At 40.3% G+C, this 144,179-nt stretch overlaps 1 long non-coding RNA gene and 10 gene segments (V, D, J or C); 1 reads left to right on the top strand and 10 right to left on the bottom strand.

Annotated features, from left to right (window-relative positions):
• Positions 1-27: 27 nt before the first annotated feature.
• On the bottom strand, positions 28-724 carry LOC131518223 (T cell receptor alpha variable 9-2-like). The segment is given in 2 exon segments: positions 28-377; positions 501-724. Coding segments are annotated over 2 exon segments (381 nt in total).
• Positions 725-16,593: 15,869 nt separating this feature from the next.
• LOC131518222 (T cell receptor alpha variable 9-2-like) lies at positions 16,594-17,179 on the bottom strand. The segment is given in 2 exon segments: positions 16,594-16,935; positions 17,059-17,179. Coding segments are annotated over 2 exon segments (381 nt in total).
• Positions 17,180-41,896: 24,717 nt separating this feature from the next.
• Positions 41,897-43,831, bottom strand: LOC131516897 (T cell receptor alpha variable 13-1-like). The segment is given in 2 exon segments: positions 41,897-43,279; positions 43,442-43,831. Coding segments are annotated over 2 exon segments (387 nt in total).
• Positions 43,832-49,339: 5,508 nt separating this feature from the next.
• On the bottom strand, positions 49,340-100,829 carry LOC131516894 (T cell receptor alpha variable 4-like). The segment is given in 4 exon segments: positions 49,340-49,473; positions 98,557-98,851; positions 99,807-100,098; positions 100,553-100,829. Coding segments are annotated over 3 exon segments (435 nt in total).
• Positions 59,737-60,667, bottom strand: LOC131516896 (T cell receptor alpha variable 8-3-like). The segment is given in 2 exon segments: positions 59,737-60,294; positions 60,403-60,667. Coding segments are annotated over 2 exon segments (387 nt in total).
• Positions 71,344-72,234, bottom strand: LOC131516895 (T cell receptor alpha variable 8-3-like). The segment is given in 2 exon segments: positions 71,344-71,833; positions 71,958-72,234. Coding segments are annotated over 2 exon segments (441 nt in total).
• LOC131515846 (T cell receptor alpha variable 6-like) lies at positions 85,846-86,534 on the bottom strand. The segment is given in 2 exon segments: positions 85,846-86,216; positions 86,408-86,534. Coding segments are annotated over 2 exon segments (423 nt in total).
• A 1,255-nt stretch (positions 100,830-102,084) lies between the features above and the next one.
• Positions 102,085-105,816, bottom strand: LOC131516893 (T cell receptor alpha variable 8-3-like). The segment is given in 2 exon segments: positions 102,085-105,322; positions 105,454-105,816. Coding segments are annotated over 2 exon segments (657 nt in total).
• Positions 105,817-107,628: 1,812 nt separating this feature from the next.
• LOC131516890 (T cell receptor alpha variable 3-like) lies at positions 107,629-108,259 on the bottom strand. The segment is given in 2 exon segments: positions 107,629-108,074; positions 108,166-108,259. Coding segments are annotated over 2 exon segments (426 nt in total).
• LOC131516892 (uncharacterized) lies at positions 107,918-116,173 on the top strand. Its single transcript, XR_009264288.1, has 4 exons — positions 107,918-108,119; positions 110,102-110,435; positions 112,554-112,741; positions 116,070-116,173. It is a non-coding gene; the product is annotated as an uncharacterized LOC131516892 (long non-coding RNA).
• LOC131516891 (T cell receptor alpha variable 2-like) lies at positions 115,588-116,766 on the bottom strand. The segment is given in 2 exon segments: positions 115,588-116,250; positions 116,653-116,766. Coding segments are annotated over 2 exon segments (360 nt in total).
• Positions 116,767-144,179: the final 27,413 nt, after the last annotated feature.

The raw sequence follows: 144,179 nt of genomic DNA, 5'->3' as shown, positions 1-144,179 counted from the left end.
AGGATCAGTCAGAGACGCTCAGCATCCCAGGCCCTGTTCTGCTCAGAGTTTGCGCTCAGCTCCCCCTGCAGTCCCTGTCACTGTGTCCCTCACAGCACAGTAGTACACAGCCGAATCTGACACTTGCACTGAGGATTTCTCCAAGTGGAAGGTTTTGGATTTGCTTTGTAGGGTGGCTTCAAAACCTTTGTGACTTCCCTTCTCCTTGTCCCTCAAGGCTTTCAGGAGGAGCTGTGGACCTTCTCCAGGATACTGGACATACCAGAAAAGAGTGGGGGACACTGCTGTTGAATAAGTACAGTTTATAGTCAGGGCCTCCCCTTCAGAGAGGGTCACTGGGCCTTCCATCTGGGTCACTGAGTCTCCATGGGTTCGTCCTGGGGAAAAAGAAAAGAGACCTGTGTTACCTTGGGCATAAATCTCCTGGATAAATTTATACTTACATGTTTTGCTGACAGAACAGAAGAAAGAATCCAAATTTTAAGAGGCATTTTACTTACCGAGCATCAAGAGTACCACAGTCACGAAGCCTGGAGAAGAGTTCATCTCTAGAGTGTCACCTAGCTAATGTGTTTCATTCTTAGCAGGAAGAAGCATTGGAGAGACAGAGCAATGATCAGTGGAAACCCACATTTCTCAGGAAAGGTGTTTGTGTTAGGAAGCTGCACCCCCTGCTGGACAGGGACTGAAAAAGAGTGCATGGTGGCCAGAGTCCTCCCAGAGTCAGCAAGATGTCTTTGTCCCTGACTTTATGAGGCGCATGTCAGTCTTCAGGTGGCACTTGGAAATCTGAACAGCAGCAATCCTGACCTCTCAGGTCTACTTTCTTCTTAGGACACTACCTGATGTGGAAGTTCTTTAACAGAACATCCCAGCGTGTTTCTGTAGCTGAGAGGGTAACAGTCTCTAAAGCATTAAATACAGTACTTTATGTTTTCACGTATCCACTGTGGGCCAGCCTATAATCCACTGACTGCCAGAAAACAGTTGGGTTTGAATACAGAGAAAGTAATAAGAAGTCAAGTCATTACTGAGTGATTCTGTGTTTTTCGGCACTGTACCCCAATATTTAGAACACTTACTGTCCTTTTCTAAGCACTCACTAAGTATTTCTTAAACAGAAATAATGAACAAATGGCCTTTAATTGAAATACAGTGTTTCTTGGTCCTAAAATAATACCAGTTGTAAGGAATACTGTCTTCTTAATAAAAGTTTTTCAGAAGAAAAGTCACACTATTTTATAGTCAAATATTTTAGTCAAGTATTCTTCATTTTCAAAAACATTAAAAAGTTAAAAAGTGTGAATTCTAGACAGAAGAAACGTCATAAATGAAGTTGTCGAATTCCTATTAAATGATCTGAGATTCTTATCTCATTCTCTCACTGCTTTGTTGAGTCTTATACGTATAAGGTAACTATTATGTGAATTTGGCAACAATTACTAATCCTATACTATTAACAAGTTTTAGCCTCAAAGATGCTATACATTAGCATTTATCACATTTTCTTGATAACCATTAGTCAACTATTTTTCTCCCAAAGGTAAGGAATGAGGATTATCAGGATAAAGTTCTAGAGAGGGACACATCTTCTCTAAAGCCCTGGAAACATTTATCTCTAGACACATAGATGGAAGCTTAGCTCAGGCTGTTCCCTGGAGGCCACTCTCCACGGATTCACATCAAGGAGCTTCATGAGTCCAGAGACAACATGGTACTGGTTTCCCAGATGCAGAGGGAAGTAAGAAATTCGGTCCTGGATACTTTTTGTGTTCACACGTCCTTTTGCTTGTCCTCCACCTTCCGAATCACACTGTCCGAACCTGCCTCAAAACTCTGCTAGAAGGAATTTGGGACAAACAGCATTAAACCTCTATTCAGATACACAGGGAGATTGCTAGATAGGTTGGGATGATGCTGGCTTCAAAATAAGCGTATACCACATGGATTCAGCAAGTCATCATCCATAAGTTTTTACAAAGCATAATTTTAGGCCAGTGAAAACCTACAGGGGAAATATTTTGCATCTGGGGTCACACAAGAAGACTTGCACAACATGGAGGGAAGATACATAGTAAATTTGCATCTTTATGGCTTTATTAATGTATAATTTTCATAAAAATAAACTGTACAAATTTAAAGAAAACAATTCTATAGGATTTGACATACGTGTGTATTTGTGAAGCCATGACCACAATGGAGGTAATGAACATATGCATCACCTCAAAATTTGCCTCATGTCTCTGTAATCCTTTCAATCCTCTCCCTCCTGCATTCCAGGCAACACTTCTGTCATGAATCAGTTGGCATATTTCATAATACTGTATGAGTGGAATCACATGTACTCCTTTGTCTGGCTTCTTCTCAGCACAATTATTTTAATATTCTTCCACATAATTATTTTGAGATTCTTCCATGGTTATAACTGTCAGGAGGTTTTTGCTTTTTGTTGCTGTGTAGTATCCCATCATAGGCCTATGAAACAGTTTGTCTATTCACCTGCTGGCCTTCAGATTAGCTCCAGGGAAGCTGTTACAAATAAAGCTGCTATGAACCTTTGTGTATATGATTTTTTAATGTTATCTTTCAATTTATTTTTAGAGAGAGTGAGAGAATGAAAACACAGTGGTGTGGAGCATAAAGAGGTAGAGAGAGAGAATCCCAAGCAGGCTCCACACTCAGCATGCTGAGCCCAGCACAGGGCTCCATATCACAACTGATAATGACCTGAGCGGAAATCAAGAGTCAGACACTCAACCGGCTGAGCCACCCAGGTGCCCTGTGTATATGATTTCTTATTGACATATGCTTTCATTTCTCTTGGGTCAATAACAGGGAGTAGAATAGCTGGATTATATGGTAGGTGTATATTTGGCTTTGTTAAACCAATTTTTTCTAGTAGCTTCTTTGTAGATTCCCTTGCATTTTATGCTCAGATGATTATTCTAATAAAGATAAATTCACTTCTTCCTTTCCAAACTGTATGTCTTTTGCTTCTTCCATGTTCCTTATTAAATTGGCTAGAACTTCTAGTTCAATATTAAATACAAGTGGTGAGAGCCAAACTTCTTCCCTTACTTCTGAAACTAAAGAGAAAGCATTTAGGTTTTCACCATCAAGTCTGACATTTGATGTAGGTTTTTTGTAGAGCCCCTTTTTTAGGTTGAGAAAATTCCCTTTAATTTCTAATTTGCTGTGGGGTTCAATCAGGAATTGATACGGATTTTATAAAAATGCTTTATCTGTACCTATTGAGATTACCCTCATAAATTGGTCATCTGCTACTTGTCAATCATCTTGGATACATTATTGATAAATTGTCACAACAAAATATTAAAGAAGATATCACTCTCCTGTTTTACAAACAATGAAACGAGGCTCAAAAGTACCAAAGTTCATGGCTGAGCTAACAGTTTTGAACACAGTGCTCGATGACAGCAAAAACCTGTTCCCTGTTTTTGCCACTATAGATCGCTGTCACAGAAAATTTGAGAGAAACACGAGAGGGTGGCAAAATGACTTCTCCCTACGCCTTTCAAATATTTTAAGACGTTCTTTAACAGGTTCTTTATTGATGCAAGTGGAACTGATAAAGAAGAACTAAATGATTGCATATTTGGCTCTTTTACCAAAAAAGGAAAGAAACCCTGTTATAATAGATACCCAATCTGCTATAATAGATCTGTGTAGGGGCCTCACCATTCCATTCAGAGGAATTATTAGACATGTGATTGAAGCGGTGCACGGTAGCAAAGGTTTTGTGACCCACCAATATACGAGAGCATCCTTCATGACTAGTGATCACTCCCTTTCTCTGTTCCTTGAAACTTGCTTATGATAACACAGTCTAGAGTGTAGTTGTTCCAATTAACCAGTACACATGTTTCTGAGAAATGTTCAAATAAAATCGCCTTATGATCCAGCAATCCCACTTCTGGTATATATTCAAAGATTCAAAGAATTTGGCTATAAACCCAAAATACTGAGCTGCTTATAAATTCACGTTTCCACCAAAAGGCGCAAGCGATCCCAAAGACCATCCACAGATGCATATGGATAAACAATATGTGGCAAGTACAGACACTGGTACATTACTCAACCTTAAAAAGGAAAAAAAAATCTGACACAGGCTGCAAGGTGGATGAACCCTGAGGACATTATGTCTAACGAAATATCACAAAATGACCAATACTGCATAATTCCACTTCTATGAGGTATCTGAACTAGCCAAACCCATGGAAAGAGAAAGCAGAATGGTAGTTCCCAAGGACTGGAAGGATAGGGTAATGGAGAGCTATTGTTTAATGAATACAAACATTCAGTTCGTCACAATGAAAATTCTGGAATTGTGGAAATGAATGGTGGTGCTGGTTGAACAATAATGAAAATGTATTTAGTACCATAGAATTCTACACTTACAAATGGTTAAAACGGTAAAAATCTATGTTACAATGGTAAAATTCTTTAATGAAAAAAAAATGTAAGAGGTTCTTGTTAAGATTTCTACCCTACACATCCGTCATCCATTACCACTCGAATCTGAAGGCACTGGGGAAATAGGTTTAGAGGTGGAAGGAGGAAAATGGAGAGAATGAGGACTTTGGATTGTGAAACACTGATCAAACAAGCAAGGCTCAGAAGTGTGCAAACTGAGCCACGTGTTGGCAAAAAAAATGCTTGTGAAGGAGTGTTGAAGTGAAAGGCAGGAACCCAACAAGGAGGATAATTCACAGTCTGCCACTTCACAGGGTCCCCCAAAAGCCACTAACTACTGACCTTGTGGATAAGACTGTTGGGAAGCAGGTAAACCTCCAGAATGCAAATTGAGGACATTGATGCTAGCAGTGTTAATAAGATGGGATGAACAACAGTACAGACACATGTCACAGAGTAGGCACCTTGGAAATGCACGGAAGTACAGTTGACTCACAGTAAACAAACCTAATTAAACGAATTAATTCAATAGTACAAAACATCATAATATAAAGCAAAAAAGGAAAACCACAGAGACATTTCACAGCCTTCCTTATTCTAAACAATGCCTGAAACACAATATATACTCAGTACGTATTTACTGAACAAAATTGATATGAAAATCCAACACCTCATACACATTTTAGCTGATATTTGAGTCGCATGTTTACAAATTTTTTAGCCAGTTCTTCTAGCTGAATATAATTACAAAATGGCAAATTGTTTATCGTGACTATTTTAGTGATCAATAAACACTTTCAACACAAATTTTCAGGGGTAAGGATGTTTTTGATGCACAATAATTCTTACCTAGAGAGTTATTTTCTTAGAGTCAGGTTTTCCCTCTAACCCTACACCTGAGCTGCCACAACCTTAGCCACTTCCTGTGTGGGTCAGCAATTTGCTTTGGACCCTACAGCAGGTGGATGTATCAATAAGAGCCCTGGGGTTTGGGTACCTCCCTCCAACACTCCTCTTACTGTAGACACCGTCAGTGCAGAGAAATACACTGGGGAGTCCTCCAGCTATGAAGCTGAGATGACAAGATATGGGATTTCCTGTCTTTGAAAATTCAATGACAAGCAAACTTCTGTGGCATTTTGTTGACTCTAAGAATCCTGACAAACAAGGAAAGTCATCTGCCTGCCGCTGGACTGCTTGTACCACAATAGACTATAACTTAGATCACCGGGGTCATATGTGCATTCCAGGATGACAGCCACTTTCTGCAGTAACATTGCTGGTTGGACTTGAGTTGCCTTCTGGGAAATACTGAATCCCAAAGGAAAAAACATGGAATCAGAGTAGGTGATGTGGCACAAAGAAATTCTATTTTACACATTACCTTCCCTCCTTCCCACAGTACCCACAAGACACTGCCTATCTCAGTATTTTAAGATCATAGAGGAGGCACATTTCCTCCTCTAAGGGTCAGTCACTACCCAGCTACCTTCAGAAGACTGGACAGCAACATGTTTGAGATCTTCCACTAGATGGGAACTGTCTACTTCAATGTCAGGGCTGGGCACTGTGAGGGGAGCCTGCCAGGTGAGGGAAGGATGGCTGGGTATCTGCTGCTGCCGCCCCAGAACAGGAAACAGGGGTTTCCTGGAGTAGCACGTTGTGTGGGTCACGTCACACTTCTCTCTGTACCAGCTGAGAGTCTCACTGCCCAAACATCCTTTCGCATTAAGCGACTCTTAACTTGGAAACAATTCCGTCTGAAAAAGAACTTGTAAAATTTAACACTGAAATGAGGCTTGATGGTTTAACTGTGATACGTTCATTCATGGCGTCTGTGATGAAAGTGGGTGGATGGCACTCACTTAAAAATACTACCTGTGATGGATTATGAAAACAACATAAGATTAAGAATCATGTATGTTCATGCTATGTTCTATCACCTAACATAGAAATACATCATATTATGATAAGAAGACAAAGTGTTTAGACTAACCACTATGGCTCTTTCAGTCTACCTATTGTTATGTCAGTATATCTCTTCTCTATCAGTATCTGTTCATGGCCCTTTGGTGGGGACAAAAGCAGAAAGATCTAATGACTCTTTCCTGAAGAGTTTAGACTAAAGCCCTCAGACAATAGACCCTGTCATTGAGGTCTCTTCTCTTCACTGTAGTTTTGACAGCTCGGCTCTGTTCAAGAAGCACAGAATAGAATGCAAACTGGTGCGGCCACTCTGGAAAACAGTATGGAGTTTCCTCAAAAAATTAAAAATAGAACTACCCTATGACCCAGCAATTGCACTACTAGGTATTTATCCAATACTTAGTAGTAGTATTGGATACAGGAAGACTGACTCAAAGGGGCACATGCACCCCAATATTTATAACAGCAATATTGACAGTTGCCAAGGTATGGAAAGAGCCCAAATATCCATCGACAGACGAATGGATAAAGATGTGGTATATATATATATATATGGAAATATTACTCAGCGATAAAAAAGAAGGAAATCATGTGGTTTGCAACAATGTGGATGGAACTAGAGTGTATTATGCTAAGCAAAATAAGTCTGTCAGAGAAAGACAAATATACGGTATCACTATTATGTGGAATTTAAAATACAAAACAGATGAACATAGGGGAAGGGAAGCAAAAATAATATAAAAACAGAGAGGGATATAAACCATAAAAGATTTAAATACAGAGAACAAACTGAGGGTTGCTGGTGGGGTTTTGGGTGGGGGGCTAAAGGGGTAAGGGGCAGTAAGGAGGGCACATGTTGGGATGAACACTGGGTGTTTTATGTAAGTGATGAATCACTAAATTCTAGTCATGAAATTATTATTACACTATTTGTTAACTAACTTGGATTAGCTTTAAAAAGAAAAAAATATGTCTCCAAGAAGTCCATAGTGAAAAGTGGTCAAGAGAATGGATTTCGGTGTCAGATAAACCTGCGTCTGAGTTAAAAACAACAACAACAACAACAACAACAATTTCTCCTCCTATTATTCAACTCTACTACATTTCTCAATGAAGGAATCAAATGATCATGCTTCTGTCATTCAAGAAGTGTCCATATCCAGGATAAATCTTTTGGACACTCTTAGCCAGATTCTGAATTAATAGATTTTGTTTTTATTAACTTGTTTTATTTTTTTCTTTTAATTTACATCCAAATTAGTTAGAAGATAGTGCAACAATGATTTCAGTAGTAGATTCCTTAGTGCCCCTTACCCATTTAGCTCATCCCCCCTCCCTCAACACCTCCAGCAACCCTCAGTTTGTTCTCCATATTTATGAGTTTCTTCTGTTTTGTCCCCCTCCCTGTTTTCATGTTATTTTTGTTTCCCTTCCCTTATGTTCATCTGTTTTGTCTCTTAAAGTCCTCATATGAGTGAAGTCATATGACTTTTGTCTTTCTCTGACTAATTTCAGGACCATTACGTAGGTCCATCCACGTAGTTGCAAATGGCAAGATTTCATTCTTTTTGATTACCGAGTAATACTCCGTTGTATATATATATACCACATCTTCTTTAGCCATTCATCCATCGATGGACATTTGGGCTCTTTCCATACTTTGGCTATTGTTGATAGTGCTGCTATAAACATGGGGGTGCATGTGTCCTTTCAAAACAGCACACCTGTATCCCGTGGATAAATGCCTAGTAGTGTAATTTCTGGGTCATAGGGTAGATCTATTTTTAGTTTTTTGAGGAACCTCCATACTGTTTTCCAGAGTGGCTGCACTAGCTTGCATTGCCACCAACAATGCAAAAGAGATTCTCTTTCTCCGCATCCTCTTCAACATCTGTTGTTGCCTGAGTTGTTGATGTTAGCCATTCTGACAGGTGTAAGGTGGTATCTCCTTGTGGTTTTGATTTGTATTTCCCTGATGATGAGTGATGTTGAGCATTTTTTCATGTGTCAGTTGGCCATATGGATGTCTTCTTTCGAGAAGTCTCTATTTGTGTCTTTTGCCCATTTCTTCACGGGATTATTTGGGTTTTGGGTGTTGAGTTTGATCAGTTCTTTATAGATTTTGGATACTAACCTTTTATCTGATATGTCGTTTGCAAATATCTTCTCCCATTCTGTCGGTTACCTTTTAGTTTTGCTGATTGTTTCCTTCGCTGTGCAGAAGCTTTTTATTTTGATGAGGTCCCAGTAGTTCATTTTTGCTTTTGTTTCCGTTGCCTCCGGAGACATGTTGAGTAAGAAGTTGCTGCGGGCAAGATCAAAGAGGTTTTTGCCTGCTTTCTCCTTGAGGATTTTGATGGCTTCCTGTCTTACATTGAGGTCTTTCATCCACTTTGAGTTTATGGGTATGGTGTAAGAAAGTGGTCCAGGTTCATTCTTCTGCATGTCACTGTCCAGTTTTCCCAGCACCACTTGCTGAAGAGACTGTATTTATTCCATTGGATATCCTTTCCTGCTTTGTCAAAGATTAGTTGCCCATATGTTTGTGGGTCCATTTCTGGATTCTCTATTCTGTTCTATTGATCTAAGTGTCTGTTCTTGTGCCAGAATCATACTGTCTTGATGATTACAACTTTGTAGTATAGCTTGAAGTCTGGGATTGTGATGCCTCCTGCTTTGGTTTTCTTTTTCAAGATTGCTTTAGCTATTCGGAGTCTTTTCTGGTTCCATACAAATTTTAGGATTGTTTGTTCTAGCTCTGTGAAGAATGCTGGTGTTATTTTGATAGGGATTGAGCTGAATATCAGTTCAGTTTGCTTTGGGTAGTATCGACATTTTAACAATATTTGTTCTTCTTATCCAGGAGCATGGAATCTTTTTCCATTTTTTGGTGTCTTCTTCAATTTCTTTCATCAGCTTTCTATAGTTTTCAGTGTATAGATATTTCACCTCTTTGGTTAGATTTATTCCTAGCTATTTTATGGCTTTTTGTGCAACTGTAAATGGGATCGATTCCTTCATTTCTCTTTCTGTTGCTTGTTGGTGGATAGAAAAGCAACCAGTTTCTTTGCGTTGCTTTTATACCCTGCAACTTTGCTGAATTCATGAATCAATTCTAGCAGTTTTCTGCTGGAAACTTTAGGGTTTTCCATGTAGCATGTCATGTCATCTGCAAGAGTGACGGTTTGACCTCCTTCTGGCCGATTTGGATGCCTTTTATTTCTTTGTGTTGTCTGATTGCAGAGGCTAAGACTTCCAATACTATGTTGAATAACAGTGGCAAGAGTGGACATCCCTGTCTTGTTCCTGACCTTGGGGGGAAAGCTCTCAGTTTTTCCCCATTGAAGATGATATTAGCGTTGGGTCATTCATACATGGCTTTTATGATCTCGAGGTATGATCCTTCTATCCCTACTGTCTTGAGGGTTTTTAACAAGAAAGGATGCTGTATTTTGTCAAATGCTTTCTCTGCATCTATTCAGAGGATCATATGGCTCCTGTCCTTTCTTTTATTGATGTGATGAATCATGTTAATTGTTTTCTGGATATTGAACCACCCCTGCCTGCATCCCAAGTATAAATCCTGCTTGGTCGTGGTGAATAATTTTTTTAATGTATTGTTGGATCCGGTTGGCTAATATCTTGTTGAGGATTTTTGCATCCATGTTCATCAGGGAAATTGGTCTATAGTTCTCCCTTTTAGTGGGGTCTCTGTCTGATTTGGGAATCAGGGTAATGCTGGCTTCATAGAAAGAGTTTGGAAGTTTTCCTTCCATTTCTATTTTTTGGAACAGTTTCAAGAGAATAGGTGTTAACTCCTCCTTAAATGTTTGGTAGAATTCCCCTGGAAAGCCATCTGGCCCTGGACTCTTGCTTTTTGGCAGACTTTTGATGACTAATTTGATTTCCTTACTGGTTATGGGTCTGTTCAAATTTTCTATTTCTTCCTGTTTCAGTTTTGGTAGTGTATATGTTTCTAGGAATTTGTCCATTTCCTCCAGATTGCCCATTTTATTGGCATATAATTGCTCATAATATTTTCTTATTATTTTTTTCTTATGTTTTTATTAAAGAAAACATGTTTTTCTTTAATATGTATTTATTAAGTATTTTTAATATGTAATTTAATTTAAATTTAATAATTTAATATGTATTTATTATGTATTTATTAAGAAAACATAAAAAAATAATTATGTTTTTATTTCTGTTGTGTTGGTTGTGATCTCTCCTCTTTCATTCTTGATTTTATTTTTTTGGGTCCTTTCCTTTTTCTTCTTGACCAAACTGGCTAGTGGTTTATCAATTTTGTTAATTCTTTCAAAGAACCAGCTTCTGGTTTCATTGATTTGTTCTACTGGGTTTGTTGTTGTTTTTTTTTTTTTTGGGTTTCAATAGCATTAATTTCTGCTCTAATCTTTATTATTTCCTATCTTCTGCTAGTTTTGGATTTTATTTGCTGTTCTTTTTCCAGCTCCTTAAGGTGTAAGGTTCGGTTGTGTATCTGAGATCTTTCTTCCTTCTTTAGGAAGGCCTGGATTGCTGTGTACTTTCCTCTTATGACTGCCTTTGCTGCATCCCAGAGGTTTTGAGGTGTGGTGTTATCATTTTCATTGACTTCCATATGCTTTTTAATTTCCTCTTTAACTGCTTGGTTAGTGCATTCATACTTTTTTTTTATTTAAAAAGAAATTTTTTTTAACGTTTACTTATTTTTGAGACAGAGAGAGACAGATCATGAATGGGGGAAGGGCAGAGAGATAGGGAGACACAGAATCGGAAGCAGGCTCCAGGCTCAGAGCCATCAGCCCAGAGCCTGACGCAGGGCTCGAACTCATGGACCGCGAGATCGTGACCTGAACTGAAGTTGGACGCTTAACTGACTGAGCCACCCAGGCACCCCGCGCATTCATTCCTTCGCAGGATGTTCTTCAGTCTCCAAGTATTTGTTTCCTTTCCAAATTTTTTCTTGTGGTTGATTTTGAGTTTCATAGCGTTGTGGTCTGAAAATATGTACGTATGATCTTGATCTTTTTGTACTTACTTAGGGCTGATTTGTGTCCCAGTATATGGTCTAATCTGGAGAACGTTCCATGTGCACTGGAGAAGAATGTATATTCTGCTGCTTCAGGATGAAATGTTCTGAATATATCTGTTAAGTCCATCTGGTCCAATGTGTCATTCAAAGCCATTGTTTCCTTGTTGATTTTTTGATTAGAGATCTGTCCATTGTTGTGAGTGGGGTGTTGAAGTCTCCTACTATTATGGTACTACTATCTATGAGTTTCTTATGTTTGTGATTAATCGATTTATATATTTGGGTGCTTTTACATTTGGTGCATAAATGTTTACAATTGTTAGGTCTTCTTGGTGAATAGACCCCTTGGTCATGATATAATGCCCTTCTGCATCTCTTGATACAGTCTTTATTTTAAAGTCTAGATTGTCTGATATAAGTATGGCTACTCCGGCTTTCTTTTGTTGACCATTCGCATGATAGATGGTTCTCCATCCCCTTATTTTCAATCTGTAGGTGTCTTTAGGTCTAAAGTGGGTCTCTTGTAAACAGCATATTGATGGGTCTTGTTTTCTTATCCATTCTGTTACCCTAGGTCTTTTGATTGGAGCATTGAGTTCATTGACGTTTACAGTGAGTACTGAAAGATATGAATTTATTGCCATTATGATGCTTGTAGAGTTGGAGTTTCTGGTGGTGTTCTCTGGTCCTTTCTAATCTTTTGTTGCTTTTGGTATTTATTTATTTATTTATTTATTTATTTATTTATTTATTTATATAACTTTTCATCTTTTGTCCCCTCAGAGAGCCCCTTTTAATATTTCTTGCAGGGCTGGTTTAGTGGTCACAAACTCCTTTAATTTTTGTTTGTCAGGGAAACTTTTTATCTCTCCTTCTATTTTGATTGACAGCCTTGCTGGAGAAAGAATTCTTGGCTGCATATTTTTCTGATTCAGCACACTGAATATATCCTGCCACTCCTTTCTGGCCTGCCAGGTTTCTGTGGATAGGTCTGCTGCAAACATGATCTGTCTTCCCTTGTAGGTTAGGGACTTCTTTTCCCTTTCTGCTTTCATAATTCTCTCCTTGCCTGAGTATTTTGTGAATTCGACTATGATATGCCTTGTTGGTGGTCGGTTTTTGTTGAATCTAATGGCAGTCCTCTGTGCTTCCTGGATTTTGATGTCTGTGTCTTTTCCCAGGTTAGGAAAGTTTTCTGCTCTAATTTGCTCACATAACCCTTCTACCCCTATTTCTCTCTCTTCCTCCTCTGGAAACCCTATGATTCTGATGTTGTTCCTTTTTAAAGAGTCCCTGATTTCTCTAATTCTTAAATCGTGCTCTTTTGCCTTCATCGCCCTCTTTTTCTCTGCTTCATTATTCTCTATAAGTTTGTCCTCTATATCGCTGATTTTCTGTTCTGCCTCGTCCATCCTTGCACCGCTGCATCCATCCATGATTGCAGTTCAGTTATAACATTTTTAATTTCATTCTGGCTATTTTTTACTTCTTTTATCTCTGCAGAAATGGATTCTAATCTATTCAACTCCAGCTAGTAATCTTATTACTGTGATTCTAAATTCTGTTTCAGACATCTTGTTGTATCTGTTGGTTAAATCCCTGGCTGTCATTTCTTCATGCTCTTTCTTTTGGGGTGAATTCCTTCGTTTCATCATTTTGAAGAGAGAAATGGAATTAATGAGGTAGAAAAATTAAGATTAAAAAAATAAAATTAAAGAAATATTAAAATTAAAAAATCAAAATCACACACACAAAAATCGAATAAATGATGCTAGATTCTAGGTGTGTTTTGGTCTGGGTGTTGAAAGTGGTTTGACAGATTAGAGGAAAAAAAGTGAGGAAAGAAAAAAAAGGAAATCGTTTGAGAATTTGAAAAAATGAATACACTGAAGTATAGTAAAATGAGATGATGGAAGTAAAATAGATTTTGAAAAAATTTACACAAAAGTAAAGAATATAGTAGGAAAAAAATTAAAGATAAATATTTCTAATAAAAATTAAAAATAAAAATGAATTATTTTTCTCTTTCTGTATTCAAGAAAAAGAAAAGAAATGAAAAAGAGAGAAAAAAAGAAATCATTTGAAAATTTGAAAAAGTGAATACACTGTAGTAGACTAAAATAACATGATGGAAGTAAAATAGAACTTGAAAAATTTACATAAAAGCAAAGAATATAGTAAAAAATTTTTAAAGAAAAATATTTTTAATATAAATTCAAAGTAAAAATGAAGTTTTTCACTTTCTGCATTCACAAATAAGGAAAGAAACGAAAAAGAGAAAAAAGAAAAAAGAAAACAAGAAATTTGTTTGAAAATTGGAAAAGGTGAATACACTGAAGTAGACTAAAATAGAATGATGGAAGTAAGAATTTGAAAAAATTTACACAAAAGTAAAAAATATAATAAAAATTTTAAGAAAAATATTTTTAATAAAAATCAAAAATAAAAATGAATTTTTTCTCTTTCTGTATTCAAGAAAAAGAATAGTGTGAAAGAGAAAAAGAAAGAAAGAAAATTGAATAGATGGACCTGCCTACAGATTGAAATAGGACTGAAATTGCTTCCTTTTCCCCTAGAAGTCAGACAATATAGCTTTATGGTCCATAAACTCAGTAGGCGGTAAGACTTGTGTTCTTGAAGAGCGAGGTTGGCCCAGTTGGGCGGTGCTCAGTGTAACAGCTCCGTTCTCCACTAGATGGCACCACTAGCCTACTGGTATGGATTGCTGCAGCGCTCATAGGTGCGTACACGCATGCGCAGGAACAGTGAAAATGGAGTCACCTACTCTCTAGTATGGGAACTCCGTTCTCTCCAATCAGCAATCGAGCACCCATCCTCTGTCTTTAGCTTTCATCCACTCCCGGCTTTTCCACTCTCCGTGACCAGGCCCCAGGCGGTACCTCTCTCCCGAGTTTTGTCTCAGATGCAGCGATTTTACCCGGCCCCTTACTTCTGAAGGACTGTGGCTTTGACCAGTTCCGCCCCTCTGTGGGAGGGTCTCACCGAGCAATGTCCAAATGTCGGATGCACCCAGGAACGCTTGCTGGACCCTGCTGCTGCCGGTGCCCCGAGACTGCGGCCAGGTGCCAGCCCACCCCAGAAAAAGTTCGCGAGATAGTGTAGCAGCAGCTTTTCAGGGACCATGGAAAATCGCAACACACATCTGGCACGAGGCTTCACCCTTAACGACCTTGTTCCAGCACCAGCGAATGTGGCCGTTCTCTGGGTCTGCTGGGACCAGGTGGCTTCAACCGTCTCTACCAAACCGTCTCTTCCTTCCAGCAGAGGAACCGCCTTTCCCCGTGTGGCCCGCGAGAACCTCCCGGACCCCACTCTGCTCCTAGGGATTCGCCCTTCCCACCAGACCACCACAAGGTAGGGAGCTGCGGAGTTGCAGCCTTTGCGCTCCCCTTGTTTACAGTCTTAATGGCATTTAAACCCTCTCCTTTCTCCTTTCTCCCTTTTTAGTTTAGTCCCTGCAGCTCTTTCCAATTTTCCACTTTTGGGGAGGGGTGCTTTCCCCGTATTCTCCCCCTCTCCCTAGTCTCCGTCCTCTCTCTACCTGCAAAGGCAGCAACCTGTCCACCGCCAGCTTCTCTCTCCCCGAGTTCACCTCTACGTGCCACGTACCTGCTGAATTCTGTGGTTCAGGTTGTGCAGATTGTTGTGTTAATCCTCAGATCAGTTTTCTAGGTGTGCAGGATGGTTTAACGTTGTTCTGGCTGTATTTCGTGGATGTGAGACACAAAAAACTTCCATGCTGTTCCACCATCTTGGCTCCCTCTGAATTAATAGATTTTTAATAACTTTTAAAAAAATCTTTGAAAAATGATGTAGTCAGTGTCAGTCAATATGTTTTTACTGTAGATCAACAGCTTCCAAATACTATGAAGCAAATGAGGTTTCTTACTTTCCTAACTTTTCTTAACCCTTTCATACATCCTATTAGAAAGGGACAGCAGGGGCATCTGGGTGGTTGACTTGGTTAAGTGTCTGGCTCCTGATCATGGCTCAGGTCATGATATCACAGTTTGCGGGATGGAGCCCTGAGTCGGACTCTGTGCTGGCAGAGTGAAGCCTGCTTGGGATTCTCAGCTTGGGATTCTCACTGGAATTCCCTCTTTCTGCCCCAACCTGCTCACACACATTCTCTCTCTGTCTCTCTCTCTCTCTCTCAATAAATAAACTTTTAAAAAGTTCAAAACTTAAAAAAGACTTGCATTCATACTATTTCCGAAACTTTTTTTTATAAACCAAGTCTCTGGGGATGCCTGGGTGGTTTCATCAGTTAAGCCTTTGACTCTTGATTTCATCTCAGGTCATGATCTCACAGTTCGTGACTCCCAGCCCCTCATTGGGCTCTGTGCTGACAGCATGGAGGCTGCTTGGGATTTTCTCTTTCCCTCTGTCTGGTCTCTGCCCTTCCATATCTCTCTCTCTCTCTCTCTCTCTCTCTCTCTCTCTCTCAAAATAAGTCAATAAACTTCAAAAGAAAAAGAAAAATCAGACCAAAAGCATTTTCTCTCACTGTAATTCCTGGGCACTGAAAATCATCTCACTTATTACTGTATGAAAGCCAAATGATCTACCTAACCGGTCTGGACAGGAGTCATTTCCTCAGTTATGTTTTTGCCCCCTCCCTTCATTTTGAATATCAGCCTCTGTCTACTGTCTAGAAAAGAAACCTGGACTGAGGTTCCTTGTCTCTCTTTTCATTGTCACTTCCATATGTTCCCCTCCTTTCTTCCCTCCCCTTCTTTCTCTATTCAAACCTGGTTTGGGCCTGCAGCTCTCCCATCACCTCTCCTGCCCATCCTCTGTCAGGAAGACATGGGACGGACACCACCTTCTCGGGCACACCCTGGCTCTCTCAGTGTGTCATTGGACACAGCAATACCCACCAGGGGGGCCTCAGCAACTTGTGGGGCTGGACTTTCACTGCAGGGTGAGCAAGACACCACTTCAATGTTATGTGGTTTCACCTTGAAATTACTTAGGTCCTGGCTTAGGAACTACTGGAATTTCTCATTGCACTAATGAACAGCTGGGTTTGGGGAATGTTCCTTCTTGTTCTATCTTGTTCTATCCATGCTCTAGCCATTTGTATGACTTTTGTATCAAGCAGACACTGAGGGGCAAACTATCATACACTGTGCTGGAACCAAAGTAGATCAGAGACATTCAGCATCTGGGCCCCTGTTCTGCTCAGAGTTTGCGCTCAGCTCCCCCTGCAGTCCCTGTCACTGTGTCACTCACAGCACAGTAGTACACAGCCGAATCTGACGCTTGCACTGAGGACTTCTCCAAGTGGAAGGATTTGGATTTTCCGTCGTAGGTGGCTTCAAAACCTTTGTGACTTCCCTTCTCCTTGTCCCTCAAGGCTTTCAGGAGGAGCTGTGGACCTTCTCCGGGATACTGGACATACCAGAAAAGAGTGGGGGACACTGCTGTTGAATAAGCACAGTTTATAGTCAGGGGCTCCCCTTCGGAGAGGGTCACTGGGCCTTCCATCTGGGTCACTGAGTCTCCATGGGTTCGTCCTGGGGAAAAAGAAAAGAGACCTATGTTACCTTGGGCATAAATCTCCTGGATAAATTTATACTTACATGTTTTGCTGACAGAACAGAAGAAAGAATCCAAATTTTAAGAGGCATTTTACTTACCAAGCATCAAGAGTACCACAGTCACGAAGCCTGGAGAAGAGTTCATCTCTAGAGTGTCACCTAGCTAATGTGCTTCATTCGTAGCAGGAAGAAGCATTGGAGAGACAGAGCAATGATCAGTGGAAGCCCACATTTCTCAAGAAAGGTGTTTGTGTTAGGAAGCTGCACCCCCTGCTGGACGGGGACTGAAATGCATTAATGTCTACCTGACCTGGAAGTTCTTTAACCCAGCATCCTAGGATATTTCTGTAGCTATTTTCTTGAGCATTTTAAGAGAGCTTTTTATATTTTCATATACCCATTCAGAGTCAGCCTGTAATCCAGTAGAATGTCAGAAAGAGGTTTTGAATTGATACCAGAGGAGGTAATAAATAGTCAATTCACTGTTGACTCATGTAGAACAGAGACTATCCTTCATTCCATCCATGCTCACTACATATTTGTTAAATGACACAAAAATAATAAGTAAAAAGCCTTTGATTGAGGACTCACTCTGACTAGAATACAGTATTTCCTTAGTCCTAAATTATACCAATTGTAAGGAATGCAATCTTTTTAATAAAAGCTTTTTAAGAATAAAAAACATACTATCTTGTCAATAGTCAAATATCCTTGCACTCAAAATCACTTAAAAAGTGAAAAATATGAATCCTAGTCAGAAAAATATCATAATTGCAGTTATCTATCCCTATAAAAATTATCTGAGATCAATGCCTTATTTCACCATTTCAATGACTCCAACATAGCGTAACCAGCATATGTGAATGAAGCAGCAAGTACTAATCTTATACACTTAGTGGCCATATAACCTCAAGTATGCTTTCCACTGTTGTCTGTGTGTATCATTTTGTTGTGAAACTTTAATCAAGTGTATTTCTTCCACAAGGTAGGTAACCCTGAAGATGTGGTTTTGCATCAAAACCCTGGAGCATAATTTAGGATTCCCCTCTTCCCAGATTTTCAAATTATCAAAGACATAACAGCTGATATTCATACAATAGCTGATAGAAACAATGTGCCACTGATTTAAAACTATAGATTCTACGATCCCACCACTAACTCCATGACTCCTTTTTTGCAGGATTGAGACCCACAAGTTTGTAATTTTTAAAGCTTCCCACCAGTTATGTTGCAGCTGGTCCCATACCAGTTTACAAGATTTCTTTTGTGGTAACTGCCCTCAGGCCAACAGGGTGGTCAAAGATCAAAGAGAAAGCTCTGGGGTCAGCATGGGAAAATACCCCCAAGGCTATACAAATTTTTACAAACTGGTTTTTTCTATGATGTACCAAAGGCAAAACAAACACTTCTTCAGCTCCCATTTTAGGACTGTTCATTTTATAGAATAAAACAAAAACCTCTGAGGATTATCAGGGAAACTTCCGGAAAGGGACACATCTTCTATAAAGCCCTGTAAACATTTATCTCCAGATACATAGATGGAAGCTTAGCTCAGGCTGTTTTCTGGAGCCACTCTCCATAGATTCACATCAAGGAGTTTCATGAGTCCAAAGACAACATAGGAATGGTTTCCCAGACAGAGGGAAGTAAGGAATTCAAGCCTGGCTATTGTTTGAATTCACACGTTCCTTCCCTTCTCCTCTGCCTTCCAAATCACATTGTCAGAACCTGCCTCAAAACTATGCTGGAAGGAAATTGAGACAAGCACCTATCAACTTCTATTCAGATATGCAGGGAGGATGCCAGATAGGCTGGGATGATGCTGGTTTGAAAATAAAGAGTATAGCACATGGATGAAGAAAGTCATTATCTACACTTAAAAAAAAAAAAAAAAAAAAAAGCAGTTTTAGGCTGCCGGAGTCCAGCTCCAGCGGGTCCAAGGGTTCCCAAAGGATGGACGGCATTGGTGAAAATAAAACAAAACTAAAATAAAAAACAAAAATAAAAATGGACACAGACAACAGCAGTGTGTTGAACTGGCCGATTTATTGTAGCAAAAGTGGCATTATATATGCTAGTGATTTCCTTATAACATACGTCATCTATGTTTTCTAACATTACCTAATTTTGAAGATGTTCCTATGTGTAATCAACCTTTAAGAAATAACATGACGATTATCCCCTAATTTTCCCGCATACCCTTGGATTATTGATTAATTTCTTACATTATTCCATTATGCATCTGCATTTATCTATAATCTACAAAGCATTTGCTTTGCTGTTCTCATGAAAGGCCCTCCTCTTCTCAACACCTCAAGAGGAACAGTTACAGGGACATGACCTCCTAACCACATGAGGCCAGAAGAACAATGTGTTTGCCTCCGTCTGGGGTGCCAGAAAGGGGCCGAAAAGGCCTTAGAAACCCATGCCTCACACATTCTCAGAGAGACAATGCACCTAGGAACCAATGAACCATTCTGTAGATTAACCGACTAGGTCCAGTCATCATCTGGAATGCCTCTGGGGGCCCAGGTGGGCCTAGGGGTTAAAGTCACCTGTGCCCAGAGATACACTCCTTAGTTGCCCGAGTGAGGCTTTCAGATCTATATGTCTCTCCTTTATCAGCCTCCTTTGCTAGCAAATGCATGAGGCTATCCTTCCTGCAAGTAGAGGAGTCTCCATAGGGGATGGCAAGGGCTAAACGTAAGGCCGGAAGACCGTACAATTTCTTGCGGAACCTTATTTCTTTCCTAATGGTTCTTCTCCCAGGGGGCCTGCCGGGGGCAATTCCCCAACAGACAATACCCCAGGTACTTTATTAAGGCCAAATTACTAAAAGCAGGAGTAGAAGAAACTTCACTGTCGGCGGGCCGCCCTGCATTCACCAATCCCTCCACAGCCCGGGCCCTGCCACTCAGGCTGGGATAGCTCGGCTTCCAGCATTAGGCCATCAAAAACCTAGAGGAAAAGTATTTTGCATCTTGACTGACACCAGAAGACTTGTACAACACTGAAAAAGGACATCTGTTCAGTTTGGATTTTTAATGGATTTATTGATGTATAACTGACATAAAAAATAAACCACATCAATTTAAAGTGAACAATGTTATAGGACTTAAGATATTATATATACATATACCTGTGAAGCCATCACCACGATCGAGGACATATGTATCACCCCAAAAGTTTCCTCATCTCTCTTTGTAATCCGTCTCCCTCTCCCACCCCCATTTCAGGCAGCATTTCTGTCATGAATCATTTTGCATAATTTATAATTTTGTATAAATGGAATCATACGTACTCTTTTGTCTGCCTTCTTCTCGGCATAGTTATTTTGAAATTTTTCCATGGCTATAAGTATCTAAAGTTGGTTCCTTTTTGTTGCTGAGTAGTATTCTATTACAGAGATATAAAAAAACTTGTTCATATATTCACCTGTTGGTGTACATTTCTGTTAGTCCCATTTCGGGGCTGTTAAAAGTAAAGCTGTTATAGACTCATAAATGCAAAGAAGAAATTGATGGTTGCCAAAGGGGAGGGGGCTGGGCATGGGCCAAATGAGTGAAGATGAGCAGAAGATACAGGCCTCCAGTTATCGAATGAACAAGCCACAATAATAAAAGCACAGCATAAGGAATAGAGTCAATGATACGGTGACAGATGGTAGCTACACTTGTGGTGAGCACAGCACAATGTTTAAACTTGTCAGATCACTATGTTGTATGCCTGAAACTAATGTAACGTGTCATCTATCCTCAAATAAAAATATATGTAAATAAAACAGACCAAATTTTCTCCTGGCTAAGTATTTTCAATTACTAGCTAAACAATGCTTTAAAGACTCATCATCCAACTACAAATTCTGTATCTTATTCGGCACACTATCATACATTAGAATACTTATTCTTACAAAGACGTCATGCTTTCATGTCTCAACTTTTAAACTACATTTTGAAGGGCACTGATGTATTAAAGATATAAAATGATTCTATTATGGAGTTAATACTCCTATGCATGCTTGAAGATTTGGGGCCTACATGAGTGCATGGAACAAATCTCTTGTTCCCAACTCAACTGTCCCAACACCTGAAATTCCAGTCTGAGGAACATTCCCCTTAGAACTAATAAATGAATTCAGCACAATTGCAGGATACAAAAACAACACGAAAAACTCCATTGCACTTCCATCCACTAACAAAATAATCCAAAAAGGAAATTAGGAAAACATTTCCATTTTCAATAAGATCAAAAATAATAGGGTTGCCTGGGTGGATCAGTCACTTAAATGTCAGATTTTGGCTCAGGTCATCATCCCACGGTCTGTGGGTTACAGCCCCACATTGGGCTTTGTGCTGACAGCTCAAAACCTGCAGCCTGCTTTGGATTCTGTGTCTCCCTCTCTTTCTGCCCCTCTCCCACTCGTTCTCTCTCTCTCTCTCTCTCAAAAATAAATAAACATTAAAAAAATGTTTTCAATAGTAATGTATTTAGGAATAAAATCAACCACAGGGACTAAAGAATGTATGCTGAAAATTACAAAACATTGCTATGAGTAATTAAATATGACACAAAAAATGGGAAGACATCTGTGTTCATGGATTGGGAGACTTAATATTGTTAATGTCAATACTACAGAAAGTGGTCTACACATTTTATGCAATTCCTGTCAAAATCCTAAAGGTCCTTTTTTGCAGAAATAGAAAAATCAACCCAGAAATTCATAGGGCATCTCAAGGGACCCCAAATAGTCAAAACAATCTTCAAAAAGAAGAATAAAGCTGGAGGCCCTACACTTCATGACTGCAACACTTGATACAAAACTACAGTAATCCAAACAGTGTTGCGTTAGCATAAAGACAGACATATAGATCAATGAAATAGAATAGAGAACTCAGAAATAAATCCTTGCATACATGGTCTAATGACTTTCAACAAGCGTTCCAAGACCATTTCATTGTTAAAGGACAGTGTATTCAACAAGTGGTGATGGGAAAATTTCAGATCCACATCACAAAAAAGATGAATGGGACCCTAACCTTACACCATATACAAAAATCAACACAAAATGAATAAAGGGCCTAAATGTGAAACTGAAACCAAAGGCTCTTAGAAAAAAACGTGCACGAAGATCTTTATGACATGGGATTTTGCAATAATTTCATGATTTTACACCAAAAGCAGAAGATACAAAAGAAGAATAGATAAATCTGACTATAGCAAAATTTAAAACTTCTGTGCATCAAAGGATACAATCAACAGAATGAAAAGGCCACCTAGGAAATTGAAGAAAACCTTTGCAAATCATATATCATTTTAACATCCAAAATATGAAAGGAGCACTCACATCTCAACAAGAAACCAAACAACCTAATTTAAACAAAGGAAAAGGACTTGAAAAGCCATTTCACTTAAGATGTACAAATGGCCAATTAGCACATCAAATGATGCGAAACATCACTACTCATTAGGGGAATGCAAATCAAAACCACAATCAGATACCACCTCACACCCATTTGGATGGTTACTGTTAAAAATAATAATAATAACAAACGATGACAAAGATGTGAAGAAATTGGAATCCTTGTTTACTGTTGGTGAGAATGCAAAATGCAGCTTCTGGGTAAAACAGTATGGCAGTTCCTTGGGAATATATATATCAAATTACTGTATGATCCACCAATTCCATTTCTGGGACAGGCCGACCAATTTGAAAGCATTTGGAGATACACTGCAATTACTGAGATATTTGGATGCCCACGTTTATAGCAACATTATTCACAATAGCCAGCGGGTAGAAGCAATTCAAGTACCCATCAGCAGATGAAATGTAAATAAAATGTGGTATTAGATGCAATTAGATACAATATTATTCAGCCTTCTAAAGAAAGAGATTCTGACAACATGGTACAACATAAATGAACCTTGAGGACATTATGCTAAATGAAATAAGTCAGTCACAAAAAGTTAAATACTGTATGACTCCACATATGTAAAGTATGTAAGTCAAATTTACGAAGACAGAAAGTAGAAGGGTGGCTGAGGGGAAAGGAGAAATGGAGAGTTATTATTTACGGGTAAAGAGTTTCAGTTTTGTGAGATGAAAAGTGTCCTGGAGATGGATGGTGGTGATGGCTGTATAGCGATGTGAATGCATTTAATATCACTGACCTCTATGCCTAAAAATTATTAAGATGGCCAATTGAATCTTAGGTGCATTTTATCACAATTAAAATATTTTTTAATATAAAAAATATGTTCATTGGAGTGCCTGGGTAGCTCAGTCAGTTGAGCATCCAACTCTTGATTTCAGCTCAGGTCATGATTCCAGGGTCAAGGGATCAAACCCCACATCGACTTGGTGCTGAGTGTAGAGCTTGCTTAAGATTCTCTCTCTCTCTCTCTCTCTCTCTCTCTCTCTCTCTCTCTCTCTCTCTCTCCCTCTGTCCCATTCCTCCCTTTGCACTCTCTCTCTCTCTAAAAAAAAGAAAAGAAAAAAAAAAACTGGAGTGCTGGGTGGTTCAGTCAGTTAAGCATCAGACTTCGGCTCAGGTCCTGATCTCACATTTTGTGGGTTCAAACCCCATATCTGGCTCTGTGCTGATAGCAAGTAGCCTGCTTTGGTATCTGTCTCCCTCCCTCTCTGATCCTCCCCTTCTCTCTCTCTCTCTCTCTCTCTCTCTCTCTCTCTCTCTCTCTCTCTGAAAAATAAATAAATAATTATTTTTTTAAAAATAAATAAAATAGAAAAAAATAATTTTAAGTGTAATAAAAATTAAACACATGCTTATTTTTAAGATTTCTATTCTACACATCTGTTTTCCAAATGCAAATATAAGAGGGAGGTACGGTGCAAGATCACCTATCAACCAACCATTACCATTCAAATGTTAGGACACTGAGAACATGGGGTTACACATGGAGGAGGAAATAGGAAAGAATGAAGAGTTTGGATTGTAGAACATTGAGCATAGCACACCTGCAGATGTACAAAATGAGCCACTTGATGGCCTTAAATGCTTTTGAAGAGTGGTGAAGGACAAGAGCAGAGAAAAGAAAGAATTCAAACTTGGCCCCTTCACAGTATACCCCTAGTGCTCACTATTACTGACCATTTTACGGATGAGGCTGGTAGGGGTTAGATAAGCCTACTTTATAAGAAATGAGCTTTTCCATGCTAGAGATGTTAATAAGGCTATTAAATGGAATATGCTCTTAGCAGAAAATGTCTCACACAGTAGGCACTCAATGGCTTTTTCTGAATAAATGGATGTATCTAAATGAATAAATAACTTTTATTAAAAATCAACCTACATTGTTAACACACTGCCTTCAGTTGTAATTTGTTAATTTAAATATTTGCATCTCTATTCAAGAGTGAATGGCTTTTACTGTGCTATCTTTCGTAGATGTTGGATTAAGTTTAGGCTACCTCTGTAAAATCAAGTTCATGGTCTAGATAATGAGATACATTGCAAATCATCAGTACTTTGAAAGTTAGAAATTCTTAGCTGTATAACCATGGCAATTTTCAAATAACCTTTTTTGTACTTGGAACACCACTAAAAATGAATACAAAATAGAAAATTCAAATAAATACACATATACAGATGAATATGTAGAAATCTAGAGGGAGAAATTCATTTGAAGATAAAGGTAAGAAACTTCAAAGTGCAATGAAAAACATTAAAAGTCCTTTATCTACTGAGAAAAATAGCATTTTCCCGACTTTAAAAAATAGGAAACGGATACTTTAAATGTTAACATAGTCATTTATGTGAAATCCCAGCTTTCTGGTTTTCATGTTTTCACTTTTGTTGCTTTGTTTCTTTTTAATGGAGGGATATTGAGCAGAAGGAAAACGGGACAGAATTTTTGACATTTTTTTACTTCAAATTAGTTAACATACAGTGTTGTCATGGCTTCGGGAGTAGAACCTAGTGATTAATCTCTTACATATGACACCCAGTGCTCATTCCCAAAAGTGCCCTTCTTAACATCCATTGCCCATTTAACCCATCCCCCCACCCACCACCCCTCCAGCAACCCTCAGTTTGTTGTCTTTATTTAAGAATCTGTTATGATTTGCCTCCCTCTGTTTTTATTTTTCCTTCCCTTCCCCTATGTTATCTGTTTTGTTTCTCAAATTCTATGTGGGTAAAATCACATGATATCTGTCTTTCTCTGACTGACTTACTTCACTTAGCATAATACATTCTAGTTCCATCCACATGGTTGCAAAGGGCAAGATTTCACTGATATTGTAAAACTTACCTGCCCCCACCCCCAAATTCTTGCAAAAAAACAGAAATAGTGATGAGTGATTGACCCTCACCGGTAATAAAGGTTTCTGTAAAACTCTCTTCTCAGGTTGATATAGAAAGAGACAATAGATCAATGGGACTAAATAAAGCATGTGGAAACAATGAAAAGAGGAATTTCATAAGATACATGATGGTGATTCATAGTAGGAAAACAGGATGCCTCATTTACGTACAAATAAAGAGGCTTGTGTCTTTGTTGGAGACACTTCCACATGACCCTCAAAGACCCACTCACTAATCACTGATCATTTGTGGAGAAGACTGGTGGGAGGCAGGTAAACGTTCACTATGGGATTTGAGCTCATTTGTGCAGAGGTGTTAATAAGGTGGAATGAGTGCTGGCACAAAGTTGGCCGCAGGGTAGACACTTCAGAAAGTGAACGTGAGTACCACTGACTCACAGCAAACAAACCTAGACTAGGTCATTAAATAGTATTAAACAGCATGATATATAAAAAGAGGAAACACATGGAGAGATTTCATAACCTTCCTTATTGAACACAATGCCTGGGACAAAATTACAGGAAGCCAGATACATTACCCCAAAATATGCCTCCATCACATAAAAGTTATTTTGAACTGAAGGCAATTAAGCACCAATAAACTCAGAAAAGCCCCTCTCCTCTTTCTCTGCCTTAAGGTAGGAAATAAATTCTCTTTTACTGCAGACAGAGTATTAACCAGCCCAAAGATGGTACCAGAAAATCAGCAAACTGTGTTAAATTAATCCTCATGTTCCTAGTTAAGGAAGATAATGTCTACCAGGCCCTGGTTGAACTACCACTAGTCCAAACTCTATTGTCTTGCCAATTCTTCACAAATTTTTTGTTTCTTTTTTTAAAGATAAAAAGCTTCCTGTTCTAGTCGCTTCAGGTCTTCATTTTCTTCTGAAGGTTCCCATGAATGTGAAAAATTCAATAAAATTTGTACGCTTTCCTCTTGTTAATCTGTCTACTGTCACTTTAATTCTTACACACAGTCAGAAACCCAAAGAGGGTAGAGGAGAATTTGTCTGACCATACAGAATATACACTCAATAAATATCTACTGAGCAAATTGACCTGAAAACCGGGCAGTTCAAACAAATTTTTACTGATTTCTCAGTCAAATGTTTTTGAACTTTTGTAGCCAATTCACTAACACATTCTAATAATCCAATGGCAAAGACGTGATGTGGCTGTTCTTTCTCTCAAATTTCTCTCCAAATCTTTGTCCAAAATTTTTTATGTGTGGGGTTCCTAGGTGGCTTAATCTGTTAAGCATGTGACTCTTGACTTTGGCTCAGTTCATGATTTCACAGTTGATGAAATCAGGCTCCATGCTGGCCTGTAGTCTGTCTAAAAGACTTTCTCTCTCCCTACCCCACTCACCCAAGCTCTCTCTCTCTCATAAAAAGAAATATATATATTTTTGTATGTTCATAATATAGGCAATGATTCAGGAATAAGGATGTTTTTTAATCATGATAATTCTTACCTAGAAGTACTTTTTCAGAGTCAGGTTTTCCCTCTAGCCTACACCTGAGCTGTCACAGCCCTAGCCACTTCCTGTGTGGGTCAGCAATTCCATGCCTTGAACCCTACAGCAGGTGGATGTATCAACAAGAGCCCTGGGGTTTGGGTACCTCCCTCCAACACGCCTCTTACTGTAGACTCCATCAGTGCAGAGAAATACACTGGGGAGTCTTCCAGCTGTGAAATTGAGATGACATGATGAATGGATTTTCTTGTTTTCTGGAAATTCAATGACAAGCAACCTTCTGTGGCACTTTGTTGCTTCTAAGAATCCTGAAGAACAAGGAAAATCATCTCCCCGCTGCTGGGCTGCTTGTACCACAGTAGACTATAACTTAGATCACCGGGGACATATGTGCATTCCAGGATGACAGCCACCTTCTCCTGCAGTAACATTGCTGGTTGGACTTGAGTTGCCTTCTGGGAAATACTGGATCCTAAAGGAAAAAACATGGAATCAGAGGTTTAAGATGTGGCACAAAGAAGTCCTATTTTATATGATACTATCCCACCCCCACCAAGGTATGCGCAAGACACTGCAGTCTCCCCTGTTTTTAGGTCACTGGAGAGGGACGTTTCCACAGGAGCCATCCCTACTTACCACATTGAAGCCATGACCACCTTCAGAAGCCTGGACAGCAACATGTTTGAGATCTTCATGGATCATAGGTGGAAAATGTCTACTTCAATTTCAGGGTTGGGCACCGTGAAGGGAGCCTGCCAGGGTGAGGGAAGGATGGCTGGATATGTGCTGCTGCCGCCCCAGAACAGGAAACAGGAAACACTGAAATGAGGATTGACGATTTAACTATGATATGTTCATACCTGTTCACATCCCTATATTGAGGCCCAAAGAGAAAAATCTAGTCACTCTTTGCTGAAGCTGTTAGACTGAAGCCCTCAGACAATAGATACTGTCACTGAGGTCTCCTTCTCTTCACTGTTTAGTTTTGACAGCTCGGCTCTGTTCATAAAGTTCAGAATAGGCATCAGAGTTTGGTCATTAGGTTATCCACGTTTGAATTTATATTTTTTGATTACCTCAGTTGAACCACAGTAAGCTTGATACTTTCTATGCTCAATTCTGAAGAAATAAACCTAGGTGACCCCATACACCTCCACAGGACTGCTAGTCATACGATATTTGATTGTAATAAAAAATTCTCTGTGTGTGTACAGTAAAAATAACGTTGTGGGGCTCCTGGGTGGCTCAGTCAGTTAAGCATCCCACTCTTGATTGCAGCTCAGGTCATGATTCCAGGGACATGGGATTTAGCCCCACATTGAACTCTGCACTGAGACTGCAGCCTGCTTGAGAAACTCTCCCTCTCTCTCTCTCTCTCTCTCTCTGTCTCTCTGCCCCTCTCTCACTCATGCATGTGTTCTCTCTCTCTCTCCCTAAAAAAAAAAAAAATGCCGGTGTCCAGCCCCAGCATGTCCAGGGGTTCCCGAAGAATGAACGGCATCAGTGAAAATAACAAACGGACACAGACAACAGCAGTGTGTTAGACTGGCTGCTTTATTGTGGCAAACGTGGCATTATATTTGTTAGCAATTTCCTGGTAGCGTGCATCATCTATGTTTCTCGGCTTTACCTAACTCTAAAAACATTACTTTCTGTAATCATCCACTGAGGAAACTCATGGTTATTTCTTTGTAACGTTCCCTCCTGCCTTTTGCTTATTGATTAATTACTTCATAATACTTTCACTATGTATCTACTTTTATTTATAGTTCATAAAGCGTTTGCTTTGCTATTTTCATGAAGTCACCTAGCTCTCAAAACATCAAGTGGAACATTTATAGGGATATGACTTCTTTTTTTTTTTCTATTTTCATGGTTAATATCGTCTATATTTTTTTAAACTTTATTTTTTATTTTTTAAAATGTACATCCAAATTAGTTAGTATATAGTGAAGCAATGATTTCAGTAGATTCCTTAATGACCCTTACCCATTTAGCCCATCCCCCCTCCCACAACCCCTCCAACAACCCTCAGTTTGTTCTCCATATTTATGAATCTCTTTTGTTTTGTCCCCCTCCCTGTCTTTATATTATTTTTGTTTCCCTTCCCTTACATTCCTCTGTTTTGTCTCTTAAAGTCCTCATATGAGTGAAGTCATATGACTTTTGTCTTTCTCTAATTTCACTTAGGATAATACCCTCCAGTTCCATCCATGTAGTTGCAAATGGCAAGATTTCATTCTTTTTGATTGCCAAGTAATACTCTGTTGTATATATATACCACATCTTCTTTAGCCATTCATCCATCAATGGGCATTTGGGCTCTTTCCACACTTTGGCTATTGTTGATAGTGCTGCTATAAACATGGGGGTGCATGTGTCCCTTCGAAACAGCACACCTGTATCCCGTGGATAAATGCCTAGTAGTGCAATTGCTGGGTCGTAGGGTAGTTCTATTTTTAGTTTTTTGAGGAACCTCCATACTGTTTTCCAGAGTGGCTGCACCAGCTTGCATTCCCACCAACAATGCAAAAGAGATCCTCTTTCTCCACATCCTCGCCAACATCTGTTGTTGCCTGAGTTGTTGATGTTAGCCATTCTGACAGGTGTAAGGTGGTATCTCCTTGTGGTTTTGATTTGTGTTTCCCTGATGATGAGTGACGTGAAGCATTTTTTCATGTGTCGGTTGGCCATATGGATGTCTTCTTTCGAGAAGTCTCTATTCGTGTCTTTTGCCCATTTCTTCGCTGGATTATTTGGGTTTTGGGTGTTGAGTTTGATCAGTTCTTTATAGATTTTGGATACCAACCCTTTATCTGATATGTCGTTTGCAAATATCTTCTCCCATTCTGTCGGTTACCTTTTAGTTTTGCTGATTGTTTCCTTCGCTGTGCAGAAGCTTTTTATTTTGATGAGGTCCCAGTAGTTCATTTTTGCTTTTGTTTCCCTTGCCTCCGGAGACATGTTGAGTAAGAAGTTGCTGCGGGCAAGATCAAAGAGGTTTTTGCCTGCTTTCTCCTTGAGGATTTTGATGGCTTCCTGTCTTACATTGAGGTCTTCATCCACTTTAAGTTTATTTTTGTGTCTGGTGTAAGAAAGTGGTCCAGGTTCATTCTTCTGCATGTCGCTGTCCTGTTTTCCCAGCACCACTTGCTGAAGAGACTGTATTTATTCCATTGGATATCCTTTCCTGCTTTGTCAAAGATTAGTTGCCCATACGTTTGTGGGTCCATTTCTGGATTCTCTATTCTATTCCATTGATCTAAGTGTCTGTTTTTCTGCCAGTACCTTACTGTCTTGATGATTACAACTTTGTAGTATAGCTTGAAGTCTGGGATTGTGATGCCTCCTGCTTTGGTTTTTTTTTTTTCAAGATTGCTTTGGCTATTCGGAGTCTTTTCTGGTTCCATACAAATTTTAGGATTGTTTGTTCTAGCTCTGTGAAGAATGCTGGTGTTATTTTGATAGGGATTGCGCTGAATATCAGTTCAGTTTGCTTTGGGTAGTATCGACATTTTAACAATATTTGTTCTTCTTATCCAGGAGCATGGAATCTTTTTCCATTTTTTGGTGTCTTCTTCAATTTCTTTCATCAGCTTTCTATAGTTTTCAGTGTATAGATATTTCACCTCTTTGGTTAGATTTATTCCTAGCTATTTTATGGCTTTTTGTGCAACTGTAAATGGGATCGATTCCTTCATTTCTCTTTCTGTTGCTTGTTGGTGGATAGAAAAGCAACCAGTTTCTTTGCGTTGCTTTTATACCCTGCAACTTTGCTGAATTCATGAATCAGTTCTAGCAGTTTTCTGCTGGAAACTTTAGGGTTTTCCATGTAGCATGTCATGTCATCTGCAAGAGTGACGGTTTGACCTCCTTCTGGCCGATTTGGATGCCTTTTATTTCTTTGTGTTGTCTGATTGCAGAGGCTAAGACTTCCAATACTATGTTGAATAACAGTGGCAAGAGTGGACATCCCTGTCTTGTTCCTGACCTTGGGGGGAAAGCTCTCAGTTTTTCCCCATTGAAGATGATATTAGCGTTGGGTCATTCATACATGGCTTTTATGATCTCGAGGTATGATCCTTCTATCCCTACTGTCTTGAGGGTTTTTAACAAGAAAGGATGCTGTATTTTGTCAAATGCTTTCTCTGCATCTATTCAGAGGATCATATGGCTCCTGTCCTTTCTTTTATTGATGTGATGAATCATGTTAATTGTTTTCTGGATATTGAACCACCCCTGCCTGCATCCCAAGTATAAATCCTGCTTGGTCGTGGTGAATAGTTTTTTTTAATGTATTGTTGGATCCGGTTGGCTAATATCTTGTTGAGGATTTTTGCATCCATGTTCATCAGGGAAATTGGTCTATAGTTCTCCCTTTTAGTGGGGTCTCTGTCTGATTTGGGAATCAGGGTAATGCTGGCTTCATAGAAAGAGTTTGGAAGTTTTCCTTCCATTTCTATTTTTTGGAACAGTTTCAAGAGAATAGGTGTTAACTCCTCCTTAAATGTTTGGTAGAATTCCCCTGGAAAGCCATCTGGCCCTGACTCTTGCTTTTTGGCAGACTTTTGATGACTAATTTGATTTCCTTACTGGTTATGGGTCTGTTCAAATTTTCTATTTCTTCCTGTTTCAGTTTTGGTAGTGTATATGTTTCTAGGAATTTGTCCATTTCTTCCAGATTGCCCATTTTATTGGCATATAATTGCTCATAATATTCTCTTATTATTGTATATTATTGTTTTTACTTCTGTTGTGTTGGTTGTGATCTCTCCTCTTTCATTCTTGATTTTATTTGGGGGGGGGGGGTCCTTTCCTTTTTCTTCTTGACCAAACTGGCTAGTGGTTTATCAATTTTGTTAATTCTTTCCAAGAACCAGCTTCTGGTTTCATTGATTTGTTCTACTGGTTTTTTTTGTTTGTTTGTTTGTTTGTTTGTTTGTTTGCTTTTGTTTCAATAGCATTAATTTCTGCTCTAATCTTTCTTATTTCCTGTCTTCTGCTGGTTTTGGGTTTTACTTGCTGTTCTTTTTCCAGCTCCTTAAGTTGTAAGGCTAGGTTGTGTATCTGAGATCTTTCTTCCTTCTTTAGGAAGGCCTGGATTGCTATATACTTTCCTCGTCTGACCACCTTTGCTGCATCCCAGAGGTTTTGGGTTGTGATGTTATCATTTTCATTGACTTCCATATGCTTTTTAATTTCTTTTTTAACTGCTTGTTTAGCCCGTTCATTCTTTAGTAGGATGTTCTTCAGTCTCCAAGTATTTGTTTCCTTTCCAAATTTTTTCTTGTGGTTGATTTTGAGTTTCATAGCGTTGTGGTGTGAAAATATGTATGTACGATCTTGATCTTTTTGCACTTACTTAGGGCTGATTTGTGTCCCAGTATATGGTCTATTCTGGAGAACACTCCATGTGCACTGGAGAAGAATGTATATTCTGCTGCTTCAGGATGAAATGTTCTGAATATATCTGTTAAGTCCATCTGGTCCAATGTGTCATTCAAAGCCATTGTTTCCTTGTTGATTTTTTGATTAGATGATCTGCCCATTGCTGTTAGTGGGGTGTTGAAGTCGCCTACTATTATGGTATTACTGTCGATGAGTTTCTTGATGTTTGTGATTAATCAACTTATATATTTGGGTGCTTTCACATTTGATGCATAAATGTTTACAATTGTTATGTCTTCTTGGTCTGTAGACCCTTTGATTATGATATAATGCCCTTCTGCATCTCTTGATACAGTCTTTATTTTAAAGTCTAGATTGTCTGATATAAGTGTGGCTACTCCAGCTTTCTTTTGTTGACCATTCACATGATAGATGGTTTCCATCCCCTTATTTTCAATCTGTAGGTGTCTTTAGGTCTAAAGTGGGTCTCTTGTAAACAGCATATCGATGGGTCTTGTTTTCTTATCCATTCTGTTACCCTAGGTCTTTTGATTGGAGCATTGAGTTCATTGACGTTTACAGTGAGTACTGAAAGATATGAATTTATTGCCATTATGATGCTTGTAGAGTTGGAGTTTCTGGTGGTGTTCTCTGGCCCTTTCTAATCTTTTGTTGCTTTTGGTATTTATTTATTTATATATATTTTTTTTCATCTTTTTTCCCCTCAGAGAGTCCCCTTTAATATTTCTTGCAGGGCTGGTTTAGTGGTCACAAACTCCTTTAATTTTTGTTTGTCAGGGAACCTTTTATCTCTCCTTCTATTTTGATTGACAGCCTTGCTGGATAAAGAATTCTTGGCTGCATATTTTTCTGATTCAGCATACTGAATATATCCCACCACTCCTTTCTGGCCTGCCAGATTTCTGTGGATAGGTCTGCTGCAAACATGATCTGTCTTCCCTTGTAGATTAGGGACTTTTTTTCTCTTGCTGCTTTCATGATTCTCTCCTTGCCTGAGTATTTTGTGAATTTGACTATGATATTCCTTGTTGGTGGTCGGTTTTTGTTGAATCTAATGGGAGTCCTCTGTGCTTCCTGGATTTTGATGTCTGTGTCTTTTCCCAGGTTAGAAAGTTTTCTGCTATGATTTGCTCACATAACGCTTCTACCCCTATTTCTCTCTCTTCCTCCTCTGGGATCCCTATGATTGTGATGTTGTTCCTTTTTAATGAGTCCCTGATTTCTCTAATTCTTAAATCATGCTCTTTTGCCTTCATCTCCCTCTTTTTTTCTGCTTAGTTATTCTCTATAAGTTTGTCCTCTATATCACTGATTTTCTGTTCCACCTCGTCCATCCTTGCCGCTGCTGCATCCATCCATGATTGCAGTTCAGTTATAGCATTTTTAATTTCATCCTGGCTATTTTTTACTTCTTTTATCTCTGCAGAAAGGGATTCTAATCTATTTTCGACTCCAGCTAGAATTCTTATTATCATGATTCTAAATTCTGGTTCAGACATCTTATTGTATCTGTGTTGGTTAAATCCCTGGCTGTCATTTCTTCGTGCTCTTTCTTTTGGGGTGGATTCCTTCGTTTCATCATTTTGAAGGGAGAAAAGGAATTAATGAGGTAGAAAAATTGAAATTAAAAAGAAAATTAAAATTAAAAAAATATTAAAATTAAAAATTGAAAACACACCCACACAAAAATTGAATAGATGATGCTAGATCCTAGGTTTGTTTTGATCTGGGTGTAGAAAGTGGTTTGACAGATTAGAGAAACAAACAAACCAATAAAAAAACGAAAAAAAGGGAGGGAGAGAAGAAAAAGAAATCGTTGGAGAATTTGAAAAAAATGAATACACTAAAGTAGACTCAAATACACAAAAGTAGAGAATGTAGTAGAAAAATATAGAAAAATATTTTTAATAAAAATTAAAAAGAAATATGAAATTTTTCTTTTTCTGTATTTAAGAAAAAAGAAATGAAAAACAGAAAAATGATTATAAAAGAAAAAAGACGAAAAGAAAGAAATCATTTGAAAATTTGAAAAAGTGAATACACTGTAGTAGACTGAATAAAACGATGGGAGTAAGAAAGAATTCGAAAAAATTTACATAAAAGCCAAAAATATAGTAAAAAAAAATTAAAAATATTTTTAAAAGAAATTGAAAGTAAAAATGAAGTTTTTCTCTTTCTGCATTCAAGAAAAAGAAAAGAAATCAAAAAGAAAAAAAGAAAAAAGGAAATTGTTTGAAAATGTGAAAAGGTGAGTACACTGAAGTAGACTAAAATTAAATGATGGAAGTAAAGTAGAATTTGAAAAAATTTACACGAAAGTAAAAAATATAGTAATAAAAATTAAAGACAGATATTTTAAATAAAAATTGAAAATAAAAATGAGTTTTTTCTCTTTCTGTATTCAAGAAAAAGAAAAGAATTGTAAAAGAGAAAAAGGAGAAAGAGAGAAAAAAAATTTGAATAGATGAACCTGCTAACAGATTGAAGTAGGACTGAAATTGCTTCGTTTTCCCCTAGAGGTCAGTCCATGTAGCTCTTTATAGTCCATAAATTATGCCAGCGGTGAGGTTTGTGTTCTTGAAGAGCGAAGTTGGTCCAGTTGGGCAGGGCTCAGTATAACAGCTCCGTTCTCCCCTAGATGGCGCTGCTAGCCTACGCGGGTGGATTGTTGCGGTTCTGTTCAGTGCGCATGTGCATGCGCGGGAGTGGTGAAAAATGGCGCCACCCAGCCACCCAGTCTGTTCTCCTGGATCAGCAGTCGCGCACCAGTCCTCCGTCTTCAGCTCTCGTCCACTCCCGCTTTTCCACTCTCCGTGACCAGGCCCAGGCAGTACCTCTCTCCCAAGTTTTGTCTCAGATGCGGCTGTTTTCCCTGGCCCCTTACTTCTGAAGGACTGTGGCTTTGACCCGCTCCACTCCTCTACAGGAGGGTCTCACCGAGAGATGGCAGAATGAGTGATGGCCAAATGTCAGCTGTACCCAGGAACGCCCACTGGACCCTGCTGTTGCCGGTGCCCCAAGACTGCGGGCAGGTGCCAGCCTGCCACCCCAAAAAATTGCGAGACAGTGTAGCCTCAGCGTTTCAAGGACCATGGAAAATCACAACACACATCTGGCACCAGGCTTCATCCTTAACGACCTTGTTCCAGCACCAGTGAATGTGGCTGTTTTCTGGGGTCTGCTGGGACCAGGTGGCTTCAACCGTCTCTACCAAACGTCCTTCCAGCAGTGGAACTGCTTTTCCCCGTGTGGCCCGCGAGAACCTCCCGGACCCCACTCTGTTCCTGGGGATTTGCCCTTCCCACCAGAGCACCACCAGGTAGGGAGCTGCAGAGTTGCAGCCTTTGAGCTCACCTTGTTTACAGTCTCAATGGCATTTAAACCCTCTCCTTTCCCCTTTCTCCCTTTTTAGTTTAGTCCCTGTGGCCGTTTCCAATTGTCCACTTTCTCTCCACCTGCTTTTGGGGAGGGGTGCTTTTCCCGTATGCTCCCCCCCCTCCCCAGTCTCTGTCCTCTCTCCATCTGCAAAAGTGGTTCCCTACCTTTTGGGGCTACTTGCTCCCCAAGTTCAGCTCTTTGTGTTGTGTACCTGCTGAATTCTGTGGTTCAGGTTGTGCAGATTATTGTGTTAATCTTCCAATCGGTTTTCTAAGTGTGTAGGATGGTTTAGTGTTGGTCTGGCTGTATTTCACAGACACGAGACATACAAAAAGCTTCCATGCTGTTCCGCCATCTTGGCTCCTCCCTCCGGAACATGACTTCTTAAATGTTTCTTTGAAGCATTTGTGGTACAAGGAACAAAAGTATTCACTTTGGTCTGGGGTGCCAGGAGGGAGCCAAGAGGGCCCTGGGAACCCATGCCTTATGCGCTCCCAGAGAGACAATGTATACCTAGGAACTAATGAACCATTCTGTACCTTAACCCACCAGGTCCAATCATCATCTGGAATGCCTCCTGGGGGCCAAGTGGGCCTAGGGGTTGGAGTAACTTGTATCCATGGATATATTCCTTTGTTGCTGGAGTGAGGATTTTGAACCCATTTATCCCCTCCTTGGCTGGGAAATATATGGGGCTATCTTTCCGTTAGGTAGAGGAGTCTTTGTAGGGGGTGGTGGCTAGATGTAGGGCTTTATAATTTCTCTGCGGAATCTTATTTCTTTCCTCGATGGTTCTTGTCCCAGGGGGCCTGTCATGGGCAATTCCCCAACTGACAAATCCCCAGGTACTTTCACTGGTAGGGGAGCTGCCCTGACCAATGCTAAGACCAAATTACATAAAAGCAGGAATACAAGAAGCTTCACTTTCGGTGGGCAGCCATGCAGTCCTGATCCGTCCACTGCCCCGGCCCTCCCATCAGGCTAGTTGGATAGCTTGGCTTCTGGCAATAAAAAAAAAAAAGGAAGGGTGTGCCCTAGGGATATTCCTCAACATCATGGCAAACTGCAAAGATCTATTGCCCATCATTGTCTGTCTCCTGAAAGAGTAGCCAAGGCTTAACATCCTCGTCTCAAAATCATTGTTGCCTCAGCTAAGTTGGTTGAAGCATCTTCAGAGTTTGTACTACAGTCTCCATTAAATATGATGGAACCACATACAGTACAAATGTCCTGCCAAGAGATAGACTATAACTCTCTGAAAACACCTAACATTTTTCTACCAGCTGGCTGAGTAAATGTGAAATATTGTTAATTTCTCCTCCTATTATTCAACTCTAACACATTTCTCAATGAAGGGAGTCTCATGATTGTGCTTCTGTCACCCAAGAAGTGTCCATGTCCAGGTTTAATCTTTTGCAGACTCTTAGACCAGATTCTGAATAAGTAGATTTTTAATCATCTTATCTTAAACATTGAAAGAGACACTACCACACTTGTCATGCAATGACCACTCCAGACTCCTTTATAAAATCCCATCATTTAGCAGAAGCGATACTAATTCTAGTGGCTGAACTAGTAGATCTTTCTAGGGCATGTCAATTTACAAAAACTTATGTAGTCAGTGTCAGTGAATATGCTTTTAATGTCCTTCACAGCTTCCAAATACTATGAAGACAATGAGGTTTCTTAACTTTTTAACATTTCTTAACCCTCTCATGCAACCTTCTGAAAGGGACAGCAAATACATGAAGTATTGGATGTCTTCATGCTATTCAAAAAGTGTCATAGTGGCACCTGGGTGGCTTGGTCGGTTGAGTGTTGAACTTTGGCACAGGTCATCTCACAGTCTCTCTCTCCTCTCAAAAATAAATAAACATTAAAATAATTTTGTCATAAAGACAAAGTCTTTAATCAAAAGACACTGTAGGAGCTAGGAAAAGTGAGGCAGTCATCATACTGAACACACTTTTCTTTTTTTTTTTTTTTAATTTTTTTTTAACGTTTATTTATTTTTGAGACAGAGACAGAGCATGAACGGGGGAGGGTCAGAGAGAGAGGGAGACACAGAATCGGAAGCAGGCTCCAGGCTCTGGGCCATCATCAGCCCAGAGCCTGACGCGGGGCTCGAACTCACGGACCGTGAGATCGTAACCTGAGCTGGAGTCGGACGCTTAACCGACTGAGCCACCCAGGTGCCCCTGAACACACTTTTCTAACCAAGGTTCTTATGCAAGCACCTCCTACAACACAAAAAGACAAATCAATCCATGGAAAAGTTCAACAATTCCATCTTAGATGTAGAAAACTTGGCACCAATTTTGTAGAGAATCTAAAAATGTTTGACTTGCTGGATCCATGAGAACAAGATATATCAAAGCCAGGACAGCTGCCTGGTGGAGCCAAATGATCTCCACTGAACACTTGTAAAACTCTGCAGAGACCACACATCACAGAAGGGACAATTGGTTGCAACATGAAACAAACGCTGCTGCGGAAACTTTCTAGGACTATCAACATGGGACTGTTCGTGCCTGTCTTGGAACCAGCAAAATCCCATAAAATCTGGAAAGCTGGAATATGGTCTGGAATTCTGTCCCAAGGAAGCATTTGAGTATCTCCATAAGGAACTTACACAATTGCATTCCCTCCAGGAGCCATGAGTGTGTACTAGTTACAGCATTTCATTTATGACATGGATTGAGCACTCTCCCATCAGAAAATCACAGCAATCACAAACAAAGAGCTAAATATCAAGTGGACTTTGTGTTTACTACCTGTGCCGTTTCTGTTAATTTCTCTATAAGCAGAGCAAGTTTCTCTGGGACAATTAGGTAAGGTTTGCCCTCACACAGAAAATCCACCTCTACTATCACTCCCACCCCCAACCTTCTCTTATAGTGGAACAACAAATGGAATGTTAAAACTAAAATTGGGGTACCAGTGTGGCTCAGTCAGTTAAGTGTTTGGCTCTTGATCTTGGCTCAGGTCATGAGCACAGTTTGTGAGTTCAAGCCCCCTGTCAGGCTCTGTGCTCTAAGCCTGCTTGGGATTTTGTCTCTCCCTCTCTCTGCCTGCTTGCTTACCCTCTGTCTCTCTCTCTCTCTCTCTCAAAATAAATACATAAACTTAAAAAAAAAACTGAAATGGGTTACTATAGCAGACACCCTGGAACTAGTGTGGCCTGGTACATGTTAGCCTTAGCCCTCAGGCCCTGCATCCTTCCCTCACGAAGTCCTGTGCTGTCTTACCATAAATTGCTCACTGCAGCCCATGTAGCTCAGATGTCCCAACCCACACATAGTCCAACCTTCACAAACAGAACTAGATCAATAAACCCATAAAATCTGGAAAGCTGGAATATGGTCTGGAATTCTGTCCCAAGGAAGCATTTGAGTATCTCCATAAGGAACTTACACAAAAGAGTGTGAACACTCTTCCTTTCATCCCAGGCACAGATGTTCTCTGGACTTTAATTTAATCAGTTCTGAACAAAAATCTCAGGAAAGACTCCTAATGAAATGTATAAAATGACCTTATTAGGCATTTTTTATTACCAGTTCAGCAGATAAATTACTAAAAATGGATCCTTGGTTACACATTTACCAACTCTTATGACCTCATGGATCCTTCATAGACAAAATGGAAAATGTTGCTCATATTAGGAATCTTAAACTGAGGTTCTTGAGAGAATCAGCAGAAGCAGACCATTCACAGAACTGAGTGCCGACCCAAGAAACTTCAAACAAACATTATCGCACAAAGAAGACAACACCAGCCAAGGCCATTTAGAAGAGAATTCTCTTTGATGTTTGACATCACTGATTCTCATGCTCTTCTTTCCATTCTTTTGTCTCTGTCCTTTTAGAAATATATTCCCACTTTAATGATAAACTTTATATTTCAGAATTACCTGACTTTGTTCTCTTACTAATAAAATAACTTGACTATGGCCTTTATTCAAGACAATACCCATCCTAAATGCTATAGTTCAGCTCTGCAAAGCCATAATCAGTGCAACAAAGGTAAATAAATTTGTTGGATATGTTACTTCATGTCAACTCCTGGAAAAGCCAAAAAAAAAAAAAACTATGCCCAAAATAGTATGACTAAAATGATTTTTAATCAATAAAATTTGTCTTAAAATGTCAGAAAATTTTAGAATAGAGTTCATATAACTAGACTTCTATAAAGAACAATGTATTAACCTGAATACATGAGTTGGTCCAACACTCCATTGAACTTCTCTATTATTAATGGGTATACTGTTTCCTTTCTGGAACTAGAAATTTAATTTCTAAAAGAGTCCAAACACTTGAAATGATGAGTTATTTCTAACAATAACTTACAAGTTCAAAAAATCAGGGATAGGAAACAGAGGGGCTTCAGAGGCGGAGATCATACAGGTGCCAGTGGCAGGAGCTTCCTCCCATTAAGACGTAGAATTATCAAAAGACTATGTGTTGCCTGGTTCCATTCATATGATACTCTCACAAGATAAAAATATGAAAGAACAAACAAGGTGTGCAAAAAGTTATGGATGGGAGAGAGTGTGATTAGAAAGATACAGAACAAGGGATTTGGCTGGAGCAATGAAGTCATTCTGTATCATGATTGTATGATGCTTAGATGAATCTAACATATACTTTAAAATTAGGAGGCACCTGGGTGGCACAGTCGGTTACATGTCTGACTCTTGATCTCGGCTCAGGTCATGATCTCACACAGTGTGAGTCTGAGCCCTGCATTGGGCTGAGCACTGATGGTGCAGAGCCTGCTTGGGATTCTGTCTCTCCTTCTCACTGCTCTTCCCCTACTTGTACTCACTGTCTCTCAAAGTAAGTAAACAAACTTTAAAAAACATTTAATTCAATATTCACAGATATAACTGTACCCCAAAGAGTAACTTTTTATGTAATTTCTATAATAAAATTTTTAAATACTAAAAAAATAAAATAACTGCAGTGGTTTCTATTTTCATGATTGGAGTCTGCCTAACTTGTGAATTATTTTCTCAGTTGGCAAAGAAAGCACTAGCTTTGCCAACTGTGATAGGCAAAGTAAGGAACAATAAATTTTAAAATTTCAGGTGAAAAAGGAGGGGACAAAAACAAAAAATATACCAAAACCTTGAAGATATGATTAAGAGTCCACAGATGAAGAGATAATCCTGGTTTATATGGGCTTAAATGTAGTCACACGTGTACTTTTAAGAGGAAGCAGAGGGAGGCTTGAAGACAGGAAAAAGAGAAATCAACAAAACCATGGAAGCAGAGGTTAGAGTGAAGTGGTCACAGGCCAAAAATGCAGGCAGCAACCAAAGCTGTAAGAGGCAAGGAAAAATGTCTCCCCTAGAGCGTCTGGAGAGGGTACAGCTTATTGGCATCATGATATCATCCTAGAGAAATTAATTCAACTTCTGGTCTTCAGAACAATGGCAGGAAGAATTTCTGTTGTTTTAGGCCACTGAGCCTGTGATAATTGTCCAGAAGCAGTACGAAACAAATCCGCCAACCATGATGAAGGTTTAAAGCCTGAATATGTTTAAATCTAAGCTATGTACTGACTCTGAACTCTGACTAGCTTTTTCTTTTCTTCTGTTGAATACATTCTCACCTAAGTATGAGAAAGCAGTTGAGCTAAGAATAACTGCGCCCCTTCTCTCTTCTAACTCGGTTTAAGAAGAAAGAAAACAGTAAAATATAAACTGCCCTTCCCTCTGACTCGTTATCAGGCTTGGAGGAAATGGACCAATCAAGAGTCGCCTTCCTTCTGCACAGGAGCTGGTGTATAACCATATAATCAAATAATCCAAGCTGACTGAGGTGTTGGGCTACAATACTGACCTTTCTTATTCAGATATTTTAAACCTAATTTAACCTAATGACTTTCCCTACAACAACAAACCAGTTAGTTTATAACTGACCACCATAACTCAGCCAAGAGGGATCATTCTCACCATACCAAATCACTAATTATATCCATTGTTAGGAAGAATATGAGATATCTTGAAAATACCCTGCCCTTGAGCAGGGTTGGGAGAATTAGGGAATTAACTATTTATGCAAATTCTTCCCTTACATTGATTCTATCCTCAACACTAAAAGAATTACCTTAAAAACACCTGCACAAATAATGTTTAATTCCATCAAAACATGAAGCAAGTTATCTACACAATAAATGTTAATCTAAATGCCTTCTGCAATCCACTAGTAAGACTTAAATAAGGTGCATGATGAATGTATATGACAAAAATTCCCACATATCCCACAAAGAAAATTTGAATCATGAGGAACAATAAAAATTAAGTGTCTAGGAATAAGTTCTTTTCCTTAAAACAATGGAATTTTATTGAAAAAGACATAGATAAACAGGTAAATACTATATTCTTCAATAACCAAAGACTTTTAGTTTATTCTTCACAAGTTATAAATTTAATGTAATCACAAAGCTTACATAAAAATTCTAAATAAATAGCAGAATTCACCTTTTCCTTCTTTCATTAATAAACATCTACTGATGATCAACTATGTAAAAAAGTTTGTGCTATATAAAAATTATTAAAAGATACAACTTTCCCTTCTAAATTATTTGAGTATAGATATAAACACATACTAACAAAATTTTGAAGAGTCTAATTCTCCACTCAAATTCTTGACTAAAACACTTCTGCTTTTAATTTCCCTCAAACACACATAAAATGCATACCATCACTGGGCTCTCAAGAAAATCCCAAGTCACATTATCTCAACAAGAAAATAATCAGAACACACAGAAAGGACTGTCAAATATGCCAGAAAGAGAGAAGAGTAAGGAAGCTAAAATTATAAGTGTGACCCTTGAAAATCTCTCGTGGAGCTATTAAAACTCAGGTGTTAGAGGAGAATGCTCAATTCAGGATATAACATTGAGTGGAAAAAATCAGAATCCAAATTACATTAGGATTTAAGAAAAGAGTAAATGAAACATTGATAATAAATTAGCTGGGTACACAATTAATCAATTTCACACTTTGCTTTTTACATATTTTCTATATTTAGCACACAATGGTTTATAACAGAACAAAAGCAACATCTGCAGTACTGGAAAGATAAGAGTTGAAAGCTAATGCATGACAGGAATGTGACAATTTACCAAGAAGTTGTTTGTATGTCAGGAGTCTGAACAGCAAATGTAAATCAGCTTTAAACCTGAATTGCAAAATAAAACCTTACTAACTCCCTTCAAAAATCCAATAAGCAGCAATGATTCAACAAAATGTTCTAACCCTGTCTGGGTCATCTCGATCCCAGTTGTCTTAAGTTATGCTTTAATGTCTAACACATTAGCTTCTGCCTGCAGACAAACAATAGCACAAACGATCTACTTGAAGTTCTGTGTCAAAGGACAGGGACTGCCCAGTCACAGGTTTGGGTGCAGGCAGCAGGTGTCTGGGACGCAGTGTGCACTTGCTGCACAGAAGTAGACAGCTGAGTCTGCAGGCTGGGTGGCTGCGATGTGCAGGGACAGATGCTTGGCCGTCTTATTCAGTAAAACAGTGAGTCTTTGGTCTTCTTTTTTGGCCACACTTGAACGAATGTCTATAATGAGCTGGGGACCTTTTCCAAGTTCTTGCTTATACCAAGGGAAGTAGTCTGAGGCACTGTCTGAGTAACTACAGGTGATAACAGAGCTGTTTCCCTCCTGGACACTCAGGGTGGATGGACTCTGCTCCACATTCTCTCCTCGGCTGAGCCCTGTGCAGAAAGAAAAGGTCAGAGAAAGGAGAGCAGTTCCCGGGTTATTATGCTTCAAAATTCCCCTTTTCTCCACTACTTGGAGGCAACCTGAGTAAAGTCAGTCTTGACTTCTCAAGACTATCCACTAATTACTCTGTTTCTCATAAACACTCAACTCACAGTGCAGCGGCAGCCACAAGAGCGTGATGAAAGCCCCCTCGGATGTCCTCATGGTTCCTCCCAATTACAATTACAATCACTTTTAGAATTGCCACCTCCAGCCAGCACAGCTACTTCTAGTACCGGCCCGCCCTTCTTTCCTGCATCAGTCAGAGTGGTTTCCCACGTGTCCACCAGCCAATAAGAAGACGACTGTGCTTCTGCCAGACCTGCTCATGCAGATGCTCTACCATGGACCCTCCGCCTGGTCTGCGGCAGCTCAGGTGCACCCTCCTGTGGTCACATCTGTACTGAACTCACCGGGGAAAACTTTCTTCCCCTACCCCGTGCCTCTGAGGGACTCAGACGCATAATGGCAGCAATACGTCAAACAAATTACATCCTAGACCAGAGACTAGATGCACAGGAAGAATGTAAACATTAAGATTTATACCTCTGCACACTACTGAGTCACTGTTAAGTTCAAAAGAGTAGATCCTGTTGCTGTTTATTCAATGATGGGCCTCATGTACATGTTTGAAACGAGGAAGGAATCATGATTCACTGTCTTAAACAAAGAACATAGAAAACCTTCCCTTTCTGCCAAATCTACCAGCCTCATTTGTCTGTTATGGAGAAAACGTTTCCTAAAAGGAACATGTAAGCCAAAGAATAAATATTTCAAATGTCTCTTATCTCTGACTCTGCTTCTCTGAGCTGGTCTTGCTTGTGACCTGGCAATCTCGAGAAGTGACATTACCAGCAGTCAAAATGCGGAATCTTCGTCAGTTAATATGACTGTCATAAAAATGTCAATGATAAAAGAGCAGGGGGACAAGTCCATGAGTTAGGAAGCAATTTGACCCATAGACTTGGTTGATTTGTCATGGGAAATCTGACATGCCATAAGAAATCTACTCCTATTGCTACGTGGATTATATACTGCAAAGTATTGGGGGAAAGAATAGAAATTCTCACAATACATGGGGCTTCAGTTTCAAAACATGTAGCTATATGTAAATTTATTCTACAGATGTTTTTATTTTCTGATATCAAAAGGGTTTCCAGGTCCTAAATGCAGTAAGTGACTCAAATCCTTAGTGGAGGTTCCTCTAAAGTTTAAGCCAACTCTGCTGGCATAGATTTCTGCTGCCTTGGCCAAGCTGAACCACTGCTGGTTCAGATTCCATACTCTGTCATTTTTCTCTCAAACCCCACTGCCATGGAGAATTTCCCCCAAGATATTGATAAAGTTTTTAGTCCTGTAGATTTTCTGTAAGAAAGACAATCTACAGAAGCCTAAATATTGCCATGGCTGCCCAGAGGCGGAGTACAATTAGCCTACTGATCCTGAGAACTGATCCCTGAGAAATCAAGACTGCCTCATCTACATTAAGTGGAAGCCCTTTTCCTGAAATTGTACTCACTAGTCCTCTGGAGTTTTTCAGGATAAATATAATCCTCATCCACATTTGACACCCTTAAAACTTTAGGGACAACTCCCATGAAGAATCAAAATCAACATGTTAGTTTCTTTGTAAATATATTTGTGTGTGTTTTCATATGTAAATTTTCTCTATGTTAAGAATCCTCCTCTATTTACTCATCCATCCTCCATAGAAAGAATTCCCAAATCCTTCTTTGGGTGAATTTCTCTCTTCTTGGAGACATATACTTTAAGTCAATATTTTCCCTTTTGAGTTATGTTATCCAGAACTGAACGTTATAGTATAAGTATGCTCTATTTAGCACAATGTCCTATATATGAGCTGTAGCACAAGAATAATCATCCCCTGGGCAAAATTCATAGCCCCATGATTATTTCATTGAATATTGCCTGACTCATCATCAAAAAGTGTTGACCGGGAAAGGCTTTTTCTAATACCTTCATGGACGGCCAGCCGCATGAGGACAATGTTCCCCCGTAGTCTCCCGATAGCAGTGATTACAGTTCATAACAATGTATTAGTAATGCTCTATATTCACATCTTGCCTTCAAGAGATGTCCACCTGGGATATAAATATATCTGCTGTTTTTAAGAAAGTCCTTAGAATTACATGTAGATGTTAACATGACACCAACACCTTTGGCTTCCTCTTCCAGAAACCAGTGAGTGGGAGATGAGTTGGCTGGTAGAATAACAGTGGTTCAGCCTGAGTCTTCTTTCCTGCCCAAGGTGTCAGATATTTACACAAATTGCAACTCTCCATTAAGGCAATTAAACTGATTGGACCACGGCTCTCCCAGACCCAAACTGCAGAGATCTAAGTGGCTGGGCTTGCATTAGACACAATCTCTTTACCCAGCAGGATGGCCCTGCAGTAAGGAGGCAGGGGCGAGAATGCCAAAGAGGAAGTGAGGAAACCCAGTTTCTTTCCCAGCTCATTGACCACCTAATTGTTCCATAGTGTCATCTTGGATACAGCCTCTGTTTTGTAAAATGAAGTGGACTAAAGCCTTTCTAAGGGCTCTTCCAGCTCTAAATTTCTTTTATACTATGTAACAAAGCAAATATTTTGAGGACTGGCTGCGAGCCATGTGGACTGGTGTGAGAATGGGGAGAAATGGCCTGCGTTGTGGAACCCCAAGCCCATTTCCACAACCACATGTGATCTTGTGGGTCTGAGGTTGCTCCCAACCAATCCTAGGGCCTCATCAGAAACAGAGACAGAGTCTTCAGAATAAGATCCTCTCTGGGTTTTCTTTTCTTCTGGGAGACCAAAGACAGTTCAGGGGGGATCTCAATCTGTAGGAAAAAATGGAATAAAATGGAACTTTACTCACTCTGTATAAAATTTACCACAGGCAGGGGCACCTGGGTGGATCAGTCAGTTGGGCGGCCTACTACAGCTCAGGTCATGATCTCGCGGTCTGTGAGTTTGAGCCCCGCATCAGGCTCTGTGCTGACAGCTCAGAGCCTGGAGCCTGCTTCCGATTCTGTGTCTTCCTCTCTCTCTGCCCCTTCCCTGCTTGCTCTCTGTCTCTCTCTCTCTCTCTCTCTCTCTCTCTCTAAAAAATAATAAACATTAAAAAAATTTTTTTTTTTTAATTTACCACAGGCAGTGAGATGGTTTTGGCTCCATAGTGGATGAGCTTACTCACACGTATGTAAAGCAACAAATACTTTCTCATACAGCCTGATTGCTTTCTGGCTTCTAGTTCCCTTATTCCAGTTTAACTTGGGTGTTCAAACTTCCCAGGCAGAGCTGGCTATGTAATTGGTGGCACACAATGAAACAGAAAATTTGTGGCCCCATGTTTCAAAAACAAAAAAAAGTATTACATTATGTAATAAAATATAAAGAAAGCTCTCTTTAAAAAAATCTTCTTACTTATCAGGGTGCCTTGGTGGTTCAAGGGTGCCTGGGTAGCTGAGTCAGTTAAGCATCTTGATTTGGGCTCAGGTCATGACCTCATGGTTGAAGGATGCAGCCCCAAATTGCACCCTGATTGGGCTCCGTGCTGGTCATGGAGCCTGTTTGGGATTCTCTCTCTCTCTCTCTCTCTCTCTCTCTCTCTCTCTCTCTCTCCCTCTGCTCCTCCCCCCACTTATGCTCTCTTTCACTCTCTTCCAAAATAAATAAATATTTTTAAAAATCTTTCTACTTATAAAACACAATAGAACTTATAATAATACATAAGCAAAAACATAAATTTACAATATGCAAAAACATTGTTAGAAAATTTGCTAAATAAAAAAAGTTTCCAGGGGCGCCTGGGTGGCTCAGTGGGTTAAGTATCTGACTTCAGCTCAGGTCACCATCTCACAGTCCATGAGTTCGAGCCCTGCGTCAGGCTCTGGGCTGATGGCTCAGAGCCTGGATCCTGTTTCGGATTCTGTGTCTCCCTCTCTCTCTGCCCCTCCCCTGTTCATGCTCTGTCTCTGTCTCAAAAATAAATAAACGTTGGGGCACCTGGGTGGCGCAGTCGGTTGGGCATCCGACTTCAGCCAGGTCACGATCTCGCGGTCCGTGGGTTCGAGCCCCGCGTCAGGCTCTGGGTTGATGGCTCAGAGCCTGGAGCCTGTTTCCGATTCTGTGTCTCCCTCTCTCTCTGCCCCTCCCCTGTTCATGCTCTGTCTCTCTCTGTCCCAAAAATAAATAAATGTTGAAAAAAAAATTTAAAAAAATAAATAAATAAATAAATAAACGTTAAAAAAAAATTTAAGAAAAAAAAAGTTTCCATAATACAATATACAATAATATTGTGGTAGTATATTTTTTTAATTTAAATAATATCAATCACATTTGTCATAAGATTAATATTTTCAGTTATATAAAGTAAATTGCAGGATTATCTTCACATCTTGGAAGTGGATCTGTGTAGTGGGATGGTATCCCAATACTTTTTCTTCCCCAATGAAACTACTCTTAATTGATATTTAAAAACACAGTAAATGGTAGCTACGTATTGCTATAAAGTTATTTTGTCTTTTATAATATAAAATGTATGAAAGTGTATTGTAAGATACCCAAAAAACCAAAAATATTTCTATTTCTTAAGAATCAAATGCATGGGGAGCCTGGGTGGCTCAGTTGGTTAAGCCTCTGTCTCTTGATTTTGGCTCAAGTCATGATCTCACAGTGGTGAGATTGAGCCCCAAGTTAGGCTCAAAATTGAGCGTGGAGCCTGCCTGGGATTCTCTCTCATTCTTTCTCTCTCTCTCTGTCTATCCTTTTATCCATCTCCCATTCACTCTCTCTCAATATAAACATTAAAAAAAGAATCCAATGTATATTAATCTATTAAAATAGGTTAATATAATAAATATATCAAAACTATTAAATATATCAAACACTAAAAATAGAAGAATACTTTGGTAGTGTAATATCTTGACAATAATAATATTTTTCTGCCTTGCTTTACTCCAAATTAATTTATTAGGTTCTCAAAATTTATACTCTTATTAACTTCACTTTAATCAATATAATTGAAAGCAGTATCATTGTTGGTAACTGTAATGCTACAGACAGAATTTCTGATAATTTTTAATTTTGAGAAGAATATTTCTGTCCTTGCAACTGATATTACAGACCTTAAAAAGTATTTTACATGCTATGACAAAAAAGCATAGATATATGATAAATTAGTTGAAATATAAATAACGTAAATCTAGAGCTGATGCTTCTAGGGGAAAAATTTCTCTATATATGATTTAACTCTGAATACCATTCAGTTTCATGTAAATCTGAATTTAATTTTAAATGTAAATTTACACAGCAGCATTTTATTGTTTTCTCTAACGTTTTCTGTAACTTTTGAAAGGTGTATATGAAACTAAAAAATGACTTCATGATTTGTATATAATTCAGAATGCTGGTCTATGCATCTTACTACATCTTAAGTTACAAGAAAAATTAATTTCAAATTATCTTCTGTGTTAATAATGGGTTCATTGGATAAGTTCAAACTTCATATGAAAATATTAGTCTTCTCCATTGAAGCTCTCTTTATCTTAAATTTCTATTTCAAAGCCTACGGATCTTTGCTTTCCCATGTGGCAGCAAGTTCCAAAACCAGAGATTCTAAACATTTTAAGAACTAACATCCCTCCAATATGCTTTATGCAATGTGCACATACACACTTTCATTTTGGAACAATTTATTGGCAAGGTTTACCGTCACCAGCTTTGAGCCTGCAATGCCCCAGATGGTCCCAAGCACGCTGTGCAAATGCGGCTGCACAAGGAAGGCTTCCTGGTGGAGGAGCCTGGGCTGGGAGCCCAGCTGCAGTTTGGGGACAGGCTGCAGAGCAGCAGGGAGCACTGTGCCTCCACAGCACACAGATAGGTGGCTGAGTCTTCCTGCTGGGAGGCCCTGATGTGCAGGCTGCTGTGCCGGTCCTTAGTGTTCACCGTGCAGTTCAACCTCCCATCCTGCTTCATCCCTGAAACTATGTAAAACAGCCGGGTGAGGCCGCCGCCCCCGGGGTTCTGTCGGAACCACTGCACGTTGTTCACCGAGCTGGAAAAATTGCACCTCAGGGTAGAGCTGGCTCCCTCCTGGAGGCTCAGGGCTGCAGGTGTCTGCTCCACGTCCATCCCTCTCACCCCTGCTTGGAAAGACAAAACCAAACACAAAAGAAGTCACTGCAGAGCCACTGAGGCAGTTTTCAAACCCATAAAGTATTCCCGGGAACACCCGCTGAGGGTGTAGACCCTGCAGGAGCTCTGTGCAGCTCCCCCTCCACTGCGGGCTGTGAACCTCCCCCGCCCCCATCTGGGATGCCCCCACTCACAGCAAACCTGCATCCACAGAAGCCCCAGCAGGGCTCCCCGCTGTCTCTTCATGACTCCTTGTCTGGTCGCTGACGTGCTTTCACCCCTACTCTGAAGAGTGTAGAGTCTTGGGTCCAGAGAAGTTGTGTTGTCAACAGTCACCACGTCCCTCCAGAATCACTGAGCACCCATCACACCTGAACCCTGTCAGTCCCAGGACTGAGACTCCACCCACAGCGGCCCAGGGAGACTGCAGAGTAATCTGTCCAAAACTGTGCTTGCCAACGGTGCAGGGAGGAAGGGACGGTATTTCCAATATATGCACTCATAAGGGCTTTTTTTTTTCTTAAAACATGTTATGTGAGAAATTTGTAGGTTAGTGACTGAGGAAAGGTGAATGATATTTCTAGAAGAGTCAGTGTCTCAGTGAGTTACACAGAACCTTGGAAATTATAGAGAAGAGTGACCCCATTTCCCAAATTGCATAGTTGGACAATGTGAGAATTCAGTTATAAGAAAATTCTGACAAAGGAAAACTAGCTGATAGCATGCATTTTGTTTTGTTTTTTTAACGTTTATTTATTTTTGAGACAGAGAGAGACAGAGCATGAACAGGGGAGGGGCAGAGAGAGAGGGAGACACAGAATCTGAAACAGGCTCCAGGCTCTGAGCTGTCAGCACAGAGCCCGACGCGGGGCTCGAACTCACAGACCGTGAGATCATGACCTGAGCTGAAGTCGGACGCTTAACCGACCAAGCAACCCAGGCGCCCCTGATAGCATGCATTTTGTATTGCAGAAGCAAATACAATTTCTTGAAATCAGAGAGATCTAGAATCCAATACATATAGTCACCACCTCCACGGAAAATGATTCCAAGGGGCACCTGGGTGGATCAGTTGGTTAAGCATGTGACTCTTGATTTTGAGTCAGGTCATGATCTCATGATTTGTGAGTTCAAGACCAATGTGGGGCTTCTCACTGAGCGTGGAGCCTGCTTGGTTGGGATTCTTTCTCCCCCTCTTCCTCTGCCCCTGTCCTGTTTCCTCTCCCTCTCTCTCTCTCTCAAAACAAATAAATAACCTTTTTTTAAAAAAGACAATGATTCCAGCCAGAATTTGGTTGGTAAAAAATAGGATGTCTGCATAATGTCTACCCTGATTTAATTTCCACCTCTCTACCTCTCCTGTGCAACTCATGGGCACCTTGCTCACCCACAAAGCTGATTCTGGGCAGGCCACACAGTACTGGTCAGAGTAAATTCTGTCATCTCACTTTCCTTTGATTTTTCTCCTTATTTTTATTCTGTTTTCTTCTCTCCATTCTTCTTCCTTCCATTCCCAGCCAAGATATATGAAAAGGTATAATACAGAAATAATTTCTAAGTCAGTGGTTTGGGAGGATTTTACTCAAAACAATTTGAAAATTGTAAACACATCATGGGACATTTTCTGTTGAGCTACCTCATGCGTGCCCAGAAATATTATTTCCATACTGTGCTCAGAGAATCACCCCCACAGTGGTGTATAGAGATATAGCCTACAACCTCTTGAAGTTTATATGGAATAGCAGAACTGAACACCTGAGGTCAACTTTACACAAGCACGTTTACCCCTTCCCCCTCCCCACCTTTGCTATCTATAATTTGATTGACTTACATGTTTTCTGTTCTTGTCTCTTCTCCTACCATCAGAAAAAAAAAAAAAAAATCTTGTTTTTTTTTTTTGTAAAGCCTAGAGTGCCCCCTAGTGGCCCAATACAGTCCACAAAGACCACTTCAGACCACGCAATTCAGCAGGCACCCACCTCCAGCCCCATTCATTCTATGCTTCCTGATGAAGCAGATGATCAGAAAACAAAGTAACTGCTTAGACTGAGTGGCTGTTAAAAGTGAACCAAATCCTACTTTTAAAATGGAATTTAATGGAGGTCAATGTCATAAAATAATTTGGCAATTCTCATCTTCTGTTATTTGATTTGTTTTACATGGCTCAAAAGAGTTGCATAAACATTTGCTGAAGTTTTACCATAAATGAGGGAATTCACCAGGTGTTAGGAATATGTAAAAGGGATGAGACAGTAGATTCCAATCTACTGGGGAAGACAAAATACACATAACTAGAGTAGAGTCAAAGAATAGGACCCTAAGAGGAGTATGAACTAAAAAGAAATACTTACGTGTGGGGTGGTTGGACAAAGTTTATGAAGAAGGCAATTTTTCTCTATTTTCCTCCTTTTTGATGAGAGGAACGGAGGAAAATATAAACCTTTATAGGTTATTAGTTGTTACCTTATTGTTATTAATATTAAGGACAAGAATTCATGGGCACCTGGGTGGCTCAGTCATTAAGCATCGGACTTTGGCTCAGGTCGTGATCTCACAGTTTCTGAGTTCCAGCTCCGCATCAGGTAGCATTTGTCCCACTTTGAGCAGGCTCTGCTTCTCTCTCCCTCTCTGTCTCCCTCCTCTCTCTCTCCCTCTGTCTCTCTGTCTCTCTCTCTTTCTGCCCCCAGCTCACTTGCACCCTCTCCCTCTCTCAAAAAAGAGATTTCATGGATATGTGAATTACTACAGGAATGAAACACTACATAAAGACTAAAATCCCCTTTGACTACGACTCTCAATTCTTACCTTTTTATTATTCACCAATTTGACTTGATGCTTCCAGGTGTTTTACTGTAGATTTACACACATGTACCAATACATGAATCCACAGAAAATATAAGTGTAGTTTTATTTACAGGCTTTTAATACAAAATGACATATATTGTGCATATCTTTCTATAACTTACTTTATAACCTCAATAATGGGGTGTCTGGATGGCTCAGTCGATTGAGCATCCAACTCTATTTCAGCTCAGGTCTTAGGACCCATCCCCATTTCAGGCTCCATGCTGAGCATGGAGTCTGCCTATGACTTTCTCTCTCACACACACACTCTGCCCTTCTCCCCCACTTTCTTGCTCTCTCTTAAAAACAGAAAGAACTGGGGCGCCTGGGTGGCTCAGTCAGTTAAGCATCCAACTTCGGCTCAGGTCAGGATCTCGCGGTCTGTGAGTTCAAGTCCCGCGTCAGGCTCTGTGCTGACAACTTGGAGCCTGGAGCCTGCTTCGGATTCTGTGTCTCCCTCCTCTCTGCCCCTCCCCTGTTCATGCCCTGTCTCTCTCTGTCTCAAAAATAAATAAAACATTTTTTAAAAATTTAAAAAAATAAAAATAAAAAATAAATAAAAAATAAACAGAAAGGACCTTGGGTACCTGGGTGTCTCAGTTGGTAGAGCATTCAGCTTCGGCTCAAGTCATGATCTTCAATTCATGAGTTCAAGCCCCACCTTGGGCTCACTGTTATCAGTGCAGAGCCCACTTCAGATCCTCTGCCCCTCTCCCACTTGCACTCTCTCAAAAATAAATAAACATTTTTTTCAAAAAGAAAGAAGGAAACTAAACTCAATAATAAATCTTGGATGTCTTATTATGTTAACACACATACATCCTTCTGTCGCATTGTTTTCCATGTTATAAATATACCACCATTTATACATCCCTTCTTCTATTGATGAAGTGTTAAGATGTTGACTTTTTTATTATGAAATATAATACAACAATAAGCCCTTCTGAGCATTCTTCTTTATTCACATGTTTCTCAAGGTGCTGAAACTAGGAAAAGTGAAGGAATAAGCCATGAGGCTAGTAAATGAAAATGACTCCAGGCAGAGGGAAGGGCAGGGATGCTGTGCACGGGGACGGCGGCCACACACTCCCTTCTTCCCCACGTTGCTTAAGGGTCAAATGTATATCAAAGTGTTAGGACGTACCATTTACCTTAAAACTTTTTCAACACAGACAATAAGATATCATATATGTGTGCCACTTAAATTAAGCTTCAACTCTACGGAGAGGCAATGGCCCTCATCAAGAAAACAATTTGCAGAGGGGGTATCAGCTTGCATTGTGATGGAAAGCCATGGCACAGGAAACTACGATTCAGCTATCCATGTCTTGAGCAATACCTGAAACATTGCTAAATAACAGAGCATGATGGATATTAGGTTTTTATTGGCAAAAGTAGTGGCATATTAAATACCAAAATGAATGTTAGACATGGGTCTTTATTTTAAGTAATCTGTACACCTAACACAGGCCTTGAACTTACAGCCCCACAATCAAGAGTTGCATACTCCACCAACTGAACCTGCCAGGTGCCCAGACATGGGTCTTTAAATAAAGGTATGTAAGATATATGTTTTGGCTAGAATATTTTTTTTAATTTTTTAACATTTATTTATTTTTGAGAGACAGAGTGAGTCAGAGCACGAATGGGGGCTGGCAGAGAGGGGGACAGGGACACAGAATCCAAAGCAGGCTCCAGGCTCTGAGCTGTCAGCACAGAGCCTGACCCAAACCCACAGACCACAAGATCATGACCTGAGCCAAAGCTGATGCTTAACCGACTGAGCCACCCAGGTGCTCCATTGGCTAAAATATTTTAGAGACACATCCTACTCTTTCACCAACAGAATATAAAATGTGAGGGTAGTCTGTTCCTTGAAACTTTATGAATGGAATTAAAGATTTCACCCTTAATAGATCTTGTGTCCAGCCAGTGGTGGATACAGTTGAATGGATAAACCAATTGTGATATATTCATATAATAGGATACTCAGAGTAGAAAGTATAGAATGACTATGACTGATACACACAAGAACATGGGTGAATCATGTTTAATGAAAGAAACCAGGTATAAAAGAGTCCCTACCATATGATTTCCCTGATTTAAAGTTCTAAACAGGTAAATTAATCTATGGTGATACCAATAGTAATCATTGTCTTCAGGAGGGGGGGTGACTGGAAAGGGACACATGAAATCCTGCTCAGGGAAATGGAGTATTCTGTCTTCAGACTGTTTTAAAACTATCTTTGCCTTCCCATCCTATTTTAAAGACAGAAAAAAATCAGAAATAAGGATATAATAAGGAAATTACACAGAAGAAGGTGATTTGGAATTACAAGCTGCAGACACATTCTCATTAGTGAATGAATACCCATTTGTGTTTTAAGCTAAAGTAAAACGTTGTCAAAAGTTGATTAGAGGGGCGCCTGGGTGGCGCAGTCGGTTAAGCGTCCGACTTCAGCCAGGTCACGATCTCGCGGTCCGTGAGTTCGAGCCCCGCGTTGGGCTCTGGGCTGATGGCTCAGAGCCTGGAGCCTGTTTCCGATTCTGTGTCTCCCTCTCTCTCTGCCCCTCCCCCGTTCATGCTCTGTCTCTCTCTGTCCCAAAAATAAAAAAAATAAAAAAATAAAAACGTTGAAAAAAAAAAAAAGTTGATTAGAATTCACTTCTGTGGTATAATGAAATTTTGTGTCAAATATGGACAAAATGTGAAAAACTGAAATTACGTTCACTGATAACTCACATAACTCATATGGTATTTCCAAATTCCTCTTTATATAATCCTTTATCATGGAAGGTTTCTCATATTTATATAATAATCATATAAAACAATAAAGAAGTCGAATCTGCTTTGACATCTCAGGCAGAGTTGGGGAAGAGAAAATGGGGGATGCTCTCCAGCTGCTTGAGTGTCCTGGTGAATGAACAAAAGTGGTCCATTCAGGAGAGAGAAACTGCACAATAAATTGACTAGGGGAAACCTAAAAGAATTATTAACTACAACGGAATATTGGAGTAAAAAGGGAATGGCTAGTAGGAAGGAAAGAGGACTCCTACAGGAATAGGGGATGTAAAGTGTAGCCACTGCTCAGGGATACAATATGCAGGAAGAGGTTCCCATCCACTCCAGGGCTGAGACTCAAACTTTGGAGAAGACACACTTGTGGCTCACTGGATGGCAGAGAAGTCATTATGGTGCTGTAACAGTGGAACTTGCTGGATATCTACCCTTTAGGACATGCCAGAAAGCCATTCTTTGGAATGCTGGGAAAAGATGTTCACAAGAACATGTCTTATGGGAGGCACTCTTCTACAAACCCATCTAAAAATGGGGGTGCTAAGGGAAGCTGCTATCCCCTGGGTGCTGATGAACACTGACTTCCCTGCAGGAAGCTGGTGCGGGTGCTGGCATGGGCTGGTCCCTGGAGACTCCCCCAGGCTGCAGGAGCTTGCCAGAGGGAACACAGACCAGGAGGCAAATCTCTCTCCCTGCACTCTCTACTGAAAAAATCTAACGTTGTGCCAACTGGCAAAGAAAATATTTGAAGGGCCCAACTCTATTTTTAAGAGCAAGCAAAAGATGAATTGAAGCTGAGAGTCAATAAATCGATCTCACCCTTTTGACTACTCAGCTTGTATATGTAACCTTCTACACATATTTGAAACACATATAACAAGAAAACAACTCAATATTTTTACCTCCTTCAAGATACTGCTATCCTTCTTAGCAAGTGATAATTTCTCACCCCTTCCTCAAAATGAGATGCCTGGTTACAATTGTGCCACCACTGATGATATTAATAACTCTTCAGATTTAGAGCCCCTCTAAAATATTCTGTTACCGATACGCTAAAATGTAAAGTTAATTTCCAATAACTTGTATATAAATTGAAAGTGAGAAGGAGAGTAGAAGGAAAGGTTTCACACATACAAATAAGCCTACATAGACAACAAGCAAATACAAAATATGGAAAATACTATGACTTTGACTACACTTCACATGGTGAGCTTTGAATGACGTATAGAATTGTTGAAAACATATGTTGTACATATGAAACTAATCTAACATGTTAATTATACTTCCATTTTTCAAAGTACTAGAACTTTGCTTCTGTAATTAGTTACAAGGCTATAATTGATATCTGTGGCTTCTTTCATGAATCTCTACTCTATATTTCCCCCACCTCAGCCAATTTGGTTTGGGTGGCTGTAGTTTTCCATTAGGCTTTACCATGGGCATGAAATTACTAAGAGGCTTCAAACATAGTTTTTCTTGCTTCCGTTGTGTAGAAGCAACCCAATATCTTCTTAATCAGGACAAACCACTTCAGCCAAGAGATACTTTTCTTCATGTTGGTTCAATGACTGAGCTCAAAATGTCCAGAAGTTACTTTTATCATCCATTGAGTAGAGCAATTTTTTTGTCTCCTGGCAGAAGAATTTGTCTGTTAAGACTAAGTTCTCCAAATATACATAGCATAAACTTGCCAAGATGGGAATATCAAAGTCTGATAGTGGGTTGTTAGCTGCAATAGTGACAAAAGCCACTCCCACAACTACCTTTTGATTCCAGGACCCATGGATTCTGGCTATGTGAAAGACAGCAACACATAAAGTAACACAAACTTCTCTGATTTGAAACACATGTTAATTTCTACTAACAAAGTCTCATCAGTCAGGGTGTATCTCCCAACTGGCATTGTAACCCAGTCTTCAGTAATATATTCTGTCTTTCAATTAGGTTAGCCACTTCTGGGTGGTGAGGTATGTGGTAAGACTAGCTAATTACATGAAAAGTCAGAATTATTAGCTTGATTGCTAAAATACCTCAGCATTCCCACTTTATTCTTAATATAATTCTTTATTGTAGAAAGTTCCTCATAACTATCATATACACTCATAAATAAATAACAAACTATTAATAAAAGGGAAAAAGGGAAGGAGGGAGGGAGGGAGGGAGGCAGGCTTTGATTTTTCAGGCAGAATTAGGGTTGGGGAGGTGGGGGTATGATCTCCCAACTGCTCAGGGTCCTTGGTGTGAAACCTATTTTTTTTTTTCAAACTCAGCTTGAATTCAGAATCAAAAGAAATTGGTAATTCTTCTCCTACTAATCTGCATAATGTGCCCACCACAGTCCCTTTGGGAAATGTAGTTGAGCTGATAACAGCGAGTCACCTGAAAATAGAGGTAGGAGAGATTACGGTCCAAAAATAAAAAGGGACAGAGAGAAGAAGGACATTAAATGAATACACTTTTTTTATTCCAGATTTTGTCTCTAACACCTCCATTTACATTCCTTATGACTTCAAGCAATCACTCAAACACATTTATTACATATAACCATATCACCAAGTCCTAAAAATTACTGTTGATCTCCTGATGTATCCGTGGTGACCATCTACTTAGTCTGTCTATATTTTGAGGGCTCCTGGGCACTTATCTTTCTCTACATGACAGAGTAAGCCAAGAAGCAGTCTGAAAGCTCCCTCTTTCTCCTTCTCCCCTCTCTGCAGAGTATTTGTTATCTCCAAGACTTCAAGAACACAAGGACCATAAAACCTTCTTACACAACTCTTTCCATCCTACACAAAACAGGCTTATACTGAGTTATAAGTTTATCCTGGGTCCAGCGACCCCTATCTTCTCTGCAATTCTTATCAATATTTCTAGCAGAGTTGGCATTGCTAAATTTACTACATAATTAATTAGAATGATGTTAACATGTAAGAATCAATCTGTAGGGGTGCCTGGGTGGCTTTAGTCAGTTAAGTGTTCGACTTCAGCTCAGGTCATGATCTCACAGATCATGAGTTCAAGCTTTGCATTGGGATCTGTGCTGATAGCTCAGAGCCTGGAGTCTGCTTCGGATTCTCTGTCTCCCTCTCTCTCTGCCCCTCCCCTGCTCTCACTCTGTCTCTCTCTCTCAAAAATAAACATTAAAAAAGAATTAAAAAGGAATTAATTAAAATTTTAAAAAAAGAATCACTTTCTCATATTCCAACAATGAAATCAAACAAGAACAGGCTGAAAGCATTGAGAAAAAAAAAAGGTCCATTGCTGGACACAGCAAAAGAGATTATATCCACACCGTTCTGGTTGTAAATTTGTAGAATTTAACTTACAAAGTTGAGGTGTCTGGGTGGCTCAGTTGGTAGAGCATCCAACTCTTGTTTTCCACTCAAGTCATGATCTCACAGTTCACAGAATGTAGCCCCATGTCTGGCTCCACGCTGACAGTGCAGAGCCTACTTAAGATTCATTCTCTCCCTCTCTCTCAGCACCTTCCCTGCTCGTGCTCTCTCTCTTTCAAAAATAAAAATAGGGGCACCTGGATGGCTCAGGCAGTTGAGTGTCTGAGTTCGGCTCAGGTCATTGTTAGAGTCAGGCGTAAGGCAGGGTAAAGATAGGAGTCAGAGGCTAAAAAATTTTAGCAGTCAAAGGCTTTATTTGGGAACTAAGCTCTCGGACGAGGTTCCGTGACTCAGAGAGAGAGAGAGAGAGAGAGGAGTCAGGGAAGTTGCCCCCAGGTGTGGTGGGGTGGGGTTTTTAAGCTGCAGCGGTTCCGGGTTTAGGTCCAGGTGGGCCTTTTTCGCGTCAGGTCGTGCTGTCGCTCGGTGATTGGTTGACCTCCAATTCATTCTGGCGCGCTGCTCGGGGCTTTTCATTGGGTTGCCCTGGCAAGATGGCCGTCCCCTCTACTGTGGTTCCAAGGACATCCTAACAGTCATGATCTCACGGTTCGTTGGTTTGAGTCCCACATCAGGTTCTGTGCTGACAGCTCAGAGCCTGGAGCCTGTTTCAGATTCTGTGACTCCCTCTCTCTCTGCCCTCCCTCTCTTGTGCTCTGTCTCTCTCTGTCTCAAAAATAAACATTAAAAAATTAAAAATAAAATAAATAAATGAATAAATAAATAAAATTAAATAAATAAGTAAATAAATAAATAAATAACCAAATGAATAGGAGGCTACTTTTACAAGTGAGACAAAATCTTTGGGTAAACACTGATGGGCTAAAATCTTCAGCTTCCTGCACTATTTTAAATAGTTCCCAAAGTTAACATGACCATGACAGTTTTCTAAACCTTTCACAATTCTAATCAATCTCCAAAAACTGACCAATAATTTTCCAGAATCCCTTTTAAATGAGGAACTGACACGCAAAATATTCTGACACATTCTGACCAGCACAGTGAGATCTGTGGGGTGGGGGGTGGGGGGAAGAAGTTGAGGGGTCAAATTCCAAGAAAATGATCTGTGAATGAATAGAGAAACAAGCAGGCAAACTTTTCTGGGAAAGAACATGAGGAGTTCATGTTTTGTTTTCTGGGTTGGCTGACAGAAGAAATGATAAATGAAAACTCATATAGTTAACCTTGAGGTCAACCTCAAGGCTAGTCTTTGAGCATCTTGGTATTGTATGATCAGAACACTATCTTCTCCATCATTCTGTAATACTATTTATTATCATGTAGTTTCTACAAAGACCAAAAACCTGCTAAATTAAGTTTATCAGACATGGAGTTGTAGAATTATATAGAAATATCTGAGTCTGCTCAGCTCTATTTGCCTCATTTGGCATCATACAGCAAGAGATCTCTGATAATACCACAGGAAGAGACCGTCAGTCTCCAAAAACTCCCCTACCATGGTGGTTTGTGTTCAGCTCCCCCTGCAGTCCCAGACACTGTGTCACGCACAGCACAGAAGTACTTGGCTGCATCGCTGCCAAGGGCTCGGGATTTCCTCAGGTGGAAGGTGGTTTCATGGTTCTTAAATTCAGCCTCAAAACCTTTGATGCCTTTAACCAGGGTGTCCCCTGAAAAGTACTTCAGTAGAAACTGGAGTCCTTGGTTGGGGTGCTGCATGTACCAGAAGAGATAAGGAATTCCACTTGAGGAATAGTTGCACCTCAGCTCCAGAGGGGCTCCTTCAGAGACAGTGACATGGACATCAGGCTGCGTCACTGACTGGGCTCCGGTGTCGCCTGCAAAATCAGTGTTGTATCAGTGAAAGCAGTGCACACTTCACAATGAAAAGTCAGTATTTCCAGCCGAATCTGTACAACTATAGACTAATATGAAATTTTACTCACGCAGGGCAAATATCCCCAGTGTTGAGATAAGCAACAGGAACATGGCCGAGCAGTAGAAAGGCAGTGGGCTCTTCTCAGGAAAATCTCCCCTGAGCAGACAGGAAACTGGCTGAGGAAACCAAGCCCTCGGACATAAGAAGGGTGGAGAAAGTAAAGTTGGACAGGTTCCTTGCTGAGATAAAAATGCAAAAGCTGCTGCGATGAGCCTGGAGCTTTCTGACGGATGATTCTTGTCCCTGTCTCTGTCTGCAAAGAGCTCAGCCAGCTGCAGGGGGGAGGGCGTGAGCAGATGATGTTGACAACAAGATCTCTAGTTTGTGCAGCATCGTCCCCTGGAGGCCCCTCCAAGAACTAGTTTATGTGTTCCTTCTGTTTTCTGAGGTATGAAAAGTTCTGCACAATATATTTCTTCCTTCCCAAACCTATGATGGTGTATTCTTCCTGGAGTCTGTTAGAAATGAGGTGTCATATAAAAGTAGACTAACAAGTAATTTCACTGAAAAATCAGTTTTTTTAAAAAATATATCAGACTCGGAATTCAAGTTACAACCCAACATTTAAAATGTTTAAGATGCATTCAACCCTTATCAAAATACCACCAGCATTTTTCACAGAGCTGGAACAAAAAATCCTGAAATTTGTATGGAACCACAAAAGACCCCAAATGGCCCAAGCGACCCTGGAAAAAGAACAAAACTGGAGGCATCACGATTTGGGATTTCAATTATGTTACAAAGCTATAGTCACCAAGACAGCTTGGTATTGGTATTGGTACAAAAATCAACATGCAGATCAATGGAACACAATAGAAAACCCAGAAATGGACTCACAACTATATGGTCAACTCATCTTCAACAAAGCAGGAAATAATATCCAACGGGAAAAAAAGACAGTCTCTTCAACATATGGTGTTGGGAAAACTGAATGGCGACATGCAGAAGAATGAAATAGACCACTTTCTTATACTACACACAAAAATAAATTCAAAATGGGTGAAAGACCTAAATGTGAGACAGGAAACCATCAAAATCCTAGAGGAGAACACAGGCAGCATCTCTCTGACCTCAGCCACAGCAACTTCTTACTAGACACATTGCCAAAGGCAAGGGAAACAAAAACAAACGTGAACTACTGGGACCTCATCAAGATAAAAACCTTCTGCACAGCAAAGGAAACAATCAACAAAACTAAAAACCTACAGAATGGAAGAAGATATTTGCAAACAACATATCTGATAAAGGGTTAGTATCCAAAATCTATAAAGAATTTATGAAACTTAACACCCAATAAACAATAACCCAGTTAAATGGGTCAAAGACATGAATAGACACGTTTCCAAAGAAGACATCCAACTGGCTAACAGATACATGAAAAGATGCTCAACATCACTAGTCATCAGAGAAATAGAAACCAAAACCACCGTGAGACATCACTTCATATCTGTCAGATGGCTAAAATGAACAGCTCAGGAGAGAGCAGATGTTGGCTAGGATATGGAGAAAGAGGAACACTTTTGCACTGTTGGTGGGAACACAAACTGGTATAGCCATTCTGAAGAACAGTATGGAGGTTCCTCAAAAAATTAAAAATAGAACTACCCTATGACCCAGCAATTGCACTACTAGGAATTTATCCAAAGGATACAAAAATGTTGATTTTCTGGGGGGAGGGTTCACATGCACCCAAATATTTATAGCAGCACTACCAACAATAACCAAATTCTGGAGACAGCCCAAATGTCTATCCTCTAAGGAGTGGATAAAGAAGACGTGGTATATATATATACATATGTATACACACACACACACACACACACACACACACACACACAATGGAATATTACTCAGCCATAAAAAAAGAATGAAATCTTGTCATTTGCAATGACATGGATGGAGCTAGAATGCATTATGCTAAGTGAAATAAGTCCATCAGAGAAAGATAAATACCATATGATTTCACTCATATGTGGAATTTAAGAAACAAACAGACGAACATATGGGAGGAGGGGAAGAGAAGAGAGGGAAACAAACCACAAGAGACTCTTAAGGTTAGAGCACAAGGGGTTGATGGAGGGAGGGAGGTGGGGAGTAGGCTAAATGGGTGATGGGTATTTAAGGAGAGCACTTGTGATGAACACTGGGTGTTGTATGTAAGTGATGAATCACTGAATTCTACTCCTGAAAGCAATATTGCACTGTATGTTAACTAACTAAAATTTAAATTTAAAAAAAGGGTGAAAAAAGATGCATTCCAAAATTATTCAGCATACAAAGAACCAGAAACATTGACCAATATCTAAGTGAAAGATAATCTACAACTGCAAATGTCAAGATGACTAAGATGCTGGAACCAGTAGACAAAGAAGTGAAAGCAACTTTTTAAACTGTATTCCCTGAAGTAAAAGGAAGCACATTTGAAATGAATGATAAAATGGGCATTCTCAACAAAGAAATAGAAATGACAAAAAGAAGCAAATGGGAATTTTAGGACTGGAAAATACAATACATGAAATAAAATCCCACAGTAAGGGCTCAATAGCAAAATGAAGAGGACAGTGAAAGAGTAAGTGAACTTGAAAACAGATCAGTAGAAATTATCTAACTCAATGATTACCAATGAAGGATGACTCTTCCTCCCCGAAGGAGACATTCCTTAAATCTGGGCACACTTTTGGTTGCCACAATTTGGGGGGTAGAGTACTAGTGGCACCTAGTGGGTGGAAGCTAGGCATATTTCTAGGAAGTCTGACAATTAGGGAGGACAGCCTCCTCCCACAATAAAAAGTTATTTGACCTAAAATGTTAATAGTGCCAAAGTCAAGAAACCCTGATCAGAACTTCAGAACAAGGAAAAAAAATTGAAATAAAAATGGACACAACCCTGAAGACCTGTGCAACAATATCAAAAAGTCTAAAATATACGTCAGTAGAGCCCCAGAAGGAGAGGATAAAGAGATTAGAGCAGAAAACATGCTTGAAAAGGGAATCGCCAAAAACTTGCCAAATTTGATGAAGAACATAAATATAAAAATTCAAGAATCTTGGCAAACTCTGAACAGGATAAAACCAAAGAAAATTGCACCTAAACACATCATAACTGAACAATTGACAAGCAAAAATTATATAATAATATATATAATATGTGCAAAATAACATATATATAACATTGGCTAGAGAATATATATATATATATATATATATATATATATATATATACTTCAAGTATGTGCATTTTATTGAACTTCAATTATAGATTAGCAAAAGGCAAATGCCATACCTAAGATTGGTCATCCAGTCTTTATGTATATGTGTATATATTGCAGCTAGAAAAGGAAGCAAGACATTGTACATTATATTGGAGAGCAATTATTTTAATGACCATGGATTTCTCATCACAAAACACGCAGACAGTGAAACAGCATCTTGAAGGCACAGAACAACAACACCTATCAACACAAAATTACAGATCTGGTGGAAAAACCTTTCTGAAATAAAGGTGAAATAAAGATGGTTTCAGTTGAAGAACAACCAAAAAATATAGATTTATTTTTCTTTAAGTTTTAAAATGCATACAGCTATTTCAAGCAAATATTATAACATTCAGTGGTAAGGTTTTCAATGTGTATAAATGTGATAAATATGAACAACTATAACAAACTTCAGGACTGGTGGATAAAGAGCTATATAGTGCAAGATTTCAACATTTTACATGAAACAGTATATTATTAACTCTCAGTAGTCTCTGAATAATAGGTATATACATTGTAATCTCTAAAACCAACACTCAAAACATGCAAAGAGATATAGCCAACAGCCAATATATAAAACGGACTATTAGAAAGTATTCAAGTAATCCAAAAGAGTCAGGAAAAAAAAGAGAAGAGAGAACCAAAAAATAAAGATAGGGCATGAAAAACAATAATAAAACAGAAAAACAGTAATAAAATAGTATGCATGCAGTACCTAAATCTATGAAAGTAATGCACAGCAACAGAGAGAAGATGATTTTCTGAGGTCACAGGTAGAGGGAGAGAGACACCCATTGGGGATGATGGAAAGGTTCATTACCTTGATTGTGGCATATACATAAATTGAAACTGATCAAATTGTACACTTCATTTATGTACAGTTTATTGTACTTCAATTCTAGATTAGCAAAAGACAAATGCCGTACCTAAGAGATTGGTCATTCAGCCTTTACGCTTATCGATTTGTGTCCCTTCTACAATTCCCAACACGAATCCCGATGAACTAAAAATTAACTCTAGGAGGGCACTTGTGATGATCACTGGGCGTTGTATGTAAATGATGAATCATTGTTCTACTCCTGAAACCAATATCACACTGTAGGTTAACTAACTAGAATTTAAATACATTTTTTAAAGGAAAAAAAAAAACTGTTTTCCCCCTTCTTCCTACTCCAGTGTCCCAAATCCTAAGGAAAATGTGTCTTGGGCCGTTTTGTATTAAACTCATTAAAACTCTCCACTATTTTGCAACAAAAATGAAGCCAGAAAACACTCAGGAGGTGCTCAGATGTGTCTCCATCTTTCCTCCAAGTATACTGCCCAAGCCTGCCTCCAAATCTAGCTTCTCTACCCTCCATCCTTTTCTGCCACATGATAGGGAGACTCCAGTCTACTACTGCCCTGCTCATCAGAGACCAGACTTGGCTCTGCTGCATATATTATATCTACTCAAAGAGTCAGGATGCATGTGTGAGGAGAAAAGCCAACAAGACTTTCTTCAGTCAGATCTACAGTTGCTCAAAACTTCTGATTAACTTCTTGTTCAATCTTCTCCTTACAACTGGCAATGTGATCTATGTACATCATTATATAATATAGAGTGATCTACGATCTATATATATATCTATACATATATATATCTATATAGATATAGATATAACATAGTACATATATATGTACTACTATATATAATATAGTGTATATATAATATAGAGTACACATATATAATATACAGAGTACTATGTATGTAATACAGAGTACTATATATATACATATATATGTGTATATATATATAATATAATATATGTATGTATATATAGATAATATAGAGTACATAAGTATTTTATATTAAAACTTAAGACATATGCTTGGAGAACCTGCATTTGAGTTCTGGCTTTGCTACTAACAACCTTTGAGATTATGGATGAGTGACTTAAATTCTTTGTGCCTCAGGATCCTCATATATACAAGGAGCATAGTTATAGATATAACAATTTCTGAGAGAATTACATGGTATGATGCACATAAAGGGCTTAAAATAACGGTAAAAGGAGTGATCCCTCAGGATATAACCTAACAAAGGGCAGCAAATTTTGTCTGTTCTATGTATTATTCTTTGTTGAATAGATTTGATTAATGAAAAAAATCAGTAGCTTTTTTGTGGTAGCAGTAATGGGTTTTCTTACTCATTTGTTAATTTAGCAAATATTTGAAGAGATTTTACTATGGTGCAGGCACTATTCCAATTGCAACAAATACAACAATTTGACTTTAATCTGCATGGAGAACATCAGTTTAAGTCTGCCATGTGAATTTCCTGAAAAGATAATGTAAGAAATGTTACAACTTCTCTTTCCACATGTGGGGTCATATGTAGGACTCTCTGCTCCTCCTTTATTTCTTATTTTTCTTTCTTCCTTTAAGAATCTATTGTTTCTCATAAAAGACTCTTAAATCTAGAGAACAAACAGTGGGTTGCTGGAGGGGTTGTGGGAGGGGGGATGGGCTAAATGGGCAAGGGGCATTAAGGAATCTACTTCTGAAATCATTGTTGCACCATATGCTAACTAACTTGGATGTAAATTAAACAGTAAATAAAAGGTGTGGGGCGGGGGGGGGGAAGAATCTATTGTTTCTTGGGCTGCAGCTTCCCTAGAAATCATTCTTTTTTGCCCCAGCTTGTCAGGGAGACTTAAGGCATTTGCAACCTCATCTGTTATGGGTGTGTCTTTAAATATAATGTTTCCCTGGATGACCTGGAACAAGGTCGAAGGGCTAGAATCTCATGCAAGGATGAACACATAGACCATTACATTGATCCTAATTTTATACTTTCAAAAGCACAAATTTCAGCCATGATTGAAGAACTATGGTGACAGACTTGGTTTTGGCTCTCACCATTGAAGGCCTGTTTACTTCTTGTTTTTCCGCCGTGTTCTCAGAGTTAATTTGGATGACTGTCACACCAACAAAAGCACCTGGGGTGAACAGTGGGTGACAACACAGTAGACTCTCTCCTGTTTCCTAAACCAGAGTGGTCGATAAGCTCAGACGCTCAGCATCTGGGCCCCTGTTTTGCTCAGAGTTTACGCTTAGCTCCCTCTGCAGTCCCTGTCACTGTGTCCCTCAGGGCACAGTAGTACACAGCCGAATCTGACACTTGCACTGAGGATTTCTTCAAGTAGAAAGAATTTGGTTCTTTGTGGTAGGTGGCTTCAAAACCTTTGCTGCTTCCCTTCTCGTTGGCTTTCGAGGCTTTCAGGAGGAGCTGTGGACCTTCTCCGGGATACTGGACACACCAGAAAAGGGCAGGGTACTGTGTGGTTTCATAAGAGCAGTTCACAGTCAGAGAAGCCCGCTCTGAGAGGGTCATCTGGCCTTCCATCTGGGTCACTGAATCTCCCTTGCTTCCTCCTGAAACAAAAACAAAACAGTAGTTCTGGTCACCTCAGGCATGATCTGGGTTCTACCTCTTACAGAAAATTGTAGTTAAATATGACACCAATATAATGGAACGAAAGCTTTTAGGCTTTATGTGCCATCTTACCTACCAAACATTAATAACAGCACAAGCAGTGATCCTGGAGAAGAGCTCATTCTTAAGATCTGTGGTGTCCTTGCGTCTTGACTGCTTAGTGGGAGAAAAAGTTAAGTTTACAGAGGAGGATGAGTGTGAGCTCAGAATAGAAGCAGGAAATGTGTGTGTGTGTCTGAGGAAGATGCACCCCCCTTGTGGGCAAGGTAATAAACTCAGAGCCATGTTAACCTATGAACTTGTTCTCCTTTCAAGAGTCTTATATCTTCACCTCTGGCTCTATTTTTATGACACCTGTTAGCTATCAAGATGGTCCTTTGTAAATCTAAAGAATAGTTGGTATTTTTCATGAATCTGTTTTTCCCAGCACACTGCCTAACATGGAAGCTCCAAACTGAGACATTTCCAAGAAAAATTCTATTTTACTTTTTCTCTTTTAGCCATTTTGAGCCTCTTAGTGATACACTGAAATATTATGTAAGTTTTAGGTTAAAGTCAGAGGAATGTCAATAACACATATTCAGTCGTTAATAGATTTGGGATAGAAGAACTTAAACTTTTTTTCACTACTCTATTCCCACACCTAGAACAATGTTGGACACTTAGCAGGTGGCCAACAAATTTCTTAAGTGCACAAATAAATGAATAGACAAATGGTTGAGGAATTCCTGCTACCCGAATTACAATATTGCTTCACATCTAAGACATCAATTATGAGACACACAATTTAATAAAAGCTTCCAAAAGGAAAAGGTAAATTTTATATTTATATACATTAAAAAGTAAAAAAAATATATAACTCTGTATTGGAGAAATATGATTATTAAAGTTATGGAATATCCATAAAACTATCTGGCATTATTTTCTTCTCCCTTGGGATTTTAAGGATTCTCAGATAATCTGATTGGTCTGTGTACATCAGGAGAAATGCTCTGACACTAAACTTTAAGTGGAAATTTTGCCTCAAGCATGCTCTCTGCATATGTCCATCTACCAACATTATTGGCCAATATAATATATATAAGTTCAACAAAATTGCTTTTACCACAGGATAGGATATGCAGATAATATGGATTTGCCTCAGAAAACAAAAGGATGAGCTCAATCTCAGCTTCTAGTGTTGGTAGGGACATGTCTGATGATATACAGAAACATTTTATAGCAAGGGTGAGACTTCTCTGTAAATACAAGTCAGTTGGGGGGCATCTGAGGGGCTCAGTCAGTTAAGCGGCCGACTCGTGATTTCAGCTCAGGTCATACTCATGGTTCCTGAGTTTAAGCCACAAGTTGGACTCTATGCTGACAGCATGGAGCCTGCTCAGGATTCATTCTCTCTCTCTCTCTCTCTCTCTCTCTCTCTCTCTCTCTCTCTCTCTCAAAAATAAACATTTAAAAAATAAAAATTAAATTAAAATAAAATAAAAACAGTTGGTCGTCAACTCAAAAGTACAAATTTGGAGAGCTCTCCACTTAAAAAAATCACAATCTCTAGAAGTTAGACTCGAGGAAGTTAAAAATCTCAAGTGGTTTGTGATGGAGCCAATATCAAACAAATTGACAACATAACCTTTAGGAACCCTGAACTAAGAGGACATTTGAGGTCTCTGTGAAGCATTTCTGGGGTCAGCAGGAGAAAACGCCTCCATTCTTCACAGAATTTTAAAACTGTTCTCTTTTCATGGTAGTATTGATGTCGCAGCTGCAAAAACAATTACTGCTTACTCTCACTATTATTGCCCATTCAACTTAGAACAAAAACTCCAGATGTTCCCAGGACAAACTTAGAGAAAAGGATGCCTTCTATCCGTCAAGTCCCGTTAATATTTATCTTTGAACATGGAAGCCTTTTTTAGTGTACTTCCTGGAAAACTTCCCCTCCATGAATTCAGAGAAGGCAGCTACATGGTCCTGTATCAAGCTATATGTAGTAACAAGCTTCAGATTCAGGTAGAAAATTTAGATCTGGATATTGTTTCAGTTCATAATTTCTTCTCTCTCTTCCTTTTCCCATCTACTCCATGTCACATCTCTGTGAGCAAGCAGTGTCTCCCTCCTTTGTCCCTAGCCCTTTGTCTCATGCCTCTACCCTACCCCAGCTGGAGTCAAAGTAGAAATAACCCGCGAACAGTCTCGGCTTCCATCACTTCCTTCACTTATTCAAGTCAACCTTGCCCCTTGCTTTTGTTGTGTCGCAAAATGAGGGAATCTATCATCCATACCATGAGTTCGTAAGTAGAGGAATGTCATAGAGGAATTGTAGCAGTAGATTTGAGTGGAATGTGTCAGAACTGTGTGATCATAATGAAAATTGCTTAAAGCTAACTACTAGCTAATAACAGATTTTATTCAGACGTCCTGACTTCAAGAGCACAAGCTCTGCTTAAGGAACCTAGATTTACCCAAATGTATTAGTCAAAAGTCAGTCAGGAAAACAGAAACAAATCCAAATATTTTAAGTAGAAAGAAATTTAACACAGTGAATTAGACATATAGACATTGGAAGATCTGATGAAGCAAAGATGGCAAGACTGATGACCTGAAACTCTGAAGTATAGTATTGCAGAAATGCTTCTCAATTACAGAACTTAAACTAGATGATAAAAGAAAGGGATTGTGGGAAATGTAGTTTGGGTTTCTCCTCAGCAAAGTGGGGAAGTGTATTATAAAGGGATAAGGAAGGGGCACCTGGGTGGCTCAGTCAGTTAAGTGACCAACTCTTGATTTCAGCTCAGGTCATGATCTCATGGTTCATGGGATCAAGCCCCACGTCAGACTTTGTGCTGACAGCGTGGAGCCTGCTTGGGATTCTCTCTCTCTCCCTCTCTCTCTCTCTCTCTCTCTCTCTCTGTCTCTGCCCCTTCCCTGCTCATGCTCTCTCTCTCTCTTTCACTCTCTCAAAATAAATAAACTTTAAAAAGATAAAATAAAAATAAAGGGATGAGAAAGATCTGATGGACAGCATACAGAGAAGTACTTCTGTTAACTCAGTCCTTATGTAAACCTAGAGGCACTAGCTGAACTGTGTTTTGGAATCAGAACTCTGCAGTAATTAGACCAGATAGCAGCTGAATGTGGAGTATGACCCCTATAACATTTCATAATTGTCATTTAGAATTTTTGTCACTTTTTTCTTTTTTTTTTTTTGTCACTTTTTTCAAAATAGGGGGGGCTGAACATGAAAAGAACCACCACACATGAAGAGCAGGAGTTAAGCTAATGATAAATACATTGCCTTCTATTATTACATGAAAGTCTTAAGCCTTTATTTAAAAAACCTCACAGTGAGTTTAGAATTCTTCACTAATTGAAGCTCCTGAAGCTAAGTTTTTCTTGTCCTGTCAATTCCTCACAGATTTATTGTCTATTTGCTAAAAACTCTAAATGTTGCCTGCCTTGGTCATTTCTTTAGATTTCAATTTCATTAGTAGGCCTCCATGGACAAGTAATAAAATTCTGGATTTTTTTCTCCTGTTAATGTCTCGTGTAAATTTAATTATCTGTCCAGCTGGAAGAAGCTTGGACCAGGAAAATTTCTTCCTCCCCTTCAAATGCCAAACAGTAAGAAACAGTTTTTAACATTCTAATGGTAAACTCATTTGAAAATAGAACAACAGTAAAAAAAAAAAGAAAAAAAAAAAAAGAAAACAATGACATCATTTGTCAGAAAATTGGCCAAAGTTACTATCCCACCAATTTTGAAGATTTCTGATACAGATTTGTAGAATTTAAGATATCAAAACAATGGAAACCTGTCATTATAATTGGTAAAAATAAACGATCTTAACTTTAAAATAAGTAGAATCTGGCATCTAGATTGTCTCCTGCACCCTTAACAGTCCTTGAAGAAATACTAAAAAATATGCATTATTCACCATTCTTTCTGCGACATTCCCAGTAAGTTGCTAAAAATCTCCATAAGTACACTGTATTCTGAGCTACTCACCACCCCAATCAACTCCTCCCTCCTAGATGGGCGCCTAAAAATGAGGGGAAATACCAGCACAGAGTGGATCCAGGAAGAAAGATTCCAACAAAATGATCTTAAAATTACCAAGTTGGGAAGGCAGTAAGTTTGTAAGAAGGAAATAAGCTACGAAAGGAGTTCACCTTGTTCAGTTTATTGAAAGATACAATTATGAATGAAAAGTAAAATGCTCCCGTGCTGTGTCCCAACTCTCATATCCAACAGGTTGGAGCAGATCTGCCCCACACTTGCTCAGCCAGTCCCTGAATGCCTCTGTACTGTGTGTCCTACTATGTCAGAATCCAAAACCTTTCAGATGCACTTAGCCTCCTTAGTGCCTCAAGAGGTTTGTGTTCAGCTCCCCCTGCAGTCCAAGGCACTGTGTCACTTGCAGCACAAAAGTACTTGGCCGAGTCGCTCCAGTGGGCCGAGTGTTTCCTCAGGTGGAAGGAGGTTTCATTCTTCCTAAATTCAGCCTGAAAACCTTTGATGCCTTGAACCAGGACATTTGGTGGCCCTGAAAAGTACTTGAGGAGAAGCTGGAGTCCTTGGTTGGGGTGCTGCACGTACCAGAAGAGATTAGGAGTTGCCCCATAGGAGTAGTTGCACCTCAGCTCCAGATGGGCTTTTTCAGAGACAGTGACATGGCCATCAAGCTGGGTCACTGACTGGGCACTGGTGTCTCCTGCAAAATCAATGTTGTATCAGTGAAAGCGGTGCAGACTCGGTTATGAAAAGTATTTCTACTAAAATTTGAGTAAGAAAAGTTACTTCTGTAGAACAAGGGACTATAATAGGATATTACTCACTCAGGGAAAAAAGCATCCCCAGTACTGGGATGAGCAACAGGAGCATGGCTGAGCAGTGAAGACACGGCAGGCTTCTTTCTGGAAGATCTCCCCTGAGCAAGCAGGAAAGCGGCCGTGGAACCCAGCTCTTGGAAATAGGAGATGTGAGTAAGGTTGAACTAGATAAGTCCCTTGTTTAGGTAAAAATACAAGAACTGCTCAGATGATCTCGAGTATTTTCTGACCTCTGAATGTCTCACTTGTCTTAACCTCCAAGAACTCAAAAAGCAGGCTTCAGCCCCCTAGCTCCAGGGAGGAGGAGCGGAGGGGAAGGTGCTGAGAGCTTCAGCACCTCTAGTTTGTGCAACATCGCCCACTGGAGGCCAGACACAGGACAGAGGCTCCAGACAGCCTGCGAAGCTAATCTGTGCTTCCCTTCTATTTAGAGACACATCAAAAACTTCCACTGAACAGATTTTCTTTCTTCCCTAACATATAATATATTGTCTTCTGTAGTTGGTAATATTAATCCTTGTCTCTGTGAATAATAGGGCCTGTAAAATAGAGGAGTAATTTACAGAGAAACTGATTATACAGTAAGACTATCAGACTTCAGAATGCATCAGAGTTTTCATGTAGTAGCTGTGGAGTCATTCTTTTTTTTTTTCAATTTTTTTTTTAATTTTTTTTTTTAACGTTTATTTATTTTTGAGACAGAGAGAGACAGAGCATGAACGGGGGAGGGTCAGAGAGAGGGAGACACAGAATCTGAAACAGGCTCCAGGCTCTGAGCTGTCAGCACAGAGCCCGACGCGGGACTCGAACTCACGGACCGTGAGATCATGACCTGAGCCGCAGTCGGACGCTTAACCGAGTGAGCCACCCAGGCGCCCCTTTTTTAATTTTTTTAATGTTTATTTATTTTTGAGAGAGAGAGAGACAGAGCACGAGTTGGGGGGGTGGGGCCTTTAGAGAGAGAAGGAGACACAGAATCCAAAGCAGGCTCCAGGCTCGGAGCTGTCAGCACAGAGCCTGACGCTGGGCTGGAACTCACCAACTGTGAGATCATGACCTGAGTCTGAGTAACTGACTGAGTCACCCAGATGCCCTGGAGACATTCTGTAAGCAGAGATAATCAGATTAGTGTCCCCAGGCTGAGCTTTGGATAGCCTTACTGGCAGTAAGCCTCAGGCTGAGAAGCCGATATAGTAGGATGCTAGAATCAAGACATCCGCGGGACTGCTCCTTTTCTGAAACCTCTGGGGGTAAAATTGGTTTTTTACATTTCCCAGGTTCTAAAGGCTGCCCACATTCCTTCACTCATGGTCCCCTTTTCCATCTTCGAAGCCAGCAGTGCTTCATCTCTGATCATTCATCCAGAGTCCCATTTCCCTCTAACCAGTACAGGGAAGTTTCTCCGATTTTAACTACCCATGTGATTAGACTGGATCTACCTGAATAATCCAGAGTGATATTCCTATCTCAAAGTCCTTAACCGAACCCTCTCTGCAAAGCAATTGATTAAAAAACAGACCAATTTAGGGGCTCCTGAGCGGCTCAGTCTGTTAAGCTTCCAACTCTTGCTTTGGGCTCAGGTCATGATCTCACAGTTTGTGAGTTCAAGCCCCGCATCAGGCTCTGCGTGGACAGCTGTAAGCCTGCTGGGATTCTGTCTCCCTCTCTCTGAGCCTTGCCCTCTTGCTCTCTATCTCTCTCTCAAAATAAATAAAAATAAACTTAAAAAAAAAAAAACAGACCAACTTAAACAATGACACAAAAGGTACCTAACAGGTGCACAATCCTTCACTCATATGGTATGAAGGGACAGCAAAGAGGATTAGCCATAAGTAGATGTAGGAGCCACCAAGAGTAAGCTGCCTCAAAATGTACCATTTGAGCATGTTGATTATTTTAAATAAAGATTACTGAAGAGACAGCCTGTGCAAGAAGGACACTCTTGGGGTACCTGGCTGCCTCAGTTGGAGGAACATGCTACTCTTGATCTTGGGGTTGAGTTCAAGCCCCACATTGGGTATAGAGATTATTTAAAAATAATATCTTTTAAAAAAATAAAACAGAAAAAAACAAAGGACACTCAGACCCTCCTCTGTCCCCCTGAAAGCTGGAAATAAATCTCCCATGTGAAAGGCGCCCTTTCTATACCAGGAGGTAAAGAGACATCTTATCACCAGAGATAGGAAATTAATGGACAAGGATGCTATATAAACAACGCTTGTTACTTTTTACTAATCTACTGCCCAGGCCAAATTCCATTTAGAATTCCTTACTAATTGAAGCTCCTAAGGTAAGGAGTTTCTCCTTTGTTGTCAATGCCTCACAGATTTATTGTCTCTTTGTCTAAAAAGGATATAAATGCCTCCCTTGGTCATTTCTTTCAGTCTCATTGTAACTGTTGGACCTCCATATGCATATAATAAAACTCTGGGGTTTTTCTCCTGCTAATCTGTCTCATGTAAATTTAATTCTTGGTCCAGCTGGAAGACTTTCAAGGGGAGAGAAAGAATTTTTCCTTCCTTCACAGTACAAATGATAAATATCAAAACAAAACCAAACAAAAAGTCAGAAAACCTGACACATAAGGAAACAAAATTCCAAGAATGAAAAAGACTGTTCAAAAACATCTAAATTAACTTGTCTTGAAAAAAATTCAACAGCAAAGTTTCAACAATCAGGAAGAGCTCCTGGAAACTAAAAATATTGTTGCCAACCCCTTTTTAAAAATCAGAAGTGCCTGGGTGGCTCAGTCAGTTAAGCGCTGGACGCTAGATCTTTGCTCAGGTCATGATATCACGATTCATGAGTTCGAGCCCCCTGTTGGGCTCTGTACTGATAGGAGTCTGCTTAGGATCTCTCTCCCTCTCTCTCTGCCCTTCCCCTACTCGAGCGCGCTCTCTCTCTCTCTCTCTCAAAATAAATAAGCTTAAAAAAAAAACTTAAAAAAAAAAGAAAAGAAATACAGAATTGCACCAAAACCCCCCTGCCTTCTCTTTGTCACCCCCCTCCACCTTCAGATGTCTCTGAAATTCCCTAACCCAAATGAGTTCGAGCCCCCTGTTGGGCTCTGTACTGATAGGAGTCTGCTTAGGATCTCTCTCCCTCTCTCTCTGCCCTTCCCCTACTCAAGCGCTATCTGGTTCAAAGCAACCAGAGAGACTATCTTCAGTTGTTTTCTATGTTTGAGGGTAGCTTGTAGTCTAGTCTTTCCAATCCTTCTGTTTCTTTCCCACCTGCCCTCTACACCTGGTACCATTTTCCCAGAGTGTAATTGGTGCTTCAATTTCTTGGGCAGAATGCTGCAGCATAAATAGAACTGCCTCCTGTTGGCTTTCCTACTGCAGCCACATATTTTCTCTCTGCCAAACCCCTTATCTCTTCTCCACTTGCTTTCCATCCTTGAAACATCATCTTGATGTCTCCTGTGCTGTCACCATCTTTCCTGGTTGCTTTGTGCTTGTGTGCTTATATATTTTGTAAAATTCTTTTTTTTATTATTTTTTATTTGTTTATTTTAGAGAGAAAGAGAGAGAGAGAGTATGCAAACAGGGGAAAAGGGCAGAGCGGGGAAGAGAGACAGAATCTTAATCAGGCTCCATGCTCAGCACAGAGCCCATCATGAGACCATCACAGAGCTCAGTCCCACGACTCTGGGATCATAACCTGAACCAAAATCAAGAGTCGGGCACTCAACCAACTGAGCCACCCAGGCGCCCCTTGAAATTCTTTATTAACATTTTAGTAGACTTTCAGGAGGCTGCAGAGAGAAACGTGAATATTCAATCAACTGTGTTCAACCAAAACTCTGAAACTTACTTATTTTTTTGTTGTATATCTTCTTGCTGTCTTTTAGGTTTTTTGTTTACCAGGCACATAGATTGTTTTTTCTATAAAAAGGAATTTTAAACTTGTAAACCAAGAAGGAAGAACTAATAATTTTAGAATTGAAATGAGAGAAGGGTTATTGCTTCAGCTCATTCATAACACTGACAGAGAGGGCCAGTGAGAAAAGGAAACATTAGAAAAGACTCCGGGAAGGGAACGGAGGAAAAGAGAAAGTGAAAGGGGAAAGGACCCTTCACTGCAATTGACATTTTCAGTATCTTTCACAGCTGCCTTCCACTGCACTTCCTGACTTACTGAGACACACTGAATGCCTCTGTCACTCTTCTAACAAGGCCCCTTCTCCCTGAAAATCAAATTCTTTTTATGGATCAAAATAAAATAATAAATAAGTAACTATTCACCCAGTGGCTGCAATATACGAGGAAGCGAGCCCCATGTGAGGAGCCCCCAGAACTAGATGCAATACAATCCAAAGTTCCCTTTTCTTTCTTCTCCACTCTTTTCCTCTACCCACCCTGTGACCTTCCACTTCTTCATTAGTCTCCTTGAGGATAACAAAAAGAGTTATCCTCTTCTGGATAAGGAAAAGAGTCGAGGGAGCTACATGATTTCCCCCAACCACCATTCCTGAACTGTGATCTGATGAAGAATGTAAGCCTGACCGTTTTTTCTCTTCAGATGATACAGACACTGCCCCCTCTGTTTCGGGTTGCTTTAAGAAGCCGGCTAATCAAGATATAGTAGGGAGGAGAAAAAGAGGGCAGGGAGTGTGCACAGGATTTGGACATGAGCCATTTCTTCCAGTATGTGCTTGTGTCCACTTCTTTGGAGAGCAGCAGTCCATGACTGCTATTTTGTTTGCAACAAAAGAAACTATGATAAATATAATTTTCCTTCCATTCTTGTACATGTGGGAACTGTTTCTCCCTCCTCCCTTTCATTCTTTCCTTAAGAGCCAGTTGCTTTGGTATTTTCCTCTGTTCCCTAGGAAATAACCCTCTCTGTGTCAGGAGGACGTTATGCAGATGCAACCCCATCTATCTCACGCTGTGTCTCTAAAGAGAAAATCATATACATCTCTAATTGGGGGGATACCCTTGACCAAAGTCACAGGGTTGGACTTTGTCTGGAAGGAGGAGACAGAGATCACGTCATTGATTTTTTTTTTCTTTTTCAAGTTTTTATTAAAATTCCAGTTAGTTAACATAGAGTGTATATTAGTTTCAGGTGTAGAATTTAGTGATTCATCACGTACATCTAACACCCTGTGCTCATCACAACAAATACAATCCTTAATGTCCATCATCCATCTAGCCCATCCCCACCCACCTCTCCTCCAGCAACCCCGTTTGTTCTTTATCATTAAGAGTCTGTTTCCTGGTTTGCCTCTTTTTCCCCCCATGTTCATCTGTTTTGTTCCTTAAATTCCACATCTGAGTGAAATCATATCGTATTTGTCTTTCTCTAACTGACTTATTTCACTTAGCATGATACTCTAACTCCGTCCACCACTGATCCTTGATGAAAGATGTCAGACCCTGTTTCTCATTTCTACAAGGGGGTGTTAAGTTCAGGACCTGGTCAGTTCCTATTTTTCTGCTGTGTTCTTGAAGTCAATCTGGGTGATCTTCACACCTGCCAGGGTACCTGAGGGTCAAACCATAGTAGAATTTCCTGAAACCAGAATGAGTCATGAGCACCAGTCCTCAGCAGATGGGTCCTGACTGGTCCTCTGAGGGCTTGCGCTTGCCCCCCACCCCCACCCCGCCAACAGCCTCTCCCTGTGGCATCACTCAGCACAGCCACACACTACCCTGTCTGACATGTGGACTGAAAGTTTCTCCCAGTGAAAGGGGGTTTTTTCCTTCACTCGTGGCTTCAAAATCTTTGTTGCTTCTATCTCATTTTCCTTTGTGGCTCTCAAGAAAACTGCACAATTTCACCAGGACAATGAACGCACCAGAGAAGGGAACCATACGTACACTGTGGCAGCACAGGAGTGCTTTACGGTAAGAAAAGCCTTTTCTGAGAGGGTCACTGGTCTTTCCATCTGGGTCCCTGAGTCTCCACTGGGGAATAAAAAGTATCGATATACTCCATAAGCCACCTTCTAACCCTGACACTGCACTTCTCTGAGCAATAGGCAGCAATTTGAATTGAGATGAGCGTTTCTCAAAATCTAACGACTGCAGTCTAAGGTTCGATGGCATGAAGAGCAGCCCACATCCTCTGGAGATCCCAACAAGTCCTGCACATGTGCCTTTGGTCATTACTACAGTATGGAGATTCCTCAAAAAATTAACATAGAACTACCCTATGACCCAGTAATTACACTACTGGGGAGTAACCCAAAGGTAATGAAAACACTAATTCAAAAGGATATATGCACCTCTATGATTGTTGTAGCATTATTTACAATAGCCAAATTATGGAAACAGCCTAATTGTCCATTGATAGAGTGGGTAAGGAAGATGTGGTACATGTACACAAAGGAATATAACTCAGCCCTAAAGAAGAATGAAACCTTGCCATTTGAAAGAACGTGGATGGATCTAGAGTGTATAATGCTAAGTGAAACCAGTTAGTCAGAGACAGACAAATACGATATGATTTCACTCATATGTAAAATTGAAGAAAAAAACAAATGAACAAAGGGAAAAAAGTGAGAGAGACAAACCAAAAAACGGACTCTTAACTATAGAGAACAAAGGGATCCCAGAGGGGAGGTGAGTGGGAGAAACAGGTAAGGGGATTAAGAATACACTCATCATCAGGAGCACTGAGTAATGTATACAACTGTTGAATCCCTATGTTGTACACCAGAAACGAATATAACATTATGTTAACTACACTGGAATTAAAATTAAAAACAATAAAAATAGATATAAAAATATGAAATCTTACTCACTGAGAATTACTAGCAGGACCACCACACGCATTGAGCAAAAAGCAGAAAACATGGCTGTTTGAGCTGTGGGAAGAGAAAATGGCTTTGTACCCCTAAACATACCAAAGCTCATAAGGTGCTGCTCTATTCTGATTCTGGATTCTGGATAGGATCTTCTGGAGAGTTCTTCCTCCTTTGGAAAGAGCACCTTCCTGCCCTACAGCAACTTGCCAACTGGAAAGAGAACAGAATATGCCCAGAGAAGTAGGGCTGAGGAGTGTCAAACCACCATCTGACTGTGGGAATAAACATCTGAGGAAAAGAGTGCCCCCTTGTGGTTTTCCCTGGACATTAAAGTGATGTCATTAATGTTGGGTATTTACAGTATAAAATTTGTATTCATGTTTATATTTAACTTACTAATTTTAATTTTGAGCATGATAGAAAATTGTTTGACTCATGGTCATTAATTTTGTCATATTTTTCCATTTTAAAAATAAATTCATTTTTAATTTTGGAGCCCTTATCAAGATGGCTCGTTCCAGGCAATGAAGCACCTCCAAAACACCATACTGAAAAAATTTTTAAGATTAACTAAATGCTAAAGTCTTCAGACTTCAGATGCAGAAAGTTCTCTTTCTGATAATAAACCACTGCAGGTAGTTATTAGAATATATGTCGTAATAATTTATATTATATATATGCTAAAACTGCTTATGGCCATTGGAGCTACAACTACTTGATTTTTTCTGAATGTGATTTGCCTTTACTATCATATAACATATAATACCTCAACTTTCGTTACCATTTTTCTCTGTTCTTACTACTGCAGAACATCTGTATGATGCAGTATGATAATATTTGGCCCTCAGTTGACATCACACAATTATACCCACATTAGGGTATTGAAATTGCATGACGGTACCCTAGTACACCACAGTCTTTCAAATGATCCAAAATATCCTCCGTGTGTGTGTGTATGTGTGTGTGTGTGTGTGTGTGTGTGTTCCAATAAAGATTATTTATTTACTTACTTACCTATTTACTTATTTATCTTTAATTTTATTATTCTTTTTAATTTGCAATTTAGTTAACATACAGTGTAGTCTTGGCTTCAGGATTAGAACCCAGTGATTCATCACTTATATATAACACCCAGTGCTCATCTCAAAAAACACCCTCCTAATGCCTATCACCCATTTACCCAGCCCCTCCCACCTTACCCCCAGCAACCCTGTTTGTTCTCTGTATTTAAGAGTTTCTTATGGTTTGCCTCCCTCTCTGTTTTTATCTTATTTTTCCTTCCCTTCCCTTATGATTATCTGTTAAGTTTCTCAAATTCCACATATAAGTAAAATCATATGATATCTGTCTTTCTCTGACTGACTTATTTTGCTTAGCATAGTAACTTCCAGTTCCACCCACCTTGTAGCAAATGGCAAGATTTCATTCTTTTCCATCTCCCAGTAGTATTCCATTGTGTATACATACCATATCTTCTTAATCCATTCATCAGTTGATAGACATTTGAGCTCTTTCCATAATTCAGCTGCTATATATAATTGTTGATAGTGCTGCTATAAACATTGGGGTACAAGTGTCCCTTCAAATCAGCATTTTTATATGCTTTGTATAAATACCTAGTAGTGCAATTGCTGGTTCATAGAGTAGTTCAAAATGATATTTTTCAGGATGCCTGGGTGGCTCAGTCAGTTAAGTGTGCAACTCTTGATTTCAGCTCAGGTCATGATCTCACCGTCATGAGATCAAGCCCCAAATAGGTCTCTGCGCTGCGCATGGAGCCTGCTTGAGATCCTCTCTCTGTCTCCCCTGCTTATGCTCTCTGTCTCTGAAAATAAAATATTTTTTGTCAAGTGTTATCCCAATCAAAACAGAAATGTTTCAGTGTTTATAGAACTCTGATACACACAGGCTCGTGTCTGCTACCACCCGCAGACTGATGACTTTCAATTTTGTATCTTTAGCCTGGCCCTCTCTCCCAAGGTCGAGACTTGTATTTCCAAAACTTCGCACGTCAGGGCTGAACTGATCTTCCTCTCCCTGTGGCCTAGTGCCCACAAGCCTACTCAATCTTCCTCATCTCTCTTAATGGCAAGCCTTTCTTTCTATTTGTTTAGGTCAAAAACTTTGGAGGCATCCTTGATTTTTTTTTTTCACATACCCACACAATATGTCCGCAAATGTTGGGTCTACCTTCAAAACATAGTCAGAGTTTGTTGACTTCTCAGCACCACCACTGCTACCACCTTGGTCCAAACCACCATCATCTGGCCTAGATTATGGCAATAGGTTAACTTTGCTCTGAACTCCCAAGAGTTTATTCTCAGCACAGCATAGCCTGAAGCCCTACCTGGTCTGGCCCTTGCTACTTTTGTGATCCAACCTCTTATTCCTCTCCCACTGGCGGCCCTCCCCCCAGCCACACTGGCCCCCTTGCTATGTCTGGGACAGCTCCTGCCTCAAGTGCTTCACACTAGTTGTTTCCTCTGCCTGAACTGCTCTCCTGAATGACTGTATGGCTTCCTTCCTCACTTCCTTCTGTTATGCCCAGAATTCGTGATCCCCAAAGACCACCAGGGAGCCGAGTCCGATGCAAAAGCAAAAGAGCCTTTATTCGAGCTAGCTCGAGCTCAACCCCCTACCTGCACCGAGGCAGCGGTGAGATACCGGGGAGAGAGAGCGAGTTTCAAAAGGACAAAGGTTTTATTGGGGCCTAGGGGCAGTTGGTGAGGTAATGGCTATGGCCTCAGCCGATTGGCTGGGGAAGGGTCCGAGTCCTGTTAGGCAGGTGAGGGGGAGGGGTTACTCAAGGGGAGGAGGTGTGGTCAAGGTGAAGGACACAGAACAAGATGGAGTCGGCCGGCGGCCGGCGTAGGCCCGCCCTTTCACTTCATATATTTATTCAGAGAGGACAACAATGGTCCCTTCTTCCTATTTAAAATTACAACCGGAGTCAACTCCAGCTCAATGTTGCCAATTTCCAATTACCTGCATTATTCTTTCCATAGCACTTAGTATCTTCTAATATACTATGTGATTTATTATTTATCACTTTTTAAAAATTATCTGTCTGCCTTGATAGAATGTCAAGTCCACTAGGGCAGAAATTTTTACCTGATTTATTCACTGGTGAATATTTATTGTGTATAGATATCTATATTGTATATGCATGGGACATAGCACGTACTCAATAATATTTGTTAAAGATTCTAGGTCATGAAATACAGATTTACATACTGGCTTATTTTAAATAGATTTTGAGGTGATTTGCAATAAGATTGATGAAATAGAAATACGAAAGGGTAAATTTAACATCCATAGCAGAGAGTTTAAGTCTGGACTTCCTGGAGGAAATGAGAAAAACAACCATAAAAAACGAGTATCTGTTGAATACCTAATCTACTAGTGTACTTGCTACTATCAGAGTCGATTGGAACATAAATTAAGCAATAAATCAGGACCTTAATAAATGTATGTTTATTTTTGGAATTTTGCTAAATCCTAACAATATTCTAATGAAGTCCTTCTAATTACTAGCCTTTTACAGAAGAGGACATTGATGCTCAGAGAGCTTGAGACACTTGTCCAAGACTAACTACATAGCTGGTCCATTAGGATTTGAACAGTGATGTGTTAGACTCTCGCGCCCATCTTTTTTTTTTTTTTTTTAATGTTTATTTTATTTTTGAGAGAGAGAGAGAGAGAGACAGAGCGTGATCGGGGGAGGGGCAGAGAGACTGAGACACAGAATCGAAGTGAGCTCCAGGCTCAGAGCTGTCAGCACAGAGCCCAATGAGGGGCTTGAATTCACAAGCTGTGAGATCGTGACCTGAGCCGAAGTTGGCACTTAACCAACTGAGCCACCCAGGCACCCCAACCGTGCCCATCTTTTTAAATACTGTACTGCCAATTATAACTTAACCTCCCATGTATTACAAACTGAAAAGTATGCCAGTTCCTCGTGGGAGAAAACAATTTACTCAATTCTAATGTAATTCTTTTACATTCAATAATTTCTTAGTTCCCTCCCCATCCCTGTCCTGAGCTGCTGGCTGATTCTCCATCCTTCTCTCAACCTCCTTTCCTGACATGACTCTTACTCTTATCCAAATTCTCTGGATCTTTTGTGTCTCATCAACACCTTTCAAAAATGCAGTGAAAATTCCTTCCAAATAACACTTATGCCTCAATAACACAACAACTATGTTCAATTTCAGGAGGCTCATGAATCTTCAATAAGTCTAACCATGGTTAACAATCCTGTGTTAGGTCTCTTCTCTCTAAAAAATCCCGGATGCCAGCACTCAGATCCAATTATTTCCTAGCTTCCTAATGTTCCTAGCTTTTTCTATTATATTGATTGTGATTAAAATTAAGGATTTGGACAGTAGGACTACTAATGTACATTCTAACTCTCAAATTCTACTTTTCTCATTTTATCATTTTCTTCCTCTGTTCTTTTAGCGTCTCTTCCCTACACTCACACGCAAACAACATAATGATAGTACCATGATGGCAATGCTCCATGTGGCTCCAAGTAGACTGAGATATCAACCATAACCCCAAACTGAGTCAGCCAAAAAACCCACAATTCTGCCATCATTAGTATTAAAAAGAGTCACAGGCCCAAGGTGGAGTCAGCTGCATCCAGGACAGCAAACTTAAGACTTAACTGCAGTTTCAACCTCTCCATGGGTGGAATTTTAAGCCAATCAATCTGGAATTTTGTAGTCAGCACCAATGAGATAATCTGTCACGTGGGCCCTCTTTATCCCCACCTGTCCCCCCAAGAAAGATGACGTAATCTGCATAAAACCCCTGCCCCCCCCAGAGTAGGTGATTTTGCCTGAAACTATCCTTTTCTTATGCTAATAACTTTCTGCCCCACCCTCCTTCCTCTTAAAACATTCCATTGTATACAATTCCTGGGAAGTCTTTACTTGCTAGATGGAATGCTGCCAGATTCATGAATCACTTCATAAAGCCCACTAGATCTTCAAAGTTACTTGGTTGAATTTTCTTTATTTAATATTAGTAACTGAATATGCCATGACATCTAGAGTCTGTCCTTTTGCTAATTAATAAACTGAAAATGGATCAAGAAAGGAGGTAATATATGGATGAAAGGGGGGGAGGAAAAATAATTTTCCTTCTAATCTTCTAGGTTCTTGACTGAGACAACCTCCCCTCCCTTCCCTGTAACAAAAGATAGATCAACAGAAGAAAAACAAACAGAAGTTTGATGGTATGTACATTTCCCGTATTCGTGAGAGAGACCCAGGAAAACTGAGTAACTCCCAGAAAAGACCCAAACCATCACCTTCAATACCTTCTTCAGCTAAAGACCAAAGAAAGATGTTGGCGGTGAGGGATATGCCAATTATGGAAGGTTTTCAGCCAAAGCACAGTAAACAAAGGGTATGGTGGTTGTGCATATTTAAGGTGCTATCTTCTTGGGCCGCCTGGGGGGCTCAGTCAATTAGGCATCCAACTCTTGATTTCAACTCAGTGATGATCTCACAGTTCATGAGTTCAAGCCCCGAATCAGGCTCTGTGCTGACAGCTCAGAGCCTGTTTGGGATTCTCTCTCTCCCTCTGTCTCTGTCCCTCCCCCACTCGTACTCTCTCCCTCTCTCTCTCTTCCTCTGTCTCTCAAAATAAATAAACTTAAAAAAAAATCTAGAGCGTTTTTCTGCTCCCTTTCAATAGAAATGGCAGTGCAGCTTTCAAAAAAAATAGAGAAGTCCTCAACTCAGAACCCGTGCCCAGCATGATAAGGTGCAAGTTACTTGTATTAAAAAGTTAAACATAAGGGCGCCTGGGTGGCTCAGTTAAGTATCCAACTCTTGATTTTGGCTCACGTTATGACCTCACAGTGTGAGTTCAAGCCATGCATCAGGTTCTGTGCTGACAGTGCAAAGCCTGCTTAGGATTCTCTGTCTCCCTCACTTGCTGCCCCTCCCCAGCTCTCTCTCCCTCTCTCAAAAATGAAAATAAATAAACATGAAAAAAATCCTTTATATAAAAAAAAAATTATACATAGACACACTCACTGATACCACACACACAGTAAACAAAGGTTCTAAACCCATCTTTACAAGACTCATGACTTAATGGCCTATTGCCCAGTATGGTATGGTCCTCCATTCACAAAATGAATAACAAACAACATAGGTATGAAAAAGAAAACTGCATGACCATAATGGAGCCACTTGTGGCTCTAAATCAATAAATCAAGATTTAATAACTAACCTAACTGCAGTTTCAACCCCTTCAGGAATGTACCTTTAACCAGCCAAACTGGAATTTCAGGCAATCCCCTGGAAGACCCCTTGCCCCTTAGGAGGGGACCTTACCTAAACATCGCATTCCTTGCTAATAAATTCTTTTTTTTTTTTTTTAATGCCTTCTCTCTGCCTTTAAAACCCTTTCCGTTCCTGCAGCTCTGTGGAGCTTTCTCCTCTGCATGCTGGATGGAATGCTTCTCTGGATTCACAAATCATTTAATAAAGCCAGTTAGATCTTCAATTTTACTTGGCTCAGTTTTGTTATTTAACACAGGTCAATTTTTTTATCCTTACCGTCATCATCATCATCACTTGGAGTTCAGTTTAGAAGGGTCTCAGAAATATTTAGACAGGGGTATTTTGTTTGTTTTTGTTCTTTATGTAGAGGAAACTACAGTCTCTGTTTAAAAGGAATGTGTTTAACCCTGTCTACGTCTCATGCTGTTCTAGCCTAGTCACAAAAATTGGGCAGAATTAATTTTCCTTAAGCTCACACACACACACACACACACACACACACACGTGTGTGCACACGCATGCATGCATGCAAATTCTCTTTTCTTGCTCTCTGGCACTCTTCAGGGCATATTCATTTTTCCTGAAAAATTAGGCTCTGAATTTCAGAACTGAGACAAACTTGGGAATCCTGTGGTAAGCCCTTCATGGTCCGATGAGGAAACTGAGACCTGCAAATCTCACCAGTTGCTTAAAGTCACACAGTGGTATCAGCAGTGCTCAGGCTGGGAGATGGATCCCCCACTCCCTCATGGTCAGTCCAGTGCTCCTTCTCACACCCTTTAATCTTTTCAAGTACCCCCATTTAATATGCCAGGAGCATATTAAACCCTTGGGGTCAGCGCAGCCAGCAGCTCTGTTGACTGCGAGAGTTGTTAGCAGAGTTTGGGTACAGGAAGCAGGTGATAGGACCCTGCTGTGTGTTTGCAGCACAGAGGTAGGTGGCTGAGTCTGCAGACTGCGGTTCTGTTATGTAAAAGGAACTCTGTTTGATGGTCTTATCAAAGGTGGCCTTCAGTCTTCCTGTCTGTTTTTTACTCTCATTTTCACGTATTAGTAGCAAGAAGACAAGGCCTCTTCCCGGATCTTGTCGGTACCACTGGAAGACCACTGGAGAAAAATCTGTGCAGTTACAGGTCAGAACAGCCTTCTCACCCTCCTGGATGTTCAGGGACCGAGGACTCTGTTCCATCTTTTGGCTGCTTACCCCTAGGCAGAAACACAATACCAGAAACAGGAGGTTTAGTCACTACACTACACTCTTAAGAGTCATATTTTCTTTCCACAACCCCACATATAACCAAAGATGAAGCAGAATGGACCCTAGCTCTTCCCTCTCCATCCCATGGCCTGGATCTCTGGATCTCTTTGCTCTCATCACCAGGAAGCCTCCAACTCACAGTCCACTGGAAGCCACAAAATCACCAAAATAACTCCCAGGAACAGTTCCATCCTTCTCCCCAACTATAGCCTGATATGTGGACTCAGTCTCCTCAATCAAAAAGCCATTCTCTTTAGTTTGGTGGGTGTTACTGGGGTTCTTCTATGGGAGGAAGTCTCTTTCCTACCCAATCAGTGACAAGCTTGTTCAGCCCTCTGCAGACACACACTGGTCTAATCCAACTTTAAAGAGAACTTGTTTCATGGGGCGCCTGGGTGGCTTGGTCGGTTAAGCATCTGACTTCAGCTCAGGTCATGATCTCACGGTCCGTGAGTTCGAGCCCTGCGTCAGGCTCTGTGCTGACAGCTCAGAGCCTGGAGCCTGTTTCAGATTCTGTGTCTCCCTCTCTCTCTGTCCCTCCCCCTGTTCATGCTCTGTCTCTCTCTGTCTCAAAAATAAATAAATAAATAAATAAATAAATAAATAAATAAATAAATAAAACTTGTTTCAAATCTGAGAAAGGATCCCAATAAGATAGTAAACACCGCCATCTCGTGTTCAGAAGCTTTTTGACAATAATAAAATGTGCTCCAGACAAGTGCTTCTCACGTGCATACCAATTACCTAGGGATTTTGCTAAACTACAGATTCTTTTTCATTACGTAGGGGAGCAAGAATATCCTGTTCCCTTCAAGGTCTTTCTAGCCAGAGTAGGAATCAAATGGTGATGAAACAGATTAACAGGAGAAAATCAAATATGATCTTGTACTTAAGGGGAATCCACACAGACATGGAAATTCCAAAGACAGGCAAAATGAGGTGTATATCTCATTCTGAACTAAGGAGAAGGAGGCAGGGGTCCAGAACTTCAAAGGGAAGGAAAGCAATTCACAGGAAGATGAAAAGGTACATATTTAGTAAGCAATTTGAGCCACAATGGACACAGAGGACTTTGACAAACAGGCTTTGTTAAGTTTCTCCCCATCTATCACACTTAGTTCATAGTATAATATAGTTATTTATGGTGGAAACTCTCTTCCTGGAGCAGGTGCTCTATCTAAATTCTTTTTAAGCAATTATTGGGTAGGGGGGGAGGTAAAAAGCTTTTCCTGAATCTGCTGGGTTTTGATTGCCTTTTAACTCAAAATAATCTTGGTGCCAAAGTGGCCTGTCTTGGGGCAGCCAGCCCAGGGTCTCGACCATTAGGTCCCTGGTAGGACTGGATAGTCTATATTTCTTTTTTTTTTTAATTTTTATTTATTTTTGAGACAGAGAGAGACAGAGCGTGAGTGGGGGAAGGGCAGAGAGAGAGGGAAACACAGAATCCGAAGCAGGCTCCAGGCTCTGAGCCATCAGCACTGAGCCCTACACAGGGCTCGAACCCACAAACTGTGAGATCATGACCTGAGCCGAAGTTGGACGCCCAACCAACTGAGCCACCCAGGCACCCCTGGATAGTCTATATTTCTAACAGGTTTCCTGGCGATGTCGATGCTCCTCATTCTCAGCTCACACTTTAAGTCATAAGTCTAGAAAAATGCTTTTTGAGTCTCAATCCAGAAAAGGGAATTTGAGCATTAAGGTTTGATACAGAACAAATGATCACGTTTCCCCAGGTGTCCATTCCACTGCCCAGTCAGGCTATTCTGATGTTCCCACAACAATTGCCAGAGGCTGCCACCGGCTGTAGATAATGTAAGGCACAGGACAATGCATGGCTGAATTCCAGGGAACTTTCTCAGAACCAGGAGTGAACCTCCTCTCTTCATCCTGACTGGCCTCCCTGAGGCAGGGAAATTATTGCTTTGACTTCAAAAGGTTTTCTTCTTGATCTTGTTGGGCTAATGTAAGTAAACACTCACTTAAAACCCAACAGGAACTCAGGGTGCCTGGCTCGGTCAGTCAGTTAAGTGTCTGACTTTGGCTCAGGTCAGGTCATGATCTCACAGTTCATGGGTTCAAGCCCCACTTTGGGTTCTTTGCTGACAGCTCAGAGCCTGGAGCCTGTTTTGGATTCTGTGTCTCCCTCTCTCTCTGCCCCTCCCCTGCTCACGCTCTGTCTCTGTCTCAAAAATAAATAAACATTAAAAAAAAAATTTTAACCCAACAGGAATTCAAATCAGGGAAGTTTCCTGGTTCATGCAGAACCAAGCTCTCTGAAAGGTAAATTGTTATTTTTAAATACAACAGTCCTTTGATTGCATACATCAGAATTTCTTTCTTTTCTACTTTGCTAATGCTAAGGTGGGTGTATTGTAGTCACTTTCTCAGATACATTTAGGCCATTCTGTAGCCTAAATGATGGATAGATAAATGGACAGCCAGATAGGCAAATGAATGCATGGAAAGAAGAAAGAAGAAAATGGGCTAGGGGATGCTGAGAAATGAAGCTGGAAGGAAAATTTGGGTCGAGAAGACAGAAGATTTTGAATGTTTGGATTTGTTTGTAGGTTATTTATTAGCAAAAAACCTACTGAGGCTTTTCGCCAAGTAAGTAATATTATGGAAATTCTGTACATTTAACCTGGCTGCTTGCCCACAAGAGTAATTTGGAGACTGAGGTTGATAGGCATTGTAGAGTATGTTCCAAACTCAAGCCATTCCAGCTTTGAAACCTACCCTTACATTTAATCTCTGACGGAGCTTGAGCAAGCTACTTAACATCTTCAAGCACCAATTTCTTTGTCTTTGAAACAAGAATATCATCAGGATGTTATGAGGAGACATAGTTGAACTGACGTCCATAAAACACTTTGTACATACATCATGCACAATGAGAACTCAGTAAATGTGAACTCTTAACTCTAAGAGAAGGAACTCAGGGATGCCTGGGTGGCTCAGTCCCTTAAGCATCTGACTTTGGCTCAAGTCATGATCCCTTGGCTCATGAATTCGAGCCCCACGACGGGCTCTGTGGTGACAGCTCAGAGCCTGGAGCCTGCTTCAGATTCTGTCTCCTTCTCTCTCTGCCCCTCTCCACCCCAAAAAATAAATAAACATTTAAAAAAAAATTTTAAGAGAATGAATACAATTCAGGCTGCACAACCAGCCTTCTCGCTGTGAGGTATAGTGACTGAACCAGGGTTCACTGCATTTCAGAGCTGGGAGGAATTTTAGAGAATTTGCAGAAAATGATGGATTAGAGATACCTTAAATCAAATAAGACTTATACTTTAGAAAATATGAAAAAGAGAAGAATCACTACTTATCCTATTAAGCAAGGATATACATTACCAATATCTTGGTGTCTTACTTTCCAACCTTTGTGCTGCTCAGATTTTCACTAAGTAGCAATATTAAGTAATAATCACACCAGTAATATCTTGATTCTTTTCAGTGATCACTTTTAAATAACCATTATAGATTCTCTTTCATAAATACCATTTATTCACTATCTAATATTCCATTTGGGTGGTTAAGCCCTTCCCTTTAAGATTAGACATTTTGGGTTTCAATTTTGGGATACTATAAATAATTTCCCAAATAGTTTTGTAAATAATAATTTTCATATGCATGGAGGGTTTTCCGGAAGACAAATTTTCTAGGAAAAAAATTACAAGGAAATTAATCTGTTTTTAGACCAGGAAGTCATGCTTTTTAAATTACTTTCCAAAATAGCTTACAAAGTTACTATCTCACTAGTCTGTTTATTTCACAGCATCCTGCTCAAGTTCTCTATTCTTTAAATCACTATTAAATTATTCCTACAACTCCCTAATGGTTTTTTTTTAAGTTATTTTTCTACATTTCTATGAATACCAGTGAGCTTAAACATTTTCCATGTTTTTGTGAAGCATGGTAATTTTTCCTGTGTAAGCTCCCTCAGCGTACCTGCTGAATATTTACCTATTTCAATATCAATGTGTTCCTTCTTACACATGTAGAAATTATTCAGAGATATTATTAATCTGTTGTCACATTAGCAGCAAAGTAATAGTAAGCTGTGGTTTTAATATAATTTCTGTCATGTTTTTCATATAATAAATTAGCTTTTAATATTTATGTAATCAAATCTATTTTTCCCTTGATTTCTTCCATTGCTCTTAAGTTTAGAGAATTCTTCTCCCTTCAGTTTCTTGATTAACAAATGCATTTGCATTTTTTACTAATAACTGTGACTTAATTCTTAATACTTCTGGAATTTATTTATGTGAGGTACTTCATTTATTTGTTCAACCAACATTTACTGATTGCCTCATGATTTTGCAACACTTTTGTTTTCAAATAGTCAACTCTGTGCTTCTCAAATTAGAGGACTCTTGTCCTCAAGACAAAACATAGTAAATATAATGCATCATCTGGGAGCACTAATATTACTGAAAAATTGGAGAATAGGTAAACTGGTAAGTGATTTACAATTATTAAGCTCTAAAATTAATATGGGTACATAATGCATTAAAATAAAAATGATCACCCATAAATTTTAAAGTAAACATGCAACTGTCTGCACTTTCACCAGACTGCTTTGGGCTATAGTGCCCTCACCTCACATCCAGATTTCAAAAAGGAAAGTCACGTTTGTTCTCCCTGCTCTATAGGGATGCTTTGGGGAAGGTCTGAGAACCTCTGACCTGAACAATTGATACAACATAATTTGAGGATAATCCTGTTCTTCCCCATTAATTTAAAATTCCCCTTTTGTTTTATTCAAAGTCTTTCATATTTTAGTCCATTTCTTGTTTTTCCATTGTCTTTATACTAATTATTACTATTATTGTTGTTGTTATTTTAGCTACTATACTTAAAAAACTGTTTTAAGGGTAACGTCTGAGTTAAGAAAAATATTGTTTTTCACCAAAATATAAGGGAATGATTACAGAAGCAAAATGGTGACACTGGGGTGCCTGGGTGGCTCAGTTGGTTGAGCGTCCAGCTTCGGCTCAGGTCGTGATCTCGTGGTTTGTGAGCATCAGGATCTGTGCTGACAGCTCAGAGTCTGGAGCCTGCTTTGGATTCTGTGTGTCCCTTTCTCCCTCTCTCTCTCTCCTGCTCAAAATAAATAAAAATTTAAACAAAAATAAATAAACATTTTAAAAAAGAAAGAAAATGATGACATAAAATCACTAATAAAAGCATTAAAAGTTCAATTTCATAAGATTTGGCAAATGTGAAATGCTCAGATTATGATATAACATTGAGTGGAAGTAAGTCAAAATAGTAGTCTGTGTGTTTCTAGTTTTTTTTTTAAGTTTCTTTTTATTTATTTTTGAGAGAGACAGCGTGAGCGGGGGAGGGGCAGAGAGAGAGAAAACCCCCAAGCAGGCTCCACGCTGCCACCACGGAGCCCAATGCAGGGCTTGAACCCACAAAACTGTGACATGCTCAACCAACTGAGCCACTGAGGTGCCCCTAGTGTGCTTCTAATTTTTAACAAGAGTTTAATGAAGAAGATGTTAGCCGTGATTTATCTGTATAATAGCATTATATTTTGACTCTATATTTTATATATCTTTTTGGTTTTCTTCTTATAACATAGAGTTAATATTTTTATCATAACAAAAAGTTAATAAATGCTATTATTAAAAGATAAAAATCTTCCCATCAAAAAGAACACTCTCTGACATTGACACCAAGATGTCCTTGGTAGAGGAGAACTCTGAATGATACTCATAAAGTCAATCTTAAAGTCTAGATATTTAACTAAGAAATCACTAACTCCCTTCAGTATTCGTTCCAAATGTTCTGACACTTATTGGGTCACTTGAAACTGACTCTTCAAATCATTTAGAATGTTTATATGTTTAAAATTCAATACAGCAAAATCTCTAACTTGAAGGCTTGTGGCAAAATAAAAAGAGTGAGGCTTCCACCCCAGTTTTAGGTTTGGAGACAGGCTGCAGGTGCTTGGGGACCACTGTGCTCTTACTGCACAGAAGTAGGTGGCTGAGTCCCCAGGATGGGTGCGTGTGACTTGCAGGGAGAGATGTTTGTCCTTCTTATTCAACAGGACAGTGAGCCTTTGTTCTTGTTTCTTGTCCATACTTGAAAGAGTATATATAAGCGACTGGAGGCCTTTTCCAGGCTCTTGTTTATACCAAAAGAAGTAGGTGGAGGCACTGTCAGTGTAAGTGCAGTTGATAACAAAGCTGTCTCCCTCCCAGACACTCAGGAAAGAAGGGTGCTGCTTTACCTCTTCTCCTCTACTCATACCTGTGCAAAAAGAAAAGCCAGGCAAGAGCATCAGGTCGCCATTCTCCAGAGTTTGCTTTTTTTTTTTTTTTTTAATATTTATTTATTTATTTTGAGACAGAAAGATAGCGGAGGGGTGGAGGGTCACACAGAGAGACAGAGAGAGAGAGAGAGAGAGAGAGAATCCCAAGCAGGCTCCACACTGTCAGTGCAGAGCCCGACACAGACTCAAATTCACAAACCATGAGATGAAACCAAGGGTCGGACGCTTAACCAACTGAGCCACCCCAGGTGCCCCTGCATTTCTTTTTTGCTGCAGCAACTTCAGGAAATTTGGAAGAGGCCAGTCTCCCATATAGACTTCTAACGAATATTTACTAAGACACCCTGTTCCCAAAAGCTTTCCACTCACAGTCCAGCTGCAGCCACAAGAACAGGAACAAAGGTCCAATGAGTGTCTTCATGCTTCTTCCAATTGGGACCGGCAGTCTCCAGCCAGGAGAGCTACTTCTGTTACCAAGTTATCTCTTGATTTCCTCCAAAGCACAGTGGTTTCTTAAACTGTCTACACAGGCATCTCCTTCTGTCTTTAGCCAACTCTTACAGAGTCAACCAAAAGGACCCTTTCACATATCTACATTAGCAGAGATGCTCTGCCATCTGGTGGTCGGGTCCCCATCTGCTAAACCAGCTGGTCAAATCCTCTCATCCTGTATCTATGGGAGACTGACACACAAAACAATAGGTTGAATAAATTAAGTTCTTAGTGTGTCTCCAGTCAGAAGTTACTGGATTCACAGAATGAAAACGTCGTGTAAATGTAGATTTCAGAATTCCATCTCATCTCAGCACAGCATTGAGTCATTTTAAATAAATTTGAAGAAGTTACATGTTTTCCAACGTTTTTTCAACAGGCTTAGTCTACTTGAAATCAGACACATGTCAACATATAAACACATAAGGAAGATGTGGTGTATATTATATAATGGAATATCATTCACTCACGAGATGGAAGGACAGCTTGCCATTTGCTACATGGATGGACCCTGAAGCATTATGCCAAGTGTAATATGTCAGACAGAGAAAGACAAATGCTATATAATATCACTTATATGTAGAATCTTAAAAAACCAAACTCATAAAAAGACAGTTGAATGGTGCTTATCAGGAGCTGGGGGTTAGGGAGAGATTGTTTAAGGCTACAAACTTAGAACTAGTAGATACATAAGTCATGGAGATCTAATGCAGAGCACAGTGATTATAATAAAAAATACAGTATGATTAACTTCAAAATTGCTAAGAGACTAGATCTTCATTGTTCTCACCATAGAAAAAGAAATGATACATGACATGACATGGTGGTAATCACATTGCAATATATAAACATATCAAACCAAACTCTTGTACATCTTAAACTTACACAATGCTATATGTCAATTATATCTCAATTTTTTTAAAAACCTGATGGAAGAAATAAATACATCTTCTTTATTAACTGTTTTTATTTGTGTGTAGTTGACACACAATGTTACATTAGTTGCAGGTGCACAACATAGTGATTTGGCAAGTTTAAGCATTACGCTGCACTCACCACGACTGTAGATCCCTCTGTCACCATGCAACTCTACTACAGTATCATTGACATATTCGTTGTGCCATGTTTTATTCCCGTGACTTACTCATTCCATAACTGGAATCCTGTATCTCCCACTACCCTTCTGCCATGTTGCCCCTTCCTCACCCACCACCCCTCTGGAAACATTTGGCAAATACATCTTTTTTTTTTTTTAAGCTTTTATTTATTTGAGAGAGAGCACGCGTGCACAAGCCCGAGAGGGGCAGAGAAAAGGAGAGACAGAATCCCAAGCACACTCTGCACCATCAGAGCAGAGCCCAGTGAAGCGTGAGATCATGACCTGGGCTGAGGTCAAGAGTCAGATGCTCAACCAACTACGCCACCCAGGTGCCCCTTGATAAATACATCTTGAATGCAGTCACAAATTCCAATACTCACCACCATAACCTTAATCCAGGCTATTACCCCCCTCACCTGAACCACTGCAATAGTCTTCTCAGTAGTCTCCTTTCTGTTTTTGCTCTCTACAACCCATTCCCTCCATAGCAGCAAGAGTGACAGCACTAAAACACTAATTAGATCATGTCATTATGGAGCTTTTATTCAGTCAATGGCTTTGACATTACACTTAGAATAAAATCTACACTCCTTATAAGGAAGGATCTGCACAGTCTGGCCCCAGACTACTTCTTCTATCTTTTCTTATACTACAGATCCTCACTCCCATGAATTAACTAGCTTTGCCTAATTCTTTCTTATTCTTCAAGGCTCTGATTAAAAATCATATTTTTACAAACTTGTACACAAATGTTCATAACAGCGTTATTCATAATAGCCCAATAGTAGAAATGACCCAAATGCCTATCAACTGACAAATGGATAAAAAAATGTGGTATACCTATGTAACAGAATATTACTGAGGCTTAAAAAGGAATGAAATTCTGACACATGCTACAACATGGATGAACCTGGAAGACAGGCTGCAGTGAAATAAACCAGACACAAAAGGATAATTATTGTAGGCTTCCTTCCACTTACAGGAGGTACCTAGAACAGGCAAGTTACAATGTACATCTCTGTATATTTCAAACCATGATTCTTTTCTTCTACCCACATACTTAAGTACTGAGGGCCATAGCCCATGTCCAAGCCACTTTTGTGCCATTTCACGTCTTAATGCTTGGAGAGTGGACACAGTAGGCAGAAGAAATATTCCTGAAAGCAATTCTTACACTAGGAATGATTAGCAGAAACTTTACATAGAAATCACTACAAATCACATAAATATATGTCACCTAATGTAAACTAAATGTGTCCTCAACTCCATCTCACCTTAGCCAGAGTCCCAAAAATGTCTGAAGCCACTCCAACACCACCTAAAACAAGGGAAGGCCTGATATAAGGGTAGTTAGCATGGGAAATTGGTTTTAACCAATTGCTATTAAAATAACTTCCTTTTGAAATCTTCACATATAGAAAATGTGACTATATTATAGGACCCCTCCCAGAACTTGGCCTCCACCAGGTTTCATTGGGTCTTGGAAGCTCTTTTTGTCTTTGTGCCATAGTCTTGCCACACACTGCCCCCATGAGCTATTCCTCAGAGCATGGACTGTGATCCTTCTGAAATATAAATTAGAACACCTATTTAAAACCCTTCAGGGGTGCCTGGGTGGTTTAGTCCGACTTCAGCTCAGGTCATGATCTCAAGGTTCGTGAGTCAGAGCCCCATGTCAGGCTCTGTGCTGACAGCTCAGCAGAGCCTGATTCAGAATCTGTGTCTCCCTCTCTCTGCCCCTCCCCTACTTGTGCTCTGTCTCTCTGTGTCTCTCAAAAAATAAATAAATGTTTAAAAAAAATTTTTAATAAAATAAAACCTTTCAAATGCTTCCATTACATATAGAATAATGTGCGAACCTAACCATAATGGTATAAGGCCACATAACGACTGGACCCCTAACTCCCTCTTTGACACATCACCCACCACTCTCCTTCTCACTGCCTTCTGGGAACATCAGCCTTCTTTCACAAATATACCAAATTTGCTTTTGCCTAATGGCAACTGTTGCATTTGAAAACTCTTCCTTACCCCAGGTATTAACACCTTGTGTTTTGTCATTTTCATTACTGAAGGTTCAGTTCAAATGTCACCACTCCAGAAAGCTCCATGACCACTGCGATTCTCCTTCACATTTTATTTTCTTAATATCACTTATATTTTGAAGTCATTTGTTCAATTGTTTCCTTGCCCTATCTCCCCATCGTACAATAAAAATTCCATATGTATGGGAGGCTTGTCTGTAATGTGAAATCAGATATCTTCAACCTCCACATGAGTGCTTGTCACATCATGCTACAGAATAAATACTTGTTGGGTGAATGTATGATTTTTGTGCTTTTTAAAAATTTTTTTAATGTGTATTTATTTTTGAGAGAGAGAGGCAGAGCATGAGTGGGGAAGGGGCAGAGAGCAAGAAGGAGACACAGAATCTGAAACAGGCTCCAGGCTCCGAGCTGTCAACACAGAGCCCAATGTGGGGCTCAAACTAGGGAACAGCGAGATTATGACCCAGACTGAAGTCAGATGCTTAACCGACTGAGCCACCCAGGCGTCCAGAGTGAATGTATGTTTGAATGAACTCCAAATGAAATAATTTTGACTACTTCTCTCTTGGGAGAAAGCAGATTCCCGATGGCTGATAGGGCCAAGGTTTACTCATGGCATGAGTCTGGTCTCATTTGTCTACTGGCTTTTGCTGCCTGGGTCACTGAGACTTGCTAGAAATGGCAGTGGGTGCTTTTGTAGAACAGATAACAATAGGGGAGTCATCACTTCATAGAGGACCTCAACAACTAACTTTACCTTAGATGTCACTAATTAGAAATTGTCAAAATATGCTTCTTTATTCATTGACATGTATGAAAACATTCTGCATATTTATCAATATTAATAATATCAATATTAAATAATAATATTAAAAATCATATTAAATAATTTGATTTAGAGGTTCCTGAAAAGGTAGTAAGAATGTAGGGATTAAGAACATGGGATCTGAAAAAAAAAAAAAGAACATGGGATCTGAGGGGCACCCAAGTGGCTTGGTCAGTTAAGCGTCACACTCTTGATTTCAGCTCAGGTCATGATCTTGCAGTTCATGGGATTGAGCCCCACATCAGGCTCCTCTCCTCACTGACAGTGTGGAGGCTGCTTGGGATTCTCTCTCTCCCTCTCTCTCTCTCTCTGCCCCTCTCCCTCTCATGTTCGTTCTCTCTCTGTCTCTCTCAAAATAAATAAATAAACATTTAAAAAAAGAACGTGGGATGAAGTCACATTGCTTCTCTTCCAGTAGTGGGTCAGCCAATTAGCAACTTGGCCTTTCAAAGTCATTTACCTTTTTACTTTTTAAGCTTCTTACCCTCGTTGTAAAACTGTGGGGGTGGGGACAACACAGTACCTGCATCATAAGGTGTTATGGAGGTGACATGGTAATAAAGGTGTTTGTGTGGTGCTCATTGCACATAATGTTCCCTAAACATTAGCTGCTTTGCTATTATATTTGTTATTCGGGACCTCTAGGCACTAAAAGTCATAAATACAAGCATGACCAAGTAAGACCAGGCACTTTTTTACCCTTCCTAAAAGCTGAGCTACATGTTCACATTAACAGGTAAGTTGTAGCAGCAACACGTAACATGTGTGGACTTCACGCCATAGTAACCTATCTAGTCTCTGCTCATTGAAGCTCTAGCTTTGACCCTGAGTTGGACATTTCCACTGTTTACTTAAACGTGGCTTTGAACCTTGCCACTGTGTTTAGCATCTCTAAGAGCTCCATGTTAGCATTATAAGTTTATAATTATAGACAGAATTAAAAGACTGACAAAATGAATAACGAAACATAAAGCTGTGCAAATGAAACTGAGCCAGGAAGGCTTCCTGGTGGAGGAGGCTGGGCTGGGAGCCCAGCTGCAGTTTGGGGACAGGCTGCAGAGCAGCAGGGAGCACTGTGCCTCCACAGCACACAGATAGGTGGCTGAGTCTTCCTGCTGGGAGGCCCTGATGTGCAGGCTGCTGTGCCGGTCCTTAGTGTTCACCGTGCAGTTCAACCTCCCATCCTGCTTCATCCCTGAAACTATGTAAAACAGCCGGGTGAGGCCGCCGCCCCCAGGGTTCTGTCGGAACCACTGCACGTTGGTCACCGAGCTGGAAAAATTGCACCTCAGGGTAGAGCTGGCTCCCTCCTGGAGGCTCAGGGCTGCAGGTGTCTGCTCCATGTCCATCCCTCTCACCCCTGCTTTGAAAGACAAAAACAAACACAAAAGAAGTCACTGCAGAGCCACTGAGGCAGTTTTCAAACCTATAGAGTATTCCCGGGAACACCGCTGAGGGTGTAGACCCTGCAGGAGCTCTGTGCAGCTCCCCCTCCACTGCGGGCTGTGAATCTCCCCCGCCCCCGTCTCACAGCAAACCTGCACCCACAGAAGCCCCAGCAGGGCTCCCCGCTGTCTCTTCATGACTCCTTGTCTAGTCGCTGACTTGCCTTCACCCCTACTCTGAAGAGTGTAGAGTCTTGGGTCCAGAGAAGTTGTGTTGTCAACAGTCACCACGTCCCTCCAGAATCACTGAGCACCAATCCCACTCATGCTTCATCTTCTCATTTTGCTTCTTTACAGGAAACTCCAGCAATGATGGCCCCACCTTGGCTGCGTGTGTAAGGTTTCTCAGGGGTGTCAATGTGTTGGGGGAGAGGATTCAGGCTGGAGGGGGTAGAGGAAGCAGTAAAGAGAGATATCATATCCAACGTTCCCCACCTTTTTGTCTTGTTTTTCAAAACTGTTTTAGGTAGGAAAGATGGAAAGTTGGAATGGAGGGTAAGGAAAGTGACACAACTCTGACAGAAATAGGGACTTCAGGCCCTTGGGTGGCTCAGTCCGTTGAGCGTCCTACTCTTGATTTTGGCTCAGGTCATGATCTCCCAGTACTTGGGTTCAAGCCCCAAGTCAGGCTCCGTGCTGGCAGGGTGGAGCCTGCTTGGGATTCTCTCTGTATCCTTCTGCCCCTTGCTCCCACTCACACACTCTCTCTCTTTCTCTCTCTAAAAAAAAAAAAAAAAAAATGGGGCACCTGCGTAGCTCAGTCAGTTTAGCATCTCACTCTTGATCTCAGCTCAGGGCATGATCCCAGAGTTATGGGATGGAGCCCCACGTCAGACTCTGAGCAGACAGATCTGAGCCTGCTTGGGATTCTCTCTCTCCCTCTCTCTCTCTCTGGCCTTCCTCTGCAGGCATGTGTGCACTCTCTCTCTCTCTCTCTTTTAAAATAAATTAATTGGGGCACCTGGGTGACTCAGTCGGTTGAGAGTCCGACTTCAGCTCAGGTCATGATCTCACAGTTTGTGAGTTTAAGCCCTGCATCAGGCTTCATGATTACAGCCAGAGCCTGCTTGGGACTCTCTTTCTCTCTTCCTCCCTCTCTCTCTGTCCCTCTCTTGCTTACTCTTTCTCTCTCTCCAAATAAATAAAAATAAACCTAACAAAAAAAGTAAGTTCAAATGTTTTTAAATACAAAAATGATACATGGATTTGCTAATGTCTTCTGGAAACAATAAAGTACAATAAACAGTTCAGAAGGCAAAACTCTTTGGGGCTTCCCCTGGGCTCTGCCTCCCACCCCACAGGGGATATCGTACAGGTGCAGCCCCATCTGACTCACTGTGAGTCACTCACGGTGCAGTAATACACAGCAGTGTCTCTCAGGGCAGCCTGGGGTAGGCTCAGGGTGCTGGATGTCCTGTCCGCAGAGATGAACAGGGATGCCACTTCATTTTCCACGTTTGTCTTAAATCCTTGAATAACAAATTGTGGTCCCTGGTTGAGGAACTGTCGGTACCAGCAGATATACTCACTTGTAGCAATGTTGGTGTGGTTACAGGGTATGTTCACTTCTTGTCCTTCGTAGGACTCGATGAATACGGGCTGGGTGATCTTAGCGAGGCCCAAAGTACCTGTAAAAGGAGTCAACACACAATACTAGCTCCTATCCTGAAACTGGGTGAATTGAAGGTCCAACTCGGCACCCTCCAGGTTCTCTCTCACAGTCAAATCCACCCGCACATCCTCCTTCCCCACCATATGCAGACACATGCAATTTCCTTCCCATTTGTGTTTTAGGACACTTTTTAAAAATATTTATTTTGAGAACCCAGGAACATGCGTACAAAAGTAACAGGGGCAATATCTCCCATCCATGGAGGGGTAATATCTCCCAGGGCTCAGTTACCCAGAACATCTTTATTGCCCTGAGTCACCCCTTGCATGAATGGTGAGGTTCTACCTAGAGAAACACAGGACCCCACAGCCAGTCCTTGACATCTTAGGTAAAGAGCAATGATAACAGGCAAGAGTCCAGCGTCTAGTCCCAGCCACACCCTAATTCCTTTTAATCCCAAAATAACTCACCCAAGAGCAAGAGCACAGTCACTCTTGTCACCTGCCTCATATCCTAGGTCTAAACCCAGCCCTGGGGTCACGGTCCTGTTGCAGAGTCTGAGACTGGCTTGGGACACAAACCAGAAAAGAGGCACAGCAGCAAAGCCAGAGCCACACTAACAGCTGTCACCCAGGGCTGTCCCCAGCAGCTGTCATCTAGGGCTGTCCCCAGCAGGTGTCACCTGGGGCTGTCTCCAGCATAAGCCAATAACACCTACAGCACCTCCCCAGATAAGCTTCCCCCTAAGGTTCAACTGAACACTCAGGAAGAAGAATAAAAGGTAAAAGCTTCCAGCACAACAGCACAGCAACCCCGATTTCCTTTTCGTTCTTTGAGAAGGTATAACCCCTTGTAGATTTGGTCTGAAGGAAGCTAATATATCAGAGGGTAGATTCCACCAGGCTCCTTATTCCCCATCACATCACTTTTCCCACAGTCCCAGAAGGCGGCCATTGATTGTAGTCAGTGTGATACTCATAAAGCTGAGAATGACCCCTGACCTGGTCCTATATGCCTGGAATCCTCTCCATTCGTCCTATGCAACCAGATGAACGGGAAATGCTAATCTTATTCCACAAAAGAGCCCATGAGCTTGTCTGAACTGGACCTTTCCTCTCCTGACACCCTGGTGTCCTTTTATAATCTCACTAAGTCCACATCTAACAACTGCATCTCAGACTTCACTTAACAATTGTTGCACAGAGGAGGAGACCCCTCACTGGTCCCTACTGACCAGCTGGCCTAGGACATTTGATGCCGAATCATTCACCCAACCAGAGAGGAAGTGAGGTGATGAAGAAGAAAAGGCACTCAAATTCAGAGTCAGACAGACTTAATTTCAAGTCCTAGTTCTGCCATCTTTTGACCTTGAGCAACTTCCCTGGTCTGAACTTCAATTTCTTCAAGCCCTTCCTTCTCATCTGAATCAGTGAAAGTAGTTGTGCAGGATTATATACATGTTTTTTAAAATTTTATTTAAATCCCAGTTTGTTAACTTATAGTGTAAGAATGGTTTCAGGAGTAGAACCCAGTGATTCATTACTTACATATAACACCCAGTGCTCATCCCAACAAGTGTCCTCCTTAATACCCGTCACCCATTTAACACATCCCTCCCACCCAACACCCCTCCAGCAACCCTCAGTTTGTCTCTGTAACTAAAAATCTCTTATTGGTTTGCCTCCCTCTGTTTTTATCTTACTTTTCCTTCCCTTCCCCTATGTTCATCTGTTTTATTTCTTAAATTCCACATATGAGTGAAATCATATGGTATTTGTCTTTCTCTAACTTTTCCACATATATCAAATCTTTATCCATTCATCAGTCAATGGACACTGGGTCTCTTTCCACACGTTAGCTATTGCTGACAGTGCTGCTATCAACATTGGGGTGCATGCACCCCTTCGAATCAGCATTTTTGTATCTTTTGAATAAATACCTAATAGCACAATTGCTGGGTTGTAAGGCAGCTTCATTTTTTTTTTTTTTTTTTTTTGAGACAGAGAGAGACAGAGCATGAACGGGGGAGGGGCAGAGAGAGAGGGAGACACAGAATCGGAAGCAGCCTCCAGGCTCAGAGCCATCAGCCCAGAGCCCGACGCGGGGCTCGAACTCACGGACCACGAGATCGTGACCTAAGCCGAAGTCGGACGCTTAACCGACTGAGCCACCCAGGCGCCCCGGCAGCTTCATTTTTAATTTTTTGAGGAATCTCAAAAAAATTTTGTTCAGAGTGGCTGCGCCAGTTTGCATCCCCGCCAATAGTGCCCAAGTGCTCCCCTTTCTCCACATCCTTGCCAACATCTGTTGTTTCCTGCGTTGTTAATTTTAGCCATTCTGATAGATGTGAGGTGAGAGCTCATTGTGGTTGTGATTTGTATTTAGCTGATGATGAGTGATGTCGAGCATCTTTTTATGTGTCTGTTAGCCATCCGCATGTCCTCTTTGGAGAAGTGTCTGTCCATGTGTTTCCCCCATTTCTACACTGGATTATTTGGAGGGGGGGCGTTGAGTTTGATAAGTTCTTTATAGATTTTGGATACTAACCTTTATCTGCTATGTCAGTGCAAATATCCTCTCCCATTCCATCGCTTGCCTTTTAGTTTGTTGATTATTTCCTCTGCTGTGCACAAGCTTTTTATCTTCATGAGGTCCCAAGACTTCATTTTTGCTTTTATTACACATGATTTTTTAAAATAATGCCATTCACTCTTCCATCAAGACATATCCAATATAAATTCAATAATAGTAATAACTCATGCACATACAACACAACAACAACAAACACCATTTAGGAAAAGAGACAAATCCCCAAAACACCTAATGTTAATGGAATCTGCCAACTACAATAATCAAAACATACTAGATACTCGCATTGATGTGGTGTGATTCCTTGGCTCATATAATATGCGAATGGAAAATCACTAGAAAATATTTAGGAGGTGACTTTTAGGTCTAGAATTGCCCAATTTATTCTAAGTGAACAATTTTTCCATTTCCTCAAGTAAACATTAGTGAATGCGGATGACTTCTAGTAACATTTTAGATATCACAGGTCATGAATAAATAACCAACTTGCCCGCAGTAGCAAATGGAGGAGAAAAGAAGTATTTCAGGGGAAGCTAAAGACTCTAGAACACCTTGTACATAAATAAAGCAAAATAGAGTCAACTAATTACAACAGCGACCCCAAGTGGTCACTATACCTGGACAGAAGAAATGTTTCTCAAAAGTCAGTATGTCTCAGACCCAGCAATTTATGGAAATTATAATCTTTGTTAAACAGAGTAGCAAGTGGTTGGGCTTGGTCACATGGACTATGGAGTATATTTTTTGCAAAGGAAAAAAAGACCCTGAATGAGGATTTCGACAAAGAGAATTGTAAGTGATTCTCAGGACTTGCTAGTTGTGTATTTAGTGCAAAGCATTTGTTCTCTTCATCTCTATGAGAGAGATTAAAAGATCAATTAAGTATGCATAAGAAAATTCTCTCTAAGCCTTAATGTTCTATACAAATGCAAACTATGTTTAACATAGGAAATCACAAGAAAAATGATCTTACTGTTCAGGTCAACAAATGTAACTTGATATCTCTGTGTTGCTATCTATTATCTTGCCCAGGGAGAACGTTACTGGATATCAAGCAAGTAGAGAAAGAAACAGTAGTTTTCCCATGTATCAGTCTTTAGAATGAAAGTAATTGTTAATGGCTGTGGTGTTATGGGTTGAACTGTGCCCCCCCCCAACACGCACCAACGGGGGGGGGGGGGGGACTTGGAGTCTTAATCTCTAGCAAATTAGAATATGACCTTACCTAGACAAATTGTCTTTACAGAAATAATGAAGTTATATGAGGTTATTTGAATGGAATTTAATCCAACATGATTAGTATCTTTTAAAAAAGGGAAATTTGGGAACTCCAGGTGGCTCAGGTGGTTCAAGTGTCTGACTCTCTATTTCAGCTCAAATCATAATCTCATGGCCTTCAGATCAAGCCCTGCACCAGAATCTGCACTGACAACATGTAGCCTTCATGGAATTCTCTCTCTGCCTCTCTCTCTGCCACTCCCCTGCTCTCTGTCTCTATCTCTCCAGAAAAAGAAGAAGAAGAAGGAGGAGGAGGAGAAGAAGAAGAGTGGGAATTCTTAGTTACAAAAGTTAGGTAAAGGAAAATATAAATATTCACTACTAGAGCCTCCAGCTGACTTGACCCTAACAGATTCCTACTCTCACTCCACTCTAGTAATCATCTCTGTCATATTAGCATAGCCCCGACCTTCCTCAACCTCATCCAGTGATGGATTGATGGAAATCTTAACTCCATCTTTTTGAGATGATGTTAACATGAAAGAGCTGAGTAAATGACAGAAGCATTCACTAAAAATTCTCCCTGTGCTTGGTGATTTTATTTTATCACATTTTCCTCAGTCGCTTCCTCTAATATTAACCTTCCTCTTTCCATTCAGTTTTTCAAATAGGCACACACACAGATGGAATTATCTAGGATCTTAAGGAAAGTTCCTCAGTTAGGGGGAAGCTTAGAGTGTCCCTAGTGGATTACAACCATCGGCGTAGACTGTCATAGTACTCTCCTCTCTGGTCACAAGTCAAATGGCAATCGCAGCACAAAACCCATCCCTGCCACTGTCCCATCCAAAGTGATTCTCTGAGCAAGTTCCAGTCTCCAGTCTGTTGGTGACATTGTGTTTGTTTGTTTGTTTTTTCATAAGTTGTCCTTTCCTCATGAATCCTGACTCTTGGAAGATTAGAACCATGTCTGCACAAGAACTAAGCAGTTTAGTCCCCTCTGTCCATCTTGTCACCATAGAACATAAGGTCTCACTGAAAGTGCCCCAGGTTGATCCCTTGAGTCACTGGAAGCCTCACATTCAGCAGAAGTTGGTGTTCAGCTCCCCCTGCAGTCCCAGGCACTGTGTCACAGTACAGAAGTACAGCACAGAAGTACTTGGTCGCATCGCTCCACTGGACCGCGGGTTTCCTCAGGTGGAAGGCCTTTTCACTCTTCCTAAATTCAGCCTCAAAACCTTTGGTGCCTTTCACCAGGATGTCCCCTGATATGTACTTCAAGAGAAGCCGGAGTCCTTGGTTGGGGTGCTGCACGTACCAGAAGAGATACACCTGAACAGAAGACAAGTAGTTGCACCTCAGCTCCAGAGGGGCTCCTTCAGAGACAGTGATGTGGACATCAGGCTGGGTCACTGACTGGGCTCCGGTTCCTCCTGAAACATCAATATGCTGAGTCAGTGAGACCAGGAAAGACTTACCGATTAAGAAGAGGTGTCTCTCCTCAGAGTCCAGTTGTAATACTGTACCGGTAGGGAACAAGAAGATGAAATAGAATTTTACTCACTCGGGGCAAAAAGTATCATAAACACAAGCATGGGGACAGGAGCCAAGCTCATGGCTGAGGACTGAAGAAACTGTAGTCTCCTTTTTGAAGATCTTTCCTGAGCAAGAAGGAGTATGGTTGAGGAAACAGTACCCTTGGAACAAGGAAGAATGTGTATGGTGGGTGCCCTAGAATCTTGTGTAATTGTGTTCCAGAGACGTCTGGAAGAGTCTTTTCCTTGAAAATCTGGGTGTTTCCTGACTTCTAAATTCCTCATATGCCACCATCTGTGAAGAGCTCCATCTGGACTCTTCACTCAGCTCTGTGAAGGAGGAGCTAAAGGAAGGATGGTTGGGAGGGAAGGAGATCTTCAAGTATAATTCTAGCGTGTGCATCATTGCCCTCTGGAGGCCAAGCAGAAGTAGTTCTTCTGGTGAGCCTTGTGCCTTTACGCTGAGCAAACTTCTTTTTTTTTAATTTTTTTTTTTAACGTTTATTTATTTTTGAGACAGAGAGAGACAGAGCATGAACAGGGGAGGGGCAGAGAGAGAGGGAGACACAGAATCCGAAGCAGGCTCCAGGCTCTGAGCCATCAGCCCAGAGCCCGACGCGAGGCTCGAACTCGTGGACCGCGAGATCGTGACCTGAGCTGAAGTTGGACGCTTAACCGACTGAGCCACCCAGGCACCCCAGCAAACTTCTAACATCAGGTAACTCAGGAGCATTCTTCCCTTTCACCTGAAACCATGCATAATAACAATCCCCACAGATGCACAATTTTCTCATCCTTATGATTGCAGAGACGTGATGTGATTTGTGACTGTTCTGACATTTCCTCCTTCTGTAATATGTGAGTATGTGACCCTCCAAGGTCCATACTGTTCATCTCAGATATGAAGACACATAAGAAGAGAGAAACTAACAGCCTTCACGGAAAAATTGATTAGGCGAGAACAGTAGTCGTCTCAGTCATTGTCCATAACAGATTACGTGGAAACATCTAATAGTCCTTAGGGCAAAAGAATCAGGCCGATTGACCCAGGTTCAGTTTTGTTTATGGAGCTATTGACAGGTTGAAATTGAGCATCGTGACAATTAAAACATACAAAAAATTACCTATCTGTTGCTAAAAGAAGAAAATAGGAAAGAAAAGTGCCAGGATTCCCCTTAACATCCCACAAAATCAATTCCCGAAAGATAAGGCCATTTTAGCAGGATATGTAATAAAAACTGGGAGTTTTAAGCCAACAGGTGATAAAAAGTAAAAAAAGAAGGTAAGTTCTTCTCAGTAGATAAGAAATTAAAAGAATATAAACAATGAGAAAATGAAAGTATATTGCTCTGGCACACCTGGGTGGTTCAGTCAGTCAAGAGTCCAACTCTTGATCTCAGCTCAGGTCATGATCTCATGGCTCGTGAGATCAATCCCTGCATCGGGCTCTGCGCTGACAGCAGAGAGCCTGCTTGGGACTCTCTCTCTCTCTCTCTCTCTCTCTCTCTCTCTCTCTCTCTCCTCTCTCTGCTCAAAATAAATAAATAAACTTAAAAGAGAGAGAGAGAGGCATCAAGTCCAGTCCCTCAAGGGTGTATGTAAGATGTGAGCAGAGGAGCCAAAAGCAGCCTGCATGTTTAAACTACATGTTTAAATTCTCCCTTGATTCAAATTCTCCTTGCACTATAGCTTCACCCTCTCCTTCCTTCACAGCAGAGCTAACCTGCCCCCTTCCCCATCGCACATCACATGTTGTGCCATCCTCTATCTTGGCACTTGCCAAACTGTTCTGAGTCGCTGTTGGTTCACTCTACAGCCAACAGCACTCTTTTTGGCAGGAACCATCCCGGGAGTTGGAGCTGCCCCATTGCCGAAATCAGTCTCATGCCCTCAGAGAGCCTTGAGGCTGCCAGAGCAGGGGAGCGGTTAGACCGGGCACCTGAGAGACAGACTGCCTGGGTTGCAATTCGCCGTTTCACGGTTTTGTGACTTGAGTGAGAACTTAAGTTCTCTGGGCCTTAGTCTCTTCACCGGCAAAGTAAACCTCATGCTAACAGTTGTGAGAATTACACTGGGTTCGTAAATGTTTGGGGATCACATGGGGCACATAGAAAGCAAGGATAGCTTCCTACATCTATTTGTCATCAGTGCTCAGTACAGTACCGAGCACATAAGGATTCATAAATATCTGTCCCATGAACAAATTCTGTGGCTTGAAATTGTAATTTAGTTAGGATGAGTGACATATCCTAGAGCCACACCACCTTCTGTGGAGAGCCATACAGGCTTGGAGAAAACAGTTTCACTGTGGTACTCGGGGGTTTGTGCTCAGCTCCGCCTCCAGCCCCCACCACTGTGTCTGTCACAGCACAGAAATACACAGCAGACTCACTCCCAAGGACGGATGGTTTCTTCAGGTGGAAAGAGGTTTGGCTCTTATTAAATTCAGCGTCAAAACCGTAGTTGCCTTTGACCAGGTTGGCTCCTGTGATGTATTTCAGAAGGAACCGGAGACCTTGGTTGCGATGTTGGACGTACCAAAAGAGATACGGGCTTCCAGAAACTGAATAGTTGCATTTCACAGTCACTGGATCCCCTTCGGCAACAGTGACCTGATCTGGCTGAGACACCGACTGAGCTCTCAGCCCACCTGTAAATGAATCCACACTCCATCAGTGAAGCTGCTGTAAAGCATGTAAGTGGGTAATACAAGTGGAAAATGGGGAAGGCATATTACTCACTCAGTGTGAAGACAATTGCAAGCATCGAGATGCATGCAGAGGCCACGGGTTAAGCCGCGCTGGCTGGGGACTCCTTTCCAGCCCACCCCACCTGGAGATTAAGTCCCACCCTGGAGAACAGGCTCTCAAAGAGGGATCAGCACCCTTTTGTCAGGGCAGAGTTTTAATAAATGGCTCTGCTTTGGGGAACCTGTTGTTTCCTGGCACCTGTGTCTTTCTGTTGAGCAAGCTCTTGGCCCAGACTCTGCAAAGCTAGGTGAGGAAGCCAGACTACTACTCCTCTTGCACCTGGAACAAGCCTCACACTACATCGCCCCCTAGCACCCACACACAGACCCGGGTGACTTAAAAAAAATTTTTTTTAATGTTTATTTATTTTTGAGAGAGAGAGGACAGAGCACAAGCTGGGGAGGGGCAGAAGAGAGAGGGAGACACAGAATCCGGAGCAGGCTCCAGGCTCTGAGCTGTCAGCACAGAGCCTGATGTGGGGCTCAAACTCAGGAACCATGAGATCATGACCTGAGCTGAAGTCTGATGCTTAACCCACTGAGCCACCTAGGCACCCCAGAGCCTGGTAACTTTATCATCAAGTAGCTGGAGTTTCCAAGTCTTACCATCATAGGACCAGAATTCTGGATGTTTACACTTTCCATGAGCCACAAAGGGAGAATTTGCTGTTCAAGGAAAAGAAGCAGGAGTCTGTGAATCAAAGTGGAAAAAACACATGTCGAGTGGATCAAGCTTTCACTGGTTTGTGCTCTATTTAGATAACATAAAAGACAGAAGGGAAGTAGAATTTTTTAATAGAATGGGAAAATAAATAGAAAAGAGGAGGAAAAGCATAGCTTTGGGTGAAAAGGGAAAGAAAAAGAAAAATGAGAGATAAGAAAAGGCAAAATAGGAGAAGAAGGTAAGAGATAAGAGAAATCAGAGAGGAAGAGAACCTTGTTCTCTTCAGAAATAAATTAGAGCCAGCTTCTATGTAAACCCTTTGGACTGAAAAATAATTGTTTTGTTTTCTAGGTTGGGCCTGTGGGAGAACCCTCCCCATAATGACCTTTAAATAAAGATTCATACAAAATGAACTTGAACCCAGCCTTTAAATATTTTTAAGGAGAGAAAAGGAAGGGATGGTATTATATGCTCCTCCTGATACAGTTGTCCTGTTAAATAGTAGATTATAAAGACAAAAGGAAAAGCCCTCTGTGAAGGAGCTGAAAAATAGAGATTTTCCACGTGGGGAGGCTGTTTAGAACAAAGTTCAAAACTTGATGGTTAAGTAAGCTTGAGGTACTATGATGATAAAGGGCTCATTTCAAGAGGAGTAAAGTGTTGTACTTAAAAAATGCCACAATAGTGGCAGAGCAATTGTTCAATAAACTTTATTGAAATGAAACAAGTAAGTATCAATATAAAGACATCATTCCTCTGATATGCCTTATTTTTCCTTTAAATAATGTCCAGGAGCATTGGTGGCTCAGTTGGTTAAGCCTCTGACCTTGGCTCAGATCATGACCTCACAGCTCAGTTCGTGAGTTTGAGAGTTTGAGCCCCAAATCAGGCTCTGTGCTGACAGCTCAGAGACTGGAGCCTGCTTTGGATTCTGTGTCTCCCTCTCTCTGCCCCTCCCCTGCTCACTCTCTCTTTCTCAAAAATAAACATTAAAAATAATAATGTCCAAATAAACCATATATTTGAGAAAGAGATTAGAAAATCTCTTTGCTTCGAATCAGAAGAAAAGCGGATCATAGCTGTTTCTGAAAGCTTTGCTAAGTATCTCGTACATAAATGTACGAGATACTTAACACTTAACACTTAACACTATGATAATGTCTTTCTTTGGAATATGTAAATTAGCTTTAAGTACTCATCCTCAAACCGCAGGAGGCCTGTGATGAATAGGAACCTATAATAAATTCCTTCTCTTTCTGCCTAGCGCCTAAGAGGAGTGTTAGCCTTGCATCTTTGAGGGCCCTGGCAATCACCTCAAGAGGATATCTGGAACAAAGCTTAATGAAAAGGATATTTTAAACTTTTTGTGGGCAGATTTAAGGGAAACGTGGAAGAGAAGGTGAAGCACCCAGGGCCTAGCAACAGCCAGAAGACTGAACCACTTGTAGGCCTGAAGGGAAGGAGAAGGAAGAAATTACCATGACCTGGGGACACCTGCGAATGAGGGCAACTACGACCCAGCAGGACCTATGGGCTGGAGTACAAGGAAGAAGATGTGGCCCACAGCAATGTCAAGGAGCTTCAGTCTGAGATCCCAGGTCCTTCTTTCAGACTGCCTACTGCCTTTCCCGTTGAACTATTTATAAACATCAGAATGCTGTAAATGTCACTGATTTCCCAGGAGACAACAAGAGAGGATTCATGTAAAATAATGAGAAAGCCCTTTGCAAACATCAGACTCTGAAATGTAGGTTATATTCATGATAGAAGTATCAGAGAAAAATCAGCACAAGATAAAGTTACTGGAACAGAAAGGAAAATCGGTGGTTTTTTTCATATGAAACATGGGATTCAAGCCAACTAAGAAAATAATACTTATTTCACATAAATTAGGGAACTCTCAGAAGAAAAGGGGGAAACCCATGATTTAACTTCTCTCCTTCCAATAGAGGACACCATAAATCATTGACCCTCCTCATCTCCATGGACTGAAGAGATTTTCTACTTTCTTTAGGCCCAGTACTTTCCCTCACCTGGACCCAGTTTCCTTACTGATTCCTTTTAGTTTAATGATAGCTCAAGCTACGCTTGAGATGTGTTGTAAGTTCTAGGAATTGTATTTTTAAAGAAATACAAGCCAACCAGAAACTGTTTGAGGTGTACAATAGAGAGAGAAATAAAAAATGTGGCATACAAGGCCCCTAGCTGGTTCAGTTGGTAGAGCATGTGACTCTTAATCTCAGGGTTGTGAGTTCAAGCCCCATGTTAGGTACAGAGATTACTTAAAAAGAAAATCTTTAAAAAAATGTTTTTTTAAATAATTGGTTTTTTTAAATGTTGCATACATATAATAAACGGTTAGGAAAACAAATATTTACTATGGAAAGAAAAACTGCTCAGTGGCAATGTGAGATCTGGTAAAAAAATTATAAAGGAGACATGTGGGGGCACCTGGGTGGCTCCGTCAGTTGGACGTCCGACTTCGGCTCAGATCATGATCTCACAGTTTGTGAGTTCGAGCTCCTTGTCGGGCTCTGTGCTAACAGTGCAGACCCTGGAGCCTGCTTTGAGTTCTGTGTCTCCCTCTGCCCCACCCCCTGCTCATACTCTGTCTCTATCTCTCTCAAAAATAAATAAATATTGAGGTGCCTGGGTGGCTCAGTTGGTTGAGCGTCTGACTTTGGCTCAGGTCATAATCTCACAGTCTATGGGTTCAAGCCCAACGTCAGGCTCCGTGCTGACAGCTCAGAGCCTGGAGCCTGCTTCGCATTCTGTGTCTCCCTCTCTCTCTGCCCCTCCCCCATCCATGCTCTGTGTCTCTCTCTGTCAAAAATAAATAAAACATTTTTAGAAATTTTTTTTATTTTTTAAAAATTTTTTAATGTTTTTATTTTATTTTATTTTATTTTATTTTATTTTATTTTTGAGACAGAGAGAGACAGCGTGTGAGTGGGGGAGGGGTAGAGAGAGAGGGAGACAGAATCTGAAGTAGGCTCCAGGCTCTGACCTGTCAGCGCAGAGCCTGACGTGAGGCTTGAACTCACAGACTGAGAGATCATGACCTGAGCCAAAGGGATGCCCAACTGACTGAGCCAACCAGGCACCCCCCAAAAAATTTTTTTTAAATAAACATTAAAAAAAAAAAGGAAACCTGTAAACTGTTCCAGGTCCCCAAAAGTATAGAAGCCACAGGAGCACAGTGTGTTTGCTTCAAGCTTCTGGTGTTTGCGGACCACTGTTGGTGTTCCTGGGCTCATAGATGTATCACCGCAGTCACTTGGCCATGTCTCTATGTCTCTTCACATTGTCTCCCATCTGTACGTGTCTGTCTCTGTGTCCAAATTTCCCCTGATTCTAAAGACAGCAGTCATATTTGACTAAAGCCCAACCTAATGACTTCATTTTAACTCTACTGCCTCTAGACCCTATTTCTGAGTAAGGTCACATTCCAAGGTACAGGATGCTACGACTTCAACATATCTTTTTTAGGGGGACACAGTTCAACCCATGACACTAACCCTTGGAAGAAAACGAAAGCTACTCAGTATTCCAATCCCCACTCATCCTCTTTAGTGCCCTGATCCTCAGATGTGCAGGAAAATCTCCCAGATAGGTCTGTGAACTTACCCACAAGAAGAATAGAAAAAGTGAGGTTAGAGAAGGCAGGGCCCATTGGAGGAAGGCAGGATAAGTCCTAATCTGAGAGTGATTTAAAGTCTTAGGTCTCTCATGGAAACAGTGGCAGACCCATACCCCTCTGAGGCAATCCTCACATATTGAAGAGCCCAGATACCGCCCCCAAGAAAAGTTTACCACTAGTGCCGACACAGCCAGCAGCTGACAGAGCAGACCAATCCAGAGAAAGGCTTCACACGGCTCCATGCCACCGGCATTGGCCTGTCAGGTAAGCTTTTCAGCTCTGCCCCCCATGTTTATTCTCGGAATCCCCACAACAACTTTTTCACCTAGGAATTTTTTCTTTTGTTTTGTTTCTATGGGAAGTAAACAACATCAACAACAAAAGATGGCAATCTTTACATGCATGCAAATCTCCAGAGTTTGAGAGTAAAGGGAATTGTACTCTCCTGTGGATTCTTCTGTTTTTTCCTCTTCACCATCAAACTGAATGAGAGCTTCATGATGTTATTCCTTTGGGGTTGAACTATCACTGCCATTGTCAAAGTAATTCCTCTCCCCTCAGCTGCATTTTCTTCTTCTTTTATTTCATTCTCTTCCCACTTTCCCCTTTGGGTAATAATGCCTCTGATGGTTTACAAGTGAGCTGGAAAAAATCCGTAGGAAGACTAGTTGTTGATGGTTTGAACACTAGAATCAAGGGGCGCCTGGGTGGTTCAGTCAGTTAAGCTTCCGACTCTTGATTTCAGCTCAGGTCATGATCTCACAGTTTATGAGTTCAAGCCCCAAATCAGGCTCTGCGCTGACAGCATGGAGTCTGCTTGGAATTCTGTCTCCCTCTCTTTCTGCCCCTACCCCACTTGTGCTCTCTCTCTCTCTCTCAAAATATGTAAGTATATAACTTTTAAAAACTAAAAAAAAAAAAAAAAAACAATAGAGTCAAGACACCAATATAAAAGGTAGGGTTTTCAATACACCACACATATACTCTTCAGTGAACTGAAAAGAACCTCCTATATAACCAAAGGGAATTTTCTGTCTCTTTCCTTGTTTGCCAAAGCAATGAGAGGGCTATACACTTATTCACTATTTCTTGAGCAACAACAGTATACATGGCACTGTGCAGGACTCTTAAGAACACATGATTCTTCTTCCCAAATATTTTGTTTGGTTAAAAACATAAGACAACACCCTTTTAAACAAGCAATCACTGAAAATAGAATATGCCTAAAGAAGTGTTACTAACAATATGTTAGTAACAATATGTCAATTCATATTTGTATCCAATGGCGATATTTAGGTGTCATTAAATTTTGGGGTTCAGATCCAAGCTATTTAAGACATCTTGGTAAAACTTTATGATATTTTGGGGTGCCTGGGTGGCTCAGTCGGTTGAGCGTCCGACTTCAGCTCAGGTCATGATCTCACAGTCTGTGAGTTCAAGCCCCGCATCGGGCTCTGTGCTGATGGCTCAGAGCCTGGAGCCTGCTTCGGATTCTGTGTCTCCCTCTCTCTCTGCCCCTTCCCTGCTCATGCTCTGTCTCTCTCTGTCTCAAAAATAAAATAAAAACATTAAAAAAAAAAAAAAAAGAAAGACTATGCCACTAAAAAAAAAAAACAAAACAAAACTTTATGATATTTCCTATTACTAGAATGTTCCTTTCTTCTGTGGTCAGCAATCTGCCCTTTACTTTTTGTTCCATATAATATTCTGGTTTCTCTTCAAATCATATATCTTTCACTTTTTACTTTTTGTTCCATATGTAAACACCTGCTGAACACCTACTATGTAAGCAAACACTGGCACTGTAGGGACCACTTCCTGAAACACTTCCTTATTAATATAATTCCAAGTGCAAGGAAGTAGAGAATAGTGGTTAAAACCTCAAGACCTGGGGTCCAGAGTCCAGGATTCCCAGATCAAACTTGACTGAGCAGCAGAATTACCAGAGAGATCTTTATGGAAAATACAGACTCTGGGCCCCAGCCCTGAAAACAGATTCAATTAATCTGGAAAACAGCAAACCCCTCCTTTCCAAAAGTCCAGATACTTCTGATGAAAAGGTTTAGAAAACACTGGCCTACCCTTGGGCATCAGTCTATAAAGTGAGAGGGTCATATCTGGGGTAGTAAGACCAACATAATTTAACAAGGATATGGGAAGAATAAATTACAACTTCCATTCATATCTATTTTTACATTAAATATCAGGAAAGAGATTGGGGCGCCTGGGTGGCGCAGTCGGTTAAGCGTCCGACTTCAGCCAGGTCACGATCTCGCGGTCCGTGAGTTCGAGCCCCGCGTCAGGCTCTGGGCTGATGGCTCGGAGCCTGGAGCCTGTTTCCGATTCTGTGTCTCCCTCTCTCTCTGCCCCTCCCCCGTTCATGCTCTGTCTCTCTCTGTCCCAAAAATAAATAAAAAATGTTATAAAAAATAATTAAAAAAAAAAAAATAAATATCAGGAAAGAGATTGAGTTTTACAAATAGTTTATACACTGGGGCACCTGGGTGGCTCAGTCGGTTAAGCATCTGACTCTTGGTTTCAGCTCAGGTCATAATCTCACAGTTCCATGAGTTTGAACCACGCATCTGGCTCTGCACTGACAGTGTGGAGCCTGCTTGGGATTCTCTCTCTCTCTCTCTCTCTCTCTCTGCTTCTTCCCCACTTGCATGCTCTCTCTCAAAATAAACTTATAAAAAATAAAACTTAAAAAAGAGATAGTTTATACACTGATCAACACTGGCATCCTCACTGTGTCTGTATGTTAGATTCTAAGCAAGATACCGAGATGGCTGGATTAAGGTTCCACACTCCGGTCTGTTGGTAGAAACTACTCACTCATTTATTCCATTTCCACTTCTTATGATATTATCCAATTTCAACTAAACTATTCTTTTTTTTTTTTTAACGTTTATTTATCTTTGAGAGAGAGAGAGAGACAGAGAGCATGAGTGGGGGAGGAACAGAGAAGAGACACAGAATCTCAAGCAGGCTCCAGGCTCCGAGCTGTCAGCACAGAGCCCAATGCAAGGATCAAACTCACGAACTGTGAGATCATGACCTGAGCTGAAGTCAGATGCTTAACTGACTGAGCCACCCAGGCGCCCCTCAACTAAACTATTCTTTACAAGATGGACACATGTCTTAAAAATATTTCTGCAAAGAAGCAGAAGCTAGCAGATAACATTTAAAGGCAAAAATAATCTAGTGAGATCTCAAAAGAAAATCCTCAAAAGTGTCTCAGTTATCCAGAAAACTATTTGAAATACGGATCTGCAGCACCATTATTGAATCACCCCCTACAAGCATATTTTCCCATGTCCATCTGCTCTCACGTAGTGTGTCTGCACTCGAAATGTTTTCTGATAGTGCCAAGTGGACATGCTTGGGGCACGCTGAATCAGGGAGGAAAGCAGTTATGGCTCCCCTCTTTTCTGCCTCCTGCAAAGGCTGTGCCTCTTCCTGTTTCTGCTCAGCTCTTCATAGGCTCCCTGCCTCTGTGCCCTCCAGAGCACAATAGTAAGTGGCAGCATCTTCCACCTGCACCTGGGGGATGAGCAGCAGTGAAGAGAATCGCTCATACGTCATGTTGTAGCGTCCCTGCTGAGAAGACCTGGAACCCTGAACCAGGAGTCTCAGAGCATGTCCTGGGATGTGAAGGTACCAGAAGAAGGTGTAAGCATTGGATATAGAGTGATTGCAGGAGATTTCCACCACAGCGCCCTCCGGAGAAGCCATGCCAGGAGGCTGAAACACTTGGTCCTTGCTCTCTGCAACTGCAGGAAACAAAGAAGGGCTGTGATTTTTGTGCTGCTATCGGGCTTGCTGATTGCCCCTGTGGCGCAGTGAGTATTAACAAAGCTGGTTTTTCTGTTTTCTTTTTTAAGCGAACCCAAATTGGGGCACCTGGGTGGCTCAGTCAGTTAAGTGTCTGACTCTTGGTTTCAGCTCAGGTCATGATCTCACAGTTTCATGAGTTCAAACCCCACATCAGGCTCTGCTCTGACAGCGTGGAGCCTGCTTTGGATTCTCTCCCACACGCCCCCCCCCCCGGCCCCACCCCTCCCACATCTGCATCTCTGTCGAAAATAAATAAAAACTTAAAAAAAAAAGTGAGCCCAAATTTAAAACAGTGGCATATGTTTTCCCAAGACCAGCTGGGGAAGGAGCCTACTCACGCTTCCAAGGAGAGCTGAGGAGGAGCCCCAGCCACACTGCCTCCAGAGCACTCTGCAAAACCATGGCCAGAGTGCAGCTGGTCTCACGCCCCAGCTGGAAGTGTGATCCTCGCCAGGGAGCTGATGTAAGGCTGCCTATTTTGCATTTTCTTCTTTGTGTCAATGACATCATCAGCTAGAATCTGCCAAGTGTAGAAGAGTGACTCCAGCTGTAAGGCTACCTAATAGCGACTTGAACGGAGCTCTTTTCTGAGACAGTGGTCTTATAGGGAAGGTATCCTTCTGGAGGTCACCATAGTTGGGCATATTCATTCTAGAACCTTGCTTTCCTTCTCTCAGGGTGTCAGAAGGACTCCCATAGTTGATGAAAGATGGCTTCATCATTCAAATTAAAGTGAAAGGGGTGCTTGGGCAGCTCAGTCAGTTAAGCATCCAAATTTTGATTTCGGCTCAGGTCATGATATCACCATTCATGGATTTGAGCCCTATGTTGGGCTCTGTGCTAAGGGAACAGAGCCTGCTTGGGATTCTCTGTCTCTCTCTGCCCCTCCCCTGCTCATGGGCTCGCTCTCTCTCGCTCGCTCTCTCAAAATAAATAAACATTTAAAAAACAAAACACAAATTAAAGTCATGTATTCCCACAACAAGTATGCTGAACTTATCGCACGGGGTACAATGACATGCGAGCATATTAAAATAATGATCAGGAGGCGTACCTGGGTGGCTCATCAGTTAAGCAGCTGACTTTGGTTCAGGTCATGATCTCACGGCTTGTGAGTTCGGGCCCCGCATCAGGCTCTGTGCTGACAGCTCAGAGCCTGGAGCCTGCTTCAGATTCTGTGTCTCCCTCTCTCTCTCTCTGCCCCTCCCCCGCTCTCTCTCTCTCTCTCTCAAAAAATAAACATTAAATTTTTTTTTAATTTTGATCAGGAATTTTTAAAAATAATTTTAAATATTAAATTTAAAATTAAATTAAAAATTAAATATTAAATTTTAAGTATTTTTTAAATAATGATCAGGAAATCCTAGTAACTGTGATGGATGAGAGTTGAATTTTTTAAGGCACAAAAATTCCTGTGCAAACATATTCATCAAAACATGATTTTGTGCATCCAAGTTTGTCTCTAAAAAAGTATGGAAAGAAATGCTCAGTTATACATTTCTGTAACCAAAAGAAATTGGATCAAGGAAACTCCAAAAGCTGCATTTCGAGATGACTCTTTCGGATGGTACCTATTCTCATTTTGTAGCATGAGACTGTGTCCTCTGTGATGAATGCAAGACTTAATAGCTCTCCTCCTGGTTTTTATTGTTTTATACAGATTTTCTTGGAGTTTTATTTTTAAAAGAAGAGTAAACAAGGTTTGTGGCAATACGAGTTTATACAGTAAAGAGTTTTATGTGCACAACCACCACCTAGTGGATGATGTGGGAACTGATGAAACATCATTTCCCACCCTGCGGCCTGTCTTTGTAGCTTCTCACATCTTGAGGTGATTTCATGCCCTTTGTTTTGTTCAAATTCTTCATCTTTATTCAATTTCCATAAAGTATAAAGGTTGACCGGAGGAAATACCCACCTTCTGGGAAGCTTTCTGGTTATTAAAAGATGTTCTCCATTCAGGTGAGTGGTTATTTAACACATACTTCCATGGAATGAAATATGTCTCTAAAGATGGTTGCTTTATTCATTTCCTTTCTTCTTCTTTTTTTTATAGTCTCCCTTTCAGGTCAGGGGAATCTGTTCCTTCCTTAATAGTATCTCATTTTTATACTGGGAGATTCTTTAATAATGATAAGATAATTATTTAGGCTCAACAGAGAAAATTTATTAATATTTTTGACCCCAAAAGGTTTCCAAATAAAACACAGAATTCCAATATGACTGTAGAATTAAGATGGGAAAATGAAACATAAGTGCAAGGACTAATATAGCTACTGGGTTTAATTTGAGCTCTGAAATTCCTGACAAGTGAAACATAAAAGGAAACACAAAGGGAATACAATTATACAAAGAAACCAATTAAGTGTTCAAGCAGCTTTTTCCTGAAGCCAAGTGACATATAGATAACTTAAAATTCTTTTTAGGTTACTGGTTACATACTCCCGATTCAAAGTTTCCCACAACTGCACAGTATTTTTGCGTATGCTTCCTCCACATTTACTTATACAGTCCCTTAGTGGTGGACTCATAGGCTGCCTCCAAGTTCCACCAACACAGCAATGAACATATTTTGATATTTCCCCTTATGATAGATGCAAGAATTTCTTTGGGGCATGTAACCAGCATGGATTGTGCAAACATATTATATACACACACTCAATTTCAGTAATTAATCATCCAAAGCAAGGGCACCCGGGTGGCTCAGTTGGCTAAGCATCCAACATTTGATTTTGGCTTGGGTCATGATCTCACCTTTCGTGGGTTTGGGCCCCATGTCAGGCTCTGCGCTGACAGGGTGGAGCCTGCTTGGGATTTTCTCTCTCCCTCTCTCTCTGCCTCTTGCCAACTTGCTCTCTCTCTCAAAATAAATAAAATAAACTATTGAAAAAAATCATTCAAAGCAGCGATAGCCATTTACACTTCCACCAGCAGTGCATGAGCATTCCAGTCTCTCTACATCCTCAACAGCATTTGGTATTTTTAAAATTATGAAAAAATATTATAAAACTGTCTAAATTTTGCCAATATGCTGAGTGTGGAGTCTCATGTTAATTACTATCACCCTTTACTAGTGAAACTAAGCCATTGGTCTTTTCCTTTCCAATATTTCCTATTCAAATGATTTCCCCATTTTTAAATTAAGTCTGTAGTTTTTTCCCAGTAAATTATAGGAGTTCCTCATAGATGAGTACCTTGATGTGTTCAACATCCCAAGTACTTTCTTCTAATATACCTCTAATCTATTAACTTTGTGTATGATGTCCTTTTTTTAGTGGAAATCCTTAACCTTGATGAAGTCAAAGTTATCACTTTTTTTCACTTATGATTTGAGGTTTAGGGACTTTGACTTAGAAATCATTCTCCACCCTAAGGCCGCAAATGTATTTTCCCCCATTTTATTTTACCATCATACACACACACACACACACACACACATATGTATATGTATGTATATATATACATATATATATACGTATATATATATGTATATATATACGTATATATATATACACACACACACACACAAATAGGTTATTTTATATTTTGGTTTTAATTCATCTGAAATTTTCATGTATATATAGTGTAAGAGGAAAGGCAACTTCATTTTTCTCCATAGAGCAAGTTTTCCCAACACTATCTACTAAATAATCCACCTTTCCCCCTCAGATTTGTGGTACCATCTTTATTAAATATTAAAGTTATCTATTAACTTGGTTTCTTCCTGAGGTTTATATTCTGTTTCATTAATCTAGTTGTTTCTTCAGCAACACTACCATACTGTGTTTATTAGCTTTATCAAGCAATGTGCTTTGTCAAGATTCCCCTTTCATCAGTCAGAATTCTAGATACATTTCAGTGAGATCTGCTCTAGCCATTTGAAACAGAAAAAGAATATATTAAGAGATATTACATAGATCACAGACTCTCCAGAAGAGGCAGAGTGTGAAATAGGGTTCAATGTTATACAGCCAGAAACAACACACCACAGGGAACACTCTAATCAAGCAATCAGATATCATCACTGCTCAACACCAATACTACAGACTCACTCAACCAGCTACGAAGGCACTCAGTACTGAATATGTGAAGCTCTTAGATTGCTAGCCTGCTAGACACAGTCCCTGCTGCACACACCAAAGGATACATCTGCGCACCTATTACTAGAGGATGATAATGAACAGAGGTAGTAGTGGCCCATCCCTGTCTTGCTTGTGACATAAAGAGAATGCATTTAAATATCCCCATGAGAGAGACTTCTTTCGTAGTTTAGGATATGCTCAATTTTGAGACTGTTCCATGTGGATTGGAAAAAAGTGCACTTTCTGCACATCTCACAAAGTTCCCTTTGAATATACCTCTATCAGCTTCTACTTCTAAACGCCTATCTCTACAGGGAGCTCAAAATCAGTACAAGAAGACTAGTGGAGGACAGATGCTATGCTTTCCCCCTCCACTCTTCTCTTTACTTTAGCCCCTTTACTCAGTAAAATTTTCTCTTTCCTCTCAAAACTAAAAACAAACAAACAAACAAAAAAGTCTCATGTTTATGAATGGAAAAAGAGGAATTCAGGTGTGGAAAGGAAGGAAAAAGAAAGGAGGAATAGGGAGATAGTGTTGATTTCATGGATAGTAGCCAGACAGAATGCCTTGGTATAGACTCAACAGATATTATGAAATGATCTATATATATCTCATCTAAGAATAACTTAAATATAATATTTATAACAAGATAAAATTATAGTCCTTTTGAATTCTTTCTAAGAGAATTTCAAGTGTTTAGGGTAGTGATTAAAGAAAACAAATAACACTAAGCAGGTTACAAAGAGGAAAGAATGTGCTTATTAGTTACAGAGAAGGGCACATGATGGTGGAGTGAGAGGTAATAACTAAAGGAAAAAAGAGAAGGAAATAATGGTGAAGTCTTCAGATTGCAAAAGGCAGCATGCATGCAATGTGACCTTATCTGTGAATTCTTCAGATTCTTCAAATAGATTTTTATAAAGTCTATTAAAAATTAATTACTTATTGTAATTTTGTTTGGTAGAAAGTGCTGAAGAGACTGTGCTCTGTGACCCAGGTTGACTGAGTCACAACAAAACAGCATGAGTGAGGTTGGTGGAAATGGCAGGGTAAAGACCTCCAGAAAGTCACTCCTTAAACAATGAGAACATTGGTGAAAAAAAAAAAATTGTCAAATTGAATTTTTTGAACTCCGGAAGTAACCTAAGCCTGGCAACCATTGAAGGAGCATTTGTTAAAGAAAACTGGCTGAAGTTTGGTAAGAACAGGGAAAAATTTAACAGCACTTTAACTTACCCTTCTCTCCAGCTCTGCAGTAGCCTTGAAAACCAAAAACCTCCCAATGTGGTGAAAAACAGCAGCCTAAAAGTCACTGGAGAAATTAACTGAAACTGGTTTGGAACTCTCCAAAAATGTATTCTCAGAGAATTGTCATTATTTGACCTGTTTGGCACATCCCTAAACTTCTAGTGGTAGGACTTGCATTTACTTGACCTGACTCAGAGTTCATTCATTTCAGACAAGTTTTTCCCCAGGGGCACTTATTGAAAATAATCAGTTCCAATTGTTTAATATTGCCATTGTCTGAGAAAATGACAACAGGGGGACAAACAAGAAGCTGACCAAAACACTTACAGAGAAAAAGTGAGAAATAAGATGTCTATGGGGGCCTTGAAAACTCCAACATATTCCTGGGAATCTACAAGGCCACACACAAGCATGGAGAAGGCCGTGTGAGTGCCAAGAACCATGTGAAGTCCCATGAAAGACCTAAGGAGGCTCTAATATTTCACCTAGCACTGATCCGAAAGCTCCGTAAAAGCTAGAAGTGAAGGCTAAGAAAGAGTTGTACGCTACCCCAATATTGAAAGAGTGCCCAACTGGCACACAAAGCCCATTGGCAAAGGGTAGGAAGCCTACTGGTTCCAGGCATTTAAGAATCTCTGTCCAGTCATTAGCTGACCCTTAAGCTTAATTGGGCAGAAACATCAGCAGCCACATATGACAAAAAATACAGACTTCACAAAGTAGTTCAGAACAGTGAATAAACAAACCCATAACAAACACAAAAAATAACAACAAAATCTGATTTCCAGTGTTGCTATATTACATTATTTTAAATGTCCTGTTTTCAATTTTAAAAAGTGATAGCACATGCAAAGAAACAAGGAGGTATGATTCATACAGAGAAAAAGAGGAGTCAAAGAAAAAAAGAGCTAGAGGAGGTTACACAGTAGACTTCCCAGACAAAGACTTTAAGTTAGCTACTTTAAATATCTTCAAAGAATTAGGAAAAACATGTACAAATAATTAAAGAAAACTCTAAGAATTATGCCACAATAGAGAATATCACTTAAAGAGAGGAAATTGTAACAAAAGAACAAAAAAAAAACCCTAATAAATTTAAAAGGATTAAAATCATACAATTTCCTTTTATCACAATGGAATGAAATTAGAAATCAATAAGAAAGGAAATTTGGGATATTCACAAATATGTCAATATTAAACAAGACACTCCGAAGTTAAACTGTCAAAAAAAATCACAAGGGAAATCAGAAAATAATTTGAGGGGCATGTGGGTGGCTCAGTTGGTTAAGCATCTGACTTCAGCTCAGGTCACAATCTTATGGTTCATAAGTTTGAGATTCCACATCAGATGAGCTCAAGCCCCACTTCAAATGAGCCCTGCTTCTCTCTCTGTCCCTCTCCCTCTGCCCCTCATGGGATTCTCTCTCTCTCTCTCTCTCTCTCTCTCTCTCCCTCCTTTCTCTCCCCCTCGCTCTTCCCTCACTCACTTGCACTCTCTCTCTCAAAAAAGAGAAAGAAAGAAAGAAAGAAAGAAAGAAAGAAAGAAAGAAAGAAAAGAAAAGAATTTGAGATGAGTAAAAATAAAAACATAATAAAATCCCACAACAAGGGGTGCCAGGGTCACTCAGTTGGGTAAGCAACTGACTCTTGATTTCAGCTTAGGTCATGATCTCACAGTTCATGAGTTCAAGCCCCAAATCAGCACTGTCAGCACAGAGCCTGTTTGGGATTCTCTCTCTCTCCCTCTCTCTCTACCCATCCCCCAGTCAAGTTGTCTCTCAATAAATAAATAAACAAACAAACAAACGTTTTTTTAATCCCACGACAAAACGTATGGGATACAACTGAAGCAGAGTTGAGAAAAACTTATAACTAGAAACACCTATATTATAGAAAGAAAAAATCTCAACAATAACCTAACTTTCCACCATAAAAAAAAAAAAACTAGAAAAAGAAGGGCAGACTAACCTTAAAACAAGCATAAGGGGGAAAAAACAAGTATAAGGAAGGAAATAATAGAGTATATAAATGAAATAGAGAATATAAAACAAAAGAGATTAACATACAAAACCAAAAGTTGGTTCTTTGTAAAAATGACCAAAAAAAAGCAAAATAACATTACAATTATTAAATTTTGGAATAGGAGCATTACTACCAACCTTACAAACATAAAAAGGACTGTAAGGGAATGTTATGAACAATCATATGCCAGTAAATAACCTATATGAAATGGACAAATTCCTAGGAAGATACAAACTACCAAAACCAACTCAAGCAGAAATCGAAAATCTGAATAGACCTATAACAAGTGAAAAGATCAAGTTAGTGGGGCTCCTGGGTGGCTCAGTCAGTTAAGCATCTGACTCTTGATTTCTGCTCAGTCATGATCTCACAGTTGGCGGGATCAAGCACTGTGTCAGGCTCTCTGCTGACAGCGTGGAGCCTGCTTAGGATTCTCTCTCTCCCTTGTGTGCTTGCTCTCTCTCTCTCTCTCTCTCTCTTTCTCTCTCTCTCAAAATAAATAAACTTAAAAAAAAGAAAAGATCAAATTAGCAATAAAAAAATATATCCCAGAAATAAAAACCCCAACCCAGATGGCTACTTAAAGAATCAATTCCAATCCTGCACAAACTCTTCTAAAAAACAAAACAGAAGGGAATGCTTTTTTCCACGTCATGATTATGAAGGAACAATGCTGAGCACTCTCATGATGCTGCCCAAAGCTAATTCTCCTAAAACTTCACAGACTATTCCTTTTTACTCTCTTTCCCTGACTTTTCTTTCTTTTCCTGGGCATCTGATAAGATCCCATTCCCAGACCTTTACCTCCTGCCTTTATCTCTTAGCAGTATCTGTTATCTCTGGTAGTTATTTCAAAGACAAAACTTTGGGGAAGTAGGTAAACTATTTTTTTTCATGTTTATTTGTTTTTGAGAGAGAGAGAGAGAGAGAGAGACAGAGCACAAGCAGGGGAGGGGCAGAGAGAGAGGGAGACACAGAATCTGAAGCAGGCTTCAGGCGCTGAGCTGTCAGCACAGAGCCCCACGTGGGGCTCGAACTCATGAACCGCGAGCTCATGACCTGAGCCGAATTCAGATGATTAACTGACTGAGCAAGCCAGGAGACCCTATTTTATTTTTTTAATTGTTTAAATGTTTATTTATTTATCTTGAGAGAGAGAACAAGCACACACAAGTGGGTAAGGGCAGAGAGAGAGGGAGAGAGAGAATCCCAAGCAGGCTCCACACTGTCAGTGCACAGCCCAAATAGTGAGATCATGACCTGAGCTGAAATCAAGAGTCGGACACTTAACCGAGTGAGCCACCCAGGTGCTCCGATTTTTAAATAACTGTCTAATCTGACAGGGCTCTGTATACGATCATGTAAGTGTGCACGGCCAACCCCCAGGAGAACTATTCACATCACAGACCTAGAGATGTGTGTCTCCATTACAATTTTTCAGCAAATGGGAGTAAAGCAGCTTGATTTCACAAAAATCAGTAATCTCAACCACCTTATAACTAATTGTAATTCACATGCAAAGGCCATGATGACCGTGATTTTGATATTCCTAGTGAGTAAGGACCACAAAGGAAACTAATTATCTTTTAACAGAAAAACTTGATTCTCTTTACTTAAGACACATGATTATTTTTTTAATTAATTTATTTTGTAATTGACATCCAGGTTAGTTACCACATAGTGCAACAATGATTTCAGGAATAGATTCCTTAACACCCCTTACCCAAGACACATGACTATTACTAAACAAGCCAAAATCTAACATCCTTTTCACGCAAAATCTGACTCCTTTCTGGACTTTCAATTTCTGTAATGGTTTCCTGAGCTGACCAGCCTCCCCTCACGGCAAGGAGTTTTACTTTTGCCCCAGTAATCTATTCTAAAGCATCACGTACAAATTCTACAAAGAGATTTTAATTATCTGTCATTTCGTGTTGAGTATTTTTGAAATCAAAGAAATAATTCTCAGGGTTCTTTTTTCATTTTTCTCCTGGAATTCATCTTTACACACTAACGGGTGTTCTCCTCAGTGTGACGAGGCTTTATGATTCTCTGCCTCCTGGATACATTCCGCGTGCATAGCTTGGTTCATTGGCCACACTGATTCATTTACATAAGTTAATCACCTTATAACCGTAACAGTTTTAATAAGGTCTACTGGGGAATCCAGCATTCCTTTGTTAACTACTTAGTCTTACCACAGAGAAACATTTAGAGACAGAGAGTAATCAGTGAGACAAGTGTTATAATGAATCGCCAGAGGCATCCTCTAGTCTTATCTGTGATATTGGCAGAAGCCATAGGAACACAGGAGATTAATTAAAAAGTTGGATTTTCCTCTGGGTCATCTTAAGAAGTGGTCCCTATTGACCTGTAATTTGTCAAAAGTAACCAAACTCTAGGCTTCTTCCTTGCCTGAACTTTGTGCGTGTTTGGATTATAAACGCCTAACCTCCTGAGTGCCATTTGACCCAGCAGAGCAGAAGCAAATTAGTACCCTACAACCATATTCCTTTGCGCACACCTCCCTTCATTATGAAGAGAAAACACAGTGTGCACAGAGAATTGTTCATCTCGATTAGAGTTGAATACTTCACCAGGGCCCTGTGTGGGTAGTTAGTCCATGCAATTCACTTACTCTTGTCATTTCCAGCTGAAATGATCTCTTGCCTTAGGTCCGGTGAGAGAGGAAATTCAAGATAATAAATTCTTATCATCTAAGAAATGTAGAACTGGAAGAAGTCATAGTACCTGCTTTGTCCATTCGTTTTACAGGAGAGAAAGCAGATGCTGCAGAAGTTTGTGACTGAACCAGGTCTAGACTTCAAGGCTTCTAGGTCAGCATTCTCCCAACGAAAATTTTAAGAGTGTCTGCTTCCTGAAGACAAGTATGGAAAAGAATTAAGAGATTGCTTTAACTGAACTGTGGTTAGGAAAATATGATGCCGTATTATTTCTTCCTTTGAAATTTTGAAATCTACTTCATAGTTTCCCTTTCTCTTCTATTCTCATTGCCATTGTTCTTACTAACTCATGTTCCTAATGCTACCACAGCCTCCTGCTTTGGCTTCTATATGGGAGTCATTCCTATTTCTAATCTAGCCTGCATATAACTGCCAAATAATCTTCCTAAAAATAGATCATGTCCCAATCTATTTAATAAAATAAACTGTCTAAGAGTGCCTGGGGTGGCTCAGTCGGTTAGGCATCCGACTTGGTTTCAGGTCAGGTCATGATCTCACAGTTTGTGAGTTCAAGCCCCACATGGGACTCTGCATTGTCCCTGTGGAGCCTGCTTGGGATTCTCTCTCTCTCTCTCTCTGTCTCTCTTTCTCTCTCTCCCTCTCTCTCTCTCAAAATAAATAATAAATAAAAATAAAGTGAAATAAAATAAAATAAAGTGTATAATCTTAAAGTCTTAGCTCTTTTTTCTGCTTCATTAATTTCCATAAGTTTGTCCCTATATCACTGATTTTTCTGCTCTGCCTCATCCATCCGAGATTGAAGCTCAGTTATAGCGTTTTTTATTTCATCCTGACTAGCTTTTACTTCTTTTATCTCCACAGAAAGGGATTCTAATCTATTTTTGACCCTAGCTAGTGTTCTTATTATCGTGAATCTAAATTCTGGTTCAGACATCTTGCTTGTATCTGTGTTGATTAAGTCCCTGGCTGTCGTTTCTTCCTGCTCATTCTTTTGGGGTGAATTCCTTCATTTCATCATTTTGAAGGAAGAAAAGGAATTAATAAGGTAAAAAAAATAAAATTAAAAAATTAAAACACACACACACAAATCAAATAAATGATGCTAGATTCTAGGTGTGTTTTTGTCTGGGTGTTGAAAGGGGCTTGATAAATTAGAGAAAAAAGGGAAAAAAGAAAAAAAAAGAAAAATGTTTGAAAATTTGAAAAAAATGAATACAACGAAAATGAATAAAATGAAATGATGGAAGTAAAATAGAACTTGAAAAATTTACAAAAAAGTAAAATATATAGTAGAAAAAAAAATTTTTTAATATTTTTAATAAAAATTGAAAATGAAAATAATTTTTTCTTTCTGTATTCAAGAAGAAGAAAAGAAATGAAAAAGAAAAGAAAAAGAAAATTGAATAGATGTACCAGCAAACAGACTGAAATACGATTGAAATTACATCATTTTCCCCTAGAAGTCAAACTATGAAGCACTTTATAGTCTGTAAACTAAGCAGGCGGAGAGACTTGTGTTCCTGAAGAGCAAGGTTGGCCCATTTAGGCAGGGCTTAGTGTAACGGCTGTGTTCTCCACTAGATGGCGCTGCTTAGCTTACTGGGGTAGATTGTTGCTGTGCTTGTAGGTGCGTGTGCATATGCGCATGCGCGGGAGTGGGGAAAATGGCGTCACGCAGCTACCAGTTCTCTAGTATTGCAACTGTGCTCTCCCCGACCAGCAACCGAGCACCCGTCCTTTGTCTTCGGCTTCCGTCCACTCCCTGCTTTTACACAGTCCGTAACCAAGCCCCAGGCAGCACCTCCCTCCTGAGTTTTGTCTCAGATGCAGCTGTTTTCCCCGGCCCCTTACTTTGAGGGACTGCGGTTTTGACCCGTTCTGCCTCTGCGGGAGGGTCTCACCGAGAAATGGCCTGTTGCTCGCCACACCCAGGAACGTTCATGGGATTGTGCTGCTGCTGGTGCCCAGAGACTACAGCTGGGGGCCAGCCTGCCTAGAAAAATTTCATGCGAATGTGTAGCAGAAGGATTTCAGGGATTATGAAAAATCACAACACCCATCTGGCACCAGGCTTCATCCTTAACGACCTTGTTCCAGCACCAGCAAATGTGGTTCTTCTCTGGGGCCTGCTGGGGTGGCCATGGAGACTCTACCAAATGTCCCCCAGCAGGAGAACCGCCTCTCCCCATGTGGTCTGAGGACCTCCCCAGACTCCATTCTGCTCCTGGGGATTCACCCTTCCCACCAGAGCACCACCAGGTATTGGGCTGCAGAGTTTCAGACTCTGTGCTCTCCATTTATAGTCTTAATAGAATTTAAACCCCCTCCTTTCTCCTTTCTCCCTTTTTTGTTCAGTCCCTGCGGCTGTTTCCACTTTTCCACCTTCTCTCCGGGTGCTTTGGGGTGGTAGGTGCTTTTCCCATACTCTACCCTCCCCCCATCTCCATCCTCTCTCCACAAGCAAAAACAGCCTCCTGCCCTCCGCAGCTTCTCTCTCCCCCAGTTCACCTCTCTGTTCCGTGTACCTGCTGAGTTCTGTGGTTCAGGTTGTGCAGATTCTTGTGTTAATCTTCAAATCAGTTTTCTAGGTGTGCAGGATGGTTTAGTGTTTGTCTGGCTGTAGTTCATGGATGCAAGATGCAAAAAAACTTCCATGCTGTTCCACCATCTTGGCTCCTCCTGCAATGAAGTTTTTCATAACTGTTGCCATGAATGAAGTATCTTTTAATATATTTAAAAACCATTTTTATTTCTTTTCTTGAACTATTTAAACTTTCTCACTTCCCTTTATTCATTTGTACCTCATTTTCCTTGGAGGACCACTGTAAAGATAGCTTATCTGCATACAATGTCAAATACAGTGCCTGGAATGGAACCAGCACGATATATAAGTGGTCATCATCGTCATCATCATTTGTTTGTTTATATCCTCCACCCATGTCTCTACTGGGCTGTTGACCTGTCTTATTGCTTTTGAAAGAACTACTGAAGTGTAAGAAGGTTGAACATACACCCCACTTTGTCTGAAAAGTCCTAGAGTATGCCTATTACCCTATCATAATTAATAGTGCCACTTTGCACTTCAAGTAGGTTGTGGTTTGAATGATATGTTCACTATCAGTTTGCCATTTGGTTCTCAGACTTTGTGGTGGTTTAGGCCATGAAGAACTTATTCTGTTTAAATGTCATTGAATTTGTCACTCTTTTCTTGCATAGCTTCTGAACTATGTGTCTTTTCTAGAAAAGCTTTAGGCTTCCAAGATTACAAAGATGGGTACTAAGGAGAGCACTTGTTGGGATGAGCACTTGGTGTTATATGTAAGTGATGGATCACTAAATTCTACTCCTGAAACCAATATTGTGCTGTATGTTAACTAACTAGAATTTAAATAAGAATTTGAAAAAAATAGTAATAATTGCAAAAATGGTGAGAACGAACTTTTTCAGAACTCCAGATATTAAACAAAGACTTGTAGTAACCCTAGGAGAAAAAAATATTACAAAGCAATTCTTCCATGTTTTCTTCCTGTACTTTTGAGGTTTAATTACCTACATTCTTTTATTCATTTGGGAATTTTTAATTAACAGTTTTATTGAGGTATGATTCACATGCTATACAGTTCACCCTTATAAGATCTAAAATGTGGTAGTTTTTACCATATTCACAGAATGATGCAACCATCATCACTTTCTAATTTAAGAACATTTCATCACCCCCTCAAAAAAACCCTGAACTCATTAGCAATCACTCCTCATTCTCTGCTTTCCCCAGATTCTGACAACCACTAATCTACTTCCTGTTTCTATCATTTGTTTGTTTCGGATGTGTTCATTGCTAGGGCTGTCATAACAAAGTACCACAGACTGAGTAGCTTAAACAACAGAAATTTATTTTCTCACTATTCAGGAGGCTAGAAGTCCAAGATTAAGGTGTTATCAGGGTTAGTTTCTTTTGAGGCTCGTTTCCTTGTCTTATAGATGACTGTATTCTCCCCATGCCTTCACCTGGTCTTCCTTCTGTGCATGATTGTGTCCTATTCTCCTCTTCTTATAAGGACAATAGCCATAAGAGGCAAACCATAAGAGTCTCTTAAATACAGAAAACAAACATGGTTGCTGGAGAGGAGGTGGGTGGGGGAGATGGGCTAAATGGGTGATGGGTACTAAGGAGGGCACTTATTGGGATGAGCACTGGGTGTTACATGTAAGTGACGAATCACTGAATTCTACTACCGAAGCCATTATAACGCTATATGTTAACGAACTTGGATTTAAATTAAAAAAAAAAAAAGGACACCAGTCATATTGGATTAGGGCTCACACTACTGGACTCATTTTAACTTAGTTGCTGCTTCAAAAACTCTGTCTCCAAATACAGCACTGGGAATTAGGATTTCAACATGTGAATTTTGAGAAGAGACAATTTAGCCCACAACATTGTACAATTCATTTAAATGAGATTGTACCATAAGTAACATTTCGTATGACTTCTTTCGCTTAGCATGATGTTTTCAAGGTTCATCTGTGCGGTAGCATATATCAGTACTTCACTCTTTTTTTTGTATTTCATTATATGAGATATATTCCATTGTATGATATACTACATTTTGTGTATCTGTTCATCAGTTGAAGGGCATTTGTGTTATTTCCACTGTTTGGCTATTATCCATAATACCACTATGAATGTTTTACTTATAGGTTTTTGTTTAGACACATGATCTCAATTCTCGAGGACTAGAATTTCTGGATCATATAGTAATCCAATGTTTAAGTTTCTGAGGACTGCCAAATTATTTTCCAAAGTGGCTGCACCATTTTACATTCCCTCCAACAATGTATAAGAGTTCCAATTTCTCCACATCCTTGTCAATGCTATTACTGTCTGTCCTTTCTATTATAGCCATCCTAGTGAGTGTGAAGTGTCATCTTATGGTTTTCAAATGCATTTCTCTGATAACTAAATATGACGAGCATGTTTTATGTGCTTATTTGCCATTTGTATATCTTTGCTACAGAGCTGTCTATTCAGATTTAAAAAACTTTTAATTAGGTTGTCTTTTATTGCTGTGTTGTAAGAGTTCCTTATATACCCTGAGATACCAATTCCATACCATATATATGACTTGCAAATATTTTCTCCCATTCTGTGGGTTGTCTTTTTACTTTATTGGTGGTGTCTTTTGAAACACCAAGTTTTTCATCTTGAAGAAGTCCAATGTATCTATTTTTTTTTTCCTTGTGCTTTTTGGTGTCCTAAGAATCCATTGCCAAATCCAAAACTATAACGATTTATTCCTATATTTTCTTCTAGGAGTTTTATGGTTTCACCTCTTTCATTTGGGTCTTTGATCCATTTTGAGTTAATTTTATATTTATGGTATGAGGCTGTGGTCCAACAGCATTCTTTTTTTCTTAAAGTAGGCTTTACACCAAGTTCAGAGCCCAATGTAGGGCTTGAACTCACCACCCTGAAATCAAGACCTATGCTGAAATCAAGACTCGGATACTGAACCAACTCAACCACCCAGGTGTCCTGAACAGCATTCTTTTGTATATGGATATCCAGTTGTTTCAGAACCATTTGCCAAAAAGACTATTCTTTTCCTCATTGAAAGACTCTGGCACCTTTGTTGGAAATTAGTTTACTAAGGATGAATGGGCTTCTTTCTGGACTCTCAATTCTATTCTGTTGATCTTCATGTCTGTCTTTATGCCACCACCCCACCCCACTGTTTGGATTACTATAGCTTTGTAGTAGGTTTTTAAATCTGATAGTCTGAGTCTTCCAACTTTATTTTTCTTTTTCAAGGTTTTTTGGTCCTTCTGAGTCCCTTAAAATTCCATATAAATTTTAGGATCAGTTTTTCCATTTCTTCATAAAAGGTTGTTGGGATTTTAACAGAGAAAGCTTTGAGTCTGTGAACGATTTTGAATAACATGGCCACCTTACGAATATTAAGTCTTTTAATCCATGAACATAAGATGTCTTCACATTTATTGAGATGCTAATTTCCTTCAGTGATGTTTTGTAGTTTTCTATGGTCAAGTCTTATACCTCTTGGGCTAAATATTTTCCTAAGTAATTTTTATGCTATTGTAAATGGAATTATTTTGTTAATTTCATTTTCAGATTGAAGTGTTTTATATAAATCCTGTGTTGATTCCTTTTTAATATTTATTTATTTTTGAGAGACATAGTGCAAGCAGGGGAGGAGCAGAGAGAGAAAGAGAGACACAGAATCCAAAATAGGCTCCAGGTTCTGAGGTGTCAGCACAGAGCTCAATGCGGGGCTCAAACTCACAAACCATGAGATCATGACCTGAGCCAAAGTCAGATACTTAACCAACTGAGCCACCTAGGCACCCCTGTGTTGATTCCTTTTTAAATAATATTCCTCTTTAAATTAAGGGAGTTCTTCTTAGTCAAGCCATTTTTTGGAAGCTAGTGTGGGAAAGGCCTCCAAGAGTATTCTAAGCCATCAACACACAGTGCTGCCACAGTGATGCCATGGGTAGCACATACTTTCTGTCTGTAAAATTGCAAGGTGATCTGACCTTCCCTTGTGATTGGTTAATAAAGGAATAGCTGTAGAGCTGCTCGCCACACAAAATTCTCCTCCACAGGTGGCATGGTTGCAAAGATAGTACTTTAAGTTTTCTCATTCAACTCTGACTCTTCTGTCACATTGTGATGCCAACCAAGTAGGTTACAGAGATTCTTACAGCCATTTCTCATCATGTTCCCAAAGAGCAGGCAATTGTTAGCCTCTGTGGAGAAGTTTATGCCTTGCTGCCTCTGCCCCAACTCTGTAATGCTGTCATCCTGGCATCCTCCCTTACCCTGATCCAATTTCAAATGCACTGATTAGCATTTCTCTGTATGTTTTTGCATTTTGAGCATTCCTTTTTTAATTAAAACAGATGACGTTCCCCCTTTTTTCTAATTGTCCTTGTATTCAGTTGATCTCAGAGAGAAAGACAATGAGCAAATAAGCCTTTAGCCTTCATCTTCCATTTCTAATTTTTCAAAGCTAACATTTGTTGAATGCATAAATATGTTCTATGGCTGTGCTAAGATTTTACATGCATTATTTATTGATCCTAATTACAACTCCATGAAATAGGCATTGTTATTACACCAACTTGGCAGATGAGGAAACTAAAGCTGAAAGACATTAAATAATTTGCTCAAGGTCACACTGATAGGAAATGGTGGAGTCAGGGCTTGACCCTGGATGCATTGAACTCCAAAGACATTCTTAATTACCATGTTTTTTACTCCCACATGTTGTTATCTCCCTCCTATGTCTGCCTTCTGGAGTTATCACTGAGGAAATCCAATCCTACTTAGCAAGCTGTAGGACCAAAGGTCAGATTAAAACTACGGATGACTATTGCTTTCCTCAAACAATGGATTTTAAATGCTTTTAATCAATTAACAATATTTTTTAACTGGGCTATTTTTCAAGCAACTCAGGATTTCCACTCTTTGAAAAATCAGAAGATCTAGTAGGACAGGAACTACATATTCACACAGCAACAGTTAGTTTGTCCTGTGTAGTACCCATCCTTTTTAGAAGGTGCATTCACTGTCTGGTGAGCCATAGCTCCCACTCAGTTCCCTTGATTCATTTGTACTATCTGCCTGGCACCTGGCTCATCTGAGTTTGTGACCCTTTGTCTCATTCCTCTTCCACAAGAGAAACCTCAAAATGTTTTTGAATCTCAAATTCTTCTCATCTTTGTAGGAAATGTCCCCTCTTCCTACAATCATTTTTCACATTGCCTCACTTCCAGACCCTTCATCTTGCTCATTTCCATCTACTGGAATTTCAAAATTTGTGAATATACTGGAGGCAAACTCATGGGGACAGAGTAACAGAATTTCTACCTCTCATTGGACTACGAAAGAGGACCATGCACATTCTCCACCAGAATTAGTTAAGCCCAACTCTGCCAAAACATCTTCCCAAAGAGACTTCCAGAAGCTATGGACAAATCGAAATTCAAATTCTACATTCTAACAAAATTCTTCTGAACCAGTTGTTCTGAAAGCGTGGTTCCCAGACCGGCATGAACATTACTTGGGAACTTGTTAGATACACGAATTCTCAGGCCCCACCTTAGACCTACTAAACCAGAACGTGGTGTTTTAGCAGGTCCTCCAAGCGATTCCAATGCATGCTAAAGTTTGGGAGCCACTGTTCCGGACTGCTGCTTTTGTTGTTGTTGTTTTCACCAATTTTTTAACATTTATTCATTTTTTGAGAGAGAGAGCACAAATGGGGAAGGGGCAGAGAGAAAGAGGGAGACACAGAACCCAAAGCAGGCTCCAGGCTTTGAGCTCTCAGCACAGAGCCCAATGCAGGGCTCGAACCCACAAATCGTGACATCACCACCCGAGCTGAAGTCGGACGGACGCTTAACCAACTGAGCCACCCAGGTGCCCCCTGGACTGCTGTTGTTTGAAGAAGCTGGTAACTAACAAAGCAAAGATTTGAACTCAGCTCCAGCATGAGCCCTGACCACAAACTTGCCTTCTCCTTTCCACTACTCCTTGCCAGCAGTCACTACTTTCTTATTAAATATCATAAGTCCTCATCTAGTGGATCCATACAGAAATGCAAAAGGGACTGATATCAAACCATGTGTGACTTTCTCATTAAAACTTCTGACATTTTTGAGTTTTGAGATATGTTTCCAATTCAAATCTTCTCACATTTCTCTTATTCTCCAGGATTTTTCAAAGATAAAAACAAAAGCCTCTTCCTCCTCAGAATCTCCCCTAGGCCTCCAGCGGCATGATCATCTGTGACCTGGCTCAGGAAGCTGACCAGCCACCAGACGGGACACCGGCCCAGCAAAGCCAATGCCAGACACCATCCTGAGTGGCTACCACCGGCTACCACACTTCCGAAGGTGCTCGGCTCTTCAGAGACCCTTCCCTCCCCACCCTACTGTGTCCCACCCCTTGGACTAGGAAGCAGCAAGGAGAGGAAGCGCTTGTGTTCTTTTACATCAAAACAGCCAAACACCAAAAAGGAAATTGAGAGAACCCTGTTCTTTACTACCCAAGCCACAGATGAGCTTTCCTGATGTCCAGTTAACCATGTGCCTTGCATCAAATGGGAAATGAACTATCAGCCAGGAAAACAAAAAACAAAAAACAAAAACAAAAAAAAACCCCAAAAAACCAAAAAAGCAAAAACAAGCCAGAACAAAACAAATGTGCTTCTCTGCAAGCTAGCCCAGTACTCTGGGATCTATCTAATCTAGGCCTGGTGACATAGAACAATTTTCTCTTTTTTGTTGTTTATTTATTTTAAGAGAGACAGAGCATAAGCAGGGGAGGGTCAAGGACGGGGTGGGGGGCGGACAGAGGATCTGAAGGGGGTTCTGTAATGACAGCAGCAAGCCCCATGCAGGGCTGGAACTCAGGAACCGTGAGATCATGACCCAAGCTAAAGTCAGATGCTTAACCAACTGAGCCACCCAGGCGTTGCAGGGCAATTTTCAATGGATAGGCAGTCTTAGAGTATCTCTCAACACAAGTGCCCTCCTTAATACCCATTCCCCACCCACATCCCTCCATCAACCCTTACTTGTTCTCTATAGTTAAGAGTCTCTTATGGTTTGTTTCCCTCTTCCCCCCCCCTTCCTATATGTTCATCTGTTTTGTTTCTCAAAGTCCACAAATGAGTGAAATCATATGATATTTGTCTTTCTCTGGTTGACTTATTTCACATAGCATAATACACTGTAACTCCATCCACATTGTTGCAAATGGAAAGATTTCATTCCTTTTGGTGGCTTAGTAATATTCCACTGTATATATAGACCACTTCTTTTTTTTTTTTTTTTTTTTTGGGACAGAGAGAGACAGAGCATGAACGGGGGAGGGGCAGAGAGAGAGGGAGACACAGAATCGGAAACAGGCTCCAGGCTCCAAGCCATCAGCCCAGAGCCTGACGCGGGGCTCGAACTCACGGACCGCGAGATCGTGACCTGGCTGAAGTCGGACGCTTAACGACTGCGCCACCCAGGCGCCCCTATAGACCACATCTTTATCCATTCATCAGTCCATGGACACTTGGCTCTTTCCATAGTTTGGCTATTGTTGATAATGCTACTATAAACATGCATGAAGGGTGCATGTGCCCCTTTGAATCTGTATTTTTGTACCCTTTGGGTAAATACCTAGTAGTGCAATTGCTGGGTTGTAACATTTTACAATTTTCAGTTTTAGAAGGATACTCCTGATTTAGAGAAGTGTTTCCTAAATTTTTGTACATCATGTACATGGAGAAAATTATATTTGCACAGTGCACAGGAACAAACAGATACAACCAGGAATACCTGGTACAAGGATTCCACCCAGCCTGGACCTCACCCAGCTGCCCCTATGGCAAAAGGATCAATATTTCAGAACCCTTACAACACATTGAGGTTCTTCATGTGGGAGGGCACCTCAGGAGTACAGCTCTGACATAGAAGATGGAGCTCAGGCAAGATTAATAAATTATGCCAAAGCTTATCTCTTCCTATCTGTAATGAGTTTTACTTTGGTTTATTCTATATTAAACTTATTATTCTATTTTCACAGCTTCAGGAAATAACCCCATAGATACATTCTTGGTTACCTGTGACATCCTTCAAGTACACACACACACACACACACACACACACACACACACATTTTGCCTTTTAAAACCTGATCTTAACAGGGGCTCAGTTAACCTGATCCTGGGTGGCTCAGTCCGTTAAGCATCCTACTTCAGCTCAGGTCATGGTCTCATGATTTGTGAGTTCAAGCCCCACATTGGGCTCTGGGCTGACAGCTCAGAGCCTGGGGCCTGCTTTGGATTCTGTCTCTGTCTGTCTGTCTGTCTCTCTCTCTCTTTGCCCTTTCCCTGCTTGTGCCCTCTCTCTCTCTCTCAAAAAATAAATAATATAAAAAAATTCTTTTTAAAATAAAAAATAAAATAAAATAAAACCTGATCTTAAAAGAGAAGCACTTACGCAATCATATGGTTGATATCTTTAGGTGTTTCTCCCTTTTCTTCCTTTATAAGACTGTCAAATTCCCATAATTTCTTACTACTTTCTTAATTTTCAATTAGCTTTCCTCATTCCCAGGAAACTGTATCAACACCATAGGGGCCAAAGGCAGACTGCCCCAAAATGTTTGGCTTCTTTGGCATATTGATTATTTATTTTTATGATTTTTTCATTTTTTTAATGTTTATTTATTTTTGAGAGAGCGCAAGCAGGGAGGGGCAGAGAGAGGGGGACAGAAGATTCAAAGCAGGCTCTGTACTGACAGGTGACAGCAGCAAGCTTGATGAGGGGCTCAAACTCATGAACCACAAGGTCATGATCTGAGGCAAAGTTGGACACTCAACCCAGTCACCCAGGGCCCCTCGCATATTGATTCTTTAAAATAAGTTACTTAAGAGACAGTCTATTCAGGAAGAACACACAGACCCTCCTCTGTTCCCTGGAAAGCAGGAAATACACCTCCCATGTGAAAGGCACCCGCCCTGTTCCAGGAGGTAAGGAAACATCCTTATCACCAGAGATAAGAAATTAAGAGCCAAGAACACAGCATAAACAACCCTTGTTCCTTTTTACTAATCTACTACCCCAGCCCAAGTTCTGTTTAGAATTCCTTACTAACTGAAGCTCCCAAAGTTAAGTTTTCTATGCCCTACCAATTCCTCACAGATTTATTGTCTTTTTGCCTAAAAAGTATAAAAACTGCCTGCCTTGGTCATTTCTTTAGGTCTCAATTTCACAATTTGGCCTCCATGTACTCCTAATAAAACTTTGCTTTTTTTTCCTCTGGCCAATCTGTTTCATGTAAATTTAATTCTAAATCCAGCCAGAAGACCTTGGGGGTAGAGGAAGAATTTTTCCTTCCCTTCAACACATGATCTCTTCTAAGATTCTGACACTTTCCATAATGTGTAAGCTTCTGATTGCTGCTATAGCAAATTACCTTGATTAGTGGCTTAAAGCCATACAAATTTATTATCTTATAATTCTGTAGATCAGAAGTCAAAAACAGGTTTCATGAGGCTAAAATCAAGATGTCAATAGAACTATATTACTTCTGGAGACTCTAGGAGAAAATCTGTTTGCTTGAGTTTTCCAACTTCTAGAATGTACATAGCCTACATTCCTTGGCTTATGGCCCCTAACCAGCAATCTTGTCATTCCTACCTCTGCTTCTGTCCTCACATCTCCTTCTCAGACTCTGCTACTCCTGCCTCCCTCTTTCCCTCAGGAAGACCCTTGTGATCACATTGGGCCCACCCCACTATTCCAGGACAATCTCCCCACCTCCAGGTCCGTTACCTAATCACATCTGCAAAGTCACTTTTGCTGTGTAAACTAGCATATTCACATGTTTCCCAGATTACAACATGAACATCTTTGGGGAGATTATTTTGCCCACTATACAAGACATTAAGTTCTTTCTTATCTATAAGAATTAAACACAGAGTAGCTTCTGGGTTTAATTTATTCTTCACTGTCTCTAAGACATTCTTGACAATAAAATGGTCAGTGAGTCAAAATTTATCAAATGTTTTATCACTCAGGATATAGGGATTTCAGTTATAGGGAACAGAAATCTCAACTCAGATTGAGGGGGATTTATTGACAAAACTTAACATGGCTGCTGCAAGAGGAGTAGGGCTTTCAGGGAAAGCGTAATGCAACAAAAGTCAATGACTGCACTTACTGACTTAGGTCAATTAGGCCTGTTACTGGAGCTGGAGAATGAGAGCGATCACTCAGTTCATTTATCCAAGCTTCATGATATAGCACAATAGCCCCAGACACCCTCCACCCCTCACCCAAGAGAAGCCTATGACTGCTTGCCTCTATTAGGGAACAAACTAGCCATACCTTCACAGAGCTAGTGACTCCCTTGGATAATCTTGATTCAAAACTATTTTTTAAGGGCCACCTGGGTGGCTCAATCGATTGAGGCTCCGGCTTCAGCTCAAGTCAGGATCTTGCGGGTTTGTGAGTTTGAGCCCTGCATAAGGGTCTCTGCCCACTATCACGTGGAGGCTGCTTCGGATCCTCTGTCTGTCTCTCTCTCTTTCTGCCTCTCCCATGTGCTCTCTCTCTCTCACTCAAAAATAGATATTTAACAAATATATTTGTTAATACTTCCTACTGTTTTTAAAAAACAAAATTGTTAAAGGTTATGCTATCTCAGCCTTGAATTTACTCTTAAAATGTCAACTTCTCCCAGAAATCAAATCATTTTTTAAAATGTTTATTTATTTTTGAGAGAGAGTGAGGGAGAGAGAGGGAGAGAGCAGGGTAGGGGCAGAGAGCAAGGGAGTCTGGGGATCCGAAGCCCAAAGCAGGCTCCACTCTGAGAGCTGAGAGCCCGACATGGGACTCAAACTCAAAAGCCAAGAGATCACAACCTGGGCCCAAGTCAGAGGGCCAACTGACTAAGACACCCAGGCGTCCCTCACCACTTGCTTTTAATTCTAGCCTTCTAAAGTAAAACAACTAAAGTTAATAGTTTCCCTTGTCTTTCCATTTCTTTCTCTAGATTCATACATACATACAGATTAACATATTATATTCCTTTAGATTAAATAAAAATATCTGATTGCTGGTAGTAAAATTCTCCCATCTCTTCCACAGTGCTGCAAACACCACCATCACCATCCCTACCCCCTCTCCCCCCCAACACACACACAATGTGCATAACCCATGTCTGATCACACCCCTGTTTCCATATTCTCCTGCCTTGGGAGAAGAGAAACTCTTATTATGGAGAAATGGACCACTTCTGCCTCTCCCTGTGTTATTCTTCCCACTTGTCATCTCTGTTCTTTACACACCATTCTACTGTTCAATGTTCACAGAATCTCCTGGACTACAACCTATGGATTCACCAGTAGAAAATGTTCCCGCAAGGACACTGACTGCTCTAAGGGAACCCACAACTGCTTAAAGGAAGCTTAAAGTCACCTGTCAAGAAAGGAGCTTCCCACCCTGGTGTTTCTTCTGGGTTTTGCATCCAGATTGGGTTTTCCTCCCTCACCCCTAGGGACCTTCTGCCGCCGGTTCCAGTGGCTCAGGCACCTGGGATGCGCGTACACATGCAAGCGCGCGCGCACGCACACACACACACACACACACACACACACACACACACACGTGCAAGCAGGGGAGGGGCAGAGAGAGTGGGAGACAGAGGATCCAAAGCTGGCTCTGCATTGACAGCAGAGAGCCCAACGCAGGGCTGGAACTAACGAACCCTCAAGATCGTGACCTGAGTCAAAGTCAGAGGGGCTCAACCAACTGAGCCACCCAAGCGCCCCCAGAAATCAAATCATTTTTAATGACTAGATTCATTGCCTTTGCCTGGACCTGCCAAATGACAAATGATAAAAGAATAAATATTTATAATGATAGTAGGTATGATTTTGACTTAGTATATGATTTCAAAATAATTTTAAAATGAAGAGATTCCTTGGCCACTATCAAATAAACAGAGAGGTGCCTGGATGGCTCAGTCATTAAGCTTCTGACTTCGGCTCGGGTCATTATCTCACAGTTGGTGGGTTCAAGCCCCCCCCCCCCCCCCCCCACGTCGGGCTCTGTGCTGACAGTTCAGAGGCTGGACCCTGCTTCAGATTCTGTGTCTCCCTCTCTCTCTGCCCCTTCCTTGCTCAAGGTCTCTGCCTCTGTCTCTGTCTCTCTCTCTCCCTCTCTCAAAAAATGAAAAAAAAAAAACCATTAAAAAAAATTTTTAAGTGAACAGAGAGATATATGTTGCTATTTTATAAGAAGAGAGATGTAATAAAAGTGCATTTAGCAAAAATGCTTCACTATATTGTCCAAATAACAGGTAAATTGGCAAGGATATTTAACCAACATAGTGGAATACCTTTAAGGGTATAGCTAAAGATGTTTCCTATGCATGTTCTATATTGCAATGACATCATTCTGGCAAGATTATAAAAATAGGATGTGGAAAGAGTATGAACCAAGGCCTCAAGTTCCCTTTTGAACACCTCCAAATATTTTTTATATAAATGCCTACACATTTTATATAGATGGCCTATCAATATGTTCTGCTTATCGTTGTTTGTTCTCAGGATGAGTCGATGCTTTCCTTGCCATGTTAAAGAGCTGTGGTCCCAATTGTGGCCAAAGTTGCTTGGTTTTCTCTTCTCCTATCTGGGAAATTCCAACGTATCTTCCTAGTAACATAGTCACCTATTTCACTGGTACCATTATCAAAAAATTGTAATGCTTTAACTTTTACTCAAAACTCCACTATCCTTATCAACCACAAACTTCAGGAAAAGTAAAGAGAACCAATGAAATTATAAAACTAAAATTTGCACAGCTCTCAAAAACACTGGAACTTCCATTAGCCTTGACAGCAATGAGATTGACCTCTACCTTCTCTGGTCACCTCCTGCTGAGCTAATAACAGGCTACTCCATTCATTTGAAAATCTTCCTTCTACACCTAGATGTTACCCTATTTCAGATTCATGTGACTAAAAGCCACAAAATATTCATTGAACAGGTTCTACCTGCATTCCTAAAACCCCCACTACAAGATCTGAAATCTGGAGATACAGTCTTCTGGAAAAGAAATCAGAGAAAACTGCCCTGGATCTTCGATGAAAAAAACCTTTGGCAGAGAATGTTAACTGACACAAGAGTAAAATCTTAAGGTGTTGGAGTCGTGCTTCCTAATGAAAAAAGACACATCTGTTTCTCGTGACCCTAGAAATACATTCAATTGAATGACCTCAAACTGAGGATTCTTATAAATGCTCCAGAAGCTGATTGCTATAGAAGTGGATAGCTGCTTCCCAAAACTAGGGAACAAGCCAGAAATAGTTTCCACCAAAGACAACAAAAATCAGATTAATTTTCTGATTCTTCACGCTTTTTCTTTCCCTTTCATCTACCATTAATCTTGCCTATTATTGTATTCTCACGCCCTCTATCAGCTGACTAAAAGCTTCAATACGATCTCTCCTATCTTCACAGGATGGTCTTCTATCACTTAGGAAAAACAAATAAAATTCTTTGGTGTGTTTTTCTTAGACTATAGCTATCGCTCTGATTCAACTGATTGTCAGATTTATAATCCCTCACCTAATCCTACTGACAAAAATGTGTAAAGTGTGCCTTTAGACACCTCAGAGAGTAAATTTCCTTCTACACCTTTGCTCTGGTATAAGTTTTTCTCACACAAGTAACCTCAAATTTCAGCCTTGTAAAAATTGTAAAATTGTAAAAATTGGATTTTGATATTGTGTCAACAAAACGGTTCTTCTGAGGTCATTACAACAACAAAACCCAAACCAACAGAGATGGAAACTAATATTGGGGCTCTCTTTGCTACAATACTTGGTTTGTTCTCCTTAGAGACCCTCCAGCCTACTTTGCAGGAACTGTTTAACCACATTTTAAAAAATCTTCCTACCTGACGATAATACCAATGATTGTCTCATTCCTGTTGAGTTAAATAATACTTATATTCTCAATAGAGTCTGTGCTCCTCTAAATCAATACTGTTTATGAAAACATGACCTATGTTCTGGAATCGCAAAAGGCAGTTTCAATTTATATTCATTAGCCAGAGTTTTTATTCATAAACACATAACTCAACTTCCTCTTGGCTACACAAGGAAAATTTTATACTATAGCAAACACTTTTCATGCATCTATATAAATAGTACAAGTCAAGCAAAACAACTTGTGGCTATGCTAAAAGGAAAAACCACTGGTTCTCTGGAAAAGACCAACTGGACTTTAAGTTATGTTCTCACTGCCTGAGTTTGAGCAGCTTCTGTCTTCAGGATTTATTACAAGTACTAATAACCATTTTGTTCTACGTAATTGGTTGCATTGCCATTAACCAGTGCACACTGTCTATATCCTTACATGCTACTGCAAATCCATTGTCATGTCAAAGAAGTCAACAACTTAGTATGCAACAGGAGTAAGAGAAACTAATCCTAGTCCAACTACAGAAAATATTCTCTGGACAACCTCTTGATGAACAAAGCAACAACTTCTTAGTGTGGCTAGGAACTAGTCCACACTCATAGTTAAGCCATAGTGATTTCATGTTAAGCATAAACAATTTCCCAAGACATCAATAGCCGATGAGGCCACTCTGCACCATAATGGAGCGAGATAAAAACAAGACCATTCCATAATCATGTCTGAACACAGACAAAAATGAAAATACATACCAACCACAAAATAACTAAATATTCCTCTACCTTGACTATATGAATAACTGTTGATTTTTAAACAATTAAAATTTTAGGTTTTCTCCATTCCTCCTGCTTTCTAGATGAGAATGATCAAGATACCCAATTAGAGAATTATCCCCATGTCCTGACAGCATTCATTTCCGAAGAAAGCCCTGCTTCCTTAAACCCTTTCCATTATCATCTAACCAAGGCCAAATCCTATAGTAAGTCCTTTCTAATCTCCTCTTACTCAGACTCCCCATGTTACCTATGATGTGTAGTCTCTCTCACTGAAAGGAATCAGTAAACCCAGCTTTGTTTGGTGGTCATCAGCTGAAGGCCATTGATGGCAGATTTAAGATTTGGAGAGTATTCCTTTTTGGCAATGTGATCAAAGAAGTCTTCTCTCAAGAGTTGATTTTTTTTTTTTAATTGAAGGCTAACAAAAATGAAGCAGAGAGCCGCAGAGGTAGAAAAGCATTCTAGGCAGAAAGAATAGCTAATGCAAAGGCCATGAGAAAAGATGTTTCTTGTGCTCAAG

The sequence above is a fragment of the Neofelis nebulosa genome, chromosome 7, assembly GCF_028018385.1.
Source record: "Neofelis nebulosa isolate mNeoNeb1 chromosome 7, mNeoNeb1.pri, whole genome shotgun sequence".
Lineage (NCBI taxonomy): Eukaryota > Metazoa > Chordata > Mammalia > Carnivora > Felidae > Neofelis > Neofelis nebulosa.
The sequence above is the reverse complement of the archived record's forward strand: the minus strand, read 5'-3'. Positions and strand labels throughout refer to the sequence as shown.